This window comes from Bos mutus, chromosome 1 (assembly GCF_027580195.1).
Source record: "Bos mutus isolate GX-2022 chromosome 1, NWIPB_WYAK_1.1, whole genome shotgun sequence".
Lineage (NCBI taxonomy): Eukaryota > Metazoa > Chordata > Mammalia > Artiodactyla > Bovidae > Bos > Bos mutus.
This window is the reverse complement of record NC_091617.1, coordinates 1480890-1625068: the sequence shown is the minus strand read 5'-3', so window position 1 is coordinate 1625068 and position 144179 is coordinate 1480890. Positions and strand designations below refer to the sequence as shown.

Genomic DNA, 144179 nt, shown 5'->3' with positions numbered 1-144179 from the left:
ATCTTACTAAGCAATCAGTTCATTGCAAACAAACATCATTAGAAAGATTCTGTATATACAGCTTTATGCCTCCATGTATCAGAGACTTCATGCAAAATACACCATTACCAGGGGCTTCCCTGGTGGCTCAGATAGTAAAGCATCTGCCTGCAATGAGGGAGACCTGGGTTCGATCCCTGGGTTGAGAAGATCCCCTGGAGAAGGAAATGGCAACCCACTCCAGTACTCTTGCCTGGAAAATCCCATGGATGGAGGAGCCTGGTAAGCTACAGTCCATGGGGTCGCGAAGAGTCAGACACAACTGAACAACTTCACTTTCACTTTCACTACTAATATCCCAAATATGACCTGAAAAGAACAATCCTCTGCTAAAAGCAGGGGTGCTGCTCAGCTTTGCCTCTTTGTGACCCCATGGACTATAGCCCACCAGCCTCCTCTGTCCACAAGATTTTTCAGACAAGAATACTAGAGTGGGTTGCCATTTCCTTCTCCAGGGGATCTTAGGATTCTTTGCTAAAAGTGCCCTTGGTTTACCATAAGGTTACTTGTACTTACTGGGCACATCAGGACATTGGAGGTAGAGCTTAATTGTTATAAAAGATGGAAAGCTAGGGAACTTCCCTGGTGGTTCAGTGGTTAAGAATCCACCTTCCAAGGCAGGGGACAAGGGTTCCATTCCTGGTCAGGGAACTGGATCCCACAGGGCAGCTAAGCCCGCCTGCCACAACAAAGATCCCATGTGCTGCAACTAAGACCCAACACAGCCCAAAATATAAATAAATTAATTAATAAAAAAGATGAAAAACTAGAGTCTGGGTCCAGAGGCAGGGCAGTCTTTCCAAACCCTCAGGGCTGTGGGATGAGGGGCAGGTCCAGTGAAATGAGAGGGGAGCGCTGAATCAAGGCTGATTCCCTCAGCCGTGCATTCTAGACCCCAGAAGTTGGCTAGGACCCCGTGCCTTTGCAGGTCCATGTGTGGTGGGCTCAGGCCCGTCACTGTCATGACCTTTGAGGTCAGCCCACTGGGCCTGCATCCTTAGAGTTCTCTGAGCTCTGTCTGAGCAATCTGCTCACACAAAAAAAGCCCTGTGAGCATTTCAGAAGAATCATGGCAGAAGATGAAGGGCTCAGTGGTTCCATCACAAAATCCACAGCAAACAGCCTCACAACACGTGCTTTGAAATATTGATTCTCCAGTGCCCTGCAGGGGGGTGGGGGTGGGGGGGGTTCCTCTCTGATGTCCGAGTGCCCCCCGTCTCCCCACTTCTCACACACTGTGCACACCCCATTGGAGCCCCATCTTCCATCCTGGAGCTCCCCCACCTCCAGGCTACCTCGAAGCCTATCCAGCTCCACAGTGGCACTTGCAGAGAAAGCCAGCTCTCCCCAGCCCCCAGGCCACCTACCATTCTCCACCCCACCTGGGGGCTCACCCAAGTGAAGTGAAGTGAAAGTCGCTCAGTCGTGTCCGACTCTTTGCGACCCCATGGACTATAGAGCCCATATAATTCTCCAGGCCAGAATACTGGAGTGGGTAAGCCGTTCCCTTCTCCAGGGGATCTTCCCAGCCCAGGGATCGAACCCAGGTCTCCTGCATTGCAGGTGGATTCTTCTGAGCCACAAAGGAAGCCACCAGGGGCTCACCCAAACCTTCCCTTTAAAGATCAGCTTAGGTTACGTACAGCTTTTACATTTTCTGTTCTCTTAACAACCCATCTAACCATCAAATGTCTTCTACATTGTGGTCACAGAGGGAACTCTGGAACCAAACCCTAAAGTTAGAATCCTGGCTTGACTACTTACTGTGTGACTTTGAGCCAATTACTTAACCTCTCTGGGCCTTTGTTTTCTCATCTGTAAAATGAGGAGAGTGATAATAGCATCTGAATCTTCTTTTAAATTACATTTTTTATTTAATTTTTAAAAATTTTAGAGCATTGTCTAAGATTACTTTCCATTTACAGTTATTACACAGTATATTTCCTGTGTTGTATAAAACATAACACATCTTTGAAACTGTCTTATAGCCCCTCCCCAGCAGTTCCTGGCTCTTTGGGTTGAAGTGAAGGGAGGACTTAGCATGTGACAGGCTTGTGCAGCAAGGCCCACGTGGAGTAAGAGTGTCTGGAGACCGCTGTGTGGCAGGCACACAGCAGAGGGACAAGTCAATACTCCATGTGGTGTTAGCTATGTTCCTGAAAGTGTGGCATTCCCTCGGCTTTACGACTGAAAAGAAATGCACAAACCTAAAAACTGAGAATTATGTTTCATTTGGGATTCCCCAGTGGCTCAGCAGTAAAGAATCTGCCTGCAAAGCAGGAGATGCTGGTTCAATCCCTGGGTCAGGAAGATCCCCTTGAGGAGGGCGTGGCAACCCACTCCAGCATTCTTGCCTGGAGAATTCCATGGACAGAGGAGCCTAGCAGGCTATAGTCAGAGATCACAAAGAATCGGACACGACTGAAGCAACTCAGCACGCACACATAGGAAGTAAAGCTTGCTACTGCACAACTGGAACAGGCCCAGCATTTGAGGAGAATAAAGCTTTCCCCTCTTTAAAAAAATAATAGGGCATTCCAAATACAAAATAGGGACTAGCCTTTCCAAGTGGCTAGGGCCCTGGAAATTCAAGTTCACTAGCCTTATGGTGCAAATAATCAATAATCAATCTCTAATAAGGAACAGAAGAAAGTTTTATTTGAGCCAAACTGAGGATGGTAGCCCTGGAGGCAGCCTCTTGGTAGCTCTGAGAAATTGATGCGTAGAATCATGGTCGTCAGCAAATTCATACCTTATCAGAACAAAGGACATACATCTAACGTGACAAGGAACATTCCTTTGAGGTTTCAAAAGAGACAACTTTTTACAGAATTGTGTGAATCTGGACAGATGTTTCATTTCTGCAACTAATCGGTGAAATAGAATGAATGCTAAATTTTTCATATTAGAAGCTCCAGTCTGCTTTGGATCCATAAATACTCATTGCCAGGATAACTTTAGTTCAACAAAAGGATTGTACTGTATGAAGAGCCGATGAAAAAAATCCCCCTATAACATTTTTTAAAGAAAATACTTGTTGCGTAAAGAAAAATCTTGTATAAGCTATAAATTTTTTTATTTAATTTTTTTAAAAAAAGAGACTGCTTACTACATATACAGTGAGCTGGCTGGGCCCTAGTGTCTGGGAAGGGAGTCTTATCTTCAGGGGACTGTTAACATGGACACATAGGAAGGGGGTCATTTATCCTCTCACCAAACTGACATTCTTGACCTTGATGGTTAGAGACGTGCTGTGTACGTTTGACAGGCCTTGAGTCAGGCCGTTCTAGTTCATACAAAGTTCAGGCCAAACCACATATTAATGTAAGACAGAATGACTTCCCATAATCCAATACTTGAACATTTTCCCCATCAGACTTGAGGTAAAGTCACTTCTGATTACATCCTAATACATTCATGTCACATACACTGTGCATGCGCGCACACACACACACACACACATACCCACACCATTCACCACATATACATACACACATACTGCCACACACCATATACCACACACACACACACACACACAATTCACCACACACACACACATAAAATACACACACCACATACACCATTCACTACATGCACACATATACTCCCCTACACCATATGCCACACACACACACCATTCACCCCATTACATGCATACATGTACTCCCACACACCATATGCCACACACATACCATACCACACACAAAATACACCACACACACCATTCACCACACATACACACATACTCCCACACACCATCTACTACACACACCACACTCACACACCACACACCATTCACCACATACACACACACCATACCACACATAAACTACACACACCACACACACCATTCACCACATACACATACACACATATTCCCACATGCCATTTACCACACATACACACACCACACACACTCCCACAGACCATTTACCACACACACACCGTTCACCACACATACATACACACACATACTCCCACATACCACTTACCACACACACCACACTCACACACCACACACCACACACCATTCACCACATACACACACACCATACCACACATAAAATACACACACCACACACGCCATTCACCACCCATACATACACATACATACTCCCACACACCATTTACCATACACACCACAATCACACACCACACACCACTCACCGCATACACACACACCATACCACACATAAACTACAGACACCACACACACCATTCACCACATACACATACACACATATTCCCACATGCCATATACCACGCGCACTCCCACACACCATTTACCACACACACACACACCACTCACTGCATGTACACCATACACTGCGCACTTCAAACAGGTCAATACTTGTCCTTACTATGTACAATGTACTCTGCTATTTTCCACTCCATTTCTTGTTTTTTTTTTCTGATGTTATCTGAGACTCACTAAATTGATTTCATAACCCACAAATAGGTCCTGAACCAGACTTTGGAAAAACAAACTTGGAAGGAAGCAGAGGAAACCCACAGGTTGCTGTGAGGTGAACGTTGATCTGCTGGCTGGCTGGGCTCCCAGGGCAGCCTGGGTCACAGCTGTGGCACACGGGCACCCCCCTCCCCACCGTGGCTGCCCCAGCCAAGAATGGGCAGGGGCAGAGCCTCCCAGCTGACCAGGACAGTTGGTGGTGGGGGCGGGGGGTGGTCCTTCATCACATTCGCCTAGCTAATTTTAACCTAAGCTGTAAACTCCCCATTTTTGTTTTTAATCACCCCCTCACACGAAGTGGCCTGTGGGTTTCCTCTGGGGTTCCCCTATGGCTCAGCAATTAAAGAATCTGCCTGCAGTGCAGGAGACATAGGAGACATGGGTTCAATCCCTGGGTGGGAAAGATCCCCTGGAGGAGGAAAACGGCAACCCACTCCAGTATTCTTGCCTGGAGAATTCCATGGACAGAGGAGCCTGGTGGGCTATAGTCCATGGGGTCGCGAGGGTCGGACATGACTGAGGGACTAAGCGTGCACGCCTGTGGGTTGCCTTTGCCTTCCTCCAAATCAATGTTTTACAAATTACAGCCTGGAGTCAATTAGCGGATCATGAAATCACTGTAGTGAGTCTCAGGCAGTAGGAAAGAAGAAATGGAATAGAATAGCACATTTGCCACGTAGTAAGGACAAGTTCTGACTGGTATGAGGTGTTTCTACTATTAATATAACTTTTCTTCAAACTAGCTATTAAATAAGTGAAACTATAAATGCAGGACAGAGAGAATCGGTCACATCCAGTGATTCAGACATAGAAACACAGAGTGGAGCAACTCTGGAAACTACAGCCTGAAATGTAAAGAGAATATCCAACTCCCACAGCTGTAACTAAATCTGCCAGATGATGACTCATCGAGAGCACAGTACTTTGGTTTTGGGATGATTTTTTTTTCCTAGAAAATATTCAGTCCAACAGATGATTCTGAAACAGGAGGGAAGCAGGTAAGATACAGCCTTTGAAAGACTGACACAGCCCTAGGACATAACATAAACTAATTAGAACCAAATGGGTCCAAGACGGCGGATGAGTCAACTTCCACTAGACTGTGAGCCTCGGTGTATGCTCACTGTAACACATCAGCAAGCTGGATGACAGACCCACAGGCACCGCAACAGTTCCAAGGTCAGCCGTCAAAGACCAAAAAGTGGGCAGTGACCCAGTTCCTGGAAATCTCCACCCCCTTCCCCAAGGAGCTGGAATAATCCTCCCACTCATTAGCCTATGAAGTTGCAAGTAGTGTAAGCGTAAGTCGCTCAGAAGTGTCTGACTTTTTGCAACCCCATGGAGGCCAGGCTCCTCTGTCCATGGATTCCCCAGGCAAGAATACTGGAGTGGGTTGCCCTTCCCTTCTCCAGGGGATCTTTCCGGCCCAGGGGTCAAAAGCGGTCTCCTGCATTGCAGGTAAATTCTTTACCATTGAGCCACCAGGAAAGCCCTGAGGGGGAAGCACTGAGCCTATGAAGTTACCCAACCCAGAAAAGCTAACCACACCATATTTCAAGGCTGCTCTCACCTTCTGAGATGTCCCCCACTCTGTCTGTGGGGTGTGCTTCTCTCTAAACAAATCTACTTCTTGCCTATCTCTTTGTCTCTCACTGGATTCTTTCTGTGGTAAGACTTCAAGCATCTGAGCTTCATTAGGCCCTGAAACCAGGTGTGTGATCTCAGTTGGAAGACTGTGGGTTTTGGCTGAGTTCAGGTCTTCGCCACGTGGGTTTGAGTCCTAAACTGAGTTCTGTCTGGATTTGAGTCCCCGCACATGAGTTGAAGTCCCAATCTGAGGTGAATGGTTTCAATGCCTCTTGTTTCCAACCGACCTAAGTAGAACTGGGTTCACAGTCATGAAATGATTCATGCTTCACAGAGCCACTTCAAAAGCCCACAGGCCAAGGTCATTCTTTGCTCTTCTTAGACGCCTGTTTGGGCAGCCAGCCACTGCTCAAAAACACGTAGGAATTCCACCTCTGGAATTTCCCTCAATGCTTAGAGAACTCCTGATACTCTGACTGGGTTGACATGGCTTCTGGGACTGATCCTGTCTCTGCCTATCACCCTGGGGCAAGTGGACTAGACTCCAGCTTTCTTCCGTAGATAATGCCTAACAAAGATGGTCAAGCCCTCTCCCCCCAACCTCCACTCTCATGATGGAAAAATGAGCTCACAGGTCAAAAGAGCAAAAGACATTTGATAAGCATAACAATTTCCAAAACAAACACTGGATTACAGATTCCATCAGAAACAGAGATGTTGTTAAAATCCAAGAAGTTAGGTTTGGAAGGCATCACCGACTCAAACGGACATCAGTTTGAGCAAACTCAGGGAGATAGTGAAGGACAAGAAGGAGCCTGGCATGCTGCTGTCCGTGGGGTCACAAAGAGTTGGACATGACTGAGCGACTGAACAACAACAAATAAATTATCGAGAAATAAGGGATGAGGGGCAGTTAAAGATGGAGGTGTAAGAAAATACTGAACTTCCCACATTTCATAGACACAGGAAATTTACAGACGAAGATGAATCAATTCCCTTTGGAAAAAATCTGAAAACTGGCTGAACAACTCCTCCACAACAAAGGGTAAACAAGGCACAAGAAGTTGGGAGAGGCAAGGATGTGGTCTCACCAAAATCCCCACGCTTGGTGCGGAGACCCACCATCAGGACGGAGTCTCACAAATAACAGAGCTTCTCCCTGAGGAGTGAAGCGGCTCTGCCCACATCAGGCACCCTGACCTTGGGACCAATCTCTGGTGGCCTCAGCCCAAAATACCTTCCAGTGGGGCTTGGGTTCCCAGCCAGAGACTAAGGCCTAGTCTTGGTGGTTAGAGTACCAAATTCTAGCCATTAGACCTGTGGTCAATGACAAGAGCCTTGGCCCCTCAGCTCTGCAGGAAAAAAAGTCCACAAAGACAGAAAGTAGGGAAGCAAGTAAATATTAGGAGGAAAAAGTGTACAGTACGTGTGGATAGACATACAGGCAGACTCGGAGAGAGAGTCACTGAATTGCACCCTTGTGGCTGTTTGAATTACTTTTATGGGGCATTTCTTCCAGATTTCCTTTGGCGAATCATTTTTGATTTGCCCTGGTCACAGTTCATATTTGGGATATCTCAAGATCATCCCATGTGTGCATTCCGCTCTTAGCCAAAGTGGATATTACTGCAAAGGCCTGTGGGTAGCCTAGCATCACTTGACATCCCTCCCTTTTTGACCTCCAAGGAGCCCTTCTGCGCATGTGTGGTCGGGGAGGTCTTCTGGCTTCTCAAGAATGAGAAATATGTGGTCTGGGCAGTGCCCAGCCTCCTCTCTCAATTGTCCTGCTATTCTCATCTTACCTTTTCATACTGTTCATGGGGTTCTCAAAGTAAGAATACTGGAGTGGTTGGTCATTCCCTTCTCCAGTGGACCATGTTTTGTCAGGGAAAACCACTAGATCTTCAGGTATGACCTAAATCAAATCCCTTACGATTATCTAGTGGAAGTGACAAATAGATTCAAGGGATTAGATCTGATAGACAGAGCGCCTGAAGAACTATGGACAGAGGTTCGTACAGGAGGCTGTGACCAAAACCATCCCAAAGAAAAAGAAAAGCAAGAAGGCAAAGTGGTTCTCTGAGGAGGCTTTACAAATAAAACAAGAGAAGTGAAAGGCAAGGGAGAAAGGGAAAGATCCGCCCAACTGAATGCAGAGTTCCAGAGAATAGCAAGGAAAGATAAAAAGCCTGCTTAAGTGAACAATGCAAAGAAACAGAGGAAAACAACAGAAAGACTAGAGATCTCTTCAAGAAAATTGGAGAGATCATGGGAACATTTCATGCAAGGATGGGCACAATAAAGAACAGAAACTGTGACGACCTAACAGGAGCAAAAGAGATTAAGAAGAAGTGGCAGGAATACACAGAAGAACAATACAAAAAAGGTCTTAATGACCTGGATAACCACAATGGTGTTACCACTTACCTGAGCCAGACATCCTGGAGCTTGAAGTCAAGTGGGCCTTAAAAAGCATTACAACTAACAAAGCTAGTGGAAGTAATGGGATTCCAGCTGAGCTGTTTCAAATCCTAAAATATGAAGCTGTTAAAGTGCTGCACTCAGTTTAGTTAAGTCGCTCAGTCGTGTCCGACTCTCTGCGACCCCATGAATTGCAGCACCCCAGGCCTCCCTGTCCATCACCAACTCCCAGAGTTCGCTCAGACTCACATCCATCGAGTCAGTGATGCCATCCAGCCATCTCATCCTCTGTCATCCCCTTCTCCTCCTGCCCCCCATCCCTCCCAGCATCAGAGTCTTTTCCAATGAGTCAACTCTTCGCATGAGGTGGCCAAAGTACTGGAGTTTCAGCTGTACTCAATATGTCAGCAAATTTGGAAAAGTCAGCAGTGGCCACAGGACTGAAACAGATCAGTTTTCATTCCAATCCCAAAGAAAGACAGTGGCAAAGAATGTTCAAACTACCACACAATTGCATGCATTTCACATGTTAGCAAAGTATTGCTCAAAATCCTTCAAGCTAGGCTTCATCAGTATGTGAACCAAGAACCTCCAGATGTACAAGTTGATTTAGAAAAGACAGAGGAATCAGAGGTCAAATTGCCAACATTAGTTGGATCATAGAGAAAGCAAAGCAATTCCAGAAAAACATCTACCTTCGCTTCATTGACTACAGTAAAGCCTTTAACTGTGTGGATCACAACAAACTGTGGAAAATTCTTCAAGAGATGGGAGTACCAGACCACTTGGCCTGCCTCCTGAGAAACCTGTATGTCGGTCAAAAAGCAACAGTTAGAATCGTACATGGCACAACTGATTGGTTCTAAAGTGGAAAAAGAGTACATCAAGACTGAACATTGTCACCCTGCTTATTTAACTTATATGCAAAAGTACATTATGCCAAATGCTGGACTGGATGACTCACCAGCTGGAATCAAGACTGATGGGAGAAATATCAATAATCTCAGATCTGCAGATGACACCACCCTTATGGCAGAAAGCAAAAGAAACTAAAGAGCCTCTTAAGGAAGAGGAGAGAGTGCAAGAGGAGAGAAAAAGCTGGCTTAAAACTCAACATTCAAAAAATTAAGGTCATGACATCTGATTTCATCACTTCTTGGCAAATAGAAGGGATAAAGTGAAAACAGTGACAGATTTTATTTTCTTGGACTCTAAAATTACTGCCGATTGTGATTGCAGCCATGAAATTAAAAGATGCTTATTCCTTGGAAGATAAGCTATTACAAACCTAGACAGTGTATTAAAAAGCAGAGACATCACCTTGCCCACAAAGGTCCATCTAGTCAAAGCTATGCTTTTTCCAGTAGTCATATATGGATATCAGAGTTGTATCATAAAGAAGATTAAGCACTGAAGAATTGATGCTTTTGAATTGTGGTGCTGGAGAAGACTCTCAGGAGTCTGTTAGACTGCAAGGAGATGAAGCCAGTCAATTCTAAAGGAAATCAACCCTGAATATTCATTAGAAAGGCTGGACTGATACTGAAGCTGAAGCTCCAATATTTGTCCACCTAATGCGAGGAGCCAACTCACTAGAAAACGCCCTGATGCTGGGAATGATTGAGGGCAGGAGGAGAAGGCGGACTGAATCCGCCTACAATGCAGGATACCCCGGTTAGATTCCTGGGTTGGGAAGATCTGCTGGAGAAGAGAAAAAGCTACCCATTTCAGTATTTTGGCCTGGAGAACTAATCCATGGGATCGCAAAGAGTCAGACAGGACTGAGCGACTTTCACTTTCATTTGTCTGCCAATGCAGGAGACTTGGGTCCAATTCCTGGGTCAGGAAGATCCCCTGGAGAAGGAAATGGCAACCCACTCCAGTATTCTTGCCTGGAGAATTCCATGGATAGGGGAGCCTGGCGGGCTACAGTCCATGGAGTTGCAAAGAGTCGGACACTACTGAAGACACTTAGCACAGGAGAAGGAGTGGCAGAGGTTGTGTTGGTTAGACAGCATCACCAACTAAGCCGACATAAATTTGAGCAGCCTCCTGGCGACAGTGAAGGACAGGGAAGCCTGGAAAGCTGCGGTTCACAAGGTCACAAAGAGTTGAACAGGACTTACTAACTAAACAACAGCAAACTTACATTGTACGATAATTATATCTCAATGAAACTGGATAAATACTAAAAACAAAATAAAATAACTAATTGATTTGAAGCAGGACAAATATGGACCCATGATAAGAGAATGTCATGAACTGGAGTTGGTGATGGACAGGGAGACCTGGCGTGCTGCAGTTCATGGGGTCACAAAGGGTCGGACACAACCAAGCGACTGAACTGAACTGAACTGAACTGAATGATTATGATTATTTATTCCCACTCAGTGTACTTTGGATCTAATTTAAAATGAAGCAGAAAAGAAAGAATACTTTTAAAATGAAAGAACATGCGGAATAAAAAAGCAGGGCAGGGGAAGCCCTTGGTTTCCAGATAGCATCAAAGAAGCAGTGACTGATTTCTTCAGGACAAACTCATCACCCTGGAAAACTTCCAAAATGTAAGAGGAAATTAGCATTGATTCTTAGAAAAGCTCCCCTGTCCATGGTGTTCTCCAGTCTAAGAATACGGGAGTGGGTTGCCATGCTGTCCTCCAGGAGATCTTCCCAACCCAGGGACTGAACTTGAGTCTCAAGTCTACTGCATTGACGGGGGTTCTTTACTACCAGCGTAGGAACCCCTAGTCTGAACATATCTGGAGAGATTGGCTGTCACTTCCACGCACTCAGACCTCAGGCTCTCTGGTTTTGTATTGCCTCCGCCTTCCCAGTGCTTCTGCATCCTTTCCATCAACCTTCAAATACACTTACGGCTCTCCCATTTGGGGGACAGAAAGGCTAAGAGTGAAGCCGGACCTCTCTCCTCCCTACAGCCAACACTTGCAGCACTAGCTCCGTCCCACGCCTTCCCAGCAAAACTTCTCGCAAACCGGTCCCCTCCATTCTCGATCTCGGCCCTAAGCCCACGCTTTCACCCTCCACTGGGCAACACGTGTGCTCCGCCAGGTCACAGGAGACTGCTCAGCGCCTGACTCTCCTGACATTTTGGTGCCCTTTAACTCTGGGCCACTTCCTCTGTGCATCCTCTTCCCCTGGCAGCTGGGACAGCACCCTGATTTTTTTGTCATCTCCCTGACTCTCCTCTCCTGTCTCATCCACAGGCTCAACTTTCTCTGCTGTCCCCTACATGTTAAATGTTGCTTGTGGCTCTGTCTTCATGTCCCTGGGTCCTACTCCCTCATCTCTCTGGAGTAGCCCATTTGCTCTCGGGGCATCGGTTGCCCTTATTACACCATTGCTGCTGTTGTTTCTCAGACAATAAGTCGTGTTTGACTCTTTAAGACTCCATGGACTATGGCACACCAGGCTCCTCTGTCCTCCACTGTCTCCCAGAACTTGCTCAAGCTCCTGTCCATGATGATGCCATCCAACCATGTCATCCTCTGTCACCCCCTTCTCCTCCTGCCCTCAGTCTTTCTCAGCATCAGGGTCTTTTCTAATGAGTAGGCTCTTTGCATCAAGTAGCCAGAGTATTGGAGCTTCAGCTTCAGCATCAGTCCTTCCAACGAATATTCAGGATTTGTTTCCTTTTGGATTGACTGGTTTGATCTGGTTCTAGTGATCATGGAGGCTGGTGTCCTGCAGATTTAGGGAAGAGATGATGTTGCCGCTTGAGTGCGAAAGCATTCTAAAGGCAGAATTCCTTCTTCCCCAAGGGACTTTCAGTCTTTCCTCTTAAGGCTTTCAAATGACTTGGTTGGACCCATCCTCATGATGGAGGGTGATCTGCTTTACTCAAAGTCTACTGATTTAAATATGAATCACATCTTTTTTTTTAAATTAATTTTATTTTATTTTTAAACTTTACATAATTGTATTAGTTTTGCCAAATATCAAAATGAATCCACCACAGATATACATGTGTTCCCCATCCTGAACCCTCCTCCCTCCTCCCTCCCCATACCATCCCTCTGGGTCGTCCCAGTGCACCAGCCCCAAGCATCCAGTATCGTGCATTGAACCTGGACTAGCATCTCCCTTCATACTATATCTAGACTGAGATTTAATGTAAAGCTAGGTACCATGACCTATGTGAATAATCAAAAAACAATCTATAATAAGAATAGAAAAGAGTTTTCTGAGTCAAATCAAAGACTAGCCTGGAAACTATTTTCCTAGATTAATCTGAGAAGCTGCTCCAGAGAAGCCTGGTTTTTCAGCACAGTCTTATATCTTGTCTGAGCAAAGGAGATTAAACAAATTAGGGATATATTTCTCCAAGGTAAAACACACACACACAGATGAGCACACATACAGCAAGTCAGCCTGGCCTTGGCACCCGGGAAGGTTGTCTTAGCATCAAAGGAGCACCAGCATTGGTGTCCCGGGATGAGGTGCATTTCGTCTTTATTCTTAACATGGACATTCTTTAGTTTTTCTTTCTGATGCCCTTTTCTCTAATAATTAAAGCATATGTACAATGTATGTTTGATAGACCACAAACAGATTGTTTTAGTCAGCATAAAATTCAAGATAACTCATGAATAAGTCAGAATGACTTCCGTATATCTCACTATGTGAACATTTATTTATCACCCACCATAGCCTGGGTACCTTAACCATCACACGTACCATCTTAGAAAATGGTACCACAGAATGTAAATTGGTACAGTGGCTATGGAGAACAGTATTGGAAGTTCCTTATGAAACTAGAAATAGAGTTATCATATGATGCTGCAACCCTATTCCTGGGCACATATACAGAGAGAACCATAATTTGAAAAGATATACGCACTCCAATGTCCACTGAAGCACTAATGACAGTAACCAGAACACGGAAACAACCTAAATGTCCACTGACAGAGGGACGGATAAGGAAGATGTGGTACATACATACAATGGAATACTGCTGCTGCTAAGGCGGTTCAGTCATGTCCAGAGACAGCAGCCCACCAGGCTCCCCCGTCCCTGGGATTCTCCAGGCAAGAACACTGGAGTGGGCTGCCATTTCCTTCTCCAATGCATGAAAGGAAAAGTGAAAGTGAAGCTGCTCAGTCGTGCCGACTCTTAGCGACCCCATGGACTGCAGCCCACCAGGCTCCTCCATCCATGGGATTTTCCAGGCAAGAGTACTGGAGTGGGGTGCCATTGCCTTCTCCCACAATGGAATATGACTCAACCACAAAAAAAGAACAAAACAATGCCATTTGCACCAACATGGATGGATCTAGAGATTGTCATACCGAGTGAAGTAAGTCACAGAAAGATGAATGTCATGTGATACCGCATACATGTAAAATCTAAAAAATGGCACCAGTGAATTAACTTACAAAACAGAAACAGTGCAGACATTACAGGTACAGAAAACAAACCCATGGTTACCAGGGGTGGCAAGTGAGGGGAGGGATGGATTGGGAGGTGGAGACTGACATATACACACTACTCTATACAGAATAGGTAGCTAGTAAAGACATACTGTAGAGCCCAAGGGCTTCCCTGGGGACTCAGATGGTAAAGAATCTGCCTGCAATGCGGGAAACGTGGGTTCCATCCCTGGTTTGGGAAGGTTCCCTGGAGGAAGGAAAGGCTACCCACTCCAGTATTCTTTTCTGGAGAATCCCCATGGACAGAGGAGTCTGACAGGCTGCAGTCCATGGGGTCACAAAGATTCAGATACGACTTAACACAGGGAATTCTACTCAATATTCCATAATGACCTAATGGGAAAATATGTAAAAAAGAGGGAATATATGTATATGTTTAACTGACTCACTTTGCTCTATACCTAAACTAATACAACACTGTAAATCAACTATACTCCAATAAAAATGTTTAAAAAATAAAAGAAAAATCTAATCTAGGATTCTGGGGGTTTGCCTTGTCTTCTAATGTAACCAATAAAAATGTTTAAAAAATAAAAGAAAAATCTAATCTAGGATTCTGGGGGTTTGCCTTGTCTTCTAATGTAACCCTCAGTCCACACAGTCAATCTAGCACCCAGTTCTATTTATTCTTCTTCCTAATAATTCTAATCCATCCCTACTGCCAAAATCCTGGTCCAGCAAGAACCTCTGCACTGCACTCTGCATCCAGTCTCTCCTTCTTTAGATCTGTCCTAGACACAGCAAGGAGAGAACTTGTTAGTCTGTAAACTGGATTGTGCTAATTTCCTGCTCTGGACTCACCACGAAGGTCACGGCTGTCACACAAATTGAGACAGGCGTGATCTCTCACTGACTCAGACATCACAAATGGTATTATTGGTGTGTGTTTCCAGAGTGGAGAACTCATGGTAAAGTTCTGAACAAAACAAAGCACAAGCTTCACTCAATTTACACAGCAGTTACATTTCTGGGAAATTCAATTATATTAAAACTATATGTCTAAGTCTGCTCAGGCTGATATAACAGTATGCCATAGATGGAATGGTTTAAACAGCACATCTTTATTTCTCATGGTTCTGGAAGCTGGCAGCCCACAATCCAGGTTCTGATGAGTATGGTTGCTGGGGAAAGTCTTTCTCTTCTTGTTGTTTAGTCGCTAAGTCGGGCCCAGGTTTTTTGCAACCCCATGTCTGCCCGCAGGCTCCTCTGTCCATGGGATCCTGCAGGCAGGAATACTGAAGTGGGTTGCCATTTCCTCCTCCAGGGGATCTTCCCGACCAGGGATCAAACCCATGTCTCCTGCATTGGCAGGCGAATCCTTTACCACTGAGTCACCCAGGAAGCCCCTTCTTCTTCTTAAGAGGGCACTAAGCCCATCAAGAGGGCTCATAGCATTTGTCTTGGGGCCTCTTTCTTTTTCTTTTTTACTATTTACTGATTTATATATTTAGCTGTGCCGGGTCTTGTTGTGGTACTTGGGATCTTTCATCTTTGTTGCAGCATGGAAACTCTTAGTTGCAGTCCATGGGATCTGGCTCCTTGACCAGGGATCCAACCTGGGCCCCCTGCTTTGGGAGCAGAGTCTTAGCCACTGGACCACCAGGGAAGAAGTCCCTGTCTTGGAGTTTCTTATAGCCTCCCTCTGTGAACACTGATGGAATTCTCCCTGGGACCTAGGATTGAGTCCAGGCACCTTGATCTGCCAGCCTCATATGAGCGCCCTGTCTTCCTGGGCTTCTCTCCTAGAAAGGCAGGGTCTCCTGGATATCCATCAGCTTTCTGTGCACAGAGTTCTCCCAACACATGGTCAGGAGCCATTGGGAGAGTTAGGGTACATGAGAAAACAATGAGGTTTAGGCTTTAAAAAAATCAATCTACATTTCATTTATGTAGTAATTCACTAAATGATACATTTAGTAATGCATATGCAAAATTAATTCATTGCCACAATACAAAGTCTCAGGAGTCTTTAGGAATCACGTGGTCTATCAGCATGTTCTAGATGAGCGAGTTGTCTCAAATTCCCCGCTTTCTTTTTTCTTTCCTTTCCAGCCTTGGTGGCTCCCATTTCCCAAGCAAGCCTGGGGGATGATGTCAACCCCACTCAACCGCAGTGGCCACAGGGCCCTGGCATACCACCCCACTACCCCATGCAGGTGTGTAAGGGTGTGCGTGTGGACAGAGCCAAGCCCTAGGGGGTAGTCCTGGCTTAAAAAGAGGGTGAAGGAGGAAGGAAATGATTCACTCTGAGAACCGGATGTGGGGAAACAGGGTCATGTGCTTATGGTCTAGTCCCCTAGCTGAGGTTGGGTGACAGAGGCCGCCCACTCTGCATGAGTCACACGGGGCCCCGAGGTGTCAGGCTGCAGTGCTCTGAACAATTAGTGGAGGCAACCTGCAGCTGGGTTGAAAGAAGCAAGCCCCTCGCTACCCCACTTCCTCCACCTGCCTGGGCGAAGGTGGGCAGCTGCATGGAGAGGCTAAATGTGGTCAAACTACCCAGGCTTGGGGTTTCTGGCCCGAGACCCAGGGGAGGAACTGACCCCCAACACGCTCACACGTGCAGCTCTGAGGGAGAATTCGCAGTGCCCTGTGGGCGAGCATCGAGACTCTCGGTCTGGAGTCACCGAGCCCAAGCTAGAACTCAGCATTCAACCACACGAGTCAACTTGACCGAGGCTGAAACCAGAATCCCGTTCTCTGACTCCCTGATTTCCCATTCTTTCCACTGAACTCTTCCCCACGCCGAGGAGAGCAGAGAGGTGTAGGGCTGTGGGGTTTTATGAAAGGAAAGATCCTTCACAGATCCCCTCCCGTCTGGAAGCCTTTGACATGTTAAGAGTACTCCATGTTCAGAAATTCTCTCTCTACAAACCACCTTCATGACCCTGTTCACACACCTTGTTTTCAGCAGATGACTTTGCCTGACAACTTCTGCTTTTTGTAGAAGTTGTCAGGCACTCTGTTATCTTTGCCACCAAGTCTACCCACTCTGCCTTCCTTTCTCCTGTTACGAAAGACCTTTAAGGGGTCCCTTCCACCTAAGACAGGCCTCCGCCACCCACAGTGTTCCTCCTATCTCAACAATCTCACTCTTTATCTCTTCCCCACAATTGATTTACCACTCTCTATGGGACCATTTTCAATAGACTGTGAACACATATAGTATTCTTCCGCCTTAAAAACAAAGTGAACTCAAGTGAAAGTCGCTCAATTGCGTCAAACTCTTTGTGACCCCAGGGATTATAGAGTCCATGAAATTCTCTAAGCCACAATACTGGAGTTGGTAGCCTTTCCCTTCTCCAGGGGATCTTCCCAACTCAGGGATCGAACCCAGGTCTCCTGCATTGCAGGCAGATTCTTTACCAGCTGAGCCACAAGGGAAGCCCCATCTTAAAAATACCCATCCCTTAAAACAACAATGAGATAGCACTACAAACCCACTAAAATAGCTAACATGCGAAACACTCACAGCAGCAAATGCTGGTGAAGATGTGAGGATGTGCAGAAGTGAAAACTCTCATTCATTGCTGATGGGAGTGCAAGATGGTATGGCCACCTTGGAAGACCATTTGGTAGTTTCTCCCAAAACTAAACATAACTCTTAAAATATGATCCAGCAATTGCAATCTTTGACATTCACCCGTGAGTTGGAAATCTTCACACCAAAACCTAATAGCCACAAAACATGGATGTGGATAGCAGCTGTATTCATAATTACCAAAATCTGGAAGCAATCAATATGTCTTTGAATAGGTGAATGGATAAACAAATTGTGGTACAAATGGTGGAATATTACTCAGCACTAAAAAAGGTACTATCAAGTCACAACAAGATGTGGAGAAACCTTAAATGAATGTTGCTGAGTAAAAGAAGCCAGTCTGAAAATGCTAGGAACTATGCGATCCCAATTGCATGTGATACTAGAAAAAGGAAAACTTTGGAGACAGTAAAAAGATCAGTGGTTGCCGGGACTACAGAGGAGAAAATGATGAACAAATGGAACACTGGGCACTTTTAGAAACTATTCTGTGTGATACTCTAACGATGAATACATACCATAACTTTGTTACAACTCTACAGAATGTACAGCAGGGAAAAAAGGTACAGCATGAACAGTAAGTCCTAATATAAACTAGGGACTTCAGTTGATAACAATGTATCAATCAAAGCATAATAGGCTCACCAAGTATAACATAGTCGTGTTGGACTCTATGCAACCCCATGGACGTAGCCTACCAGGCTCCTCTGTCCATGGGATTTTCCAGGCAAGGGTACTGGAGTGGGGTGCCATTTCCTTCTCCAGGGGATCTTCCCAGCCCAGGGATCCAACCAGGTCTCCCACCCTGCAGGCAGGCCAGGGCAGCCCAATTATAACACATGTACCACATTGTTACAAGATGTTACTAGAGGAAACTGGAGGGAGGGGAAATAAGAGGTTCCATTCTGAAGAGCCTATTCCTAAGTCCAATTTGTTCATAAGTCCAACAAAGTTAGTCTAGGTACCCAACTAACCCTTGGCTTTAACGTACTGTACTATGATAGGTTTGTGATGCTTTTCACATAAATAATACATAAAAAAATAAACACAAAAAATAAAGAAAAAAATTTAGTCTTACAGTATGGTACTCTGAAAAGTACCCGCTACATCACCACTGCTTTTACACTTGCTTCTGGACATTCTGGGCTCAACATAAAGACTCTGCACTTCTGTGCTCTATACAGTTGCTGTTCTTGTTCAGGCACAAGTCGGATCTGACTCTGCAACGCCATGCACCACAACCCACCAGGCTCCTCTGTCCGTGGGGTTCTCCCAGCAAGAATAATGAGGTGGATTCCCATCACCTTCTCCAGGGGATCTTCCCAGACGAGGGATCCAAACTGTGTCTCCTGCATGAGCAGGAGGATTCTTTACCACTCAGCCAGCAGGGAAGCCCGCTCTGTACAATACTGTGCAGGAAAGCACACAGAGCACCACCACTTGTAGGAGGTGCATGCGCGTGGCGGTGCACACCAGACACACGAACTAACATGTGATTGGAGGTGGCAATGCACGTTCACGTCTTTGAAAGTTTGCAGCTTGAAGGAGACATACTGTAAATCTAAAACTGCAGTTATTTTTGTTTGTTTAGAGTTTGTACCACCACCACCCCAACTTCCCCACCCACTGGAACATAAGCCCAGAGAACAGCAGGAACTCAGCCTGTGTCATATACATTAAGTCCCCTACGTACGGATGAATCCTGTTCATTTGTAAGTCCAGTTTGCTTGGGTAAGTCCAGCAAAGTTAGCCTAGGTACATAAAAAACAAAAAATACACACATAGAAAAACAAAGAAAATGTTTTTAGTCTTACAGTACAGTACTTTGCCAACAAAGTAATGTAGTCAAAATCTACAAATCTAGTCAAAACTATGGTTTTTCTCGTAGTCATGTATGGATGTGAGACTTGGACTAAAGAAAGCTGATCACTGAAGAATTGATGCTTTTGAACTGTGGTGTTGGAGAAGACTCTTGAGAATCCCTTGGACTGCAAGGAGATCCAACCAGTCCATCCTAAGGGAGATTAGTCTTGAATATTCATTAGAAGGACTGATGCTGAAGCATAAACTCCAATCTTTTGGCCACCTGATGCGAAGAGCTGACTCATTGGAAAAGACCCAGATGTTGGGAAAGATTGAAGGCAGGAGAAGAAAGGGATCACAGAGGATGAGATGGTTGGATGGCATCACCGACTCAGTGGACATGAGTTTGAGTAGGCTCCAGGAGTTGGTGATGGACAGGGAGGCCTGGCGTGCTGCAGTCCATGGGGTCGCAGCAAGTCCAAAGAGTTGGACATGACTGAGCAACTGAACTGAACTGACAGTACCTTGAAAATTACAGAAGTACTGGCTACATCCCCACTGCTTTCACAATGGCTTCCAGGCATCCTGGGCTTGACATAAACATAGTGTATTACTATACTCTATAGTACTGTACAGTGAAGCACAAAAAAGCACAATCATGCAGCAACATATACCAGACATATGACTAGACATGTGAACACACATTTGAGTCTTTGAAAGTTCACAGCTTGAAGGTTTGTATGTAGGGGACTGACTGTTCTGTGCTGTCTCTGAAACTTACAACAGGGCTTGGCATCAGTGAATATTCCTGAATAAATGAACAAATGTGTATTTTTAAACATATAGTAGACTTTATAGGAATATAGAGCATATAGTGGGGATTCCCAGGTGTCTCAGAAGTAAAGAATCTGCCTGCTAGTACAGGAGACACAGGAAACTTGGGTTCAATCCCTGGGTTAGGAAGATCCCCTGGAGGAGGAAATGGCAAGCCACTCCAGCATTCTTGCCTGGAGAATCCCAGGGACAGAGGAGCCAGGCTCCATGGGGTCACAAAGAGTCAGACATGACTGAGCGATTGAGCATGCACATGTTAACAGAAATTACAAAAAAAAAACCCAAAACCCAGGGAAGGCTGTCTCTTTAAAGAAAAATGGGAGGAAACATCGGTCCACAGATCATATAGGACAGAGAGGTCCCAAAGTCCCCTTCCCCTCCACACAGTTTCCCCATCTTTAACATCTTGCACTAGTGTGGTACATTTGTGAGAACTGATGAACCAATATTGATACATTGGTATTAACCACATGTTATAACAGTCACATTAGAACTCTCTATGTGTCTTATACAGCTCTATGGGTTTTGATGAAGGTGCAATATCATGTACCCACCTAGGCTAAGAATTCCAAATTCTCAATCCTAGTCTGGTTCTCAAGCCTACTTTGTCTCTTCAGATTGTGTTTTCCTGCCTTCTGGCATGCCTCATACTTTTTGTAGAGAGCTGGACATGATGTGTCAGATAACAGGAGCTGAGATAAATAATCATTCACTGTGAAGCACCATGCTTATCTGGCTAAGAGTTTGTGTTTAATGTTTGCTGCACCTATAGGTGTCTGATGCTTTCATTTTATCCCGTGTCCTCGTGTTTTGTCTTCCCCGTTGCCTCTGGGTTTCCCTACAAGCTCCTTCTTAAATAGAGTTGTAATCCACTGGAGTCCTATGGGTGTGGTGAAAGGTTTTGTGGAGGGGAAACATTCAGTAACCTCAAAGTTAAATTTCAGAGCCTGCTTCTCTTTTTAATGAGCCTGAACCTCTGGACTGTGACCTTCAGAGGAGCTTCCTAGCCTCTGCCCTGCTAGGTTTTTTTCTCCCCTAATGTCAGAAAAGCTTGCAGGGACTGGGTTGTCTAACTGTCTTTGAGCTGGGTCAAACTGGTGTTGTTGTTGCTGTTGTATAGTCACTCAACTGTGTCCAACTCTTTTTTGACTCCCTGGACTGTAGTCCACCAAGCTCCTCTGTCCACGGGATTCTCCAGGCAAGCATACTGGAGTGGGTTGTCATGTCCTACTCCAGAGGAACCTTCCCAACCCAGGATCAAACCCTCCCTCTGGCCAAATAGGAAGGAAGCTTTCTCTGTTGTTCACCATGAGAACCTGGTGGGACACCTGTGAAAAAAGCTCAAGAAAGCACAAGGACTCCATTAAAACTGGGTCTCAAGGAGTTTCTGACTCTCGAGCTATTAGTCAAGTATGGTTTGCTTTCCTGTTTCCTGAGGCTTCTGTTCCTTGTCCACTGATTCTCTGAGTCGCACTCTGACATCCTCTTATGATCATCTCTGTGCATTTCATATGGAGAGGCATTAGCAAATGTTAGTTTATTTGATGGATGAAAATTTTCCTTTTAATTATCTACAAAAGTATGAAACACCTTTGTTAGAAAGCTGAAAGTGAAAGTGAATGCTCAACTAGAATAACCAATATAGTAAGTATATTTTTTCCTTCTCTTTCAAAAGGATTTTAACATTTACATTTCAGTAGCTTTAATGTTTCGGAGAAGGCCATGGCACCCTACTCCAGTACTCTTGACTGGAAAATCCCATGGATGGAGGAGCCTGGTAGGCGGCAGTCCATGGGGTCGCTAAGAGTCAGATAGGACTAAGCAACTTCACTTTCACTTTTCACTTTCATGCATTCGAGAAGGAAATGGCAACCCACTCCAGTGTTCTTGCCTAGAGAACCCCAGGGACGGCGGAGCCTGGTGGGCTGCCGTCTATGGGGTCACACAGAGTCGGACATGACTGAAGCGACTTAGCAGCAGCAGCAGCAGCTTTAATGTTTAAAATATACATGTGTTTTATTGTAAATTACCTCGTATTCTAATTTGGAAATTGGCAGGATATAAATAATAGGTAAACAAAACAATGAGGGACTGCCTTGCCTCTCTACCTGCCCCCAAACATATTGATCAGTGGTTGTTCAGTCACTAAGTCTTGTCTGACTCTTTGCAATGCCATAAACTGCAGCACACCAGTCTTCCCTGTCCTTCACTACCTCCCTAAGTTTGCTCAAACTCATGTCCATTGAGTCAGTGATGCCATTCAACCATCTTATCCTCTGTTGCCCCCTTCTCTTTCCGTCCTCAATCTTTCCCAGCATCAGGGTCTTTCCCAGTGAGTCAGTTCTTTGCATCAGGTAGCCAAAGGATTGGAGCTTCACCTTCATCATCAGTCCTTCCAATGAATATTCAGGGTTGATTCCCTTTAGGATTGACTGGTTTGATCTCCTTGCAGTCCAAGGGACTCTCAAGAGTCTTCTCTAGCACCACAGTTCGATAGGCAACCAGAAGTCAAGGGGCAAGACCCACAGAGAATGGGGAGCCAATATTTGCAATGTAGACACAGGACTGCTTGAGCCTGGAACTATACCAAGCCTTTACAACTCAATGGTATTTTTATCCCAGTTTTATTGATTGGAAAATTATGATCTGAGCAGTTTTGTAGAACTTTGTGGGGGAGGAGTGCAGGAGAGAATTCATTACCTCTTTTTTTCACTATTCACTCTTTTATTCATTCATTCAACACATTTTTATTGAATGGATTAAATTGAGTGCATTGTTCTAAGTGCACTGTCCTAGCCCCTGAGGATACAACCGCCAAAATCCTTTGTCTCTTTTTTTGGGCTCCCAAATCACTGCAGATGGTGACTACAGCCATGAAATTAAAAGACGCTTGCTCCTTGGAAGAAAAGCCATGACCAACCTAGACGGCATATTAAAAAGCAGAGACATTACTTTGCCAACAAAGGTCCATCTAGTCAAAGCTATGGTTTTCCAGTAGTCATGTATGGATGTGAGAGCTGGACTATAAAGAAAGCTGAGCGGTGAAGAATTGATGCTTTTAAACTGTGGTGTTGGAGAAGACTCTTGAGAGTCCCTTGGATTGCAAGGAAATCAAACCAGTCAATCCTAAAGGGAATATTCATTGGAAGGACTGATGCTGAATCTGAAGCTCCAATACTTCGGCCAACCTGATGCAAAGAACTGACTCATTGGAAAAGACCCTGATGCTGGAAAAGAGTGAAGGCGGGAGAAGGGGACGACAGAGGATGAGACGGTTAGATGGCATCATTGACTTGATGGACATGAGTTTGAGCAAGCTCCAGGAGTTGGTGATAGACAGGGAAGCCTGGCGTGCTGTAGTCCATGGGTTCTCAAAGAGTTGGACACGACTAAGTGACTGAACTAAACTTTCCCTATAGAGCTTACATGGGTGGGGGCAGAAGGCATGGTCTTAGTAAAGTGTGCCTGCATGCTAAGTTGCTTCAGTCATGTCGGACTCTTTGTGACCTACTTGACCATAGCCTGCTAGGCACTTCTGTCTGTTGGATTCTCCAGGTGAGAATACTGGACTGAGTTGCCATTTCCTCTTCCAGGGGATCTTTCAAACGCAGGGATCCAAAGTCTCCCATGGCTCCTGCATTGCCGGCGGATTCTTTATGGCTGAGCCATCCCAGAATGTTCAGTTCAGTTCAGGAAGTTCACGTACTGTTGAAACCTGGCTTGGAGAATTTTAGCATTAACTTGCTAGCGTGTGAGATGAGGGCAACTGCGAGGTAGTTTGAACATTCTTTGACATTGCCTTTTTTGGGGATTGGAATGAAAATTGACCTTTTCCAGTCCTGTGGCCACTGCTGAGTTTTCCAAATTTGCTGGCATATTTAGTGCAGCACTTTCACAGCATCATCTTTCAGGATTTGAAAGAGCTCAACTGGAATTTCATCACACCTCCACTAGCTTTGTTCGTGGTGATGCTTCCTAAGGCCCACTTGACTTCACATTGCAGGATGTCTGGCTCTAGGTGAGTGATCACACCATTGTGGTTATCTGGGTCATGATACAGTTTTTGTACAGTTCTTCTGTGTATTCTTGCCACCTCTTCTTAATATTTTCTGCTTCTGTTAGGTCCATACCATTTCTGTCCTTTATTGTGCCCATCTTTGCATGAAATATTCCCTTGGTATCTCTAAGTTTCTTGAAGAGATCTCTAGTCTTTCCTATTCTATTGTTTTCCTCTATTTCTTTGCATTGATCACCGAGGAAGGCTTTCTTATCTCTCCTTGCTCTTCTTTGGAACTCTGCATTCAAATGGGTATATCTTTCCTTTTCTCCTTTGCCTTTAGCTACTCTTCTTTTCTCAGCTATTTGTAAGGCTTCCTCAGACAGCCATTTTGCTTTTTTGCATTTCTTTTTCTTGGGGATGGTCTTGATCCCTGCCCCCTGTACAATGTCATGAACCTCTATCCATAGTTCTTCAGGCACTCTGTCTATCAGATCTAATGCCTTGAATCTTTGTCATTTCCACTATAAGGGATTTGATTTAGGTCATACCTGAATGGTCTAGTGGTTTTCCCTACTTTCTTCAATGTAAGTCTGAATTTGACAATAAAGAGTTCATTATCTGAGCCAAGGTCAGCTCCTGGTCTTGTTTTTGCTGACTGTATGGAGCTTCTCCGTCTTTGGTTTCAAAGAATATAATCAATCTGATTTTGGTATTGATCATCTGGTGATTTCCATGTGTAGAGTCTTCTCTTGTGTTGTTGGAAGAGGGTGTTTGCTATGACCTGTGTGTTCTCTCGGAAAAACTCTAGCCTTTGCCCTGCTATTAACTTCATTAGCCTTGCACTGCAAGGCCAAAAATGCCTTTTACTCCAGGTATCTCTTGACTTCCTACTTTTGCATTCCAGTCCCCTGTGATGAAAAGGACATCTTTTGGGGGTGTTAGCTCTAGAAGGTCTCGCAGGTCTTCATAGGACCGTTCAACTTCAGCTTTTCAGCATTTACTGGTCGGGGCATAGACTTGGATTACTGTGATGTGGAACGGTTTGCCTTGGAAAGGAACAGACATCATTCTGGCCCCAGGGTGTACACGCGGGTAAAGTATAAGCCCCGGTGGCTCCGCCCGCGCGGTATCCGAAAGCAGCCGGGCGCGCGCACCAGCGCCGGAGACTTGCTCCACCTCTCTGGGCGGAGACCCCGAGATCCATCCGGGGCGCCCCGGGTGCGGAGGCTGCGGGCCACCCCTACTCCCCTTCTGCTACCCTTTGCCCGGCGCCGGCGGTCCCTGCGGAAGGGGCCAACAGCAGCCCGCATCGGGGTCACGAGCACCGAGCCGGGGTGCGGAGGGGCGGCGGCGGAGTCCGGCTGAAGCGGGTGGGCCCGAGGCTGGCACCCGGAGGGCAGCGGCGAGGCCACACTGCCAAGGTAACGCGGGCCGGCGTGGGCGGCGGGGATCACGGTGCGGGGGAGGCTGGGGAGGGCACCGGGCGACACCGTCTCTGCGCCGCCGTTTCCCGGAATCCCTCTCCTGGAGCCTATCTGCCCGGGACTCCTCCTACCGCCTGCGCCCCGGATCGCAGGGTTTTTCCGCGCGCGACACCGCACCCCTGCCCGGGGGCGTCCCCTCTCCAAGCTCCCCGCAGCCCTGGAGGGTTCCTGGGGAGCATCCACTGACTGTCCCCTGCGGCCGCGCTGCCCTCGGCCCTGTCCGGGCGTCCTCCGTTCATCGCCCCCCACGCAGCCCCCAGGGACCCGCACCTGACCCCCCACAAGGGCCCTGGCCGCTTAGAGGTGAGAGTCAAATTCCTTAGGGTCCACAGCGCCCTGCAAAACTGGGTTAACGGCTCGGGTCTCCGGTTCGGGGTCTTCCGTCCGCCCTCCAGCAGAACACAAGGTTAGGCATAGTTTGTCCCCGCGCCGGAGAGGAGTACGGAGGGACCCCCGAAGCTGAATGGTCCTACGGCCTTACAAACCCATCGCTTGGAAGCTGGAGTGGGGACAGGGCGATGGACAGCGTCGCGGAGACAGGAGTGGACCCACGTCCGGGGTCGGGAGGGAGTGAGGAACCGGGTGCGAGTCGACGCTTCACGTTTCGACTCTGACCGATGGAACCAGTTAAACCCAGTTAGGAGCTGGATCCTTCAACCCACTTAACGTAGCGAACGATGGCTGTGAGGAACTCTAGCTATCCTGTCTCTGTGTGTCTCTTTCTCTTTCTCTTTTAATATTTGTTTGATCTCCTTGCATTTGTTTGGCAAAAAAAAAAGTCTTAGAAACTGAGTGGAACGAGGTAGGAGTTGCGGAGGCAGGTGCTGCCAGAGTCCTGGAGTCCCAGCCCCGCCTACCCGCTCCTGGTCTCAGGCAAACTGACCCCGAGACCAACTGGGCTGCCACCTGCCCCGCATCTTGGCCAGGTTTCAAAGTACCCGCCTCCTGCTGTCCTGACTGGGAGAGGACAGGGGTGAAAGCAAAACCGCAGCAAAATTTGCTCTAAAGAAAACATCCATCAGTGTGCCCTTAGTTGGTAAGATTTGACCTCTTTGTGGCAGAAAGTGAACTTCAGAGTTCTCTAGTCCATGAGTTGGATCATCAAAAATCTGTGTGACTCTTTTATCCTTACCTGTATTTCTTCTAATGTTTCTCATGTATTTATTTCAAACTTAAAGACAATCTGCCTGAGATTTGGTTCCGGAAATGTGACACCTGGTAATTTACCTTAAAAAAAAAAAAAAAAAAAAAGAAGAATCATTGCCTGGAGGTACTGTCTTGAAAGTGAAACTTTTATTAAAATGTATTTTCCATCCTCCTCCACTTGCATACACAGAGCATGTTGGACTTCCTGTGACATTTACAAATCTTTAAACTGTTGTAGTCTGAAGCATGTGTATTCTTTGATGGCCAATCATATTTTACCAAAAGTAAGACACAATGATGGATATAAGGTGTACTTTAAAAACTTTTATGTCACTGGGTAGGAAAAACCACTGTCAATTATGGTATGTGATGCCACCATACAGAGCACCCTGATCTCACAGATGTTCAGATGTCAGAAGGAAGTGTGTGTTTTATAATTTGTGAGATAGGCTCTCTTGGCAGAGCTTGATGACACTTTTCCCTGAGAACTTTTCATTGCTTCAAAGAATGAAACTGGTGGTGTGCAGTTCAGGAAGAATAAATGAAAACAGTTTGCTGGGAGAGCAGTTGGCCAAAGTAAGGGTGGTAAGAAGTGGAATAAGGAGAATATGAAAGAGGGAAAGAGAGAGGGAGAGAGAGACATGGATGGATGTTGGGTAGGGAGTAGTTCAGAACCATTGAGAATCTTTTCAAGAACCAGCAGGAAAATGAATTCATTCAGTATCCCCATGAGCCAGGGTTTAACAAACTGGTACATGGGAGAGTTATTCTTAAACCTTGTTTTTCTGAAACACTGTTGTTTTAATTCTGAGGTTTTTTTAAATATATTTAAAATTTGAGTGTATCCGACCACCAGAAAAAAAAATGGTAGGGAATCCACAAAAATCCTAAAAGTGTTCCCTAATAAATAAGAAAGAACGAAACCATGAGTTTTAGCATGACTTCAGATCAGATCAGATCAGTTGCTCAGTCGTGTCCGACTCTGCGACCCCATGAATCGTAGCACGCCAGGCCTCCCTGTCCATCACCAACTCCCGGAGTTCACCCAGACTCACGTCCATCGAGTCAGTGATGCCATCCAGCCATCTCATCTTCCGTCGTCCCCTTCTTGCCCCAAATCCCTCGCAGCATCAGAGTCTTTTCCAATGAGTCAACTCTTTACATGAGGTGGCCAAAGTACTGGAGTTTCAGCTTTAGCATCATTCCTTCCAAAGAAATCCCAGGGCTGATCTCCTTCAGAATGGACTGGTTGGATCTCCTTGCAGTCCAAGGGACTCTCAAGAGTCTTCCCCAACACCACAGTTCAAAAGCATCAATTCTTTGGCGCTCAGCTTTCTTCACAGTCCAACTCTCACATCTATACATGCTGTTTCCTTTTCGGACAAAGGAGCAGCAGGCGCTTTCTGCTCAGGGGTGGGAGGGAAATATACTTGGGGTGGGGGGGGCGCTGTACAGGACAGGAGAAGCCAGCACCAGAGTCAGGGGACCCCACAAAGGCCCCATGGTTGACCCACCCCTCCTCGACCATGCCTGCAGGACAGTGAACCGGGTGTTCCAGGAGGAAGCAGAGCCCAGACTACACTTCCTTGATAGGCGCGCCCACATCCCAGCACCTATGCCTTGGGCTAGAGAAGCTGCCCAGGCTTCACAGAACAAACTGGAATCAGGCACAGTTTTTAAAAGGAGGTCAGGATTTCACTCCACTGTATCACAATTGCAGGAGACAAAGGAATCAAAGTATGAATGAGGTAAGCAGAAATGGTGTGAAAAAAAAGAAAGGAAAGAATATGATAATTTGCAGGATTAGTCACTCAGTTGTGTTCGACTGTTTGTGACTCCATGCACTCTAGCCCACTAGGCTCCTCTGTCCATGGAATTTTCCAGGCAAGAATACTGGAGTGGGTAGCCATTCCCTTCTCCGGGGGATCTTCCTGACCCAGGGATCAAACCCCGGTCTCACGCACTGCAGGCAGACTCTTTACCACCTGAGCCACCAATGATAGCTTGCAGGAATCTTACTGAAAAGAAAATATTACTCTTGGGACAGAAGGCCATTCTTTACAATAGCTTGTTGTTGTTGTTGTTGTTTAGTTGTTTAGTTGTGTCTGACTCTTCTGCAACCCCACGGACTAAAGCCTGCCAGGCTCCTCTGTCCATGGGATTCTCCAGGCAAGAATACTGGAGTGGGTTGCCATGTCCTACTCCAGGGGAATCTTCCCAACACAGGGGTCAAACCCAGGTCTCCTGCTTTGCAGACAAATTCTTTACCATCTGAACCACCACAATAGCTTTAGATCCTTCAAAAATTGATTTAAAAATATGAATTCAATAAAAGAAACTCAAAGATAAGAAAAATTTTAATTGAGATGAAAAGAAGATTGCAGACTTACAGGAATACACTGAAGATCATTGAAACATATTACAGAAGAAAAAAGAGGAAAAAATAGAATAGATCCTGCTGAAAGTAAAAATATTTTAACAGAGGAAAGGCTCTTAATTCCAAAAATTCAGAGACAAACGTGAAGTCATTTATTAAGAATCCGATGTGGAAGACAGATAAAGCACAGTCAGGCATTAGGACACTTGAGTTTCCTGACATAGTGAAACCAACAAATGGGACTGAAAATGCAAACAAAAATGAGATAAATTTTATTGAAATGAAGAAAAAATGGTCTTTAGGCCAAAAGAGCATGACATTTTCCAGGAAATTTTCATATAGGAATGCTTAGTATCTTCAGTAGTTTAAATGCAAAGGAAAAGAATTATTATTATTTAGGAATTGAAAAAAGAGTAAATAAAGGAGAGAAAAATCACATCAAGTTGCTCTCAGATGTCTCCAGGGCTGTGCTAGATGCCGGAGGACAATGGTTCCAAGGGAAAAGTTCTAGGGAAAGAAACTTTTTCCCAAGAGGGTGTGTCATCTAGCTAGAAGATGTCATTCAGATTGAAAGTCAACAGAAAGGGGCTTCTTCAAAAGAACAAAGGAAATTCAGCACCCATGAGCCCTTATGGAAAAAACAAACTGCTGGAGAATAAAATCCAGCAAATAGTAAATAAAGAGAGAAGTCAAAGTAAAGAACTCAGGCACCAAGAACTCATGATATAAAGGACTGTTGGCCACAATAGAGAGTCCAAGTGCCATAATGAAGACCCAGCACAGCCAAAAAAAAAAAAGGATTTATGTAAATGTGGAATTAATATAAAACATCTTTGGAAATTGTGGAATAAAATGTGATTATTACGCAACTCTAGGTACACACACAAAAAGAAAAAGTGATCAGGTAGGGGCAGAAGAGGAAGATGGAAGGAAATATGAGAGTGGGCCCTATAGTTCTCATCTTTGAAGGCGTGGATCAGTAAACAGAGATGTGAATATTGTATTCCAACTTCCAATGCCTTTGTAATTTTTTTAACTTTGGAGGGATATTTTAGGGAGTTATTCTTTCTTATGAAAATAATTGAAATGTCAACAATTGTTCTGCCTTTGCTTCAGTTTTTTTCCAAGTAAAATTAAATTTAGACAAAAATACCCTGTGTGTGTGTGTATGTGTGTGTGTGCTGCGTGTGTGCTGCGTGTGTACATAGAAAGATCTCTGGGATTATGTTGTTCATTAATGTAAATGATGGAACTATCTGGATACTGAGATTTTACTTTTATGCCTTATTTTTATTATTTTTTTTTAATGAGTGAGTTGAACTATTCTTACCAAAACAAGAAGTAAACCAGAAACAAATATGCCAAGACATTAACAATGGTTGATGCCCGGTAGTAAAAATAAAAATGCTTGTTACTTTCTTCTTTGTGCTTTTTTGTATTTTTTTTTAATTTCAGGGGGAGGGGGGATATATGTCATTTTATTTGTAGAGTTTTTCTGAATCCATTCATTCACTGACCAGCGAAGATGTGCCAGGTGTCAGGCAGTGCCGGACAGAAGAAACAACACAGTTCTGCTCTCTACCCGGAGAATAGCAGGCAGCAAGTTCTGTGAGGGTTGTCTGTCTGTCTGTCTGTCTTTGTTAGGAGGAGTTGAAACTCAAAGAGTCACTTTGCCACAGTAGCATCTGTTTGAGCTGGGCCTTGAAAATTAGTAGTGTTTGTCTGGGGATCAGTGACAAGGACGGTTGGGGGCGGGAGGAAGGGAGAGGGGTCGTGGTGATAGGAGGTTCAGAGCAGGTGTGATTTGTGGCTCAGAGTTCAGAGCGAGACACTTGTGTGGCCACTTGAACAGTGGTGTTGGAGAAGACTCTTGAGAATCCCTTGGACTGCAAAGAGATCCAACCAGTCCATCCTAAAGGAGATCAGTCCTGGGTGTTCTTTGGAAGGAATGATGCTAAAGCTGAAACTCCAGTATTTGGCCACCTCATGTGAAGAGTTGACTCATTGGAAAAGACTCTGATGCTGGGAGGGATTCGGGGCAAGAAGGGGACGACGGAGGATGAGATGGCTGGATGGCATCACTGACTCGATGGACGTGAGTCTGGGTGAACTCCGGGAGTTGGTGATGGAGAGGGAGGCCTGGCTTGCTGCAGTCCATGGGGTCACAAAGAGTCGGACACGACTGAGTGACTAAACTGAAACTAGATCTAAATGCAAATATAAAAGCATTTAAGCCTGATGGTGAATCACCAAATAATAATACAGAGTTGGCATTTCCTAGCACATCTTGGGAGAATTCCTAGAAGTAGGTGGAAGCAGTAAACTCAGGCCCAGACTCAGGAGGGGAGCAAAGAGGAAGAGAGGGTTCCCATGGGCACACAGCCAGGGCCAGTGCCACTGCCCACAGCTGCCGGGGACCCTTCTGCCCTGGCAGCCCTGGGCACACATGCACTTGAACTTGAAGGCTGCCCACAACCCTCAACTGCTAGCCACCAGCCTGAGATGGACTCTGGACAAGGCAAACCCTGAGTCTCCCCTTTCCAAGGATCTGCCATCCCAACCCATAGCATGCTGGCAGACAGTGAAGAGTCTTTAAACCTCTGCTCCTGGCCCTGCTATGTACCCCGATCAAGACTGACCTTGACATTTAGCTCCCGCCAGACCAGGTAGCCACCCACTAGGCAAGGCGGGCCAGGGATAGCTTCCACTCTGCCTGGCCCAGCCTCCCTGCACACACGCCAGGAGGGCATCAATGCACCATGATTCAAGATGGCCACAGGAGAGCAATAAACCAAGGGTGGGACCCTTCTTGTGTGCAGGGCCCCTAGGGTGGCTGAAGCCGGCTCTGGCTGCAGAGATAAGAGTAACCAGAGCTTTAGGAAGGCTGAGCTGCTTGGAGTCAGAAAGTTTTAAAGAGCTTCATGAACAGTTCCAGGCGGGATGCCAAGATGGGAAATTAGATTTTCCAAGGAAGCAAGAATCTGCTATCAGATATCTAATTGGCAGTGGAGTATGAGTCACCAGGAACAAAGAAAGGGAGGCAACGTCCTGTGGCCCAGAGCAAGAGAGAGGGATTCTAGTTGTGTGGTTGTGTGTGTGTACTTTCAACTGCTGAGGAGAGGGAAGCTTCTGCAGAGGCAGAACAAGGGCAGAAATGTGCCACCATCAGAACAAAACAGAGAGACCAGAGGCCACAGGACAAGTGGTCAGGTAGAAGCGAGTCACCCCCAAGGTGGTATTCCACGGTCTTGGTGCTCCCAGCATCTAGAGAACATCCACAACCAGGCAAGCCCTCTGCTGAGGAGTGATGATGGCAGATAACATCGCATGTCATAAAGACATCTCTGTGGTTGTTCTAATGATGGTACACTTCCCAGATGGCTCAGTGGTAAAGAATCTGCCCGCCAATGTAGGAGATGCAGGGGTTGTGGGTTCCATCCCTGGGTGGGGAAGATCCCCTCGAGGAGGAAATGGCAACCCACTCCAGTATTCTTGCCTGGAGAATCCCTTGGACAGAGGAGCCTGGTGGGCTACAGTTCAGGAGGTCGTGAAGAGTCAGACACTACCAAGCATGCACATGTCACGGGAAAAGTTGTGGTGCCTGGATAGCTCATGGGTGGCAGGTGGCAATTTTGACTTGGAGTCTTTGGGCTTGATAGCGTGATAGTCGAGGGGACTTTTTAATGTATTCTTAGCTTGAATTCATGTCTGCTACTCGGGGGTCATTTTTCACTTTGACTTGGGGCTTGGTGCTACCCCAGTGTTTGCGGGGACAGGAGAACACCCAGTAGTCTGGATGGAGACAGAGATCTGGGGGAGAGAAGGAATGAGACCGACTGGGGGCTCCGTAAAATGTTTCAAGACTTCCTTTCTCACCTTGGAGTGAAGAAGACTAACTTACTCAAAATGCAGATGCTAAGAAAGAAAATACCTTTAAGTCTAAAAGCTCAGAAGTTTCCGTTAAAAAAGAAAAAAAAAAGCCGTACAGGCAAATCAAAGGACAAGTGACAATGGCGGAGAAAAATAAAAAAAGATGTGACTCATATCACAGAGGGCCAGTTTGCCTCGTACTTAAAAAGTTCCTTCAAAGTGATGTGAAGAAAGAAGTCTTAAAAAGAGGGGATATATGTATACGTATAACTGATTCACTTTACTGTACAACAGAAACTAACACAGCATTGTAAAGCATTTATATTCCAAAACAAAAATTTAAGAATCAATGTAAAAAAAAAAAAGCAACGACTCAAAGACAGACAGTTAACTCAAAAGGAAACACCTCTGCCATATATGCTCGGTCTTACTTAGAATAAGAGAAGTACAGAATTAATATAAGTCTGAAGACAACTTGGCATTTGATTTTGAATTTGAATTTTGAATTTGAATTTTGGCATGAATTTGATTTTCAGAAATCCAAGAGCTTGATAGTTATTATCATAATCATTATTTATCATTATCATTCCCTACAAGCTCTTTCTTTGTGGGGAAGCAGAAATTCTCACACACTGCAAGAGGTTGTGCAAACCACTACAGCCGTAAGGGCGAGAGTGTGGCCATCTCTATCAAAGCTGCAAATGCAAGGATGTCCCTGGTGGACCAGTGGTTAAGACTCCGTGCTTTCATTTCAGAGAGGCTTTCATTGCAGAGGGCCAGGGTTCTATCCCTGGTCGGGGACTAAGATCTCACAAGCCTCACATTTAGTGAAGCCAAAAAAAAAAAACAAAGACGTGCATGGTCACTTTGTGCCTGGTCTCTTCTGTCTGCCCCTGCAAACCAAGCCTCCACCTTCCCCACCTTTTACTGTGCCTTGGGATCCCATCTTGTATAGGTACAGCCACCAGCTGCCTTGTCCTATGGCTTCGATTGGAGTCAACCAATGGGGAGCCCCAAGGGAGGAGAGGGAAGACAGTGAGGAATATCTGTGCTCCTCACGCTGGACTCTCTCCTTTCTAATTCCAGGCTTGGGACGTTCCCTCTGTACCTCAAGCCCACGATGATAACAGCCCTCACTGCTGTTACTTTCAGATGCTATGCTCATCCCTATGGTTGGCCTGTAGCCTGCTCACACATTTGTATTAAATAGTCCCTTGATGAAAATCTTCCTTAACTTAGCCAGAGTTGAATGTGTTCTTACCTGCCGGGACCCTGACTGAACCCCCTTTGGCCTAGCAGTACTATTTCTGGGAAGCTTTCTCACACTTAGACTTGACATGCTCAGAATGAGGCATTTTCAAGAGAATCCATTGCAGAAACAGTTGGAAGTCACTCAAATGTTCTTTGTGGTGACTAGTCATATAAATCACAGTACGTCCACAGAGTAGACTATATGTAACTACATTAAAAAAAAAAAAAAAAAAGAAAGAAATTCTCTTTGGTGCAGATACAGAAAGAGCTCCCAAATTTATTTTTAAGTGGAAAAAAGCAGGAATTAGACAGGCAGTGTATATGCTACGTGTGTACTAAGTCGCTTGAATTGTGTCCCACTCTGACCCCATGGACTGTAGCCCACCAGGCTCCTCTGTCCATGGGGATTTCCAGGCAAGAGTACTGGAGTGGGTTGCCATGCCCTCCTCGACCCTTGGGTCAAGAAGATCTCTCTTCTGTCTCCTACACTGGCAAGCAGGTTCTCTACCACTAGCGTCACCTGCTATCTCCGATTTAGAAAAATAGGGTTGGGGAGAATAAGAATACATTTTTGTATTTGCTTATGCATGAAGGTGAACATGAACTTGGGCAAACTCCGGGAGACAGTGAGGGGCAGGGAGGCCTGGCGTGCTGCCATCCATAGGGTCTCAAAGAGTTGGACATGACCAGGCGACTGAACAACAACATGTATGAAGATATTCTGAAGGACTAACCAAAAAATAAAAATAAAAATAGTTTTCCGAAGGGAGCGAGACACTTCAAAATTTGCTTTTTCGTATATTTAAATTTTTGGAACCAAATGGCTATTGGTCCCACAAGCTGAGATAAAGCTCCTTGTGTAAATGGGGTGAATGATCCAGCTCCCAGAAGGGCAGAGAGGAAACCTGGAATCAGGAATTTCCTGCTGGGGACTTCCCTGGTGGCCCAGTGGTTAAGAATCCACCTTGCAATTCAGGGGATGCAGTTTTAATCCCTGATCAGGGAGCTAAGATCCCACCCACATGCCACAGGGCAATGAAGCCCACAGACCTCAACTACTGAGTCCAAGGGACACAACTAAAGAGTCCGTATGCTGCAACGAGATAAATCCCACGCACCACAAGTAAGACCCAGGTCACTTCAGTTCAGTTGCTCATATGTGTTCTTCCCATCGGGTGGCCAAAGTATTGGAGCTTCAGCTTCAGCATCAGTCCTTCCAATGAACGTTCAGGACTGATTTCCTTTAGGATGGACTAGTTGGATCTCCTTGCCATCCAAGGGACTCTCAACAGTCTTCTCCAACACCACAGTTCAAAAGCATCAATTCTTTGGTGCTCAGCTTTCTTCATGGTCCAACTCTTATATCCATACACGATTAATGGGAAAACCAAAGCTTTGACTAGACAGACCTTTGTCAGCAAAGTAATACCTCTGGTTTTTAATATGCTGTGTAGGTTAGTCATAGCTTTTCTTCCAAGAAGCAAGCATCTTTTAATTTCATGGCTGCAGTCACCATCTGCAGTGATTTTGGAGCCCCAAAAAAATAAAGTCTGTCACTGATTCCATTTTTTCCCCATCTATTTGCCATGAAATGATGGGACCAGATGCCATGATCTTAGTTTTCTGAACGTTGAGTTTTAAGCCAACTTTTTCACTCTCCTCTTTCACCTTCACCAAGAGGCTCTTTAGTTCTTCTTCGCTTTCTGCCATGAGGGTGGTGTCATCTGCATATCTGATATTGATATCTCTCCCGGCAATCTTGATTCCAGCTTGTGATTCTTCCAGCCCAGCATTTCTTGTGATGTACTCTGCATATAAGTTAAATAAGCAGGGTGACAATATACAGCCTTGAAGTACTGCTTTCCCAATTTGGAACCAGTCTGTTGTTCCATGTCCAGTTCTAACTGTTGCTTCTTGACCTGCATATAGATTGTCTTTGTCTGTTGTCTTTGCAGTTTAATTAGGTACTTCAGAATTCTGATCACCTAATATTGATTTCTTTTCAGATGTGAAAGGAAAGGAAGGACACATAAAACAACAAAAATGCTTTTGAGCCAGAATGTGTCAGCGATTGGACCACTGAATTTGTATCCCATGGGTGAGTGTCACTTTTTCTCACAGCTCCATCTACAGGGACCCTGTTAGGAAGTAGCCAGTTGATTTCCTGGTCCTGAGGACACAGTATAAGCTGCCCAATGTCAAGAGCCAAGTGGAACTTAGATAGGAATTCTGTGTTGATGGTTTGATATACAATGGGTTTCTGTTCTACTGGTGTTTTAGGAAAACAACTAAATAATCATAGGCTTGAGGCTCAATAATGAAGGGAGCTAGCTTCATTGTAATTTGAAGAGGAATTCCCCTTAATACTCTCATTCTAATCCAGGGTGGAGTTTATCACTCCATTCCTATATTTGGAAAGAGGCCAGACCCCTAGGACTTCCCTGGCAGCTCAGTGGTTAAGAATCTACCTGCCAATGCAGGAGACCTGGGTTCAATCCCTGGGTTGGGCAAACTGTAGGACAATATCTATGTATCCTAAGTGTAAAGAACGATTTCTTAAAGCTTATAAAGCACACATCATGACCAAAAAAGGTGTTCTATGAAAATTAAATGTTTTTCTATTCAACAAAGGGTAATAATGAAATAACAGATCAGGAGAATATATTTCAGTTCAGTTTAGTCAGTTCAGTTGCTCAATCATGTCCGACTCTTTGTGACCCCATGAACTGCAACACACCAGGCCTCCTTGTCCATCACCAACTCCCAGAGTTCACCCAAACCCATGTCCATTGAGTCAGTGATGCCATCCAACCATCTCATCCTCTGTCATCCACTTCTCCTCCTGCCCCCAATCCCTCCCAGCATCAGAGTCTTTTCAAATGAGTCATTCTTCACATGAGGTGGCCAAAGTATCTGATCTCCTTTAGAATGGACTGTTTGGATCTCCTCACAGTCCAAGGGACTCTCAAGAGTCTTCTCCAATACCATAGTTCAAAAGCATCAATTCTTTGGCGCTCAGCTTTCTTCACAGTCCAACTCTCACATCCATACATGACCACAGGAAAAACCATAGCCTTGACTAGACGGACCTTTGTTGGCAAAGTAATGTCTTTGCTTTTGAATATGTTATCTAGGTTGGTCATAACTTTCCTTCCAAGGAGTAAGCAAGCATCTTTTAATTTCATGGCTGCAATCACCATCTGCAGTGATTTTGGAGCCCAGAAAAATAAAGTCTGACACTGTTTCCACTGTTTCCCCATCTATTTCCCATGAAGTGATGGGACCAGATGCCATGATCTTAGTTTTCTGAATGTTGAGCTTTAAGCCAACTTTTTCACTCTCCTCTTTCACCTTCACCAAGAGGCTCTTTAGTTCTTCTTCACTTTCTGCCATAAGTGTGGTGTCATCTGCATATCTGAGGTTATTGATATTTCTCCTGGCAATCTTGATTCCAGCCTGTGCTGAATGGGAAAGACTAGAGATGTCTTTAAGAAAATTAGAGATACCAAGGAACATTTCATGCAAAGATGGGCTCGATAAAGGACAGAAATTGGTAGGGACCTAACAGAAGCGGACGATATTAAGAAGAGGTGGCAAGAATACACAGAAGAACTGTACAAAAAAAAATCTTCATGACCCAGATAATCACGATGGTGTGATCACTTACCTAGAGCCAGACATCCTGGAATGTGAAGTCAAGTGGGCCTTAGAAAGCATCACTACGAACAAAGCTAGTGGAGGTGATGGAATTCCAGTTGAGCTATTTCAAATCCTGAAAGATGACGCTGTGAAAGTGCTGCACTCAATATGCAAGCAAATTTGGAAAACTCAGCAGTGGCCACAGGACTGGAAAAGGTCAGTTTTCATTCCAATCCCAAAGAAAGGCAATGCCAAAGAATGCTCAAACTACTGCACAATTGCACTCATCTCACACGCTAGTAAAGTAATGCTCAAAATTCTCCAAGCCAGGCTTCAGCAATATGTGAACCATGATGTGCAACCTGGATTTAGGAAAGGCAGAGGAACCAGAGATCAAATCGCCAATATCCGCTGGATCTTGAAAAAGCAAGAGATTTCCAGATAAACATCTATTTCTGCTTTATTGACTATGCCAAAGCCTTTGACTGTGTGGATCACAATAAACTGTGGAAAATTCTGAAAGACATGGGAATACCAAACCACCTGACCTGCCTCTTGAGAAACCTGTATGCAGGTCAGGAAGCAACAGTTAGAACTGAACATGGAACCACAGACTGGTTCCAAATAGGAAAAGGAGTATGCCAAGGCTGTATATTGTCACTCTACTTATTTAACTTTTATGCAGAGTACATCATGGGAAATGTTGGGCTGGAAGAAGCACAGGCTGGAACCAAGATTGCCAGGAGAAATATCAATAACCTCAGATATCTCAAACCCCTCCAAAAAATTCCACCTGGAATAGATCCCCTGGAGAAGGATACAGCAACCCACTCCAGTATTCTTGCCTGGAAGATCCCATGGACAGAGGAGCCTGGCAGGCTACAGTCCATGGGGTCACAAAAAGTCAGACATGACTTAATAACTAAATAACAAAAAACTCCTATCTCCCTCCTCATCACAAAACCAAAATGTCACCCCTAAACTTTGGTTTCCACATTTCATTTATTATCATTTTTTTTCCATCGCCCTATTCATTTGTGCCTTCTCTTTACCTTTGTTTTGGTTCTATTTCAGTATCACTGTGTCATCCGTTCCATAGTTTACCAGTAAGGGATCCATGGTTGGGACACTTCTCCCCCAAGAAATGTCATGCATTGGGAAGGATGTGACAGTGAGCACAGTAGGGCCTCAGCTACTAAAATACGCCAACCCTGCCCTCCCACTTCTGAGTCGTGGTGACATCAGAAAACAAATGAGAATCCCCCTTCCCTTCACCGAGACCTTTCTCCCTCCACCAACCTTGGTAAATATCTTCGCCTCGGAAGTTTTAAAATTAGCAACATGCTTATTCACATTCTGAGAATTGTTCCAGATGGATGACTGCTTCTCAGGATGGTTCCCCAACCAGCCAACCCTCATTACTAGTATCAGTTCCCAAACAGCTTATTTTGGATCCACTGAGGACGAAACATCCTTGGAAGATGCACTGCTGATACCATCAACTCTTTAAGATCATTTTGTGTGCTCATTCAGTCGTATCCAACTCTGTGACCCCCATGGACTATAACCCGCCAGGCTCCTCTGTCCATGGAATTTTCTAGGCAAGAATACTGGAGTGGGGTGCCATTTCCTACTCCAGGAGGTCTTCCCAACCCAGGGATCAAACCTAAGTCTCCTATGTCTCTTGCATTGGCAGGTGGATTCTTTACCACCTGGGAAGCCCAGAACCATTTACTTGACCCTTTTTCTTTAGCACAAGAAAGTCTTAGTCCAATATTAATACACGTGTGTGGAAGAATGCCAGACTCAGAGCGACAGTCATAAATTGAGCCTGGAGAGAGTATTGTTTGCTTTTCTAACATGTTTTTCTTCTTTCCAGTGCACATCAGCCTCGTGTTTGGTATTTCGTATGTTGCGCCTGGTAAGAGATTTTCTTGACTTAACAAAATTTTGTCTAAGGGTGTGAGTGGGGGAGCAACCATTTAGAAGTCAAAAAATGTGGGAAATTGGATTTCTGAGTCCAAATCTGTTGCCATTTTGTTTGAATCTTTTTCCTCAAATACTTTCTCTGTAGAAGGAGAATTTAGCCAATTCTGATTTTCACATTTGTCTCATAAAACTATTACAGGAAATTAACACTAGAGTTAATTTTTAAACCCCTTAAAGGAATTGTTCTTGTGGTTGTTGTTTATTAGCTCAGTCGTTCGATTCTTTTGTGACCCCATGGACTGTAGCCCACCAGACTCTTCTGTGTATGGGATTCTCCAGGCAAGAATACTGGAGTGGGTTGCCACTTCTCCCCCAGGGATCTTCCCGACCCAGGGATTGAACCAGGGTTTCCTACGTTGGCAGGTGGGTTCTTTCCCATTGAGCCACCAGGGAAGCCCCTTAAAAATATATCCAGCTCTCAATATTCTCACTAATAGAAGAATGAGGAGACTGTGCCAAACAAAAAAATCTTCCAGAAATCATTTCTCTTTAATTTACAATTTTCCACCTGTTACCTGGTACCTGGTACCAGATAAGAGAAAATACATTTTTTTAAACTAAATTTCTTGTCTACATATAAACCTTCCCACAAAACTTCGCTATGGGTTAAATATGTATCCAGCCTTGTGATGAGCACTGGGGGATGAAGACTTAGCAACCAAGAGGTAAAGGTCCTAACCACAGGAAACTAAGATGCTCTTTTAAATTTTAACCATATAAGGCAGAGTTGACAAATGTAACTGTAAGGTTTCCTTTGCCACTGCCACATCCCAGCTGAGTTGCATAACTCAACTTCTCAATTTCACAGTCTGTGAAATGGGTCTGTGAGTCAAATCTACTCCAGCATAGGCATGGGGATGAAATGCCTGGAAAGATCCAATCTGGGCACACAGTCTTCACCTCCCCTGTGTGATGGGGAACAAGCACAGTGGGAAATTCATGGGAAGGAAAGCTTGCCATGGGCTGAGCTATGTAGGGGGGACCAGAGGAGGGGTTGAGGATTGACTTGAGAGCATGAGGTAGCCCGGGATAACATAGATCATTTTGATCCAAATTGCTGCTGCGAGCCTGTGATAATTGGGTGAGCCCAAATTCTGGTTTCCCTTGTAGCTCAGTGAGTAAAGAATCTGCCTGCAATGCAAGAGTCCCAGGTTCGATCCCTGGATTGGGAAGATCCCTTGGAGAAGGAAATGGCAACCCACTCCAAATGCCTGGAGAATCCCATGGACAGAGGAGCCTGGTGGGCTACAGTCCATGGGTTGCAAGAGTCGGATATGAATTAACCACTTAAAGCACTACCACCAAATTCTCTTTACACGGTGCTGAGTTCCTGTATATTACTTGTATTAGCTCATTTCTAGTGTTCAACAAAACCATTTCCTTTGGGTTTCCAAGATCCCAGCCCTCTTAGAGGGGCTTCTCTGCTAGAAATGTGGGAGTTCAGATCCCAAGGGACAGTTTGAACCATGGCCAAGATAACAACACTGAGTTCCAGATTTCAATCTTTTTTTTTTTTTTTTTAACTTCTGTTCCCTTTAGTTCTTTCAGATGAACATTGCACTTTAAAGATGAGATTCCGAAATTTCCAGTCAGTCTTATCATGGGAATTAAAAAACCATTCAATTGTACCAACTCACTATACATTATGGTACACAATCATGAGGTAGGTTTGACATTCTGTTTTTCTCTTGCTAATTTATATCATGTTCCTATTATGTGGAGAGTAGGGAAGAGGTGACCTTACTTGTCATAGAGCTTTTCTCTCTCTCTCCCCCTCACTCAGCCCCTCTCAGTCTCAGTGTTTTATTCAGAGCTTTAAAAGTCCAAGACAAAAGACTCCTCCATTTTTAATTGCACTGAATGCCTGAACACCCCAAAGTTATTTTTGACACACTTGTACTTAGAGAACCAATGCCAATTTCTACAGTCAAAGCCTCAGATGCAAAATAATTATCGTCATTATTCACAATCACTTCCCTAGTTCAGTAAGTCTGGGCATTGAAAGTGCTGCATCGTTCTGAGGACAGAAGTCCAAAGACCTGCTGACCATATTGATAGGTTATATTTACTCCTCTCTACTCAGGGAGGCACACGGGACATCAGAAACCCACCTGGTCCCGATGAGGACAGGCCCAGGTCCAAAGTCTGGCTCGGTCACTAACCAGCTATGGCCCTCGGCACAGAGCTCAGCCTCCTTGTGCCGATCCTCCTGCTCAGGGGTGGCTGCAGGGAGTCATGCCTAATGGACGGTGTCCTCTTCAGCTCTCTTATTCCCACATCCAACAATCACACTCCTAAGCCTTACTTTGGTCCAGTTGCCCCTCGGAGTGTCCTTAGTTGGCTGTTCATCTTATTGCTCTTACTGCTGCTATCTGACCTGCTGAAGGACCTCTGGTGGGTGTCTCTTAGTTGTTGGTGTTCAGTCGCTAGGTCATGTCTGACTCTGCCACCCCACGGATTGCCACATGCCAGGCTTTCCTGTCCTTCACTATCTTCTGGAGTTTGCTCGAGTCCTTTGAGTCCGGGATGCTATCTAACCATCTCATCCTCTGCCGCCCTCTTCTCCCTCAATCTTTGCCAGCATCAAGGTCTTTTCCAACGAGTTGGCTCCTCGCATCAGGTGACCTTAGTCCTTTCAATGAATATTCAGGGTTGGTTTCCTTTAGGATTGGGTTTCTCTTTGTTACCTGCTAACACTGTAAGTTTCTCCCTGCCTTAGGCAGTCACGTGTATCATCCACCTGCCTTTCTGAAGCTCAAGAGAGCAGATGTCTGTGTTGGTCCCATATAGGCTGACTTAGGACCAGACCGTGACATCCTCAATCTGAGAAAGAAGGAGTCTCAGGGAGGGGCAGTCATGATTGTCCTGTAGAATTAAAGAGATCTGGGGCCTCTTCCATGAACACCCAACATTTGCTAATTCATTCACCCAGCAAATATTTACTGAGCACCTACCACATGCCAGGGGTAACACTCGGAACCCAGATCCCTGTTTTCTTGGGGCAGACATTCCAAAAGTAGGTAGAGGTCTCAGTCAGCAAAGATATAACAAGCCAGGTGGGGGCAAGTGGTATGAAGAAAGATAAAGACAGGAAAGAGGGATCAAGAGAGAGAGGTAAGGTGTTCCACTTGAAATAAGGGGGTGAGAGCCGGTGACAACATGGAGATACTTCCCTTTGCTGTCCGCCTGAAACTGTCACAGCATTGTTAATCAGCTGTGCTCCCATACAAAATAAAATGTTTAAAATTTCAAAATTAAAGGAAAGAAAACCCACAAGGGACCTTTGAGAGCAGAGCCACAAAGGAACATGCAATCGGGGCTTCGGGTTAATGGACCCTCATCACATACAGGCTAACACTTTCTTTGACCATCTCTTTGCCTTTCAAAGTAAACGAGAAGATATGAAGGTCGTCAAGGACTGTATAAACGTCACAAGATCGTTTTGTGACCTCACAGACGTGTGGGTAAACACGACGGACATGTACATCCCCCAGGTGGTTGGATTCAGAGAGAACGCAAAGCTGGTCATTTGTATGGGCTCTTTCTTCCTGGCGCCAGACAGTGAGTTTGTCTTGTTTATTACCTTCATCATCATCGCTAAGCACATCGTTACTTGCTTTGCCATAAAGCAAGAAGTTCTGTAAAGGTGTTTTAGACGCAGGGCTGGTTTCACCTCCCAGCCCTGCTACCTCCTATCTCTGTCACCCTGGAGTGGTTACTTGGCTTCTCTGAGCCTCCATTTTCTTCTCCAAAAAAGTGGAATGATAACCTGTTCTTTGACAATAAGGGCTCTCTGTGCCTGTATAAAGCCGTCACTCAGGCAGGAGCAGCTGCTACGTGTTTTTGAAGCTATTATTCATTAAAGTATAGTTGATTTAGAATGCTGTGTTCACTTCTGATATACAGTAGCTGCTACTTTTTGCTTTGTTTCACAGCCTGACAGGAAGTGTGGAACAGGGTTCAGAAAGGCCTGTGTCTGAGCTGTCATAACTTTGGGGGTCTGTGTTTTCCTTAATACTGCAGCCCCTCCCCCAGATCAGATCCCAGTAGCGCTGGCATGTGTGAGCACCCAGGTGTGTGTGCACACGGGGCCCAGAGAGAGAAGCCTGGATGCCAGGAGTAGGCGTGCCCGCTCTTCCTTTCCCTACCGTGGGAGGCGGCTCCTTCTGGCCTTTGTGTTAACAGCTCCGGAGCAGCTGGCAGTGGCTGTCTGCCAGACTCCATCACATCTCTGGTATCCTGATCTTGCAGAGGGCTTTGCAGGCAGCTCAGTGGTAAAGCATCTGCCTGCCAAGCAGGAGACATGGGTTTGATCCCTGGCTTGGGAAGATCCCCTGGGGAAGGAAATGGCAGCCCACTCCCGTATTCTTGCCTGGAGAATCCCATGGGCAGAGGAGCCTGGTGGGCTACAGTCCATGGGGTTCCAAAGAGTCAGACGTGCCTGAGTGACTCAGCAGCAAAAGGAGCCATGTTAAAGGCTGTGTGGGTGTGCACGCACACTCATCTGTGCTTCCAAAGTGATGATAGCTGAATCCCATGGAGCAAACTTGGATACTTAGAGATTCTCGGAATTGTGGGACTGCGTGTTTGTGTACGTGTCCTCGTAGAAAAGAAAGAAAGCCCAACTTATAGAACATGGTACTCAGACTACTCAGACCATTGAAGAATGTATATTAACACAGTTATGAGATATCTTTTTTCAAGACTCAAATGGTAAATATAAAAAGTAAGTAAATACCCAGACTTAGAAGAAATGCAGAGAATATAGCTTGACACAGTCTTTCCGAAGGTATTTGGCAGTATGTGTTGAAAACCTTAACCTGGGCTTGCTCTAATCCCAAATTCCTCCAAGAATTTGTCCTAAAGAAATGATTACAGTCAAATGCAAAGACTGAGCTCTGTTAATACTCACTGATATGCAGATTCCATTCAGAAAAATTAGAGCCAATCTAACTGTTTAAAAGAGTGAATCAATCTTTTGAAGACTGAGAAAAAAACTTCACCCTTTTTGAGCCATATATGGTCTCTGTCACATAGCCTTAATTCATTCACAACCCTTTCAAAAATAAAAACCATTCTCAACTTTCAGGCTGTGCAAAATCTAACCCACAGGCCCTAGTTTGCCAGCTCATAGGCAAACATGCATTTAATATGTTTATGAAATAAGTGAAAATATACACCATGTAAAACAGTATGATTTAATTTTAGTTTCGGTACATGTGTACACTAGTTCGGTTTTATATGTGTGCGTGTATTTATCCACATACTGCATACACAAAAGAGGATTAACCGCATTCAAAGACAATTGCCTGTCCGTATTTTCTGATATTTCTGCAATGGCTATGTATTGTTATTATATTATTATTAGATGAGAAGTCATTTTTCACTCTTATGTTTCGAATACAACCTGAAAATTGTGAAATACTTTCACCCCAAAATCTGTCCTCCATCTCTTGTGGTAATAGTAAACAAATCACTTCACTTTTACTGTTCTCAGTTTTTCACCAAATAAAATATGCATATATATAACCCATGCCTCGAGGGCCACAGGAAATCAAAAAGAGAGCTGTAAAGAGGTATGGTTGTATCAGGACAATGGTTATCATTACGGTTATGCTATTTATTGATCAACCTTGGGGTTTATTTCATTTTCTAAACAGAGCCTTTGGACCCACCAGAGTTTGAGATTGTTGGTTTTACAAACCACATCAGTGTGAATGTGAAATTTCAATTCGACAGTCCCGGGATACTAAGTGAAGAATTACAGTTTTACTTAGCATTTATTGAAGAGCATGCAGGGAACAGTGTTAAGAGGGTAAGTGGTCAAAACAGTTCTGACTTGGCAATGAATACATTGCTAATTTGTCCAATGTGTCCATTGCTAATTTGTCGAATGTCCATTGCTAATTTGTCCACAGTGTGGATGATTTGGACAATCAAAACCGAAGGGTCTGGGCTTCATTGCTTTTGAGTTCAGGAAAGACGTCTCCAGGGTTTTCTATAAAGGGGAGTAGGGAGATGCTATGATAGCTGGAAGGGGAAGTGGGGTCTATGGAGGGACTTTTTAGATGGAAGAAATGACAGCAAGTCCCTATGCGGAGGGAATGTTCCAGGTGGTAAGGGGAGTGGGGGAGGGGAGTGATGTTCTGGAGATGAGTGGGCAGACTGTCATGACCTTGGGCAGGGGTTGACCTTGGCTCTGAGCAGGAACTACCCATCTGAGTCATAGTGGGGGAGGCGGAGTCCACGGCCACCAAGGGGGAAGGAGCTTCCAGTGAAACAGGAAGCAAGCGTTGCAGACTGCAGATCACATGATGACCACAAAGAACATCCCATGTGTGGGACCCAGAGTTCTGGTGCCCAGCTACGCTTTGGTGGTTTCCCTTCCAGGCCAGAGCACTCCCACCAGGGCACTTCTGCTCCGTCCCGCCATGCATGACCTTTAAGTTTATTGCGGGGTGGGGTGAGAAAAAAAAATTCCTCTTCCTTCCAAATAGAAACTTGCAGAAAAATATTATAGAATGCTGTATTTGAGCTGGTGGAAAGCTTCATTTATTAAACCTTTGGTAAGAATGTACTTTAAAGACTATAAACCATTCTACAAAAGTTATTTTTCATGAAAGAACCTCTTCAGATCATCTCTTTAATTCCAAAATGGAACAGAAGTAGCCAGGGAAGAAGAGGCAAGGTGTTTTTAGGGAAAGGACAGGGAAATTAGACCTCAGCTTCAGTTCTGCCACAGAACTGTGTGGCCTTGAGGAGGTTACTAAACCACTCTGAGCTACAGTTTCCTCATCTGGAGAACGGGAATAATGCCTACTTTTCAGACTCTTTTGATAATCAGATGAATTAATATATATGAAAGCAGTTTCTGAAGTGTAGATTCATATCATTAATGAAGTAGGATAATCTTATTTTCTGATTTTTGCAAGGTGATCTTGAGTAACATCACCTTACAAAAATGACATCCTGGAGACCTTTATTCCTCATTGGGTCTTTTTCTCCTCATTTGTCAAAGGAAGTTGCTAGACTAGATTTCATGGTTAAAGATGTGTGTGTTTATACATGTGCATGTAATTTTGAATAAATCATTTGCCTGAGTAACTTATAAATAACTTTTTCTTGCCAAGCCTATGATATTTCTATCTGTGTTTTTAAGATTTGAAGACCAATTCTCAAAGACTCTCTTAGGGCTTGCCTCTAAACGAAATTCTCACTTAATGTCTTACTGATGTTTTTTTCTCTTTTGCACATTTTTACAGCATCAACCCCAAATAACTGGAAACATCACCAAAAATTTCAATTATGTCATCGACAAGTTAATTCCAAACACAAACTACTGTATATCCGTTTATTTTGAGCCTAAAGATCCAAGAAAAATAAACAGATCTCCCTTAAAATGTACCCTCTTTCGACCCAGACGAGAATCAGGTATGACAGTTTTTGAAAATTCATGGTTTGCTTAATCTGAAAATCGCGAAGCACTAATGATATTTCATCCGACAAGGCACATCACAGAGATGTCTTCTGTTGGTCAGACTCTACCATGTGGTAGAGCTGCTTTTATGTTGCCATCCCATGGGGACAGTCAGGTAACTTCCACTTCAGGAGGCTAAAGTGGAAATGATTTATTTCTGGGGCAGGATCGGGTTCAGTTCTGTGTGGCCTTGGTTTGGCCGTTATTCAAGTCAAGTGTTGGAGGAGGCTTGGTTCCTGAAGCAACTGCCTGCAGAGGTGCCAAAGGGTAGGACGACAGTCGCAGTGAGGTCCACAGACATGGCCTGGCTCTCCAGAAGGTTGGCTGTAACTCATGGATGAAAATGGAACTTGCCAGTGTGGATGAGCTGGTCACGGATGAAGGCTGAAAGCCCTTCTGTGGCCAAGGTGTCAAAACAGCATACAACGTCCTCCCCGAACCTTCCTTCGAATGGAGGAATTTGCAGGAAGGACAGTCAGCCTTAGGAACATCCACTGCTCATTATTTTCTCAGGAAGCCAATTGTTTTGCCCAGAGTGAAAATCTATGAAAATCTCCCCCAAAGAAGCCTTTCTGAATTTCCCAATCCCAGTGAGAGTTTCTTTAGTGCTCTGATTTACCAGAGTCAAAATAAGATGAGATTTAGAAGGGAGTGACTGTAAGTGTGATGGCTTCTTTGCGGATGAAGTGAGCTCCACTAATTAGCAGCTGACATGTCAAGTTGCCTGGTGTTTGCTATAACTCCAGGCAGTGTGAGTTTATTCACCAGTGTTACTCAGAATCAAATGATACACAGATCAATTTTAAAGGAAAAACTATTTCACAGCTTTAACTTAAATCATGTTTATAATGTCAGTTACATATGGGTAAAACTTTGCCCATATTTAACTCAACATTAAAAAAACTAAGATCGTGGCATCCAGTCCCATCACTTTATGGTAAATAGGTGGGGAAACAGTGGAAACAGTGACAGACTTTACTTTCTTGGGCTCCAAAATCACTGTGGATGGTGACTGCAGCCATGAAATTAAAAGATGCTTGCTCCTTGAAAGAAAAGCTATGACCAACCTAGCAGCTGACAGAGGTCCGTATAGTCAAAGCTGTGGTTTCTCCAGTAGTCATGTACGGATATGACAGTTGGACCACTAAGAAGACTGAATGCTGAAGAATTGATGCTTTCAAATTATGGTGCTGGAGAAGACTCTTGAGAGTCCCTTGGACAGCAAAGGGGTCAAACCAGTCAATCCTAAAGGAAATCAACCCTGAATATTCATTGGAAGGACTGGTGCTGAAACGGAAGCTCCGATCCTTTGGCCACCTGATTTGAAGAGCCAACTCATTGGAAAAGACCTTGATGCTGGGAAAGATTGAGGGAAAGAGAAGGGGACAATAGAGGATGAGATGGTTGGATGGCATCCAACTATTGGACATGAGTTTGAGCAGACTCTGGGAGACAGTGAGTGAAGGACAGGGAAGTCTGGCGTGCCATAGTTCATGAGGTCGCAAAGAGTTGGACATGACTTAGCAACTGAACAAACCTAAAACTGCATATAGTCTCTTCATGCCTATGGCTCTTATAAAAACGTAAACCCAAAATGAATGAACATAATTTGCGTCCTAACACCAATTCCTGGTATATTATAAAAGATTATAACTCAGGAACAGGCAGAAGGAAGAGATACACGGGGCAAAACAATAGGCTTCCTGAGAAAATAATGAGCAGTGGATGTTCATATCCGTTGACATTTGGAAAGATCCCCCGGCAACCAACCCTGTGATGTAGAGGGTTGGAACTATCAGCCCCACCCCTTGACTTCTGGGGAGGAGAGAAGGGCTAGAGGTTGAAGTGACCACCAGTGGCCAAGAATTTAATTGGTCATGTCTATATAACGAGTCCTTCTTAAAAACCATAAATGATGGGGTTTGGAGAACTCCCAAGTTGGTGAACATACTGAGATGCTGGGAGGATGGCATGCCCAGAGACGGCACAGAAGTCCAAGCTCCATCCCGCATACCTGGCCCTGTGTATCTCTTCCTTCTGCCTGTTCCTGAGTTATAATCTTTTATAATATACCAGGAATCTAGGGAGTAAACTGTTTTCATGAGTTCTGTGAGCCATTCTAGCAAATCATCAAAGCCCATAGATAGCCCTGTGGGTTCTGCACTAACTCCTGGTACTATCAGAAACGAGTCGAATCTCTGGACACCTAGTTGATGTTGAGAATTGGTGTTAGGACACAAATTATGTTCATTCATTTTGGGTTTCACATAAACCAAGTGAAGTTCAGAGGGGCTTGTTCTGAATAACAAAAAAAGCTCCTTTCACTTTCTTTGCTCTTATTATTTAGGAATTTCTAAGGGTTTCAGACTTGAGGACAAAGACCAAATACGTACTTCTTATTATAAATCAGAGTGTCACAGCAATAAAAACTCAGATTAGAAATAGGACTTGACGGACTGTGGTTGGCTGAAACTCAGTCTGCCCTTAGGTGAACCTGCTCCTGCTGCTGCTGCTAAGTCGCTTCAGTCGTGTCCGACCCTGTATGACCCCATAGACGGCAGCCCACCAGGCTCTGCCATCCCTGGGATTCTCCAGGCAAGAACACTGGAGTGGGTTGCCATTTCCTTCTCCAATGCATGAATGTGAAAAATGAAAGTGAAGTCGCTCAGTCGTGCCTGACTCTTAGCAACCCCATGGACTGCAGCCTACCAGGCTCCTCCATCCATGGGATTTTCCAGGCAAGAGGACTGGAGTGGGGTGCCACTGCCTGACCAAAGGCACTGGAAGGTGATGTCCTTGCTCTGTGGTGACTCAGTGTCTCCCCTGACTCTTCCCTGTTTCACCTGCTAAGAATGGTCATATGGCAACATGCTGGCCCATTGCTTCATGCTTCCGTGGTAGGAACACATCACTTTGTATACTTCAGCGTCTGTTCTTTTATCATTACATGAGACAGTTAAGGTACAGGTATGCCTCGCTATCCAAATATTTCATGCCACAATTCTTGTCTGAAACTTCAGGAACCAAGTAGGTTCAGATCATGTGACCCCTCTCACTGTGTAAACTGGCCATGTGAGCCACCCTCAACTAGCTAAACCCAGGGACCAGGTAGGTTTGGATGGTGGGGGATTCTTAAAGGATGAGCTAGAACCAGAGTTAAGTTACTGGGATATCAGTGGTAAAACACTGATATCTTAAAGCAGTATTGATAAAGGGGGATTTATTCCAGAGAAATGGAGAAATGCCTCCCTCTTGTCAAATCTTAAACTAATCAGCTGACTTCTTTTCAGTAAGTTCCCCAGGGAAAGGTGTCCTCATCCATTTGACAAATGTTTATTGGGGCCCACTATGGGCCAGATACTCTTCTAGATACTGGGGATACAGCAGTGAATAAAACAGATAAAAATTCCTTAGTTTATAGAGTTTACATTGGGAGACAAAAGAACAAGATTCAAAAAAATAAAATATGTATTGTGTTAAGGGATGGTTAAGTATAATACTATAATACTCTGGAGAAAAATTAAGCAGAAAGGGCAGGGGAGGGGTAATGTCTGGTAAAGGATGGTCAGTTCAGTCAGTCAGTTCAGTCACTCAGTCGTGTCCGACTCTTTGCAACCCCATGAATCGCAGCACACCAGGCCTCCCTGTCCATCACCAACTCCTGGAGTTCACCCAAACCTATGTCCATCGAGTCGGTGATGTCGTCCCCTTCTCCTCCTGCCCCCAATCCCTCCCAGCATCAGGGTCTTTTCCAATGAGTCAACTCTTCGCATCAGGTGGCCAAAGTATTGGAGTTTCAGCTTTAGCATCAGTCCTTCCAATGAACACCCAGGACTGATCTCCTTTAGGATGGACTGGTTGGATCTCCTTGCAGTCCAAGGGACTCTCAAGAGTCTTCTCCAACACCACAGTTCAAAAGCATCAATTCTTCGGCACTCAGCTTTCTTCACAGCCCAACTCTCACATCCATACATGACCACTGGAAAAACCATAGCCTTATTAAGTTAAATAAGCAGGGTGACAATATACAGCCTTGACATACTTCTTTTCCTATTTGGAACCAGTCCTAACTGGTTCTAACCAGTTAGATTAGCCCATGTCCAGTTCTAACTGCTGCTTCTTGACCTGCATACAGATTTCTCAAGAGGTAGATCAGGTGGTCTGGTATTCCCAGCTCTTTCATAATTTTCCACAGTTTATTGTGACCCACACAGTCAAAGGCTTTGGCATAGTCAATAAAGCAGAAATAGATGTTTTTCTGGAACTCTCTTGCTTTTTTGATGATCCGTCAGATGTTGGCAATTTGATCTCTGGTTCCTCTGCCTTTTCTAAAACCAGCTTGAACATCTGGTAGGTCTCTTTAACTTGAATATATGTATATAAAATTTGACTGCATTGAGTCTTAGTTGCAGTGCATGGTTGCCCCATGGCATGTAGAATCTTCCCAGACCAGGGACTGAGTCTACATCCCCTGCATGGCAAGGCAGATTCTTTACCACTGGACCACCAGGGAAGCCCCAGGTCTCTTTTAAATAGGGTGGTGTCATGTTTACATTCCCTGGAAGCAGAGCCAAAATAGAAATTCTAGTTCAAGGGACTCAGAGCGGTGGGACCCACGGGTCAAGATCCCATGACATCATATTGCTCCTCCAAAGAAACCACGTAGGTTCACAGAATCCTCTTCAGGAATGTAAGCTCTATACATGTAAGGATTTTGTATTATAAAGGTGTGCCTTTATGACTAGATCTGATTCTATAGCTGCCATTGATATGACACATCTTCATTCTTTTTTTTTAATTTTTATTGGAATATAGTTGATTTGTAATATTACTCTAGTTTCAAGTATACAGCAAAGTGAATCGATTATACATATGTATATATACACTGTTTTTCAGATTCGTTCCCCGTATAGGTCACTACAGAGTATTGAGAAGAGTTCCCTGTGCATTATAGTAGGTCTTTATTAGTTAGCTACGTTATATATAGTAATGTGTATATGTCGATCCCAGTTTATCCCTCTCCCACTTCCCCCTTGAACCATAAGTTTGTTTTTTACGTCTGTGAATCTATTCTGTTCTGTGAATAAGTTTTATTTGCACTATTTTTTTAGATTCCACATATAAGCGATATCATATATTTGTCTTTTTCTATATGACTTACTTCACTCAGTATGACAATCTCTAGGTCCATCTGTGTTGCTACAAATGACATTATTTCATCCTTTTTTATGGCTTGGTAATATTCCATTGTATATATGTACACAGTCTTCTTTATCCATTCCTCGGTGGATGGACATTTAGGTTGCACCATGTCCTGGTGATTGTAAATAGTGCTGAAGTGAACACTGGCGCATATATCTCTGTATACATGCCCAGGAGTGGGACTGTTGGATCATATAGTACCTCTATTTTTAGTTTTGTAAGGAACCTCCATACTGTTCTCCTTAAGTTTGTACCAGTCTGCATTCTCACCTGCAGTGTAGGATGGTTCCCTTCTCTCCACACCCTCTGCAGCATTTATTATTTGTAAATTTTCTTGATGACGGCCCATTCATTCTTGATGGGAATGAAAGGGGTTCATGAGTCTTCTGCCGTCTAAGGGCTCAGATCTTCACCGAGTTTCTTTCTGTCCATTCTTTAACCTTTTAAAAGACATTAGAAAGATATGAGCCATCTTTAGTTGTTTTTCTCCTGTATTGTTTTGCTTGAGGCTGTGGTTATAGGATTAATATTAATAAAAGATTTTCTGGATATCAAAGACAGCCTTAATTCTATAAGTACTGATTTCTTCTCAGCCTAGTTGGACTTACAGGAAAAAGCTGTTTACATTCAGAAAATTGAAATTTTTGAAAAGTTATTTTGACAAGAAGCTAAAGGAGAACTCATAACTGGACAAAACAAGATCTACCACACCCCAGTTCTGGGTTCTGGCATGGCCAGAGTCCAGCTTCCAAGTGACCCGATTGTCATCTTTAGACAAACTCCCTTTTTCAACTCCCTCTGGAGACCTGGCTAGTATGACTCAGAAACAGTTTTTTGTTTTTTCGTTTTTTTTTTTTTTGGATAATTTATATTTAAATGGTCACATGTGGCTAAACCACCACATTATTGGACAATGCAGTCATAAAGCATAATTATCAACTGGAAGAAATTTTACTTTTAGAAACTGAATTTTAACATTTTTAAAAAATGTATACTTGGATTACTTTCCATTCTTTGATATTAAACAGTAGATTTTCCAACTTTTGCCCCCATAATAAACTCTTCCACCACCAGATTAATATACATTTGTTCCCAACTGTGAGTGTTCAGTGGATTTACTTTTAAATAAAGCCATTTAATTTTTCATCAACAGAGTCATCAGAATCTGCTACAATAGGAGGAATAATTACTCTGTTTTTAATAACTGCTGTCTTCATAAGCACTGTAATGATACTGAAACGGATTGGCTATATATGCTTAAGAAATGATTTCCCCAAAGTTTTGGTATGTATTTTTTTTTCATTTCTACCTTTATTTTTCATTTTGACTTAAGAATTTTTATTATATACTTAAATATCTTCATAGAAGAAACCCTATTTTCTCAAAGCATCAAGGTGTTGTATCACTCTGGGTTCTTTACCATTCCTATAAACCTATATATTGCATTTTCTGCTTTCTTTTCATACTTTGTCCACATATGATTTTCCATCGTCACAGTGTTCCATTGTTATTAATGTCTCCTTTTTCCTTAATCATTTCTCAGCTGTCGGGCATTTGGATTGATTTCCTTTTCATTATTTCTTTTCCTTTCATTTCTTCGGCCATTAGGAGTAACACAATGAACATTTTAATACAGGTTGTCATTTTAGTTTGGATTACTTATGTGGAATATATACACAAAGTGAATATATCTTATATGAAAATATAAAGAACTGATTTATAATGCTAGTGTCAACATCATGGTGTACAGCTTTCTCCAAAGCTTTGCCTACATTGATTAATCTTTTTTTTTCCTACTTGTACTCATTTATCATAGTATAACGGTCCCCCAGGGGTCTCTTATGTGTGTCCTTCGTAAGTGGAACCAGCCACTTGGTCTTGTGTTTTCTCTGTGTTTCATGAGGCATATTCTTCCTGCTCAGAATCTTTGGCACTCAACCAAGTCTAGGTACTGATCTTACATATTTCTAACACCTCCTCACATGTTTTGATTCAACCACTTTGCCCATCATTTTTCATTTTCCCTGTCCTGTCACTTTCCTTCTGCATTAGAAGATATTCAGATAGTTCCTTCTACATTAGAAGATATTCTATGTTTGAACTCATTCACCTTCTATTTTTTAAATAGCCACAAATAAATCTCTCTCTACAGGTGGTAAAAGTATAGTCCTTTTTTTTTATTTTTTTGTTTCTTTAAATGTTTTTAATTGAAGTATAGTTTATTTGCAATGCTGTGTTCAAGCATTCAGAAACTGATTCAGTTTAATAATATATATATATATAAGAATTTGAAAAAGAATATATATAATTTCTTTTTCAGATTCTTTTCCATTATAGCTTATTACAAGATATTGAATATAGCTCCCTGTGCTATACAATAAGTCCTTATTGTTTACCTACTTTTATACAGTAATGAAAAAGTAAAGTGAAAGTGTGAGTCGCTCAGTCATGTCTGACTCTTTGTGACCCCACGGACTATAGCCCATCAGGATTCTCTAAGTTCATTTGTATCATTTTTTTTTTCCGATTCCACAAATAAGTGATAGCGTATGATATCTGTCTTTCTCTCTGACTTAATATGTCTTTCTCCACTTAATATGATAGTCTCTAGGTCCATCCAAGTCCTTGCAACTGGCATTATTTCACTCTGTTATGACTGCTCTTCTCTTCTTTTTCTTGTTCTTGTTTGTTTAGGTTGAGTTGGGGGATGGACTGTTTGGGAGGAGGGGTGCTTGTGGAGTTTTTCATTATAATTAGTATTTGAACCTAGGTGGCATTTGGCTGTGGCTTACGAGAAGTAAATGGCTCTGTGTTGGATTTTATCCATACTGTGATCCCTGTCGTGGTTTTTTGTTTTTTTTTTTTAATCTATCAGTATAACTTAATCTTTTGTAGCTTTAACAGTATATCTTTTTGAGTTTTTTATGTTACTGTTCAGTTGCAGGCTTACTCTCAGCCTCCACTCCAACTCTTCTGTTGGCCATGTATAGCTGTGGCTTTGAGCTCTTAGATAAATCCCACTCCAACTGATGTTTCTCATGCAGCCTTGAGATATAAAAACCCCTAGCACTACACCCATCATGTCCTGGATAATTTTCTGCCTGAATTACCTAAACTCATTACTAACCCTTCTCCCAGGTCTCCCTGGGTTTTTCCTGTCCTTAAAATGAACCCAAATTATATGCCAATTATATTTATACCAGTTATTATGTTATCTCCAAGTAATGAAAGCAAGTATAGTTATCTTGTGTCTGTCTGCTATTTCTCCAGTAAAAAGTGTTGCTCTGTGTTTAAGTACAAACTCTAGGAACAGTAAAACAGAACACCCTAGGTCTAGTATGTTTGTGTATGTATGTCTAAACAAGAACAGAAGTTAAAAATTTTTAACTGTCTTTTCTTTTCTCCTCCTCTCCCCCCACCGCCTTCCCCCTTCTCTTCTTTTCCTCCTCCTACACCTCCTCTTTTGCATTTAACAAATATGTGTTGTGTATTTACTGTATATCCACATGTGCTGGGTGCTGGGGATCTAGAGGTGAATAAAACAAACAGAAAAGATGCCCTTATGGAGGTTAAAGTCTGAAAAATGGGGGCAGAGACAATGATCATTATTAGATGATATGACTGGCTAAGTAAGAAATTCAGAATCTAGGGATGAGGTATTAGGACTAATAAGTTGAGCCACATTAGCCACTTATTTAGACTAATAAGTTTGTTACACACAAAGTAATCAACATAAAAACGCTGCTTTTTATACCCTAGCAACAGTCACTTAAAAATAAATGTTTTTCTATTAAGTTGCTTTTCAACATCCAAGAAATTGAGTGCACAAGTCATAGCAAAAAACTGAATTTTCACAAACTCAACAAACCCACATAAGTCACATGCAGATCAAGAAAGAAAACATGACCAACCCCTTCCAGAAGTCTCTCTTCCACCTCTCAGTCACTGCCCACACCCAGGATAACCACTCTCTACACTCTAACAGCATAGATTAGTCTTACCTGGTTTTGACCTCAGAATCATACAGTTCAATGGAATCATGCAATTTAAGTGAAACCATACAGTTTTTAAAACGTCATTACAATAGTAATAAAAATATTTGTTAAAGTATTTAAGGAAGAAATCTAACAGAAGATGTCACAAGCCCATTGTGGAGAAAATTATCAAACCCTGTTGAAAGGCATTAACAAAGATCTAGTCAAATGGGGAGCCCAGAGACAGACTCACATATGTGGAAACAAGGTTAGGCTTAGGGTTTTGTAGGAATTGCTGTGGGGAAAGGATTGAGGTCAGTAAATGCTACCCATGTGGGGAAAAATGAAATCAGATTCCTACCTCACACTATACACAAACATCAGTTTCAGGCATATTAAAGACTGTAATATGAACAGCAAAACTATTAAAAGTTTTAGAAGGGCATATAGGAGTCATACTTAAAGATAAGGAAGATTCAGCAGAAACCATGGAGAAAGAAAATTGATATACCTTCTTAAATTAAGATGGAAATTTTCTTTCCATTAAATGTCATCATAACAAGAGTAAAACGTTAAACCACAGACTAGGAGAAAATCCATGCAGCATAAACAATCAACAAATAATTAACATCTAGGTTCTATAAGTGCTCACTCAGTCGTGTTCAACGCTTTGTGGCCCCATGGACTATAGCCTGCCAGGCTCCTCTGTCCATGGAATTTTCCTGGCAAGAATACTGGAGCAGGTTACCATTTCCTACTCCAGGGGATCTTCCCAACCCAGGGATCGAATCCGCATCTCTTCTGTCTCTGGCACTGGCAGGCAGGTTCTTTACTACTAGGGCCACGTGGGAAGCCCAAGGTTATACAAACAGCCCCTATAAATAAATAAGAAAAATGATGAAACAACCCAATAGAACAATTCATCCTAAGGCTGTATCTGAATAGAGTCAGGGAAAAGTAGACTTGTCACATTGGGCAGCTTGACCAAGACAATGGAAAGGAGAAGGATGCTGATGATGATTCACGGTCTGCAAAGGGAATCTCACGACCACCCTCCTCACCATGACCCCACTGTAGCCGGTCTCCTTAGCCCACCTCACCTGTTGTATCTTGGAGGTGCTGGGTTAGAGCAACCTCCAGTCTCTCTGTTCCTTCTCAACTCTGACCCTTTAGGGGTCACCTGCATCTCTAAGGTCCTCCAGTCCAGGGACCTCTGACCCCAGTGGGATCAGCTCCCTAGAATCTCTCCTTACTCAGTTTCCTGACACCCATAAGAATGTCAGCAATCCGGAGGTGAAATCTATCCAGTTGAAATCTATCCATCTATCAAACTACTGACGGATAGATTCCCCTAACAAGCAAGAAGCAGCAAGGGGACAGCAGTGGGAAGGAGTGGGCCAGTCTCTACTGCAGGCAGCCTCCTAGTTTGAAACCCAGCCTCCACCACTGAGCGTTCCTTGCAACTTGGGCAAGTTTCTTAACCTCTCTGCATTGTAAAGTGGAGCAAGACTAGTAAGCCTACTTTATAGAGAAGTCGTGAGGATGAAATGAATTGTAACGTGTAGTTTACTAAAAGCAGTACTCCGCAAACAGTAAACCCTGTGTAACTGTCCGCTATTGTTGTAGTTGCTGTCATCATCCTCATGGCCACCTTTCCCATCTCTGTGCAGTTAGTTAACTCCATTAAGTTTAAGATGTCAAAAAGATAGAGAACAAACACTCAGGACTGATCATTCTCTCTCTCTTTTTTTGTTTTTCTTTAAAGAATTTTTATAAACTGTCAGTCTGGGTGTTTCCCGAGCTGCCCCCGTTGGAAAAAGTGGCTACCGTGGAAGTCATTCACGTCAACAGGAAGAAGAAAGTGTGGAATTATAATTATGACGATGAAAATGACATCGAAAATGAGGCAGCTCCCCACTTAAATTCAGGTGGTTACACCAAGCACGGACTAACGGGCAAGCTGTGTCCAACTTCCACCACTTCAGCCAGCTTGGAGGACTGCAGCTTGGAGGACTGCAGTGAGCCCAGTGCTGAGGAGCCGTATCTGCCTGAGCCCAAGGGGGACGCCGAGACCCCCATGGCACCAGGGCCCGGCCCCTGGCAGTCGGAAGGCACAAGTGGGGGCTACCAGACGAGAGGGACTCTGTGGCAGGACCCCACTTCCGAGGAGGACAGTGACTCCACGGAGGGGTCTGAGGGCAGAATCATCTTCAACGTGAATTTGAACTCTGTGTGTGTGAGAGCCCTTGAGGATGACAAGGACTCAGAAGTCACTCTAATGTCCCCATCTTGTCCAGAAAAGACAGTCGAGCTGGAGGACCTCAACGAGACAGAATCAAGCGTTTTGGTGGCCAGTGAAGAAGGGACACAGCTGCCCTTCACCAACCCCTCTACGGAGTGCCCGAGGCCCCAAGATGCTCCTTCTGATAAAAGTGACACTTCCGAGTCAGATGTTGACATGGGGGATGGGTATATAGTAAGACAAGTGAATCTAAAAAAATTTAATTAACTTGGACACACGCTGCCTCCGGACTTCACCCCCCACCCCCAGCACCTGCACGTGCTCCTTTGGGGCCTCCGAGTGTTCTCCCTGGGGAGGAGTAGGACACTGGTGACATCATCTATGCAAATGCTCACTCTGGGGGGAGGGGAGGTGGGAAACAGAGCATTCAGCAATTATTCAGTGCACTGTTTACCTGTTCAAGGCAATTTGCCTTGATGGGGAAAATGCCCTGCCTGTTCCCTTTCCTGTCATGGATGTCTAATGATTCTGCATCATGTTTCCCAGAGTAAAGAACAAAGTTCCCTGTGGTTTTCAGGCGATGTTCCAGGGCCCTGTAAGATTTCTGGGAAATTATTAAATCGGGTCAGTGTGGAGTAGGGAGAGAAAAGGAAGACATTCAGCAGAGTTCATAGCAGGAGCAGTCAGCAGTGGTTTTTTTTTCCCCCCCACAGGCTTGAGGAAAGACGAGAAAAGCCACAGAAAAAGAGAAGGGAGGGTGGGCAGTTAGAAAGCAAGGACACGCACGAGGAAACAGAAGCACATGCTCTGGGTTGGGATTGGAAAAAAGGAAGCCCCAACCAAGTCTGGGGCACCCCTAGATAATATTGTGTCGCCTACACTCTTGAGAATTCAACTCTCAGCCCTCCTCAATCTGAGTGAGGAAGATAGACACACACACACATAATAACTCTGGTGCCAGACAGGTGACTAATAGAGAAACATTTGCATAAGGGAGAGGGACAGGGTCTGTGTCATATTTTAAGATATAATTTTGTACAGTGGTTGGTAAAAAATAAAACATACTTTTTAATATAAACTTGGAAATGTTTCCACATTTGTTTCTTATTAGACAGGAGATATATGCAGCAGATGTGTAGTTCTGCTGGCATCTCTGGGTTACACAAAACTCCCTCTACTTCGTGGCCTCTGGGAGCCAAAGGGACCTTCTGCCTCCCTGAGCTCGTGTTCCTGTGGAATGTTCTAGCGACAGAAGTCAGCCAGTGTCTTACATCACCTAGTACTTACCCTGCTCTGGGTTTTCCAACCTCATCACTGCTACTAACGCATTGAAAAGGAGGAAATTAAGCCTTTGTCAGCAGTCTTGTGAGAGAAATGATTCTGGTCACGTTAATGACTTGGTTCTCTGTTGCCGCTTATCCCTGAGGGGAGAGGGGAGTTAAAGTAAAGAAGATCCTCTCAAGCTAGATTTGCTAATGGAATGCTTTAAAATCAGTTTATTTGTGGGGGAGAGGCGATCATAGAGACTGCAACTGTTCACTGGAGAAAATTTGGGGAATACGGTACCGTGTTAAGAAAAACCTGAGTCGTTGGGAAAGACCCTGATGCTGGGAAAGATTGAAGGCAGGAGGAGAAGGGGATGACAGAGGATGAGATGGTTGGATGGCATCATCGACTCGATGGACATGGGTTTGGGTGGACTCCAGGAGTTGGTGATGGACAGGGAGGCCTGGTGTACTGTGGCTCATGGGGTCACAAAGAGTCAGACACGATTGAGCGACTGAACTGAACTGAACTGAACACTATGTGAGTTAGCATTTACCTGGACAAAAACTAATATAACAGCAAGAAGGGAGGGAAAAATATATTTTAAAAAAAGAGAGACAGAGGATGAATTAGAATTAGCTCAAAATGAATTGCTGTATTTTCTGATAGACCTCTGTATTCCCAAATTGAAGATCATTCCTCATCTTCTTTGAATAAAGTACAAAGCAGGAAAAACAGAAGAAAAAAAAAAAAACCATCACCACCCTTAATCCCACCACCCAGATACCAACTCTGGGTTGGCTCTGTGTTAGTCTATCAGTCGTATCCGACTCTTTTGAGACCCTACGGACTGCAGCCCCCCAGGCTCCTCTGTCCACGGAATTCTCAAGGCAAGAATCCTGGAGTGGGTGGATGGCCATGCCCTTCGCCAAGGGGATCTTTCTGACCCAGGAAGCAAACCCGGGTCTCCTGCGTTGCAGGCACATTCTTTACTATATGGAGTGTATTCATTTAACTTGAGGGTTCCTTTCAAAGCATGCGTTTAATGTAATCGGGGACACTGCATGTACAGTTTCGCACCCTGTTTTACTAACGGTGTTTTCCACTCACCCGCAGGGGAAAAGTCCCCTTTCACCTCCTTTTCTGCCACAGTCAAGCGGCTGACAGCGGCCCCTGGAGCAGGGAGCGAGAGGCGGGGCCCAGACGGGGGCGGGCCCTGCAGGGCGGGGCCTCTATCGCCCCGCCCCTCCCCCGGTTCCCGGAAGCAGCCTCGGAGTTGGCAGGCGGGCTCGCCTACGTGCGACCCCGGCGTAAGGGGTCGGGGGGTGTGCCCCGGTGCCTGGCGGCTGTCCGCGGGGCTCCCCCGCTTGAGCGCCCTCCTGGGTCCCGGCGCGACTATGGCGCGCAGCCTCCGGAGCTGGCTGGGCGGCTGCCTCCTGATGTCAGGTGAGGGGTCTGCGGGGAGGGGACGCCGGGTAGCCTCCGGGGCGTCGGCTCGACCCCCGGGGCTGCCCGCGCTGGGACCCCGTCTCGCCTGTAGCGCTGCGTCCCGACTGGAGGAAGTGAGCGGGAGGCGTGGCTACGACGCCGGGCAGCGTTGACCCCCAAAGACAACCCCCCCGCCCTCCCCCGAGCACACCCCCAGAGGGGCACTCAAAGTTTAAGTTCCTGGGCGGGCTGTTAGGCCCAGCACTCCAAAGTCTGAATTCTGCTCCTCAACTCCTACAGCTCTAGGGCTTCTGAGTTCTAAATCCAGTGAAACCTTTCCTGTCCTGCTCCAAACTGTGTGTGTGTTAGTCACTCAGTCGTGTCCGACTCTTTGCGACCCCATAAACTGGGGCCCGCCAGGCTTCTCTAGCGGTTCATGGAATTCTCCAGGCAAGAATACTGGAGTGGGTTGCCATTCCCTCCTCCAGGGGATCTTCCCGACCCAGGGATTGAACCCTGGTCTCCTGCATCGCAGGCAGATTCTTTACCACTTGGGCTACAGGATAGTCCGCCAAACTGCCTGCCCAGGTTCAAATAACACTATGGATCCCTCCTTCCTTTCTGATGGATCTCTCATTCTCCGGCTTCCCTCCCACCTATATCAGGCTGTTTCTCCCTGGGATTCTCCACCTCTATCAGCCAAGTTCATACCCAGTTCTCTTCTCCCGTTCTCCTACACTACTACCTCTCTGGGGGCTACCAGCAGAACTTTGGCATTAAATACCAACTCTGGGCTTCCCTGGTGGCTCAGATGGTAAAGAATCTGCCTGCAATGCAGGAGATCCAGGTTCCTTCCCTGGGAGGGGAAGATCCCCTGGAGAATGAAATTGCAACCCACTCCAGTATTCTTACCTGGAGAATTCCTTGGACAAAGGAGCCTGGCCAGCTGCAGTCCATGGGGTGCCAAGGAGTCTTAACACTGTGGCGGGACTAACACTAACACTGGACTTCCCTGGTGGCTTGGTGATAAAGAATTTATCTTGCCAATGCAGGAGGTGTAGGTTTGATCCCTGGTTAGGGAAGATCCCCTGGAGTAGTAAATGGCAACCCACTCCGGTAATCTTGCCTGGGAAATCCCATGGTTAGAAGGAGCCTGGTGGGCTACAGTCCATGGGGTTGCAGAAGAGTCGGACACAACTTAGTGACTGAACAACAACAACATGGGCTCGTGACTTTCAAATTTCTATCTGTTGGTGCTAGTTGGGTGATGGTCCGGTGGCAGTTATTATACTCTTCTCTGTACTTCTGTGTATGTTTGGCATTTTCTGTTAAAAAGTTTAACAACTATTTCTATCTCTAGCTCAAATCTACCCTCTGTGCCCCAGGCTTATTCATCCAGCTGTCTCTGACATTCCTACTTATGTATCCTTCAGTATCTCAAACCTAATGCAAATCCTAAAATTGTTGTTTTTGTTCAGTTGTGTCTGACTCTTTGCAACCCCATGGACTGCAGCACACCAGGCTTCTCTTTCCTTTCCTTTGCTGTCTCCTGGAGTTTGCTCAAACTTATGTCTATTGAGTTGGTGATGCCACCCAACCATCTCATCCTCTGTCGTCCCCTTCTCCTGTCTTCAATCTTTCCCAGCATCAGGGTCTTTTCCGATGAGTCAGTTCCTTGCATCAGGCGGCCAAAGTATTGGAGCTTCAACTTCAGCAACAGTCCTCTCAGTGAATATTTGGTGGTGTTTGATTTCCACCCCCAGCCCCAGTCAGAGCATAAGGTGCTTAAGCAGGGAGTGGCTATTAACATCTACTTCTTCACACCAAATGTATCAGGAAGTCTAAAGTTTATACATCTGGAAATAGATTTAAAATCTACCCCCTCACACCTTTCTGTTGTTGTTTTAGTCACTCAGTCATGTCCTACTCTTTGGTGACCCCATGGACGGTAGCCCACCAGGCTCCTTCTGTCCATGGGATTTCCCAGGCAAGAATACTGGAGTGGATTGCCATTTCTTTCTCCAGGGGATCTTCTTGACCCAGGGATCAAACCCACGTTTCCTACATTGGCAGGTAGATTCCTTACCACTGAGCCACTTGGAAAGCCCTCACACCTTTCTGCCACCACCCAAATTCCAGGTCACCTCATCCATCCCCACGTCTCTATTGCTGTCCTCCCCTTAGCAATTTCTTCTCTTCAAATACCATCTCAGACTCCTCAGCACTGCTAAAGCGTGTCTCCCTCTCCCACAAGCCCATGTGAAGACTTTGAGCCAGAGTACATGACCTGAGTATTGGACATGGTTATTTTCTTGGGCAACTATTTTGAGAAAGAGAGTTGCCAACTTTTTTCCCTTTATGTTTACAGCATTAGGAATGGTTCCACCTCCTGAAAATGTCAGAATGAATTCAGTTAATTTCAAGAATATTCTACGATGGGAGTCACCTGCTTTTCCCAAGGGGAATCTGACGTTCACAGCTCAGTACCAAAGGCAAGTCTGGGCCGCTCTTGGCAGGAGGGCACCAAAGGATGGTGGCCTTGGCAGGGCTGGTCACTGGGCTGGACCAAGGAGAGAGCCTGACTGCTGTCACCCAAGTGACCATAACAGCCCAGGGAGAGCATTTCCCCTGGCCTTTTTCATTCTGTCCCAGAATTCTTGTGAAAGCTCTGTTCCCTGAAAACAGACAGTAAAATCCTTTCTCCTGTTTCTTGTGATGGTTCATGGTGTGACAGACATTTTAGCCTATAGATCGTGGGTGTCATCAGCCACCAAGGCAGCTTGCTGCAATGTGAACTTATCAGGCTTATCACTGTTGATGTTTTTTAAGAGAAAAATGCCAATGATGAGACCATCTTCCAGTTATTAGAGTAGTATTGCTGAAAATGAGAGTGTTAGTTGCTTAGTTGTGGACAACTCTGTGCCACTCCATGGACTGTAGCCCACCAGGCTCCTCTGTCCATGGAATTCTCCAGGCAAGAATACTGGAGTGAATAACCATTCTCTTCTCCAGTGGATCTTGCCGACCCAGGAATCGAACCCAAGTTGCCTACATTGCAGCCAGATTCTTTACCGTCTGAGCCACCAGGGAGGCCCAGAGTAATATTGCTTAAAGCCAACAGTTTGTAAGTGGGAGCTATCCAAGAAAACCGAGGTATGCAAAGCAGGCAGGAAGCCCCTTGCTAGCTTACCACTTACCCGCCTAGGTTATAAACTGCATACCTCAGTGCTGGGAGGTACAGATCATTTGCATAGTGGGTGCTCAGCTACTCTGAGGTGGTGTCCCGAAACTGAATTGTAAGAGAGCTGCTGGCTGTTGAAAGCTGTCTCCTCTGAAGACAGCAGAGGCTTAAGAAGAAAGGGTGAGTGTGACCTCAGTGATGTTCCGAGCTCCCAGGACCTGCCCTCCCTGTCAGTTTCTCCCTGTGCCGGGCCTGCCACCATATGTCACAGGCTGGGCTGCAGGTGACGCATCTTTGTGACGGGTGCAAAACAGCAACAGGAGGCCAAAGGGCAGTGAGCCGCACACCTGCTTCCTGTGTGGCTCAGAAACAGATAAAGGCAGATACACGCCCTCAGTGAGCTGGGAGGGGGTGCAGACACCCTCCGTGAGCCGGGAGAGATGCAAGTCTCAGATGCTTTGATCCTACACTCCTCGTTTTACCACCATATCCAGAGCTTGCTGAGTCAAAGAAGAAGGAGAAATATAAATAAGATCACCTTTGTTTACACTTTTTTTTTTAACTTTTTAGTTCAAAATAATTCCCAAGTAATAAAACATTTCAAAATATCAAGTATAATGCAGAAAACTTCCAAATAGCCTATATCCACATTCACCAGTTTTTAAGGTCTGCCATAGTGTCTCTAGCAGAGACATTACTTTGCCAACAAAGGTCCGTCTAGTCAAGGCTATGGTCTTTCCAGTGGTCATGTATGGAAGTGAGAGTTGGACTGTGAAGAAAGCTGAGCGCCAAAGAATTGATGCTTTTGAACTGTGGTGTTGGAGAAGACTCTTGAGAGTCCCTTGGACTGCAGGGAGATCCAACCAGTCCATTCTGAAGGAGATCAGCCCTGGGATTTCTTTGGAAGGAATGATGCTAAAGCTGAAACTCCAGGACTTTGGCCACCTCATGCGAAGAGTTGACTCATTGGAAAAGACTGATGCTGGGAGGGGTTGGGGGCAGGAGGAGAAGGGGACGACAGAGGATGAGATGGCTGGATGGCATCACCGACTCGATGGACATGAATCTGAGTGAACTCCGGGAGTTGGTGATGGACAGGGAGGCCTGGCGTGCTGTGATTCATGGGGTCGCAAAGAGTCGGACACGACTGAGCGACTGAACTGAACTGAACTGAACTGATAGTGCCTCTGTCCTACATAATGCCTTCTGCCCCTTGATATGTCATTGTGTGTTTCATAAGAGCAAGGATAACCTTTTACATTACTGCAGCAGCAGCATCAAGATTTGGCAGTTTCGCCAGTGGTGCTGTCCTGGCATCTCAGTCCATATTCCAGTTTTGTCAGTCTCCCCGAGGACTTAAGATGGGTCAGCCGGAGACTTAATTTTTTTCCCATGCTGTGTATTTTCTAGCCTTGATTGGTTAATTTCATCTCTGTGTTTTCTCCACTCTGTCTTGATAGCTCTGGGAGTTTCGTTGTGGAAAATTAACTTTCCTCTCTGTCTCTCTCTCTCCCTATAGTGTATTTCTTATTGTTCTGTTCTTTGTTTCTTTGCCATTGGAGTAGAAGGGTTTGGTTTTAGATGTTTGTCTTTTAGATGAGAGCTGCAAATAACTAAGAGTGAAACCTGGATTCCAGTCTCCTGAGCATAGATGTGTAGACCGAGCCGGGCCTCTGCTGGGGAAAACAAAACATACGCTGGGTGTGGAAGAAATTTGACCCTGAAAAATGTGTTTACCCTTCTATGGCTCTAGAAAACATTTGATTAGAATTCAGCCTGAGTGGTCACACAGCACAAATTCTCATTGTCTGTGTGCATTGCATAGGGGTGGCCAAGGGTGGGGCTTCAGAGAATGTACTGGTGGTTTTAATATGGAAACATCTAAAACAACTAGGTGTAAATACAGGGAACAGATCACATTAACTACTTAATGGAAAGAAAGGTATGTGTAGATACTATTTAAAAATGACCTAATGAAAGGGAAGTCACTGCAGAATAACCTGAAAGACTCTGTGTTCTGCTCAATTGATGCTTTAGTTTAAATGTATGGAAGAAATGGCTACATGTGGGAAAAGCCCCTTCAAGGAATGACCCCTGGATTTTCCCAATGATGGGATGTTAAGCAGCCATAAAAAGTTGATTGATTGAGAAAGTGTTTATGGCCTATTTAGTGAAACAAGCAGACAGTAAGCCCAATTATCTCTGCCTCCTGAGAGTGGGGTGGAGTGTGCAGGTGGCGCTCTGAAGTCAAGCAGACCTGAGTTCCATGAGCGAGTTTCTAGACTTTCCACCCTGTTCCTTGTCTGTAGAATAAGGGTGATGTCATTTCTGCCCGCCTGTGAAAATTCAGTGAGGTAGTACTGTTGAAGTAGCACACTGCTGGACACCTGCATGCTGACAAATGTTGGTTGTTACTATTTTTATCACCTTCGTTGTCACCTCTGAGAGCAGCTAGATTGTTTTTGGCACCAAGGCAGGAGGGTGCCAATCAGACAAAATTCTTACTTTTTGCAAGACAAGATCCTGGATTTCCTTACATCAGGTGGCACTGATTATAGTTCCTGAGGCTATTATGAGGTTAAGTTACATCCCTTTCCTTCCACACCATGTTTCTGCCACCCTCCCTCTGGGTGTTGGCCTGGAGATCTGAGACCAGTGAGTTCTTTTTATAATTTTTCCAGCATAATTGAGCCATAGTCACATATAGGGCATTATTTGAAATCGTTGTGATATCCCTATTTTGGCTAATGTGTGTATATCAACATTTCACAAACTATGCCCCACAACTTTCAGAGATACATAATCAAAAAGGGAAGCTTTCTTGGTCAAATATGTTGAATACTCAACCCCTTTTTGGAGAAAGCAATGGCAACCCATTCCAGTACTCTTGCCTGGAAAATCCCATGGACAGAGGAGCCTGGTAGGCTGCAATCCATGGTATCATAGGGTCAGACACGACTGAGTGACTTCACTTTCACTTTTCACTTTCATGCATTGGAGAAGGAAATGGCAACCCACTCCAGTGTTCTTGCCTGGAGAATCCCAGGGACGGAGAGCCTGGTGGGCTGCCGTCTATGAGGTCGCACAGAGTCAGACATGACTGAAGCGACTTAGTAGCAGCAGCACAGTGTTCCTGCCTGGAGAATCCCAGGGACGGGGGAGCCTGATGGGCTGCCGTCTATGGGGTCTCACAGAGTCAGACACGACTGAAGCAACTTAGCAGCAGCAGCAGCAGCAGCAACCCCTTTTTGGAAAGACACGTGCTCTGAGAAGTTCTGTTGAGAAGAGATATCTATTCATGTTTCACCTTGTTTTTGCCCCAGATTGTTTGACCATGGGATGGATTATTTTTGAAATGTCTTAATGATACGTCAAGGATCATTAAGGTCCCACGGAGCACAGTTTAGAAAATGCACGTATACAATGACAACCTCAGAGAGACTGAAACTGAGACCCCCAGCCACCAGGAGTGGTTGGCCAGACCTCCAGGAGCTCCCTGGTGGCTCAGCTGGTGAAGAATCCGCCTGCCATGTGGGAGACCTGGGTTCAGTCCCTGGGTTGGGAAGATCCCCTGGAGAAAGGAACGGCTACCCACTCCAGTATTCTGGCCTGGAGAATAACATAGACTGTATAGTCCGTAGGGTTGCAGAGTCAGACACAAGTGAGTGACTTTCACCAGAAGCTCAAGAATTCCAAGGTCCAGTCCCTTTCGTATCTAAAATGCTGCCTGACTAGCTGTGCTTATGGGCAGGCATGGAATCCAGGCAGTGTCCAAGCAAGTCAGAAGCAAGGTCAAGGGCCTGCTTTCCTGCTTCTGAAGCCTGAACAAGACTTCTTCTGTTTTAATTTCCCAAATAGAATTCTCATGATTTTTTTTTTCTCTGATTTTGTAGTTACAGGAAATTCCAAGATACATGCACGAGTATTTTGTTGACGGAATGCGATTTCTCAAGTCTTTCCAAGTATGGTGACCACACCTTGAGAGTCAGGGCTGAATTTGCTGATGAGAGTTCAGAGTGGATAAATATCACCTTCTGTCCTGTGGATGACAGTAAGCCGCCTTAGTTTTCATCTCATTGTAATGTCATCACCCTGCCTTGATTATTTCCCCCTTGGTTGGCCCATGGGCAGAAATTCTTTGAGTGCCCACCAAGTGGATGGCCTTGGATGAGGAGCAAAGGGGTTGTAACAAAGAAGGCTGTGACCTTAAGGGAGTTTGTGGGAGAGACAGGCCAGGATCAGCATAAGGCAGAAAACACAGTACAGGTTTCTGCTTCTGCACTGAGCAGACTTACAGGTTCCTGACTGGTTCCAGATCCTATCTTAGGGCCATTTATGGAAGTTCTCTTTAGCAACTGATGCCAAATATCAGTAGATATGCGGTTTGCCCCAAGGCCACAGGGGTGATGAGCAAGCAGCACAGGAATTCACACCCAGGCTTCCTCTGTGGCAGGGCTTTCAGCAATGACAACCCCGCATCCGATATTTGCCTCTTGAAGTTTATATGATGGGAGAGTGCTTCAAAATGTCATGGGAACCTATTTATACTTGCTTCGGTAAAACACATGATGAATGTTCTTATCTGGTCTTCAACTTCTAGCAGAGTAGAAATAGGGTAGAATGCTAACCCAGGCCTATTCGCAGGCCCCCAAATGTAACAGTCCCCACACAAGAAGACAAGGTATAACTCAAACAGCATGATTGCCAGGGGCCATTCATGATTCATTCCATAGTTCTTATTGAGCACCTTCTGTGTGCCAGCACCTACTGTGTGCTGAAGCTACCGTGGTGAACAAGACTAAAACCCCTGCCCCCGTGAAATGTACATTCCAATCGGGAAGATAGACGATAAATAGACAGGTACGTATTTTATGACAGATACTGACCGTGGCTCTAAAGAAAATAAAGTAAGATGCCAGGACAGGGAGTGGTGGGAGTGCTTTTTACATAGCATGGTGAGACAGTTCTCTCTGAGGTGGCAGCAATTGGCCAGAGACCCAAATGAGTTGAAGGAACGCATCATGTGAATGTCTTGTAAAAGAGCTTTGGGGAGAGGGGAGTAGTTTCAGACTTTGTTGGAAAATGTATTTGTTGGAAAGTGGTTTAATTATATAGGTTAAACACTAAAAATAGAAATACCATCTCTTGCTTCCAACCCAGCAATGGAAATAAAGAAAACTCAACCCAACCAAAAAAATAAATAAATAAAAGGGAGGTGGGAAGAGGAATGAGCCATTAAAAACAAAAAAAGCAGTCCTTACAGAAAACACAAAGTAATGTAGTTGGAGTAATTGCAAATATATCAGAAATCACAATAAATATAAAAGGACCAAACCTGATTAATAAAGGCAAAGGTAATAAGGTTTTTTTTGTTGTTTTAAGAAACAAAATCTAACTGTTCTTAGCCACATCGGTCAACATCACCACAGTGGTGTATCAAGGACAGAGTATTTCACTAGCCCAGTTGGGCTGCCCAGTTACGAAAAGTAAATGTTGATGTTTTTAACATGGGAATTTTGATTGTCATTTTGCTTTGTTCTCGTCCTCAGCCACTATCGGACCTCCCAGAATGCAAGTAGAAGCACTTGCTAATTCTTTACATGTGCGTTTCTTTGCCCCAAGAATCGAGAATGAACCTGAACCGTGGACCATGAGGAACATTTATAACTCATGGACTTACCATGTGCAATATTGGAAAAATGGCTCTGATGAAAAGGTAAGTGCAGTGAATCATGCACATTGCAGAGGCCAGCTCCCTGTCCTTTGCTCAGCTGGAGCATGGCTGGAGGTCATGATGATGGAGAAAAGCTTTGCCAGGTGGCAGCACCTTATGGTCCAGAGGCTCTCAGGCCTGGTCCTTTGAGCTCCAGAAGCTACCCATTCTGGGGGTGACTGGTATGTCTGGTCACACTTCCTGGGCTTCAAGGGCAGACGTCCTGGGTGGTCTGGTGCAGGAGAACAAGCCTTTCTCTCCCCAGAGGGAAATTGCTGGAGAAGGCCAAGCTGACTCAGCAGCTGGCTGGGGGAACTTGGGGTCACCAGAATCAGGTGACCAGTGAATGACTACTGTTTCATGGCATGAGGGCCCACATACACCACAGAACAGTCAAGTCCATGGTCAGGGCAGCCCAGCCCTGGATGAATGGTGGGTGTCACATTTTATAGGACTCACCCCACCTCTCCCCATTGCTTTCTTCCTCTTTCAGGAACAATGCTTTTCAAAACATGAGCTGGGAGTGGAAAGACCCTGCTGGCATGTTGCCCCTGCCACTGTGTGACTCTGGTCACATTCTTGACCTCAGCTTCTCAGGTCTGAAAAATGGGCATATAACCCATTTCATTAATAAAGTGGGGATAATAACCTACTTTGGGGCTTCCCTGGTGGCTCAGCAGTAAAGAATCTGCCTGCAATGGAGGAGACCTGGGTTCGATCCCTGGGTCAGGAAGCCCCCCTGGAGGAGGCCATGGCAACCCGTTCTTAGTACCCTTGCCTGGATAATCCTATTGACAGAGAAGTCTGGCAGGCTGCAGTCCATAGGGCCGCACAGAGTCAGACACGACTGATGCATCTAAGCAGCAGCAATAACTTACTTCACAGGGTTGTTGAGGAATTTAATGACATATGAAAAAAAGTAAAAAGAAAGGTAAACGTGTCCCATTGCCTGAACAATGTGTTATGGGTCAACATGTGAGATTGCCTTCCCCTTGTGTAGACAGGTTAAAATGCTGTTTTCATTCATCTTTGATCACCTTTAATTCTTTCAGTGCTTCTGAGCCAAATGTCATTTCTGGTCCTAAACTGACTTACATATATGTTATGTAAGTTATGTTACATATATGTTATCTCCTCTACATTAAATCACTAATGCTCATGCATTTGGCAAGAACAGGTCACCCATATGTATTATCTGAAGTGAAAGTCGCTCAGTCATGTCCGACACCTTGCAACCCCATGACTATGTAGTCCATGGAATTCTCCAGGCCAGAATAATGGAGTGGGTAGCCTTTCCCTTCTCCAGGGAATCTTCCCAACCCAGAGATCAAACCCAGGTCTCCTGCATTGCAGGCGGATTCTTTACCAGCTGAGCCACAAGGGAAGCCCAAGAATACTGGTGTGGGTAGCCTATCCTTTATCCAGTGGATCTTCCCAACCCTTGCCAGGAATCGAAACGGGGTCTGCTGAATTGCAGGCAGATTCTTCACCAGCTGAGCTACCTGGGAATCCTGTATTGTCTGAGGAATGATGTAATTAAATTTATATCTACATACTCTGTAGTCCCCCAAAATCTCAAGTTAATTTCCCCCAAAAAAGGCTCCGTTGTGATCAATTCATAACGTATACAAATATCAGATCACACTGTTGTACACCTGAAACCATTAAGATATTGTGTATAAACTACACTTCGATTTTTTTAAATGCTTCGTTAAATGATACAGGATATCTGCCTTCTTCACAGGAAAGATGATTTTGCTTATAATCAAGACCCTGGGATTTCGTGTACCTAGGAAGCAATACAGAACAATAAGTTTTATGATCACTTGTTGAACACAGGGGTCCCTGCTAAACTCAGATACAAAGATAACTCCTGGAGCTAGCAGCCTACTGTGATTTTTTTTTTTTTAATTTTAATTGGAGGCTAATTACTTTACAATATTGTAGTGGTTTTTGCCATACATTGACATGAATCAGCCGGGGGTGTACATGTGTTCCCCATCCTAAGAATCAGATTCCACAGTTACCCAGGGCCTGAGTGCCTCCTGCCCCAGGCACGAAGTGCAAACCTAGTCTATCTTTAGCTCCTTATCTAGAATATGCCCTCAGGACTGGCATCTGGTTACACGTTTGTCCCTTCCTTCTGCCTGGGGTATGAAGACTTCGGTGTGAACACACAGAGTGCTGGAAAGGCTGCATGCTCCCCAGTGCACGTCTCTCACCAGCGCCTGCAGGGCCACCTTTGCCAGTTTATCTTGCTATCAACTCAGTGTTTTGTCGCTTTACCCCTATCCCCACCCTCACCCTTCTGCTAATTCACGTGTTGAACTCCAGTCCCCAGTGTGATGGTGTTAGGAGGTAGATCATAAAGATGGAGCCCTTGTGAATGGTCTTAGCACCCTTTGAAAGGAGGCCCCAGAGAGCTCCCTCACCCCTTCCACCTCTTGGGGAGGACTCAGCAAGAAAGCCTAGTTATGAACCAGGAACCTCCTGAGAGGCCAGATCTGCTGGTGCTTTCATCTTGGACTTCCCAGTATCCAGAGCTGTGGGAAAGAAATGTGTGTCAATAAGCCACCCAGTCTTCTGCATTCTATTTACAGCAGCCTGAAAGAAATAGGATTAAATGGTTCCCTTTTAGAATGCAGGTGTCTCTGAGAGAGTGCCACCAGTTCAGGTCCCTGAGCTAAAAACATTAAAAGCTTCTAGAAATTCTTTCTTCCTGGCGGGAGACAGCAGGGAGATCAAACCAGAAGTTGGGGCTTCCCTGGTGGTCCAGTGGTGAAGAATCGGCCTTGCAATGCAAAGGACATGGGTTCCATCCCTGGTCCAGGAAGACCCCACGTGCTGTGGAGCAACTAAACCATTTGCCACAACTCCTGAAGCCCGTGTGTCCTGGAGCCTGTGCTCCACGAGAGAAGCCACTGCAGTGAGAAGCCCATTCACCTCAACGCAGAGTAACCCCAGCTTGCCAGAACTAGAGAAAGCCTGAGCACAGCAACAAAGACCATCACAGCAAAAATATAAATAAATCTTTTTAAAAAAAAAAAAAGAAGAAGCTGTCCAGAAGTTAAAAAAAAAAAGAAAAAAGACTTCACATCTCTTCTCTATCTACTTCTGACGTGTCAGCCTCTGAGTTTAGCCTTGAAAAAAATGCATTGTAAGGTTTTCGAGATAATTGGGTTTCTGGAAATGAAAGCCAGGGATTTTTGTTTTTATTTCTGTTTTTAATCATTAGAAGTTATACTATACTCTTCATGTTTCAATTGGTAAAATCCAGTTCTTGCCTTCAGTGAGCTCAGCTTCTAATACAACAAAAGAATAGAGACAAGCTGTCAGCAAACCCAGCACCCAAAGAAAAGTAAACAATTACTAAAGTAAAAACAGAGTCTTTGTTCAGTTTCTATTGAAACTCCTATTCACATGGCAAATTTTTCATAAGGCCCTTTTATAAGGAATTTGTAACCGTGCTGGAAATACAGGCTGTATGTATGTACTCTTTTAATTCCCTTTATTTTGCTGGAAACTATTGTTACCAACTCCATGCTCACTCTGCTCACCACACAACACGCCAGTAAATCAGAGACAAGATATTGAGCCAAGGAAAAATGACTTTATTTGAAAAACCAGAAAACCGAGAAGATGGCAGACTAATCTCTCAAAAATAAACTTCTTATCAGGCTCTGAACGCCAGGTTCTTTTATAGAGTAGAGAGGGAGAGGAAGTGAGGAAGTAAAAAGGCTATTAATTTGCATTTCTCTGATAATGAGTGATGTTGAGCATCTTTTCATGTGTTTGTTAGCCATCTGTATGTCTTCTTTGGAGAAATGTCTATTTAGTTCTTTGGCCCATTTTTTGATTGGGTCGTTTATTTTTCTGGAGTTGAGCTGTAGGAGTTGCTTGTATATTTTTGAGATTAGTTGTTTGTCGGTTGCTTCATTTGCTATTATTTTCTCCCATTCTGAAGGCTGTCTTTTCACCTTGCTAATAGTTTCCTTTGATGTGCAGAAGCTTTTAAGGTTAATTAGGTCCCATTTGTTTATTTTTGCTTTTATTTCCAATATTCTGGGAGGTGGGTCATAGAGGATCCTGCTGTGATGTATGTCGGAGAGTGTTTTGCCTATGTTCTCCTCTAGGAGTTTTATAGTTTCTGGTCTTACGTTTAGATCTTTAATCCATTTTGAGTTTATTTTTGTGTATGGTGTTAGAAAGTGGTCCAGTTTCATTCTTTTACAAGTGGTTGACCAGATTTCCCAGCACCACTTGTTAAAGAGATTGTCTTTAATCCATTGTATATTCTTGCCTCCTTTGTCGAAGATAAGGTGTCCATATGTGCGTGGATTTATCTCTGGGCTTGAGGTACCATTTCACACCAGTCAGAATGGCTGCGATCCAAAAGTCTACAAATAATAAATGCTGGAGAGGGTGTGGAGAAAAGGGAACCCTCTTACACTGTTGGTGGGAATGCAAACTAGTACAGCCACTATGGAGAACAGTGTGGAGATTCCTTAAAAAACTGGAAATAGAACTGCCTTATGATCCAGCAACCCCACTGCTGGGCATACACACTGAGGAAACCAGAAGGGAAAGAGACACGTGTACCCCAATGTTCATCGCAGCATTGTTTATAATAGCCAAGACATGGAAGCAACCTAGATGTCCATCAGCAGATGAATGGATAAGAAAGCTGTGGTACATATACACAATGGAGTATTACTCAGCCATTAAAAAGAATACATTTGAATCAGTTCTAATGAGGTGGATGAAACTGGAGCCTATTATACAGAGTGAAGTAAGCCAGAAGGAAAACATAAATACAGTATACTAATGCATATATATGGAATTTAGAAAGATGGTAACAATAACCCGTTTAATAGACAGCAAAAGAGACACTGATGTATAGAACAGTCTTATGGACTCTGTGGGAGAGGGAGAGGTGGGAAGATTTGGGAGAATGGCAATGAAACATGTAAAATATCATGTAGGAAACGAGTTGCCAGTCCAGGTTCGATGCATGATGCTGGATGCTTGGGGCTGGTGCACTGGGACGGCCCAGAGGGATGGTATGGGGAGAGAGGAGGGAGGAGGGTTCGGGATGGGGAACACATGAATACCTGTGTATGGATATTTTGATATTTGGCAAAACTAATACAATTATGTAAAGTTTAAAAATAAAATAAAATTGGAAGAAAAAAAAAAAAAAAGGCTATTAATCTTGCAAGTATCTCCTGGAATGGCCAACCTTGGAGGGGTTGGGGGAGGGTGTGTGTTCATTTCTTCCTTCCTATAGTCAGCTGTTCACAGGTGGACAGCATCCTGAACAAAGAAAGACACTTTGGTTTAATAGTAAAGGAGAGGGGCAGGGTACCCGCAGGCAGGCCATTATGTATAAATAGTATGCTCGTAGTGAACAAAAACAAATAGTATCCTCGTAGGAAGCAAAGGTTAAAGTCAAAGAAACAGATGCAATGTGGAGTCAGATTTTGTTCTTCCCTGCAACACTATTTTGGTTTCTCAAATTCAGAAATATGTCATCAATTATGATATATTCAAATTAAACTAAGATGAGTCTGGGATGGCCCCACCAGAGGCAGGCTATGGTGTATATCCTTGAGGTGAGATGAGCCGCTCGGGGAGGGCAGCCCAGGTGTGTGAATGGAGAAGTGATTCAGAGGAGAACCCCAGGCAGCTAGGGCCAGAAATCACATTGGGTCTTACTGTAGATGGCTGGTGTGTTCGTTTGCCAGGGCTGCAGTAACCAAGTACCATAAACTGGATGGATGAAGCAATAGAAATGTGTCGTCTTGAGGTTCTGAAGGCTAGAAGTCCAAGATCAAGGTGTCAGCAGGATTGGTTCCTTCTAAGGACCAAGAGGAAGGATCTGTTCCAGGCCTCCCACCCAGCTCCTGGTGGGTGCTGGCCAATTTTGGATCCTTTAGTATATAGAGGCATCAGCCCAATCCCTGCCTTCATCTTTATGTGGCATTCTGTGTGCCCGTCTGTGTCTAAATGTCCTCTTCTTTTAAGGACACCAGTCATACTGGATTGGGGCCCATGCTAATAACCTCATTTACGTTGATTACATCTAAAAAGACCTTCTGTCTAACCAAGTCACTTTTGAAAGTACTAGGGTTTTAGGATTTTGATGTAAGAATTTGGGAGGACAAAATTCAACCCATACAACTGGTTTATCTTTAAAAAAAGAAAAAAAGAATGCGGGATGGTTTGCATATCATTTAAACTAGGGAATTCAGGGAATAAAGCAGTTTGCCAGGACCATGGTCAGTCCTTTCCCTTCCCCCTCCTCCCCACTTAGAATGATCTCAGGGTCACCTGAGGTGACGTGGGAGGAGCATCTGCTTCCTTTATCCTCCTATTTTGAGCCTGAAGTAAAGATTATAACCAGTAAGTGGCAGGTGGCGGGGTGGGGTGGGGCGATGGGAAATGATGTCCCTTCACTGCTGAGGCATGTTCTTAATTTTTTCTCTGTTACTAGTTTTCAATTTCTAGTCAGTATGACTTCGAGTTCCTCCGAAATCTTGAGTCACAGACAACTTATTGTGTTCAAGTTCGAGGGTTTCTTTCTGATCGGAACAAAGCTGGAGAATGGAGTGAGCCTGTCTGCGAGCAAACAACCATTGACGGTGAGTCTTGAGACGCACCATCTGCAGCTCTGTGTCTCTGAGCACCCCCCTTTTTTTTTTACATGTGGGTAATGGTGGTGGGGCCCCATGCTGCAAGGCTTGTGAAATCTGCATTCCCCAAACAGGGACTGAACCCGTGTCTCCTACAGTAGAGCAGAGTCCTGACCCCTGGACCGCCAGGGAATTCCCTCCTCTGAGCATCTTAAGTGGCTTTAGAGACTTCCACCGAGTGTGCCGGCTGAAAGGCTCCTTGGAGATTATCACCCAGCTCAAACTCCAGTTCATCTCTGACTGATCCACCAGCTCAGATGCATACAAGGAGGTCTGATCCTGGCTCTTTTCATTTATGGAGTCCCTTTGGAAAGCAAAGCAGTGATCTGGGGATTGCAGAATACAGAGGAGAGCAATTGTAATAAAAGAATTCCCTCTGGAGTTTGAGGGAGACTGGAAGCCTGTATTTGTACGGTTGGGTCGCTGTCCTGTGCAGCTGAAACTGTCACAACATGGTTAATTGGCTATGAAAGTGAAAGTGAAGTCCTCAGTCGTGTCCGACTCTTTGCGACCCCATGGACTGTAGCCTATCAGGCTCCTCCGTCCATGGGATTTTCCAGGCAAGAGTGCTGGAGTGGGGTGCCGTTTCCTCCTCCAGGGTATCTTCCCGATCCAGGAATCGAACCCAGGTCTCCCGCATTGCAGGCAGACGCTTTACCGTCAGAGCCACCAAGGAAGCCAATAATTGGCTATACTCCAATATAAAATAAAAGGTCTGAAAACAAAAAGCAACAAGAATGATGCCCAGCAACTGAGTATTCATATGCAAAAAAAAATATTTCCTCCAGAGAGAGGGGAAAACTTTACATCTTCTGTGTCACTGCAGTCCCGAGGCCGCTGTGTTGCTGCCGTCATGATACTTCATCACTTCAGCTTATCAAGTTCTTCCCGAATGTGGGTTTTTGTCATTGGACGTATTTCTTGCCCAATTTTGCGTTGTCTTATCAAAGAAAAACTGATTTGCTAGGAAGAGCTTCAGGATCTTTACCAGTTTGTTGTTTAAACCGTTGGTGTGTCCAGGATATGCCTTTCTCTAGACCCCTTAACTACTTAATGGTCACCAATCCATAGGAACACACTGGACTGTTTTGTAAGCTGTTGTGTTTGACTGTCCGCAAAGTCACCGTGAAAGACTTTTTGGCAAATCTCAGCTGAAATCAACACCCCGTGCCACGTGCTTATTGTCCCAGCTGTGTCCCATGAGCGCTTATGAAGCGTTTCTCAGAACAAGAGCCCTGTGGTCAGATGGGCCTGGACACGAAGGCTCACCCCATCTCCCTCTCAAAAAAACACGCTATATATGAGCATTTTTAGCACATTTGATCTTTCAGTACCTTTTTTGAGAAGGAGCATTTCCAAGAACACAGCTTGAGAAAAACAAGCCCACAATAGAATGGGAAAGACAAGATATATATTCAAGAAAACTGGAGATATCAAGGGAATATTTCATGCAAGGATGGGCACAGTAAAGGACGGAAACAGCAAGGACCTCACAGAAGCAGAAGAGATGAAGAAGAGGTGGCAAGAATACATAGAAGACCTGTACAAAAAAGATCTTCATGACTGGGATAACCATGATGGTGTGATCACTCACCTAGAGCCAGACATCCTGGAGTGTGAAATCGAGTGGGCATTAGGAAGCTTTACTACTAACAAAGCTAGTGGAGGTGATAGAATTCCAGCTGAGCTGTTTCAAATCCTAAAAGATGATGCTGTGAAAGTGCTGCACTCAATATGTCAGCGAATTTGGAAAAGTCAGCAGTGGCCACAGGACTGGAAAAGGTGAGTTTTCATTCCAGTCCCAAAGAAGGACAATGCCAAAGAATGTTCCAGCTACTGTACAGTTGTGTTCATTCCACACCCCAGTAAGGTTATGCTCAAAATCCTTCAAGCTAGACTTCAGCAGTATGCGAACCAAGAATTTCCAGATGTACAAGCTGGGTTTAGATAAAGCAGACGAACCAGAGATCAAATTGCCAGCATACATTGGATCATAGAGAAAGCAAGGGAATTTCAGAAAAACATCTACTTCACTGACTATGCAAAGCCTTTGACTGTGTGGATCACAACAAACTGTGGAAAATTCTTCAAGAGATGGGAATACTGGACCACCTTACCTGAGAAACGTGTATGCTGATCAAGAAGCAGCAGTTAGAACCAGACATGGAACAACTAACTGGTTCAAAATTGGGGAAGAAGCATGTCAAGACTGTATATTGTCACCCTGCTTCTTTAATTTATATGCAGAGTATATCATGTGAAATGCTAGGCTGGATGAATCACAAGCAGGAATCAAGATTTCTGGGAGAAGTATCAACAACCTGAGATATGCAGATGATATCACTCTAATGACAGAAAGTGAAGAGAAACCACAGAGCCTCTTTATGAGGGTGAAAGAGGAAAATGGAAAAAGCTGGCTTGAAACTCAGCCTTCAGAAAACTAAGATCACGGCATCCAGTCCCATCACTTCATGGCAAATGGATGGGGAAAAAGTGGAAACAATGACAGATTTTATTTTCTTGGGCTCCAAAATCACTGCAGATGGTGACTGCAGCCATGAATTTAAAAGACGCCTCCCTGGTGGCTTAGATGGTAAAGAATCCGCCTGCAGTGCAAGAGACCTGGGTTGGAAAGAACCCCTGGAGGAGGGCATGGCAACCCACTCCAGTATTTTTGCCTGGAGAATCCCCATGGACAGAGGAGCCTAGCCAGCTACAGTCCTTGGGGTCACAAAGAGTCAAACATGACTGAGCATTTAAGCACAACGCAGCACAGCTCCTTGGAAGAAAAGCTATGACAAACCTAGACAACATATTAAAAAGCAGAAACATTAGCTTGCCGACAAAGGTCTGGATAGTCAAAGCTATGGTTTTTCCAGTAGTCATGTATGGATGTGAGAATTGGACCATAAAGAAGGCTGAGTGCCAAAGAATTGATGCTTCTAAATTATGGTGCCTGTGAAGACTCTTGAGAGTCCCTTGGACTGCAAGGAGATCCAACCAGTCAATCCTAAAGGAAATTAACCCTGACTATTCATTAGAAGGACTGATGCTGAAGCCAAAACTCCAATGCTTTGGCCACCTGATGCCAAGAGCTGACTCATTGGAAAAGACCCTGATGGTGGGAAAGATTAAAGGCAGGAAAAGAAGGCACTGCAGAGGATGTGATGATTAGATAACATCCCCAAGTCAGTGAACATGAATTTGAGCAAATTCTGGGAGATAGGGAAAGACAGGGAAACCTAGCATGCTGCAGTCCATAGAATCTCAAAGAGTCAAGCACAACTTTGCCATAATTTCAGCCTTCCCTAGTGGCTCAGTGATAAAGAATCTGCCTGCCAGTGCAAGAGACGCATGTTTGATCCCTGGGTTGGGAAGATCCTGGGAAAAGGAAATGGCAACCTGCTCCAGTTATTCTTGCCTGGGACATCCCATGAACAGAGGAGCCTGGTGGGCCATAGTCCAGAGGGTCACAAAAGAGTCGGACACAACTTAGTGACTAAACAACAAACAACAAGTAGCCACTTAACAATCCATTTTTGTATTTTTTTCTGGACACTGAGTCAGGCTTACCAGCCTGGAGTCTCCTGATTGAGGTTTCTTTCCCTTGTTTTCTAGTTGAACAAAGTTACTTGCCCAAATCCAGAAATCTCTCATCTCACCTGGTCACGTGATTTTTCCAGTGTCATCCAAAAGTATTCTGCAGTAATATTAAGCACGGTTTCTCAGGATGACAGAGCCGCATAGAAGATGGAGTCTTGCTGTCTCTCTAGAGGGGATTCCCTGCCTCTCTGTTTTTTCTGTAGCCTCCAGCTAGTGCCGAGGCACTGCTGTCCAAGGCTAAGTTCCACCTGCCTGTGTTCCACCTTGTGGCTGAGCCTCTCAGCAAGTGCCTCTAAATAACAAAAGCCTGCCTTAATAAAAACCAAAAAAAAAACCTTTTTTTTTGGCTGCCCCGCAAGGCTTGTGGGATCTTCGTTCCCCAACCAGGGATTGAACCCAGGCTCTTGGCAGTGAAAGCGCAGAGTCCTACCCACTGGCCCACCAGAGAACTCCCAGAAGCCTACCTTTTTATTCCACTCGTGAATCATTTGTACCTGAATGAGAATTCTGTGCCCTGGGAGCACCCATCATGTTTAAATCACTAGAATCCTGACTTTGGGATCTTCGCTCTTTCCTCTTAAACACCTGCCAACTGCTATCTCCAGGCCTGAGTATGTGCCTGGTTCCGTGTCCCATCCTTCCCTGCTGTGAATTCCAACACAGTGAGTGACTTGGGGCAGATCCTGAACTGCCCACTGCCTCCGTTGACTCATCTACAAGATGAGAGTAATCAAAGGTGTCACCCAGGACAGTGCCAGGCACAGAGTCAGCCCGCAATACAGGTTAGGTGTCATTACTGTAATTAATAAGGACATTATTCACATCATACTTTTAGGGACCTCCCTGATGCTCCAGTGGTTAAAAATCCACCTTCCATTTCAGGCAATGCAGGTTTGATCCCTGGTTGGGGAATGAGGATCCCACGTACTACAGGGCAGCTTAGCCCTTGAGCTACAACTACTGAGCCCATGTACTCTAGAGCCCTGCAACTAATACCTGACAGCCAAATAAAAAAAAATTTTTTTTAAATAAAATCACACCTTTAAATATTACTTAAGGCTTATGTCATGAAACATGGCATGAGGCACACACTTGAACCAAAAAGAAAAGTATTTCAAATATCTTCTAACTCTAAACGATCACTCATTAACTAACAAAATCCAGACATTTTATAAAAGAAAATAGCCGACTGAAAACCTGCTTTTGTCAAACATCAGTTTAGGGTTTTGTTTGTTTGTTTGTTTAAATGTAGTTCTGTTGAAACCTCACAAGTTTTCAGTGAAAGTGTGGAAAGGTTCTTTTCCCTTTTCCCAGAAGGAAGGTGAAGGTTCAGAGAGATGAAGTAACTTGCCGGAAGTCAGCTCAACCAGTAAATAACAGGAAGTAACATCTCCACCCATGCCTACAGATTGATCCCATACAGAAGCCACGGCAAGACTTGCCCTAGGGTGAGACAGGAAAAGGGAGCTCACCTGAGGCATGACCAGCCAGACTGAGGCAAGTTAAGAGCTTCACACAGAGAGTGTTGGTTACTAGTTCAGTTCAGGACCAGATTCTTCCGCAAGTCACAGTCTGTGTAAAGCAGTATCCCCTCTCCTTCCCTGGGTTCAATCCCTGGGTCGGGAATATCCCCTGGAGAAGGAAATGGCAACCCACTCCAGTATTCTTACCTGGAGAATCCCATGGACAGCGGAGCCTGGTGGGCTACAGGCCAGGGGTCGCAAAGAGTCGGACACGACTGAGCGACTTAACTGTCTTTCTAACTTTCTCTCCTTCCCCATTCCCCCTTCTTGGTAAGTCACAAAAGCATCTTTTAAATTTTATTACCATCAACCGATTGTACCCACGGAATAATGTCCTGTGTAAGATGCTGAAACCTCTGGGTTGGAGGCCCAAGGAGACCCAGGAGCTGCCCCCAGGGGAATCATCACAGTGTTACCAACCGTGCCAGGGTGGGGCCCAGGAGTCAATGTTTAATGAATATTTAATGAGTAATTCTGATGTATGGCAAATTAGAGAGCCACAGAAATATTAAGTGGAAAGATAGAGAGATGAGTAGATGGGTCCTGGAACTTCCTCCAGAGCTGGGACGTCAGATCGCAAGGTGACCTACCATCATCAGCTCTCGTAAAGCCTGGGGGCCACCCCAACCAGTTCCCTTGCCCCACGACCCTGTATCCACCCAGAAAACCCATCTGAGTTGAATCTGCTAAGGCATCACCACTCGATTCTAGTAACTGAAATGAGAATTCATAGGGTGCAGGGATAAGGAGTGAGTTCCCTGAACTCAGCCAGGGCACATCCTGGACAGGCTGCAAGGTCACTGCCCGTGTTAATCACAGTGCAAGAGGGGGCAGCAGGCCTGTCCAGCCTCTTCCCCATGACGGGTGCCCTCACCATTCACTAGATGTTTAAGGAGTGTCTATGGCCACGCAGTGTGCCAAGTGCTGGGAGAGGCCAGTAGGGGGCCTGCCGTCCAGGTGGCTCCAAGACTGTGTGCCCATCAGGGTTCTTTGATCTGCCCTGGGGAAGTAAGAGTTGACACTTTGCTGCAATCCCCATAGAGGGACCTGCTCTTCCAGGGCAGGGTTCATTCTCCTGGCCTCTCTCAGCACCAAATGCTTTCAGTTTGCATCAGGAGGTGGTGCTGGCTGACAGGGCCGGTCACAGGGAGGCCAGGAGGGCAGCTGGCAAAGGGGCCTGGTGCTAAATGAGGGGAGCTGGGCCACCCAGGGTGACTCCCTGGAGACAGTCCAAGATACAGCTGGACATCAGTTAAGGTGGTAAAAACAGATTTGATTCATTTCGTGACTAGAGGAGGGGAAAGAGCTGATGGGGCATTTTAAAGACAGAACTGGGAATCGGGACGAAAAGAGGTCGGGGTCACGGAAGTGACAGATGACCGAAACTGGGTGGATGCATGGGGTGGTGGTAATGCACTTAGGCTGTTCTCTGCGTCTGCTGCTAACTGGCTTTTACCACCTGCGGTGTTCTTCCCACTGGGACTGAGACAGGGACTCTTCCTCTGTCACAACGCTCCATCCTGATGATGACATGTCAAAGGATTGGCTTCTAGATCCTTGAGAAAGACACTCCTGGATTGTAGGAGCTAATTTAGGTCTCACTGGGAGAGCGGAAGGCTTTCCAGCCCTGAGCTTTTTAGGAAATGCACTAAGAAAGGAACGTCAGGAGTTGGTAGAACAAAGGTGGATTCTTTCGGTAGCCTCGGGTTTTTCCAGACAGGAGCTCCCAGAGATGCTGGGGAGGGAGGGGGCCACCCGGAGATCAGCTTTAGGCTGCTGGGCACCGCACTAGCGTTAGGGGAGGTCTCTGCGCACAGGTAGTCAGGGGGGGGTCCCCTGTGCAGTTCTCAGTACAAAATGCTGTAGCACGTGTGTGTCACTGGGGCTCTGGAGCCCAGGGAGCCCCATTTTCTGCTGATGGAACAGCAGAACATGGAGCTGATAGCTCCCCTGTGGGTAGATAATGGGGATCAGAGTTCGTGCAGCTGCTGCTTTTGGGGGCATATCAGCATTCATGCCCCAGAAACCCAACTTGGAGGATGGTAGGAAAGGGTGAGACTTGAAAACCTCCAGATCCTCAAATAGCTGCTGTGTTTCCTTCTGAGACACACCTGTGCCCTCCACCCCAGCCCCGCCCCAGCGGTAAGGGGTTACCATTAGAAGATGATGGTGAAAAGAGCATTAAGGTCACCGTCACCCAAGCCGGGCATGACGCAAATATGACCCAGCCCTTTATTCCTGCAGAAACCACCCCGTCCTGGATGGTGGCCAGCGTCCTGGCAGCCTCCGTGTGCGCCGCTCTCCTGCTACTGCTCGGCTGCTTCTTCCTGCTGCGGTGTGTTTACAGGAAGGCAAGGCACGCCTTCCCCCCGAGGAATTCTCTTCCGCAGCACCTGAAAGAGGTAGGTAGCGGCATGGAGCCAGATGTGGATGCGTAAGAAGACGCTGACCTTTACAGTCAGAGCCGCCTAACTCAGCCCGGCGTGGTTTCTTGGAGGATGACACAAGTCTTGCATGCAGGTCCCGTTCCTGGTGCCCTTCCAGATAAGTCTGAGCTCAGGGAACAGCTCTATAGGGAGGGGGCGGGGGGCAGAGGTTTTGTTCCTAAAAGCCCTCCCTCCAGCCTGGATGTTTGTTCCTTCCCTGACCTTCCATGCCTGGAGCCCCAAGTCATCAGAGAGCCAAGGGGCTGGTCCCGGAGCAGAAAGGGACCAAGCCAAGCTCAGAGCAGAAAAGATGGGAAAGAGGGGAGAACAGCCAGGGACAGTGGAGGGGCAGGAGCAGTGTCAGAGTGGGGAGTGTCTGAGAGCGACTGAAATTACAGGATGTGTGTCCCAGGCTTTAGGAAAGCAGTTCTTTTTTTTCCTCCAGAAAAGTGGAAAAACAAAAAAAAAAGGAACGTGAAAGTTGCTCAGTCATGTCCAACTCTTTGTGACCCCATGGACTATACAGTCATAGAATTCTCCAGGCCAGAATACTGGAGTGGGTAGCCTTTCCCTTCTCCAGGGGATCTTCCCAACCCAGGGATGGAACCCAGGTCTCTCACATTGCAGGCAGATTCTTTACCAGCTGAGCCACCAGGGAAGCCCAAGAATACTGGAGTAGGTAGCCTTATCCCTTCTCCAGGGGATCTGCCCAACCCAGGAATTGAACCGGGGTCTCCTGCATTGCAGGTGGATTTTTTACCAACTGAACTACAGGAAAGCTACTTTCAAAACGTTTGGGTAGAAGAAAGAATGTACCTGGATAGAGCCTGTAGGACAGAAGTGGCTTTAAGAAATGAAATCTTATATTCTCATTAGAAATGAAGTGAAAGGAAATGTGAAGTGAAGCCCGCGTCTCCCCTGGGCTGGGTGTGGGCTCCCCCAGGAAGGAGGCACAGTTCGGATGGAGCAGTTCCTTCAGCTCAGGGAACCTCCCAGGGTAGGGGGTGGGGGGACCCCCACTCCCAGCAGCCTAGGGAGCAAGCCCCTACTTCCTAAAGATTGGGGTGAGGGTGGTACATCGCAGCGTCCACTCCAGCCTACACGTAAACCGCTAGGACCCAGGGGTGCAGCTTCTCTAAAAGCCGAGTCGATCTCCTCCCCCGGGGAAGGTTACAAGAGGAAGGTTAAGGGAACAAGGGCCAGCCCCGCCACTGCAGCTGGTCCCAAAGGCACAAGTGACACCCGTGATCTCACTGCTCTGCTGTCTCTTCTCGCCTGACCAGCCACTGCTGACCTGACAGGGGCGATTCAGACCCTCCACTCTGCGAGGACTGAGCCCCTGGTCACAGGACACCAGAGACCCCGGCTCTTGTGCTTCTCCACGTGCCATGAGAATTGGGCAGGAGTCGCCCCTCCCCCCGGGCCCCATCATGTAGCAGCAGCCTTTTCTCCTCCTGATGACCCAAGTAGTGACTCCTGACTGCATTCCTGGCCGGCTAATTTTTTGGCACAAGGATCCTGACGTGAGAAGGTGGCAGCTATAACTTATAGTTTGATGGAATCCCTAATGTGTCCCCTCGTGGGAATGTCCCTCTCTGGGATAATAACTGTTTTAGGCTTTGTAACCAAGATTGAGGTAGTATGCGGTTGTTGGTCTTTAGTCACTAAGTCGTGTCCAACTCTTTTGCAACCCCATGGACTGTAGCTTGCCAGGCTCTTCTGTCCATGGGATTTTCCAGGCAAAATAATGGAGAAGGTTGCTGTTTCCTTCTCCAGAGGATCTTCCCAACCCAGGGATCTAACCTGTGTCTCCTGTATTGGCAGGCAGATTCTTTACCTATGAGCCACCACGGGAGCCCCAAGATATTACATACTTATATAACCTTTGCCTTTAGCTTCTCTTCTTTTCTCAGCTGTTTGTAAGGCCTCCTCAGACAACCATTTTGCCTTTTTGCATTTCTTTTTCTTGGGGATGGTCTTGATCCCTACCTCCTGTATAATGTCATGAACCTCTGTCCATAGTTCTTCAGGCACTCTATCAGATCTAATCCGTTGAATCTATTTGTCACTTCCTCTGTATAATCGTAAGGGGTTTGATTTAGGTCCTACCTGAATGGTCTAGTGGTTTTCCCTACTTTCTTCAATTTAAGTCTGAATTTGGCAATAAGGAGAAAAGAAGAGAAGCTAAAGGCAACGGTGTAAATGAAAGATATACGCATTTGAATGCAGAGGTCCAAAGAATAGCAAGGCAAGAAAAGAAAGCCTTCCTCACTAATCAATACAAAGAAATAGAGGAAAACAATAGAATGGGAAAGAATAGAATGAGAGATCTCTTCAGGAAAATTAGAGATTTTCTAATTTCTAAATGCAAGGGAACATTTCATGCAAAGATGGGCACAATAAAGGAGAGAAGTGATATGGACCCAACAAAAGCAGACGATATTAAGAAGAGGTGGCAAGAATACACAGAACTATACAAAAAAGATCTTGATGACCCAGATAACCACAATGGTGTGATCACTCACTAAAGCCAGACACCCTGGAATGCGAAGGCAAGTGGGCCTTAGGAAGCATCACTATGAACAAAGCTAGTAGAGGTGATGGAATTCCAGTTGAGCTATTTCACATCCTAAAAGATGATGCTGTTAAAGTGCTGCACTCAATATGCCAGCAAATTTGGAAAACTCAGCAGTGGCCACAGGACTGGAAAAGGTCAGTTTCCATTCCAATCCCAAAGAAGGGCAATGCCAAAGAATGCTCAAACTACCGCACAATTGCACTCATCTCACACGCTAGCTAAGTAATGCTCAGAATTCTCCAAGCCAGGCTTCAACAGTAGGTGAACTGTGAACTTCCAGATACTCAAGCTAGATTTAGGAAAGGCAGAGGAACCAGAGATCAAACTGCCAACATCCACTGGATCATCAAAAAAGCAAGAGAGTTCCAGAAAACCATCTACTTCTGCTTTATTGATTATGCTAAAGCCTTTGACTGTGTGGATCACAACAAACTGTGGAAAATTCTGAAAGAGATAGGAATACCAGACCACCTGACCTGCCTCTTGAGAAACCTGTGTGCAGGTCAGGAAGCAACAGACAGAACTGGATATGGAACAACAGACTGGTTCCAAATAGGAAAAGGAGTACGTTAAGGCTGTATATTGTCACCCTGCTTATTTAACTTAATATGCAGAGCACATCATGCGAAATGCTGGGCTGAATGAAGCACACACTGGAATCAAGATTGCTGGGAGAAATATCAATAACCTTAGATACACAGATGATACCACCCTTATTTATGGCAGAAAGTAAAGAAGAACTAAAGAGCCTCTTGATGAAAGTGAAAGAGCAGAGTGAAAAAGTTGGCTTAAAACTCAGCATTCAGAAAACTAAGATCATGGCATCTGGTCCCATCACTTCATGGCAAATAGATGGGGAAACAGTGGAAACAGTGACAGACTTTATATTTTTGGCTCCAAAATTACTGCAGATGGTGACTGCAGCCATGAAATTAAAAGACGCTTGCTCCTTGGAAGAAAAGTTATGACCAACCTAGAAAGCATATTGAAAAGCAGAGACATTACTTGGCCAACAAAGGTCCATCTAGTCAAGGCTATGGTTTTTCCAGTGGTCATGGATGGATGTGAGAGTTGAACCATAAAGAAAGTGGAATGCCAAAGAATTGATGCTTTTGAACTGTGGTGTTGGAGAAGACTCTTGAGAGTCCCTTGGACTGCAAGGAGATCCAACCAGTCCATCCTAAAGGAGATCAGTCCTGAATATTCATTGGAAGGACTGATGCTGAAGCTGAAATCACAATACTTTGGTTACATGATTTGAAGAACCGACTCACTGGAAAAGACACTGAGGCTGGGAAAGACTGAAGGCAGGAGGAGAAGGGGACAACAGAGGATGACCTGGCTGGATGGCATCACCGACTCAATGGACATGGGTTTGGGTAAACTCCAGGAGGTGGTGATGGACAGGGAGGCCTGGCATGCTGCAGTCCATGGGGTCGCAAAGAGTCGGACACGACTGAGTGACTGAACTGAGCTGAGCCACTAAGCATGCATGCACAGTTTTGTCAAAAGTGAAAAGGAGCAGGGGACTTCCTTGGTAGTCCAGTAGTTAGGACTCCATACTTCTACTGCAGGGGACACAGATCCCATCCTTGGTCGGGGAACTAAGATCCTGCATGACATGAGGCATGGCCAAGAAAACCAAAGCAAAACACAAAACAACAACAGATAGCTCGCAGGAACAAGCTGTAAGTGCAAGGAGCTCAACTCAGGCTCTGCGATGACGTAGGTGGATAGGATGGGGAGGGGAAGGAGGCCCAAGAGGGAAGGGAAGATACATAAATGTATGTATGTATACATATAGCTGATTCACTTCACTGTACAGCAGAAACTAACACCACATTGTAAGGCAATTAGACTCCAATTAGTAAATAACAAACAGAAAGGAACAGCTGAAATTAATATTAATAATACATTTTATGCAACACAATATATCCAAAATATCATTTCAACATGGAATCAGTAATTTTTTTCATTTGTCAAAACATCTACATTCTTTTTTTTTCATACAAAGTCCTCAAAATCTGGTGTGTGTTTTACCTCTCAGCACACGTAGAGTCAGACCGGCCACATTCCATGTGGCTGGTGGCTGCCGTACTGAATGGCACAGGGCTGAAGGCTGAACAGAGGGACACTCGGGGTGCTGGGGAGCACAGGAGAGTGACTTATTCCAAGGCACAGGTATCCCAAGCTGGCTTCCTTGAGGCAAGGATGCCCCAGGCAGCATCGGGACCATCCCTAAGTCTCCCTCCGGGTTTACAAGAGGAACTGTCAGAGGAGGACCTGTGATCACTAAGCAAAGGAGGTGCAGATTTATTGTCGAATTTTTTAAATTGTGGTAAAACACGCATAACGCAAAATTTGCCACCATATGCAGTTTTCAGCGTACACTTCAGTGGTATTGAGTAAATAGACATTGTTGTGCAACCCTCCTCACCCTCCATCCTCAGAACCTCTTTCGTCTCACAAAACAAACCGGATCCACTAAACAGAAGTCTCCCCCTCCCTTCTCCCCCAGCCGCTGGCCACCACCGTTACTCTCTGTCTGTGAATTTGCCTAGTCTAAGTACCTCATGTAAGTGGAATCATGCCCTGTTTGTCCTCGTGTGTCTGGCGTATTTCACCTAGCATAAGGTTCCTCAACAATGTGGTATGTATCAGAACTTCATTACATTTTGAGGCTGAAAAATTTGCATTATATGGATAGACTACATTCTGTCGGGTTGGCCAAAAGGTTTGTTTGGATTTTTCTGGGAGACGTAACAAAAACCCAAACAAATGTTTGGCCAACACAATATCTGTCCAGTCATATGTGGATGGGGTTTCCCAGGTGGTAAAGAATCCACGTGCCAATGCAAGAGACCCAGGAGACGTGGGTTTGATATCTAGGAAGAAACTGATCCATGCAAAGATCCCCTGGAGGAGGGCATGGCAGCCCACTCCAGTGTTCTTGCCTGGAGAATCCCCTTGGACAGAGGAGCCTGCGGGCCGCAGTCCGTGGGGTCGCACAGAGCCGGGCACAACTGAAGCGACTGAGCGCACACACGTATGTGTGGGTGGGCACTTGGCCCACTCCCACCTTTGGCTCTCGTGAATTATGGACTCTGAAGACAGGGGGATGTATTAATGTATCTCCCTGAGACACCGCTTTCAGTTCTCTCGGGTGTATACCCAGAAGTGGAATTGCTGGTTCATACGGTAATTCTGGTTTTAATTTTGTGAGGAACTGTCATACTCTTATTACATTTTTTTAAAAACAGCATTTTCCAGCCAGGAGTTCTGTAGAAAATTGTGAGCCCAGAAAAAGAAGTGGGAAAATTTGTTAATTAACTCTTTTTTTTTTCCCCTCCCTGCAGTTTATGAGCCACCCTCATCACAGCACTCTTCTCTTATTCTCCTTCCCACTGTCTGATGAGAATGAAGTCTTTGACAAACTGAGCGTCATCACAGAAGTGTCTGAAAGCTGCAAGCTGAACCCTGGGGCCGGCTGCGGTCTCACGACCTGACGTGGGCAGGGGTCCTTCCAGCTGATGTCCAAGGAGGGAGCACACTCAGCCGGGCGCAGTGACCCCCTCCTTGTCCTGTCTCCCCCCAAGGGCAGTCAGAGCAGCCAGCCAGGGCGGGCCGAGACCGCCTGAGTAAACCCCAGATGGAGAGCTCACGCAGACGCCGGGGCAGCGTCCACACTGCCAAGGAGCTGGACTCCAAATGCTCATGTGGCAAAACCTTGGGAACTTGCCACTTTTTAGAGGCCTTAATGATTTGAAAAAAAAGTTGGCCACTGTGATTTCCCTAATGGTCCATCCCAGTGGTTAAAAGACTCCATGCTTCCAATGCAGGGGGCACAGGTTCCATCCTTGGTTGAAAAACTAAGATCCCACATATCACATGATGTGGCCAGAAAAAAAAAAAAACAAAGGTTGAGGTTGGCCACCGGAGATATGATTCTCAGGTATGATTCTCCTGTGTATTCACTAATATAAAAAGGTTTTAGGGAATTCCCCAGCAGGTCCAGTGGTTAGGACTCTATGCTTTCACAGCCGAGGGCCGAGGTTCAGTCCCTGGTCACAGAACTCAGACCTCACAAGCCATGTGGCAAAAAAACAAAACCACCAAAAAAAAAAGTTTTAAATGGTTAGAAACAAAAATATATAAAATGAGGAAGAAAGACCAAGGCACCATGGAATCTGAGAGTGCCGACATTCTGACGGGAGAAATGGCGTCGACTCAGAAGTCGCTATCACCAAGCACTGTACAGAGTGCAGACTCTGGATTCTCAGGGACACTTGGACTGGGTTTATTTTTCTATGCAGACACGTTTCGTATAATGCTGGTGCTCAATTAAAGCCTTATTCTCTATTTAGTCCACGTGCGTTAAATGGCACTCCATCTGTGTGGCTGTTAGAGTGAACCAGGTCTCATATGCTGTCTTTACTGTTGACTCATTCAGTGGGTATTCCTCAGTCCCCGCTTGGCGGTCAGCCAGGGACTGTGCCAGGCACAGGGGCCCGACAGCAACTGGGAAGCTTCAGAAAATAGAAGGCCCTCAGCTTTGAATTCCAGGCTTGCCAGGTGGCTCCGTGGTAAAGAACCTGCCCGTCAATGCCAGAGATGCAGGAGACGCAAGTTCGATCCCTGGGTCGGGAAGATCCCCTGGAGGAGGAAATGGCAACCCACTCCAGTATTCTTGCCTGGAGAATCCCATGGAGAGGGGAGCCTGGCAGGCTACAGTCCATGGGGTCACAAAGAGTCAGACAGAACTGAGCAGCTGAGCACGCATGCATCAGCTTTGAATTCCACCTCAGACGCTTAACAGTTTCCTCATCTGTACATGAAGATGAAAAGACCCAAGGATTAGTGACACTCAGTGAAAAATGCCCACCCCGGTGCCATCACATAGCATTCACTCAATAAATGGTAACTCATCATCTCATGGGTATGACTGACTTCACAAACCTAGGTCAGCAACAAATGTCCCTTCCTCTGGGCCAGGTTGCTCAATCAAAGTTCCCCAAAATAAACATTTTTTGAAGTAATTTGACATTTTTTTTAAATGGAAACAACATGGGGGAGAGGTCAAAAGTTTGTTGACCTGTTCAGTGTTTTTAAACTACGTTCAGTGATGTGAGGGAGCAATCACCACGTTCTGGTTTCTCAGCCCCTGACTCGGGTTTGGAGCTAGTCTTAACGACAGGGGAGAAGTCAGTTCCCTTCCCCAGTTCAGCTCATCATCGCTGAAGGAGGCGTGACAGGAAGGCCATCAAGTTCTATGCACATGAATGTCTCTGACTTGGGAGAGAAGGAAAGGAATATTCCTTTATTGCCCATTATTCATCCAGTCCTTGCCTAAAGCCCTTCACGTGTCTCAGGAGTCTCCATCTTGGAAAGTGTGAACCCTTCTCCCTTTTTAGGGGCTTAAAATGCCACCTGCTCCTTTGCAGCCCCCTAGCTGCCGGGCTTTGAGTTGGGAGACGGGGAGGGGCGTGCAGGGCAGCAGTAGAGGCCAGGGTTCCAGTGGAAGCATCCAGTAGCCTGGGAGACTCGGCACCAGCAGTTAAGTGTTGAAAGGGTTAGTCGATCAGTTGTATCCAACTCTTTACGACCCTATGGACTGTAGGCCACCAGGCTCCTCTGTCCACGGGATTCTCCAGGCAAGAATACTGGAGCAGGTTGCCATTCCCTTTCGTAGGGGATCTTCCAGACCCAGGGATTGAATCCAGGTCTCTGACACTGCAGGCAGATTCTTTGCTGGGTTTGGTTTGGACATTGTTCCTGCCTTCGCCTCCCAAGGCTGTTCCTCCAGCCCTTCCTGAGATTCTGTGAGCTCCCCCAAATCAGGCTGAGACGCTCATTTTAGCCAGTCAGTTGCTAATGGTTGCAGCTAAAACCCTGAGCAGGCTTCCCAAAGCGAAGCAGAGTAGATATGGATTTTGCAGTCCTAAAAGCCCACCCAGGTGGGCATAGGGGTACGACAGGAGTGAGCCATCTCTGTGTGGTTCCCCAGCAGAGGGCCTGACAGCAGCGCACATCCTCTAGGGCTGGGAGGTCCTGGGGGGCTGCAAGGGGACCAGCTGAAGCCTGAGACTGACTAGCTGGAGACCGCAAGGGTAACAGCCTCCTACCAAGTATGGGGGAATTCAAAGCCCATATGTGCATGCTCAGCTGCTCAGTTCTGTCTGACTCTTTGTGACCCCATGGACCATAGCCTGCCAGGCTCCCCCTCCACGGGATTCTCCAGGCAAGAATACTGGAGTGGGTTGCCATTTCCTTCTCCAAGGGATCTATCTTCCCAACCCAGGGATCGAAGCTGTGCCTCCCACGTCTCCTCCTACCACAGTGCAGCTAAGATGAGGGCAGAGAAGGGCACAGGCCCTCTTGGGCCAGGAGCTGACCCCTGAGCTACTGCCTGCCCTGCCCTGAATACGGTGTTGTGGGGCTGGAATCAGAGACATCTCAGGGACCAGGGTCTGTAGCCACACTGGGGGATGCGCTGTCTGTTTGCACACCTCACACACACACACCCCTGTCTCCCACCACTGATGATGGATGTCTGCCCAAGTCGCCCTCGTATTCGCCACCCTCCTCACGACTCCGTGTGTCTCCTGGCCGCCTCTTTCATGAGGAAATATTGCTCATGTCTCTGCACAATGAATAGGAGGGGGACATGTCTACCATTTGGCCCCCAAGATGTCAGCAATCTTAGGGAATCTCATCTAGGCTTCCCTGTCCCATAGTATGGCCACTTCCCTGACCCTCAGACGAAGTCAAGTAGAATGCTGGACATAATGTTTAAAAACACAACATTCCAAATGAACCGTAGTGAGGAAGGAAGGAATATGCCACCTTTCACCCTGGAGGGCAGTCAGCAAACCCTGTAGGATTTCAGCCCCTTGCAAGGACTCAGGGGACAGAAGACAAGACTAGGGGCTCACCCAAGGTGGGGTGGAAAGGACACCTCCCCATAAGTCTGAAATCCCAAAGCGCATCCCCTCCCCTGTGTAAGTGTGAACTAGGAATAAATGAATCTCATCCCACTCCCGTATCAGTTTCCTGCCATAAGAAAGTGTCATAAGTTGGTGACTTAAAGCCACAGAAACTTACTCTCTCACAGCTCTGGACTTCAGGAGTCCAAAGTCAGTATCACTAGGCTGAATTCAAGGTGCCAGAAAAGTCTTCAAAGGTTCTAGGGGACAGTCTGCTCCAGCCTTTTCCAAATGCCAGCAGTCTTTGGCTTGCATCAGTATCACTGCTATCTCTGCCTGTATTCAGATCACTTTTTCTTCCTCTGTTTGGTTCTCTCCCTCTGCCTGTCTCTTTATTATAGAGACACCTGTGGTTGCATTTTAAGGCCCACCCAGGCATCACCGACTCAATGGACATGGGTTTGGGTAAACTCCGGGAGTTGGTGATGGACAGGGAGGCCTGGCATGCTGCAGTTCATGGGGTCACAGAGAGTCAGACACGACTGAGCGACTGAACTGAACAGAACTGAACAGGTAATTATCCAGGATAACTTACCCAACTCAAGATCTTTAATTTAATCACATCTGCAAAGACCCCTTTTCCAAATAGGTCACATTCACAGATGCCAGGGACTAGGACCCAGTGCCTTTGAGTGTCGTGATTCAGCTGATACCTTTGTCGTTATTCAGTGGGTACCTTTGAGTGTCGTTATTCAGCCTACTAGGGACTGCAAGTGAGCCTTTTTGGTTTCAGTGTTGTTTCTGATTGGAGAGGCAAAGTAGTATCTTTCCTGAGAAGTTATAATCTCAAAAGAAAACATCACAAGGAAAAGCCAGCAGAAACAGCAGGCAGCTGGGCCTGATCCACCAAGACTTCAGATGCCGACATAAACGGTCCAAGGAAAGAGAGCACGCAGAGTGCAGTCAAATAAATGTAAGAAGCATTGATAGCATCAGGATGGCACAAGAGGCCGAGTGATTCCCAGGAACCCAAACCCCAGTGGCTTGGAGAACAAAGACTTCTTTCTCACACATTTTGTGTGTGGCTGGCAATCAACTGAGGGTCTGTTCTTTTCTCAGTGATGTCTTTATTCTAGAATCTAGGCTGAAGGACCTGCCAAATGGGGACAGAACTACCAGACCACAGTCGTCCTCAGAGCTTCTGCTGAACATGGAGCATGTCACTGCCCTCCACTTCCTATGGCCAGAAGCTTGGCCAAGTCCAATGTTAGTAGAATGGGGACGTGTGCGCCTTCCCTGGGAAGAGTCAGGACTGTATGATTCCCTCACAAGGACGAGAGAGAATAATTGGGAGCAGTAAGTAAAAGCTGCTGCAGACTAAGTTTCAAATGGATTTGGTGACGGGGTGAGGGCATGGTAGAGGAGGTGCTAAATAGATCTCTGGAAATGAAAATTATGATACAGTTGCTTGAACAATGCAGATTCGAATCGTGCAGTTCCACTTATACACAGATTTTTTTCATTAAATACATACCATAATGTTACACAGTCAGTGGTTGTGGAACCACAGCTATGAGAGCAAACTGTAAACTTATATGTGAATTTCAGTCACCCTAATCGCCACATTGTTCAAGGGTCAACCGTAACTGACATTTAAAAGTCAGAGAATGGGCTTAACAGCAAATTAGGAAAACTGAAATTTTTAATGTAAGTAAATTGGGCAGAAATGGGAGCATAAGAGTCAGGATTCAGACAGAGTCAATGAGAAGCGAGACATTTCCATTGTTAGGGAATTGACTCATGGAATTGCGGAGGCTGGCAAGTCTAAAGTCGAGCAGACTGACAGCCAGAGACCCAGGGAAGGGTTGATGTTTCAGCTGAGTCCAAAGGCAATATGGAGACATAATTACTCCTTCCTCTGGGGACCTCAGTCTTTTTTTCTCTCAAGGCCTTCAACTGATTGGAAGAGACCCACTCACATGATAAAGAGTAACCTGCTTTACTCAAAGCCTTCTAATTTAAATGCCAACCTCATATTAAAAATAACATCTTCACAGCAACATTCACTGGTATTTGATCAGATATTTGAGTATCTGAAGTAATTATCAAGAATGCATTAACATAACATAAGGATGGGAAATATGAGAGGGGCTTCCCAGGTGGCGCTAGTGGTAAAAAACCTGCCTGCCAATGCAGGAGACATAGGACACATGGACTCGATCCCTGAGTGGGAAGATACCCTGGAGAAGGGCATGGCAACCCATGCCAGTAATCTTGCCTGGAAAATCCCATGGACAGAGGAGCCTGATAGGCTACAGTCCATAGGGTTGCAAAGAGTCAGATACGACTGAAGCGACTTAGCACACACGCATACGAGAATAGAATGAGAGGATCTATTACATGTCTAATCACAGTCTTTTTATTTTTTTGGACTCCAAAATCACTGCAGATGGTGACTGCAGCCATGAAATAAAAAGACACTTACTCCTTGGAAGGAAAGTTATGACCAACCTAGACAGCACATTAAAAAACAGAGACATTACTTTGCCAAGAAAGGTCCGTCTAGTCAAGGCTATGGGTTTTCCAGTAGTCATGTATGGATGTGAGAGATGGTCTATAAAGAAAGCTGAGCGCAGAAGAATTGATGTTTTGAACCGTGGTGTTGGAGAAGACTCTTGAGAGTCCCTTGGACTGCAAGGAAGACTCTTGAGAGTCCCTTAGACTGTTGGAAAAGACTGTTGAGTGTCCCTTGGACTGCAAGTCCAACCAGTCCATCCTAAAGGAGATCAGTCCTGGGTGTTCGTTGGAAGGACTGATGCTGAAGCTGAAACTCCAATACTTTGGCCACCTGATCTGAAGAACTGACTCATTTGAAAAGACCCTGATGCTGGGAAAGATTGAAGGTGGGAGGAGAAGGGGATGACAGAGGATGAGATGATTGGATGGCATCACCGACTCAATGGACATGAGTTTGGGTGGACTCCGACAGTTGGTGATGGACAGGGAAGCCTGGCATGGTGCAGTCCATGGGGTCACAAAGAGTCGGACACGACTGAGTGACTGAACTGACTGAACTGAATCACAGTCTCAGGAGGAGAGGTGAGAAAGGATGAGGCAAAAGGAGTATTTGAATATTTGAAAAGATAATGACTGATGAAAGACACCAGTCTACAAGCTCAGGACAACAAATCCCTAGCTGGACAAAGAAGAAGAAATCACATCAGGGCAAAACTTGCTGTTGTTCAGTTACTAAGTCGTGTCTGACTCTTTGCAACCCATGGACTGCAGCATGCCAGGCTCCTCTGTCTTCTACTATCTCCCAGAGTTTGCTCAAATTCATGTTCATTGAGTTGGTAATGCTATCTAACTTTCTCATCCTCTGCCGCCCTCTTCTCCTTTTGCCTTCAGTCTTGCCCTGCATCAAGGTCTTTTCCAATGGTTGACTCTTTGCATCACATGACCAAAGCATTGGAGCTTCACCTTAAGTATCATTCCTTCCAATAAATATTCAGGTTTGATTTTCTTGAGGATTGACTGGTTTGATCTCCTTGCAGTCCAGGGAACTCTCAAAAATCTTCTCCAGTACTACATTCAAAAGCATCAGTTCTTTAGCACTCAGCTTTATGGTCCAACTCTCATGATGACTGGAAAAACCATAGCTTTCACTATCCGGACCTTTGTCAGCAAAATGATGCTTTTTAATATGCTGTCTCAGTGGGTCAGATGGTAAAGAATCTGCCTGCAATGCTGAAGACCCAGGTTAGATCCCTGGGTCAGGAAGATCCCCTGGAGAAGGGAACAGCAACCCACTCTAGTATTCTTGCCTGGAGAATCCCATGGACAGAGGAGCATGGTGAGCTACAGTCCATAGAGTCCCAAAGAGTCAGACACAACTGAGTGACTAACACACACGCTTTGGCTTCCCTGGTGGCTCAGCTGGTAAAGAATCCATCTGCAATGCAGGAGACTGGGTTCGATCCCTGGGTTGGGAAGGTCCCCTGAAGAAAGGAACAGCTACCCATTCCATTATTCTGGCCTGGAGAATTCCATGGACTATATAGTCCATGGGATCGCAAAGAGTCAGACATGACTGAGTGACTTTCACAGACTTGTCATGGCTTTCCTTCCAAGGAGCAAGTGTCTCTATTTCATGGCTGCAGTCATCATCTTGTCGTGGCAAAGGGGCTTGCATAACTCAGTGAGGCTCTGAGTATGTGGTGCAGGCCCACCGAAGATGGACGGGTCACAGTGAAGAGTTCTGACAAAACGTGGTCCACTCGAGGACGAAATGGCAGCCCACTCCAGTATTCCTGCCACAAGAACCCTGTGAAGAGTATGAAAAGGCAAAAAGATATGACACCTAAAGATAAGTCCCTTATGTTGGAAGGTTTCCAATGTGATACTAGGGAAGAGCAAAGGGCAATTACTAATAGCTCCAGAAAGAATGAAGCAACTGGGCCAAAGCAGAAATGACACTCAGTTGTGGACGTGTTTGGTGGTGAAAGTAAAGTCGGATGCTATACAGAACAATATGGCATAGGAACCTGAAATGTTAGGTTCATGAATCAAGGTAAATTGGAGACTGTCAAGCAGGAGATGGCAAGATTGATCATTGACATCTTAGGAATCAGTGAACCAAAATGAATGGGAATGGGCAAATTTAATTCAAGGTGAAACTGCAGGGCCTCAAAAACAGAGAAGGCATATTATCTTCAAAGAAAAGATAATTAAATTATGGATGATGATCTCAGCAGTAAAGAAGTCAAAGAGTGGTAGTATACCTTTCAAGTGCACTAACATTTTTGTCAACTTTGAATTATAAGACTGAAAAAATATCTTTCCGGAAAAGGGATAAAATAAAGACTCAGACAAACAAAAGTCAATGATATTTGACATTAAAAGATCAAATAAAGATCTAAGGGATATATTTCAGACAAAAGGAAACCATTCCCAGATGGAAATTATGATACATAAGAAGAAATACAGGAAAGAAACTGGTAAATACATGAGCAAATCTAAACAACTATTTTCTGTATAAAACAATAACAATATATCCTGGGTTTAAAATAAAATACAGGGAGGAAAACAACTGAAAATGAAATGTTTTAAGATCCTGTTTTGTTTCAGAGGAGAATAAGATGAATCTGAGATATGGGTAAGTTAAGTATCATAAAATTTCTAGAGTCACCTCAATTCTAGAGAAGTGGTTCTTAACTGGGGAGGTGTTTTACTGAAAGTTTTACTTTTGTTTTACGTTCAAAGGATTTGTTAACAAAAGAAACCACTTGTAACACACAAACAATTTCAATTTTCTAAAAAAGATCACTTGACTTAATTTCAACATACAGTCATTAAAAGAAGAGAAATGGAAGCAATAGAAAAGAGTAACAGCACATACATCACCAAATTGGGCTGACCTACATCCAGACTTTAAAACAGTACTGGGAAGTCCCTGGTTAACAGCAATCTGGAATCCCAACCAGGAAAAGGTCCCAGGCAGTGCATCCACTCTGTGGCTGAGACATCAAATTGCAGTTCCAGGGGTTCCCACTCATAATCCCAGGTCACAAACTGATACTGACTTCAATCTTTCAGGAAAAGAGATAAAAAAGAATCAGACAAACAAAAGTTGATGACATTTGACATCAAAAGACCTTTTTAGAGAAAGATCTCCGGGATATATTTAAGGCAGAAAAAAAACATTCCCAGATGGAAGTTATGATATGTAAGAAGAAATATAGGAAAGGAAAAAAAGAAAGTAATACAGGAAAGAAACTGGTAGATATATGAGCAAATCTAAACAACTATTTTCTGTATAATATATCTTGGGTTTAAACTAAAACACAGGGAGGAGAACAACTGAGGATGAAACATTTCAAAGTCTAATTAATATTGACTTTAACATTTTTACAACGCTGTTTGTTTTATCTTGTGAGTCATAGGATTTCTTTAAACTCCCGGCATGACTGGCCAAACCTCCAGGGGTTCAAGAATTCCAAGTCCTACTTCCTTTCTCATCTAAAGTGCTGCCTGACTAGCTATGCTTGCGGGCAGGCATGGAATCTGGACAGTGTCCAGGAAGGTCAGAACCAAGGTCAGAGGCCTGCTCTCCTGCTTCTGCTTCTGATTGCACTTTCCTACAGGCACTTCTGGCCCCACCCTGCAAGACTTCCTTCATTTTAATTTCCCTCATAGGATGGGACAGATTTGTCTCCCACAGGACATTTCCCTCATAGGATGGGACAGAAGTGTCTCCCACAACACTTCTGGTTGTCTCAACTGACATCAAGGGAGTAGCAGCCAGGCTTTGTAATAAATACTTTACATTGATTATCTTACTTATTCTTTGGGCCCAAACCCTACACAGGACCCTCTGAAGCCCTGTAAGGAAAGCCCGAGGCAGGCTGCAGGGCTGCACTGAGAGTTCAACCCTCATGTGTAATGAGGGCTGTGGCTCAGGCCCTGCCAGGGCTCAGGGTAGATTCTGTGGCCTTGCCAAGTCTCTGGAGCCCAGTTCTCTTGAGAAGGATGTGGGCAATCTAACTGCTAAGGCTGCAAGCTTTGCAGCTAGGAAGTGAAGAAGGAGGGGAGAACCTCACTGGTGAGAAAATGTCCAAGAATTCTGAGATCAGAAAGGGATTCAGCAGGTCATCTTGTGGGCCCCCATGAAGACACCATAGCAGAAACATATGTCAGGTTTGTTTGAAAGACCCCCTGAGGGAAGCCAGCTTGAGCCAACTTCCTGTCACCCCCTCCCCAGGCTTCCCCTTGCCAGCTTCTTCTGGAAGAAAAAGAGAAGAGTTCACTGTGCTTCCTTACTGGCACTTCCAATCCTTCTCTCCAAGACCAGATCAGCCTCTCAGTCACCCTGTTCTTCCTCACCATTGTGGTTCTCAGCCATAGCTGCCATTGCAGCCACATGGCGAGCTTTAGAAGTGTCAATGCCAGGACTTGCTCTAAATTAGAACACTCTGGGGTGGGATTCGGGTGTCCTGGGTATTAAAGCTTTCCCAGGTTTTTTCCAGGGAGTGTGCAACCAAGGTGCAGATCGCTGCTCTGCCAGAGAAGGTGTGAGAGATGGTAATTAACTGTTATCCTGCACTCCTGTCTGTTTTCCTGTTCTCTTGTCTTTAATACCCAGCTAAAGGGTCCACAGGGCTCCCCAGATGGCTCAGCAGTAAAGAATCTACCTACCAGTACAGGAGATGTGGGTTAGATCCTTGGATCAGAAAGATCCCCTGGAGATGGAAACAGCAACCCACTCTGGTATTCTTGCCTGGGAAATCCCATGGGCAGAGGAGTCTGGCAAGCTACAGTTCATGGGGTCACCAAGAAGTCAGACACAAGTCAGTGAATAAACAACAACAACAAAAGGTCTACCCATCACCTTCTGCTTTTACAAGAAGATCAGAAATTATTCAGAGTTAGGAACATCTCAGGGAAATATGTTCATGGCCGAAAATTTTTCCTCCCAGCACTGCTCCAGGCTTCTGAGCTTCTCACCACTGGTCATCTGGGAAGTAATTCTCCCTGCTGCTACCCCTTTCTCTATGCTGGCACTTGACACAGACCTACTACTAAGAAGGGTCTGTTGAAATAATAGATAATAAAAATGTAAACCGAAACCTTGAGTACCTGACAGCTACACTGCAAATCAGATAGAAACTCATTAACACATGCAGATTAAATAGAGCTAATTCTGTTTAAATAAGTTAACAAAACACCAAAACACAGGCAAGAGAAAAATAAAATCAGTGAAATCAGGTAAAGAAAAAGGTTATATTCTCTTCTGTCTACTTTTAAATTGAGTTGAAGTTGTTTTTCACCTTCAACTGCACATCAGAAGTCACAAAATTTTACAGTATCTCAGTTCTATTCCCCATTTTTAATATTTTTACTTCTTGTTGCCAATTTTTGCTTCTTATGCCAAAATAAGATTAGCCCTTATTTTAGTTAGCAGCAGAAGAGTGGGTTAGAAATCAAACCCTCAGTGGCAAACTTTGTTTTAATGTCAAAAGCCATCTTCGAGCACAAGGACAAATAATGGAATATTTTCACCAAGTGAGCTTTTAAAATTTAGCTCTTTAGAAGAAAAAAAAAGGAGAAATGTGATAAGGATGGACCAAATACCCAGGAAGAAACTTAAGGGTTTTAAAAATAAATAAATAACAAGTTTTTTAAAAGTTCTGTTTCAAAAGAGAGAGAAGATAGCAAAGTAAGAAGACCCTGAGCTCACCTACTCCCATGGACACACCCAAATTACAACTATTTACAGAGCAGCTATCGATGACAAAAACCTATGACCCAGAAATCCCACCACTGGGCATATACCCTGAGAAAACCATAATTCACAAAGACACATGCACCTCAATGTTCATTGCAGCACTATGTGCAATAGCCAGGACACGGAAGCAAGCTAAATGTCCATCGACAGATGAACAGGTAAAGAAGATGTGGTACATACACAGAATGGACAAAGGAAGGCTATCGGGTCATTTGTAGAGACGTGGACAGACCTAGGGCCTGCCATACAGAGTGAAGTAAGTCAGAAAGAGAACAACAGATTTGTGTGTTAACATATATATGTAGAATCTAGAAAAATGGTGCAGATGAACCTATTTGCAGGGCAGGAATAGAGATGTAGATGTAGAGAACTGATGGGTGGACATGGGGTGGGAGTTGATGAATTGGGAGATTAGGACTGATGTATGTACACTGCCCTGTGCAAAACAGATTAGCTAGTGGGAACCTGCTATATGGCTCAGGGAACTCAGCTCAGTGCTCTATGATGACCTAGATGAGTGGGATGGCAGGAAGGTGGGAGGAAGGTCCAAGAGGGAGGGGGTATATGGATACATATAGCTGATCCATTTCACTGTCCAGCAGAAACTAACACAATATTGTAAAGCAACTAGATCACAATTTTTAAAAAAAGGTACTTGGAGACAAATGAAAAGAGAGACCAATGATCAAAAATCTATGGGACCCTGCAAAAGCCATTCAAAGAGGGACATTTACAGCACTAAATCCTACCTCAAGAAACAAGAAAAATCTCAAATAAACAGCCTAAAGTTATACTTAAAGGAACTAGAAAAAGAATAAAGAAACCTTAGTAGGAGGAAAGAACTATTAAAGATCCTAGCAGATACATTTTAAAAGTTTTTCTTTGAGAAGATAAAATTGATCAACCTTTAGGCAAACTCATCAAGAAAAATAGAGAGGGCAAAAATCAGTAAACCCAGGCATGAAAGAAGAGAAGTTATGACCAACACCACAGAAATGCAAGGCATCATAAGAGATTGCTACAGACAATTTTATGCCAATAAAATGGACAACCTAGAAGGAATACATAAATTCCTATAAATGTACAATGTCCCAAGACTGAATCAGTAAGAAATAGAAAATATGAGCCAACTGATTACCAGTAATGAAACTGAGTCACTAATCAATAAACTTCCAACAAACAAAAGTCCAGGACCAGGTGGCTTCAAAGTTAAATTCTATTAAACATTTAAAGAAGTGTTAATGCCTAGCCTTCTCAAAATAGTCCACAAAATTGAAGAGGAAGGAACACTTTCAAACTCGTTCTCCGAGGCCAGCATCATCTAAATACCAAAACCAGACAAAGACACCACACAAACAAAAATTAAAGGTCAATACCCTGATGATGGAGAAGGCAATGGCACCCCACTCCAGTACTCTTGCCTGGAAAATCCCATGGGTGGAGGAGCCTGGTAGGCTGCAGTCCATGGGGTCTCGAAGAGTCGGACACGACTGAGCGACTTCACTTTCACTTTTTACTTTCATGCATTGGAGAAGGAAACGGCAACCTACTCTAGTGTTCTTGCCTGGAGAATCCCAGGGACAGGGGAGCCTGGTGGGCTGCCGTCTATGGGGTCGCACAGAGTCAGACACGACGGAAGCGACTTAGCAGCAGCAGCAGCAGCAGCATCCCTGATAAACATAAATGCAAAAATCCTCAACAAAATATTAGCAAGCTGAATTCAGCAATATATTAAAAGGATTCTACACCAAGACCAAGTGGGGTTTATGCCAGGGATACAGGGATGTTTCAATACCTGCAAATCGATATGGTATACTACATTAGCAAGTTGAAGAATAATAATCATATCATTTCAATAGATGCAGAAAAAGCTTTTTACAAAATTCAACATCCATTCATGATAAAAATTGTCAACAAAGTGAGTATAGAAGGAATATTGTTGTGTAACCACTAAGTTGCATCCGATTCTTTTGCAACCCCATGGACTATAGCCTGCCAGGCTCTTCTGTCCATGGGAATTCCCAGGCAAGAATACTGGAGTGGGTTGTCATTTCCTTCTTCAGGGGATCTTCCTGACCCAGGGATCAAATCTGCATCTCCTGCATTGGCAGGCAGATTCTTACTGCTGAGCCACTAGGGTGGCTGTAGAGGGAGTATACCTCAATGTTATAAAAGTCATACATGATAAACCCACAGCTACCATCATATTTAATGATGAAAAGCTGAAATCATTTCCTCTGCAATCAGGAACAAGAAAAGTATGCCAACTCTCACCACTTTCATTCAACATGAAATTCCAAGCCTCAGCAATCAGAAAAGGAAAAAAAATAGAAGGAATCCAGTTGGAGAGGAAGGAGTAAAACTGGCTGTTTGCAGACAACATGATATCATACATAGAAAATCCTCAGGCTGGCACCAAAAAAAATACTAGACTTCATCAGTGAATTCAGTACAATGATGCAAAATCAATACACAGAAATCTGTTGTATTTCTATACACTAACAACAAACTATCAGAAAGAGAAATTCAGAAAACAAACCCAACATTGTAACAAATTCAATAAAGATTTTACAAATGGTCCGCATCAAAAAATAAAAATCTTTTTAAAAAGAGAAATATTTCTCTGTAAAGGTCTTTAGTGGATTGATGGGCCCTGAAGATTAGAGGACTTTAAATCAGCAGAAGTCTCAGCAAGCATCTAGTAGCCCCTTTGTTATCCTAAGTGCTAGGGAAGACAAGGATCTGGTCCCACCACTCTAATAACCAACACTGTGAAAAACCAATGCTGTGAAAAGTCTGGCAGTTCATCAAAGAAATACACATAAAATTGTCATATGACCTAACAATTCCAGTCCTGGTTATACAACCAAGGGAACTGAAACTACAGATCTACACAAAGACCAGCTCTACACAAATATGCATAGCAGTGTTATTCACACTAGTCAGAAAGTGGAGACAGCCCACTTGTCCATGAGATGATGACTGGATACATGAAATGTGCTAAACCACACAAGGAATAGTATGCAGCAATGAAATGAGTATCCCTACATGCACTTGACCTTGCCACTTGACCCAGATGCCACATAAACCTTGAAAACATGCTAAGTGAGAGAAGCCAGTCACAAAGGGTCACAAAGGTTTGATATCTTTCCACTTCTATGAATTGCCCAGAATAGGCAAATCCATTGACACAGAAAGTGCTGGGGTTGCGGGGCGGAAGAGGAGAAGAATGGGGAGTGGTACTCATGGATAGGGGACCTCTTTTGGGGTGATAAAAATGTTCTGCAATAAGATAGTGATGATGGCCATCATGTATTTATGAATATACAAAAACTGTTGAATCCTACATTTTAGATGGGTGGATTATATGGTACCTGAATTATATCTCAGTAAAGGTGTTATTTATTTCTTGTTAAGTGCTGAACTTGCAGAACACACAGGATGCCAGGGCAGGACTGAGGAGGGCTGCTTACGTGACTTAAAGGTTGCCTGAGAGCTTCCTGTGTTCTTTGTACTGATATCACCAGCATCACGTCTTTGCACAGCTTCCTGGAGCCGCCTGGCATTGTCATTAGTCACAAAAGCTTCCACTGGTTATAAAAAATAGAAACCATCTGTGTGTTGTTTCCTTGTTTTATTTGGCAAATGCAATCTGTTGTCATTCCTTAAGGTTGTTTTCTTAGCCACGAGTTCTACATAGTATTTCTAGAAGGCTAGAACAAGAAGGGGGAAATATTAATTTAAAAAATCGAAGTATAACTGACCTACTATGCTATGTTAGTTCCAGGTGTACAACATGGGGATTCAATATTTCGATACGTTGCAAAGTGATCACCATGATAGATCTAGCTGCCATGACCATGCAGAGTTATTACAATATTGTTGACTGTATTTCCCATGATGTGCATTTCATCCCCAAGACTCATTTATTTTGCAACTGGAAATTTCTATCTCTCAGTTACCCCTACGTATTTTATTCATCCCCACAGCCCCTCCCTTCTAGAAACGACCTCTTTGTTCTCTGCATCTGTGAGTGTATTCCTGTTCTTGTTTTTATTATGTTTGTTCTTTTGTTAAGTTTTTTAGATTCTACATCATACGACATTTGTCTGTCTTTGTCTAACTCATTTTACTTAGCCTAATATCCTCTAGTTCCATCCATGTTGTAAAAGACGGTAAGATTTCATTCCTTCTGTGGATAAGTGATATTCCATTGCATATTTACCACACCATCTTTATCCATTCATCTACTGATTGTTTCCATATCTTGACTACAAATAATGCTGTGGTGAACATAGAGGTCTGTATATCTTTTCAAATTAGTGTTTTTCTTTTCTTTGGAAAAAATATCCAGAAGTGAAATTCCTGTATTATATGGTAGTTCTATTTGTAATTTTTTGAAAAAACTCCAGACTGTTTTCCATAATGCCTATACCAGCTTACCTGCCTGTCAACAGTACACAGTTCAGTTCAGTTCAGTTCAGTCGCTCAGTCGTGTCCGACTCTTGGTGACTCCATGAATCGCAGCACGCCAGGCCTCCCTGTCCATCACCAACTCCCGGAATTCACTCAAACTCATGTCCATTGAGTCAGTGATGCCATCCAGCCATCTCATCCTCTGTCGTCCCCTTCTCCTCCTGCCCCTAATCCCTCCCAGCATCAGAGTCTTTTCCAATGAGTCAACTCTTCTCATGAGGTGGCCAAAGTACTGGAGTTTCAGCTTCAGCATCAACCCTTACAAAGAAATCCCAGGGCTGATCTCCTTCAGAATGGACTGGTTGGATCTCCTTGCAGTCCAAGGGACTCTCAAGAGTTTTCCAACACCACAGTTCAAAATCATCCATTCTTTGGTGCTCAGCCTTCTTCACAGTCCAACTCTCACATCCATACACAACCACTGGAAAAACCATAGCCTTGACTAGATGAACCTTTGTTGGCAAAGTAATGTCTCTGCTTTTCAATATGCTATCTGGGTTGGTCATAACTTTCCTTCCAAGGAGTAAGCGTCTTTTAATTTCATGGCTGCAGTCACCATCTGCAGTGATTTTGGAGCCCCCAAAAATAAAGTCTGACACTGTTTCCACTGTTTCCCCATCTATTTCCCATGAAGTGATGGGACCAGATGCCATGATCTTCGTTTTCTGAATGTTGAGCTTTAAGCCAACTTTTTCACTCTCCTCTTTCACTTTCATCAAGAGGCTTTTTAGTTCCTCTTCACTTTCTGCCATAAGGGTGGTGTCATCTGCATATCTGAGGTTATTGATATTTCTCCCGGCAATCTTGATTCCAGCTTGTGCTTCTTCCAGCCCAGTGTTTCTCATGATGTACTCTGTATAGAAGTTAAATAAGCAGGGCGACAATATACAGCCTTGACGTACTCCTTTTCCTATTTGGAACCAGTCTGTTGTTCCATGTCCAGTTCTAACTGTTGCTTCCTGACCTGCATACAGGTTTCTAAAGAGGCAGGTCAGGTGGTCTGGTATTCCCATCTCTTTCAGAATTTCCCACAGTTTATTGTGATCCACACAGTCAAAGGCTTTGGCATAGTCAATAAAGCAGAAATAGATGTTTTTCTGGAACTCTCTTGCTTTTTCGATGATCCAGCGGATGTTGGCCTTTTCTAAAACCAGCTTGAACATCTGGAAGTTCACGGTTCACATATTGCTGAAGCCTGACTTGGAGAATTTTGAGCATTACTTTACTAGCATGTGAGATGAGTGCAATTGTGTGGTAGTTTGAGCATTCTTTGGGATTGGAATGAAAATTGACCTTTTCCAGTCCTGTGGCCACTGCTGAGTTTTCCAAATTTGCTGGCATATTGAGTGAAGCACTTTCACAGCATCATCTTTCAGGATTTGAAATAGTTCCACTGGAATTCCATCACCTCCCTTAGCTTTGTTCGTAGTGATGCTTTCTAAGGCTCACTTGACTTCACATTCCAGGATGTCTGGCTCTAGGTCAGTGATCACACCATCGTGATTATCTTGGTCGTGAAGATCTTTTTTGTATAGTTCTTCTGTGTATTCTTGCCACCTCTTCTTAATATCTTCTGCTTCTGTTAGGTCCATGCCATTTCTGTCCTTTATTGAGCCCATCTTTGCATGAAATGTTCCCTTGGTATCTCTAATTTTCTTTAAGAGATCTCTAGTCTTTCCCATTCTGTTGTTTTCCTCTATTTCTTTGCATTGATTGCTGAAGAAGGCTTTCTTATCTCCTCTTGCTATTCTTTGGAACTCTGAATTCAGATGCTTATATCTTTCCTTTTCTCCCTTGCTTTTTGCTTCTCTTCTTTTCTCAGCTATTTGTAAGGCCTCCCCAGACAGCCATTTTGCTTTTTTGCATTTCTTTTCCATGGGGATGGTCTTGATCCCTGTCTCCTGTACAGTGTCACGAACCTCATTCCATAGTTCATCAGGCATTCTATCTATCAGATCTAGGCCCTTAAATCTATTTCTCACTTCCACTGTATAATCTTAAGGGATTTAGTTTAGGTCATACCTGAATGGTCTAGTGGTTTTCCCTACTTTCTTCAATTTAAGTATGAATTTGGCAATAAGGAGTTCATGATCTGAGCCACAGTCAGCTCCCGGTCTTGTTTTTGCTGACTGTATAGAGCTTCTCCATCTTTGGCTGCAAAGAATATAATCAATCTGATTTCGGTGTTGACCATCTGGTGATGTCCATGTGTAGAGTCTTCTCTTGTGTTGTTGGAAGAGGGTGTTTGCTATGACCAGTGCATTCTCCTGGCAAAACTCTATTAGCCTTTGCCCTGCTTCATTCCATATTCCAAGGCCAAATTTGCCTGTTACTCCAGGTGTTTCTTGACTTCCTACTTTTGCATTCCAGTCCCCTATAATGAAAAGGACATCTTTTTTGGGTGTCAGTTCTAAAAGGTCTTGTAGGTCTTCAGAGAACTGTTCAACTTCAGCTTCTTCAGTGTTACTGGTTGGGGCATAGACTTGGATTACTGTGATATTGAATGGTTTGCCTTGGAAACGAAGAGAGATCATTCTGTCATTTTTGAGATTGTATCCAAGTACTGCATTTCGGACTCTTTTGTTGACCATGATGGCTACTCCATTTCTTCTAAGGGATTCCTGCCTGCAGTAGTAGATATAATGGTCATCTGAGTTAAATTCACCCATTCCAGTCCATTTCAGTTGGCTGATTCCTAGAATGTCGACATTCACTCTTGCCATCTCTTGTTTGACCACTTCCAATTTGCCTTGATTCATGGACCTGACATTCCAGGTTCCTATGCAATATTGCTCTTTACAGCATCGGACCTTGCTTCTATCACCAGTCACACCCACAGCTGGGTATTGTTTTTGCTTTGGCTCCATCCCTTCATTCTTTCTGGAGTTATATCTCCACTGATCTCCAGTAGCACATTGGACACCTACTGACCTGGGGAGTTTCTCTTTCAGTATCCTATCATTTTGCCTTTTCATACTTTTTTAAAAAAATATAAATTTATTTATTTTAATTGGAGGCTAATTACTTTACAATATTGTATTGGTTTTGCCATACATCAACATGAATCTGCCATGGGTATACATGTGTTCCCTCATTCAAGGTAAGGAGCAGCAGCTGCGCTTTACTGGAGCTGCCGTGAAGAGATACCCCACGTTCAAGGTAAGAGAAACCCAAGTAAGATGGTAGATGTTGCAAGAGGGCATCAGAGGGCAGACACACTGAAACCATAATCACAGAAAACTAGTCAGTCTAATCTGCTGGACCTCTCCACCATGACCTGCCTGTCTTGGGTGGCCCCACAGGGCATGGCATAGTTTCACTGAGTTAGACAAGACTGTGGTCCTAGTGTGATTAGATTGACTAGTCTCTCAGCCCTCCTGCGCCCGTGCAGCCACCGCTCCTTGGACCTGGGGTAGCTCCTCCCGGCCGCCGCCCCTGACCTCGGACGCAGGGTAGCTCCGCTGGGCCGCTCCTGCGCCGTCGCAGCCTGGCATTCCTGGCCGCCGCCCCTGACCTCGGACGCAGGGTAGCTCCTCTCGGCCAGCTTCTGCGAGGTCCGTTGCAGCCGGTTCGCCACATCCTCATCAACAGTGGCTTTTTTTTTCTTGTCTTTTTGATACTAGTGTGTGACAGGTGTGAGGTGGTATCTTATTGTGGGTTTGTTTGTTTTTTTAAACTATATTGGTCTTCATCACTCCACGGGCTTTTCTCTAGTTGTGGCAAGTGGAGGCAACTCTCTAGTGGCAATGCAAGGGATGTTCATGGCTGTAACATATTTTGGTTTTTTTGGCCACAAGGCATGTGGGGTCCTAGGTCCCTGACCAGTGATGAAACCCACAGCCCGTGCACTGGAAGGTGAATATCTTAACCCTGGACCACCAGGGGAGTCCCAAGAAATATTTCTTGGTAAAGCTTTACATGCTTTTATTCCCCTTCTCCAAGTTAACTTGGCCTTACTTCTTCTTTAAGTGGTCTCTGCCCATTTATAATTTCTGCTGCCAGCCTTTGGCTGGTTCAGAGCTGTCAGTATTTCCTTTCCTGGGCTCCATGTCTTCATTTGCCTCATTCATATTCATGGGGGAAAATGATGGGGTGAGGGGGGATCAGCAAGAAGATCCATGTGCAGACTAGGTTAGGGAATGGAGCAGGGGAAGGGAACTCCCAAGAACTGAATCCAGTGGACTCCAGAGATGCACACTGTTGATTCTCCTTGAAAAAGACAGAAGAATAAACATTCAGAGAGAGGGGTACCTGGTTAGCTGACTCTATGTATCAGAACTGGATAAATTGCATTATTGATTTTTCAACCAAATAGCTCCATCCCCGACAAGTCTCCCTAGACTCAAAATTACCCTTTGGGCCATGGTTAATGAACTCTCTACAATCCGGGTCAGACTGGAGAATTTCATGATCTGAGGACCCTAATCTGCTTGTGGGCGCCTGGAGCCTCCTTCACCCTCGCTCCACTGGCCCCTCTCCAGCACCCCCATTGTATTTCTCACTGGTCCACAGCCAAGTCTGCCAAGTCTTCCAGCCTCAGAAGCCAGAGTTCCTTCCAGTGGGCCCCTTAACTACATCTGTCTCTGGCTTTGATTTGCCCAGCAGCATATTGTCACCCCATCTGTCCTTTCCCATCTGAGCTGCTTTGATGGTGAGGCCAGAAGCAAAAATAGCAGGTGAACAGTTTTGTTTCCTCTTGGTTCATTTACAAAACACCTTCTACCCATGAGAGAGGGCCTGCCCTTCCTTCCTCTTTCTGCTGCAAATGTGGTTTCTCAGAGCTCATCTCTAGAAGATTCTTGTCTCATTCTGGTGCTGCAGTCTCTCTGGCGCTCTCGCTAGAAGGTTCTGGATGCTCTAAAACACTTGCCTAGAGCTGTGTGCCTGCCTTCAATCTTTAGAATGGATCCTGTAAGTCTGAGCTCAAAAAACATGAGTGAGTAAACATTTAGTTACACTTCTCTTCATCTTCCCTGGTGACTCAGAGGTTAAAGCGTCTGCCCGCAATCCGGGAGACCTGGGTTCCATCCCTGGGTCGGGAAGATCCCCTGGAGAAGGAAATGGCAACCCACTCCAGTATTCTTGCCTGGAGAATCCCATAGACAGAAGAGCCTGGTGGGCTACAGTCCACGGGGTCGCAAAGAGTCGGACACGACTGAGCGAATAGTCTCTAGTCTCATCTTCATGGGTTGTCCCCTCCCCTACTGTGCCTTGGGTAGAGCCTTGATTTGTCCTAAAACATTTGAAAATGCCCTTCCTACAGTCCACGATTTCAGCACCTCTCACTTTTACATAGCTGGGCTGTCATCTCCACTTTTTTTTTTAATACAAATGTATTTATTTTATTTGGAGGCTAATTACTTTACAGTATTGTATTGGCTTTGCCATACATCAACATGAATCTGCCACAGGTGTACATGTGTTCCCCATCCTGAACCCCCCTCCCACCTCCCTCCTCATACCATCCCTCGGGGTCATCCCAGTACACCAGCCCCAAGCATCCCATATCATACATTGAACCTGGACTGGCGATTCATTTCAAATATGATAATATACATGTTTCAATGCCATTCTCCCAAGTCATCCCACCCTCACCCTCTCCCACAGAGTCCAAAAGACTGTTCTATACATCTGTGTCTCTTTTGCTGTCTCGCATACAAGGTTATCGTTACCATCATTCTAAATTCCATATATATGCGTTAGTATACTGTATTGGTGTTTTTCTTTCTGGCTTACTTCACTCTGTATAATAGGCTCCAGTTTCATTCACCTCATTAGAACTGATTCAAATGCATTCTTTTGAATGGCTGAGTAATATTCCATTGTGTATATGTACCACAGCTTTCTTATCCATTCATCTGCTGATGGACATCTAGGTTGCTTCCATGTCCTGGCTATTATAAACAGTGCTGTGATGAACATTGGGGTACACATGTCTCTTTCAATTCTGGTTTCCTCGGTGTGTATGCCCAGCAGTGGGATTGCTGGATCATAAAGCAGTTCTATTTCCAGTTTTTTAAGGAATTTCCACACTGTTCTCCATAGTGGCTGTACTAGTTTGCATTCCCACCAACAGTGTAAGAGGGTTGTTTTTTCTCCACACCCTCTCCAGCATTTATTGCTTGTAGACTTTTGGATAGCAGCCATTCTGACCTGCATGAGATGGTACCTCATTGTGGTTTTGATTTGCATTTCTCTGATAATGAGTGATGTTGAGCATCTTTTCATGTGTTTGTTAGCCATCTGTATGTCTTCTTTGGAGAAATGTCTGTTTAGGTCTTTGGCCCATTTTTTGATTGGGTCGTTTATTTTTCTGGAACTGAGCTGCAGGAGTTGCTTGTATATTTTTGAAATTAATTCTTTGTCAGTTGCTTAATTTGCTATTATTTTCTCCCATTCTGAAGGCTGTCTTTTCACCTTGCTTATAGTTTCCTTTGTTGTGCAGAAGTTTTTAACTTTAATTAGGTCCCATATGTTTATTTTTCCTTTTATTTCCAATACTCTGGGAGGTGGGTCATAGAAGAAGGATCCTGCTGTGATTTATGTCAGAGAGTGTTTTGCCTATGTTGTCCTCTAGGAGTTTTGTAGTTTCTGGCCTTACATTTAGATCTTTAATCCATTTTTAGTTTATTTTTTGTGTATGGTGTTAGAAAGTGTTCTAGTTTCATTCTTTTACAAGTGGTTGGCCAGTTTTCCCAGCACCACTTGTTAAAGAGATTGTCTTTTCTCCATTGTATATTCTTGCCTCCTTTGTCAAAGATAAGGTGTCCATAGGTGCATGGATTTATCTCTGGGCTTTCTATTTTGTTCCATGGATCTATATTTCTGTCTTTGTGCCAGTACCATACTGTCTTGATCTGTCATCTCCACTTTGTCCACAGAGCCATCATTCAATCATTCCGTAGTGAAATTACTCAAGCAGCAGGACAGGAAGTCCTGAAAAATAGTCCCCTAAAAAGATACCCAGGTCCTAACTCCTGGAATCTGTGGATGTGACTCTATTTGGAAAAAAAGGATCTTTGCAGATGGGATTAAGTTCAAGGTCTTGATATACACACTGTCTTGGATTATCCAGGTGGGCCTTAAATGCCCATACAAGTGTCCTTGTATGAGAGGTGGAGTTGGGGGGGATTCTGTGGATAGGAAGGCAAGAAGCGGTGTAACCACAGAGGCAGAGATTGGAGTGATGTGGCCACAAGTTGAGTCATGTCCAGAACCATCAGAGGCGGAAGGAACTGGTTCTCTTTGAGAGTCTGTGGAGGAGCGCAGCCTTGACGACACAGAGTTCTGGTCTCCAGAACTGCGGGAGGATAACTTCTCTGCTTTTTAAACCACTCAGTTTATGGTCATTTGTCAAGGCAGCCACAGGAAACCGGCAGAGTAGTGAAGGGCTCCATTGTTTTAACCTGCCCAGCTTAACCTCTTTTTAATGTTTAAAATGGGAAGGAGGGTGGGCGAGCGAGCAGCTGACTGTACAGGAACGCCATTCCACCCTCTGCTCAGCCAAGAGGAGTGACTGCAAACTGTCTCATACCCTGAACCCTAGTTCAGACAGTGCCCAAGCCAATCTACTTCCTGTGGGGTAAAAAATGGGTAAAAGAAACGTAAAAGTCTGTCTCGTGCAACAAAGACTCAATGTGATTTTCCTCCCTGAGTCATGTTCACGTTCTGTCTCCTGGTTGCCTCACGACTCACGTCTGAGCCAAGTGAGAGTGAGTGAGTGAGTGAAGTCGCTCAGTAGTGTCTGACTCTTTGCGACCCCATAGATGGTGGCTACCAGGCTCCTCTGTCCATGGGATTTTCCAGGCAAGAGTACCAGAGTGGATTGCCCTGTCCTTCTCCTGGTGATCTTCCCAATCCAGGGATTGAACCCGGGTCCCCCGCATTACAGGCAGACGCTTTACCCTATGAGCCACCAGGGAACACTGCCTTAGTTTCCACACCCATCAGAGCTCTTCATTCAACAGCCTGGAACGTACTGGCTGGCACTCAATGAGCTAGATGATTGCCCTGGGTTTGTGACTAGAAATATGCCCAGAAGGTTAAAGCTATGAGGGTAAAGTCTCTGAGCAGGAGAAATCAGGGCCAGGACAGGCTCTGGACTGCATTGAGGTATTCTACCAAAACAGGAAACCCAGGGCCACTGAGACATCTTTCCCTCTGAGGACAACACTGTGTACTTGCCCGGATGAAGCAGGAGTGAATAGCCAGTCTTGTGTGCAGCTATATAAATAAGCACTTCCGCATGCTAATTTCATTCTCACAATAGCCCTATGAAGTGGATACTGTTGTTTGCCTCATTTTTCAAAGGTTGAGACTCAAGCACAGAGAGGTTGTGGAACTCACCTAAGATCACATGGGAAAAGAGTGGCGCAATAGGGAAGTGAGGCCAGGTGGTCTGGCTCTGGAGTCTGTGTTCTTACCCACCTGTGACAGGCAGACTCTGGGATGGCCACCGCTGATCCCCACCTCCTGGTGCTCACACCTCAGAGTAATCCCCGCCTTTGCGTAATCCACTCTTCCTGAGCGTGCATGGTACCTGTGACTCGATAGAAGCTAACAAAGGGATGCTGCTTCTGTATTTAAGTTACAGATGATGGTGGTTCCTGTCTTGCTGGCTGACTCTCTCGAGTGACTTCTCAGCTTGCACCCTTTTAAAAAAAAATTTATTTCTGTGGCTTTCTGTAGTTGCAGCGCAGGGGCGGAAGCGGGGCCTGCCGTTTGTTGCCAGGCGCAGCTTCCCTCATTGTGGAGCACAGGCTCTATGTTGTGGAGTATGAGCTTAAGTACTGCAGCTCCCTGGCTCTAGAGCACAGGCTCAGGAGTTGTGGCACATGGGCTTAGTTGGCCTGCAGCATGTGGAATCGTCCCGGACGAGGGATCAAACCTGTGTCCCCTGCTTTGGCAGGCGGGTTCTTATCCACTGAACCACCAGAGTAGTGCTCAGCTTGCCTCCTTTGGGGAAGCAAGCTGCCAGGGTGGAAAGGCCCATGTGGCAAGGACCTGAAGCCACCTGCACTCGCCAGTAAGGAATTGAGCTCATCGGTTTAACCGCAGTAGGAAATAGATGGGCCCCGGGACTGGACAGCTGGTGTTGGTCAAACAGAGTAAAACTAGAACTTGGTTCTCACCCAGACACTCCAAGGACAAAGTTAATGGCAAGAGCTGAGTTCTGCCAAAGCAAAGAGATAAGATGCCCATTCCTGAGGTCAAGGAGAACCTCCCTGTCTGCACACGCACAGGAAGGCTCCTGGGGAGTCAAAAAGGAGAGGATGCCATCCCATAATAGGTGATGTCAAGCTTCCCACAGGCCTCTGCACTGGAATCCATCTTGGGGAAAGATGCTCATGAAGATGGGGGAGGACCTTAGGACAAGTCAGAGGTGGGAAAAGAAACAAGATAACTGGTCAAAGGTAAACAAAGACCTGGAGGAACTGACCCTATGTGAGTGGTTTAACCTCCTCTCTACTGTGTTCTTCATTCCAGACACCCACAGCCTTTCTCTCCGGGGGTGTAGTTCTGTCTTGTTTCTGACTTAATAAGTAACTGTTTCTTTGTGTGCTCTCCCATATGCAGTGCTGTGTCTCTAAACTTTGTACCTGTTTATATAGTCTTTGGAGAAGGCAATGGCACTCCACTCCAGTATTCTTGCCTGGAAAATCCCATGGACAGAGGAGCCTGTAAGGCTGCAGTCCATGGGGTCGCTGAGGGTCAGACACGACTGAGCGACTTCATTTTCACTTTTCACTTACATGCATTGGAGAAGGAAATGACAACCCACTCCAGTGTTCTTGCCTGGAGAATCCCAGGGACGGGGGAGCCTGGTGGACTGCCGTCTCTGAGGTCACACAGAGTCGGACACGACTGAAGCGACTTAGCAGCAGCAGCAGCATACAGTCTTTGCCTCCTTAAAACATTCTTCCTTTCAAACAGGGGTAAGACCTAGGGCCATTTTGCTTCTAGCCTCTAGTCCCTGGTGGTCTGAAAGCTAGGATTCCTGGTTTTTCATCCAAGCCACCCAGGTTCAGTCCCTGGACAGGCAACTAGAATATCTCTTCAGGACCACTACTGTGTCTCTCTGAGATAATGAGAGTGAAAGTGTTAGTTGATCAGTTGTGTCCAACTCTTTGACACCCCATGGACTGTAGCCCACCAGCCTCCTCTGTCCATGGAATTCTTCAGGCAAGAATACTGGAATGGGTTGCCATGCCCTTCTCCAGGGATCTTCCCTACCCAGGAATCAAATCCAGGTCTCCTGTATTGCAGGCAGATTCTTTACCATCTGAGCCATCAGGGAAGCCCCTCTGAGATAAAAATGGCCCTAAGGAAACTGAATTCCACCAACAACCCTGTGATCTTAAAAGTGGATTTTTCCTGTACTACACAGAGAATATGGGCTTCCCTTGTAGCTCAGTCTGTAGAGAATCTGCCTGCAATGCAGGAGACCTGTGTTCGACTTCTCAGTTGGGAAGATCCCCTGGAGGAGGAAATGGCAGCCCCCTCCAGTATTCTTGCCTGGAGAAGCCCACGGACAGAGGAGCCTGGTAGCTTCCCAGCCCATGGGATTGCAAGGGTCGGACATGACTTAGTGACTAAACCACCACCACCACACAGGGAATATAGCCAATATTTTATAACAACTGTAAGTGCCATCTAACCTTTAAAAATTGTGAATCATTGTATTGTACACTTGTAATTTATAAAATATATAATTAATAATATTGTTTATATACATTTTATATAATTATATAATAATTTATATAATATATAATATTGTACATCAGCTATACTTCAATAAAAGCTTCTGCACAACAAAGGAAACTATAAGCAAGGTGAAAAGACAGCCTTCAGAATGGGAGAAAACAACAGCAAACGAAGCAACTGACAAAGATTTAACCTCAAAAATATACAAGCAGCTCCTGCAGCTCAATTCCAGAAAAATAAACAACCCAATCAAAAAATGGGCCTAAACAGACATTTCTCCAAAGAAGACATACAGATGGCTAACAAACACATGAAAAGATGCTCAATATCACTCATTATCAGAGAAACGCAAATCAAAACCACAATGAGGTGCCATTTCATGCAGGTCAGAATGGCTGCTATCCAAAAGTCTACAAGCAATAAATGCTGGAGAGGGTGTGGAGAAAAGGGAACACTCTTACACTGTTGGCTGGAATGCAAATTAGTACAGCCACTATGGAGAACAGTGTGGAGATTCCTTAAAAAACTGGAAATAGAACTGCCTTATGACCCAGCAATCCCACTGCTGGGCATACACACCGAGGAAACCAGAATTGAAAGAGACACGTGTACCCCAATGTTCATCACAGCACTGTTTACAATAGCCAGGACATGGAAGCAACCTAGACGTCCATCAGCAAACGAATGGATAAGAAAGCTGTGGTACATATACACAATGGAATATTACTCAGCCATTCAAAAGAATGCATTTGAATCAGTTCTAATGAGGTGAATGAAACTGGAGCCTATTATACAGAGTGAAGTAAGCCAGAAAGAAAAACACCAATACAGTATACTAACGCATATATATGGAATTTAGAAAGATGGTAATGATAACCCTGTATGCGAGACAGCAAAAGAGACACAGATGTATAGAACAGTCTTTTGGAGTCTATGAGAGAGGGCGAGGGTGGGATGATTTGGGAGAATGGCATTGAAACATGTATATTATCATATGTGAAACGGATCGCCAGTCCAGGTTTGATGCATGAGACAGGGCGCTCAGGGCTGGTACACTGGGATGACCCTGAGGGATGGAATGGGGAGGGAGGTGGGAGGGGGTTCAGGATGGGGAACACGTGTACACCCGTGGCTGATTAATGTCAATGTATGGCAAAACCACTTAGCCTCCAATTAAAATAAATAAATTTATATTTAAAAGAAAAAGTGGGTTCTTCTCTAGTGGAGCCTCATTCTGGCTGACACATTGAGAGACCCTGAACTGAGGGTCCAGCCAAGCTCTTCCCGGATTCCTGGCTCATAGAACTGAGAAAGTAAGGTTTTGCTTTCCGCTTGTTTGTTTGTTTTTGGCCTTACCGTGCAGCATGCAAAATCTTAGTTCCCCAGCCAGGAATGAAGCCCATGCCCGCTGCATTGGGAGGGCAGAATTTTAACCACTGGACCTTCAGGGAAGTCTCATAATGTTATTTTAAGCTGTTATATTGGATACTCGTTATGCAGCCAGAGAAACTGACACGGCCCCCTGGTGTTGAGTTCCACCTCAGCCACAAGCCCACTGACCATGCACCATGCCAGGCCTCGAGTTCCTCCTCATCTCAGGGAGTGATGGTTTGTCTCATTCATCCACTCGACAGCTATTTACTGAGCATATACAAATACATATGCACTATATATATATACACACACGTGTATGTGTATATACGCACATAAACATGCATTTGTGTGTATATAGATGTACGTGTGTGTATGTCATGTCCTATCAGTTCTGTTTCTTTGGAGAAATGCAGCAGCAATGGCAGACACGTAAATGAGTCATATGGCAGGTTGCAAGAAGTGCTCTGGGGGGGAAATAAAACTGAGGTTTGTGGATAAGGAATGCTGGGAGGTAGGAGGGAGATCACAGACGGCCTCAGTGAAGATAAGACATCTGAACAAGAGACCTGAAGGCAGTGAAGAAGCAAGAGCGGAAGGCGAGGGTGGGATGATTTGTGAGAACAGCACTGAAACATGTATATTACCATATGTGAAATAGATGCCCAGTCCAGGTTCGATGCATGAAACAGGGCACTCAAAGCCGGTGTACTGGGACATCCCAGAGGGATGGGATGGGGAGGGAGGTGGAGGGGGGTGTCCGGGATGGGGGACACGTGTACACCCATGGCTGATTCATGTCAATGTAGGGCAGAAACCACCACAATATTGTAAAGTAATTAGCCTCCAATTAAAATAAATAAATTTTTTAAAAAGAGCTGCAGCTATCTGGGGAAGAGCACTCCCAACAGAGGAAGCAGCAAGTGTTCCCTTTTCCTGAGCCAGGACAGGCAAGGGGGCAGTGTGACTACAGTGGAGAGAGGGAGTGAGAGGGGGCACACAAAGTCCTCCAGGTCCCACAGCTGACAGGTAATAGACTGAGACTGGGCGAACCTGAGTCCTGAGACTGTCTTCATCGGCATTGTTCCCTCCTTCTCCTTCTGTTGCAATACCCTGCAGGTAAGAGGTGTGTGACGATTATATTTCGGGGGTAGGGGAAGATTCCAGTCCTTCTTTATACATATACACAGACACTTTCTTCCCTGCCCTCCATTTAAGCCTCTGTTAACTGACTTGCCCAGGTCCAATGTACAACTTATTTGTAGTGTCTGCCGGCCAGTTCAGAGCCAGTGGGGGGACTTTGAATTTTCCTCCTTGTGTATTAAACAAGAGTCAATTCTTTAGTGCCAAGTTGCCTCACAGGTACCTTGATGTTTTTGCTTGATTTGAAAGACACAAATCTTGCAGTCAAAAGTGATGTCTAGGGACTTCCCTGGCTGCCCAGGGTCTAAGACTCCAGGCTCCCAGTGTGGGGAACTAGACCCCACATGCCACAACTAAAAATCCCACATGCTGCAACTAAGACCCAGCGCAGCCAAATAAATAACTATTTTTAAGTATTTATTTAACTTTGTTTATTTTTGGCTGTGCGTGGGCATTCACTAACTGTGGCGAGCAGGGGCTGCTCCTCATTGCGGTGCGCAGGCTTCTCATCGCAGTGGCTTCTCTAGAGCACAGGCTTTAGTACCTGTGGCACTTGGGCTCGCTTGCCCCACGGCATGTGGAATCTTTCCCGGCTAAGAATCAAACCTGTGTCCCTTGCATTGCAAGGCAGACTTCAAACCACTGGATCACCAAGGAAGTTTCTAAATATTTTTTTAAGAGATTTCTAGTATGGTGAGTTTGTGCAAGAATAACAATGTAAAACTCCACTCAGGAATTTCATATTCAACAGAAAGCCCTGAGCCCCTCGTCATGAAACCCACCCCATTGGACACATTTATTTATCTCTATCCTTCCCCTAGGAGGGCAAACAGACCTCCACCCTGCATCATTTTCTAACCGACCACCTTGAGGACTTAAGGTGTCGAATCTGCCTCCAAGAACAGAAAACTTCAACCCAAGTGACATTAACTGAATAAAAAAGCAGAAACCCACATGTACGATAGTGGAAGCAGAGCAAAAAGAGCCAAGAGATAGTGGCACATATTTGGAACCTGACAATTTAATGCAAGAACGGCGCTAAGCAGAGTGGAAAAACCTGGAAATTATGTATCCAAGGAAAAGGCTGCCTGTGAGAAGCCCCCAGAAAGGCTCTGGAAAGAGATGTGCCAAGCACCCCAGGAGGCAGGACCAGGGGGCAAAGGTGTAAATGGGGGAGGTGGAGGTGTGTTGAGCAGTTTTTGGTCCCTCCAAGTCCCCTCGAAGCTTGCACACAGTCAGCTGTGTGTGTGTGTGTGCTCAGAGGCTTCAGTTGCATCCGACTCTTTGTGACCCCATGGACTGTAGCCCACCAGGCTCTTCTGTCCACGGGATTCTCCAGGCAAGAGTACTGGAGCGGGTAGCCTCTAGGGGATCTTCCCAACCCAGGGATCGAACTCGAGTTTCCTGCATCTTCTGCTTTGCAGGTGGATTCTTTATCACTGAGCCACCAGGGAAGCTTGCACACACTCAGCTGCATTTCTTCAAATCCCACACTGGTTTATTCTCTTCAAAAAAAAAAAAAACTGAGAAGTTGAGAGCATCCCATTCTGGGCAAGTGGGAGTGAGATACTATATTTAGAGAACTCCTTCATCCAATCCTCCTCCCCTATCACAGCTTTTCTCTCCCTGCAGCACTTAACTTGGCTCAGTGTATATCAATAGAATACATCACTGTGCAAAGAGGTGCTCTTGAACCTGGGTATCCCTTCTCTGTCGGTCTCTGCTCCCTGGCTCAGGCTCTCATGAAATTCCTTCTCCTTGGGCTGAAATACAGAGACCAAAACAAACCAACAACTACAGGCCAAGGAACAGGGCACAACTGCAGACAACTACAAGGAGAGGAGTGGGGGAAGGCGAAGGGAGGAACAAGGTGGAAAAGAGGGAAGAGGAGACGGAAGGAAGAGGAGCAATTGTGTTTGATTCATCTGTTTTCCTGGGTTGAAATTTCTGAAACTGTGGGGGTTACAACAGGGGAAATATTAAATATTAAAAATCAATGAACTAATAATTGCACTCCTTGGTATTTACCCAAAGGAGTTGAAAACTTACATTCACACAAAACCCTGTGCACCTAATGTTAATAGCAGCTTTATTCATGACTGCCCAAAGTTAGAAGCAACTGAAATGTCCTTCAGAAGGTGAACAGGACAAACAAAACCAGACAATGGAATATTATCCAGCACTGAATAAATGAGCCATCAAGCCATGGAAAAAATGTGGAGGAAACTTAACCACATATTACTTGGTGAAAGAAGACAATTTGAAAGGCTACAAGCTGCACGAGTGAAGTCGCTCAGTCGTGTCTGACTCTTTGCAACCCCATTGACGGTGGCTACAAGGCTCCTCCGTCCATGGACTTTTCCAGGCAAGAGTACCAGAGTGGATTGCCATTTCCTTCTCCAGGGGATCTTCCTGACGTGGGGATCAAACCCAGGTCTCCCGCATTGCAGGCAGACGCTTTACCGTCTGAGCCACCAGGGAACACAAGCTGTATAATTCCAACTGTATGACATTCTGGAAAAGACAAAAAAACTAAGGAGACAATAAACAGGTTGGTGATTGCCAGGGGTTGGGGGGTGGGGGAGGGAGTGGGGACAGCAGAGCACAGAACATTTTTAGGGCAGTGAAACTGTTCTACCTGATACGATGATGGTGGATGCCTATCACTACACATTTGCCAAAACCCGTACATGTCCAACACCAAGAGTGAACTCTAATGTAAACTATGAACTTTGGGTGATAATGTTGCATCATTGTAGGCTCATCGATTGTTTCAAACAGATCCCTCTGGTGTGGGACGTTGGTAGTGAGGGACGCTGGGCAAGTGTGGGGTCAGAGTGTAGACAGGAACTTGGTCCTTTCCAAACAGCTTTGCTGTGGATCTAATACTGCTCTAAACATAAAATTCATACAGCAGAAATTAACATACCATTGTAAATCAACTATACTTCAAAGTTTTTAAAGGTTATTAATTTTTCAAAAAAAATTAATGAACATTGGGAAATACCTTTAAGGGAAGAAGGTAAATGCAGAGATGGTTAGATAGCATCACCGACTCAATGGACATGAATTTGAGCAAACTCTGGGAGATAGTGGAGGACAGAGGAACTGGGTGTGCTCCCGTCCTTGGGGTCACAAAGAGTCAGACACAACTTAGTGACTGAACAACAACTTTTTAAATCATCTCGTATTCTCGCCAGTGGTGTAGAGCTTAATCAGAGCTCTAATTATCAGTGCAACTGGTGGGCAAGGACTAACCTGTTCATCACTGTATTTCATCATTTAAAGGCTCTCAATAAATGTTTGCTTTCTCCCATTTAACTGAGGAAGTTGAGGATTTGGGGGATGTTTTTGAGTCAAAAAGCCAGTCATTGGATTGTCATTTAGACTTGAAATAAGGGTGTGTTATCCACAGATGAGTCTACAAACTGCCAAGGGGTGCAGGGAGGTTGGCAGTACCCAAGGATAGGTTAATGCATGCTGGCATTACCCACGGACATGTAGAGGCCTTGATATCTCCTAGAGCCACAACACCTGTCCTTTGTAAGATTCTGGCATTACCAGAGAACCCTGGTGAATGCAGCAGTAATCAGAAGCCATCTTACTTTGGATTTCTGGAAGTTAGGGCTTGGCCGTCAGGAGGAGAAATTCCTTAAGAAGGAGACAGCTGTTTCCTATGTGTGGCTGTCCCCAGGCCCCTGTGGCAGGGCAAGTTACTAACACAGAGAAATCAAATGCAACTGAACACACAGTTTGCAAATTCTCTGCCACCTGCAGTGCCTTCAAGTGCCTCTTAGAAGCTGTCCTGGGAAAGGGATCTGCCTGGCCAGGAGTGGTTTGGTGTACAACCTCGGTGCTCACTGAGCGGACTTTGGTTTTCTTGGAAAACTAAAAGACAAGCCTCTGACTGCTAACCATGTTATCTGTATAACTGGAGATGATTTCAGTGGTATTTCCCTCTTAAAAAAAGATAAATTGTGCCACTTGAGTGCAGCTGTCACTGATTGGGTCTATGTGAACAGGATAAAAGAGTTATGTTCCCCAGCAGCTCTGTGATAAATTGTTGAAGAGCCACAGCAATAAACAAGAAAAGCTGACCACAGGAATGTCCCAGACAGAAAGGAAAAGGCCAGCAAGGAGGCTCCCTAGGGGGCTGTCATGGTCTCTCGGGGACCATAGTCAGACTCTCTGCTGTGGTGCAGCCCACACACCAGCCCAGGACCACCATCCTCTGGTACCCTCCTACCAAGAGCACCCCAGACCCACCTTTTGCACTGAGCCATGAAAATCAGATTTCCTTTGGGAAAAGCAGGTGACTCCCACTATAAAATACTCTTAAAAATAGTAATAATAATCTTATTTATTTATTTTTGGCTTGCTGGGTCTTTGTTTCTGGGTGGGCTTTTCTCTAGTTGCAGCAAGTGGGGGCTACTCTCTCGTTGTGGTGTGCAGCTTTTCACTGTGGTGGCTGCTCTTGTTGCAGGGCAGGGGCTCCAAGATGCATTTGGGCTTCAGCAGTTGCGGTTCCCAGGCTCTAGAGCACAGGCTCAATAGTTGCGGCACATGGGCTCAGTTGTTCCGAGGCATGTGGGATCTTCCTGGACCGGGGATGGAGCCCGTGTTTCCTGCATTAGCAGGTGGATTCCTCACCACTGAGCGACCAGGGAAGCCCTCCTTCCAAAGAATGTTCTTGAAATGAACCAAAGTTCACTCTGATATCTGGAGGAGGCGACCCCACACACCACACTCAGGTCTTTTCCAGGACTCCACATCCTTAAATACGAGAGGGTGAAGCCGCGAGCACCAGGGGCTGAGGTCGGAGAAGAAGATGGGAATCCAGGAAAGAAGCTTGTGCCCAGCACAGAGGAGTTGGGGTTCCACCTGAGTCAACAGTGGACTCTGTGGGCTGCCCTCAGGGACTGCCCAGTGGAGGGCTTGGGGTGGGAAAAGCGGCAGGAGGCCCTTGCTGTAGCCAAGCTAGAGATAATGGTGGGGTCTGCTGGAGGTGGGGGCAAGACAGCAGCGGAGGGATTCTCGGAGGCAGAAACAACCAACTGAAAGGGAGAAATCTGGGCTACAGACCAGGCTTCTAGCTCTGGACAACTGGAAAGAAGGGGTGCCATTTTCCTCAATGGAAAAGGTCAGCCAGAGAAGGAGCAGCTATAGAGTGAGCTGAGAAACCAAGACATCCATTCTGGCCATGCCGAGTATGAGATGCCTGTGAGATAATCAGGTTAAGATGACAAGTCGGTAGCTGGTTGTATGAGCCAGAAGTTCGGAAATCATTTTGGGCTAAAGACATTAACATTGGCATCAAAGACATAGTTTGTTGTTGTCGTTGTTTCTGTTTTGTTTTTTCTGTTTGTTTTCTCTCTTTTTTTTTTTTTTTTTTTGTAATTTGCCTGCACCAGGTCTTAGCTGCGGCACGTGAACTCTTAGCTACAGCATGTGGGATCTCATTCCCTGACCAGGGATTGGCCCCCTGCACTGGGAGCATGGAGTCCTAGCCCACTGGACCCCCAGGGCAGTCCCAAGGATGTAGTGTTTTTTAAAAAGATAAGACGGTACAAGAACACTTGAGAAGAAGAACCAGAAGAATGGAATGCCCAAGAGAAGAAAGGGAGCTTCATGAAACGGCCTGAGCAGAAATAGTCAAACAAGTAAGAAAAAGAAACCCACAAGAGTATGACATTCTGGGAATTGAGGAAAAAGGATTTTTCTAGAAGGAACTGGTCAGCTGTGTTGAAAGCTAGTAAGGTAGGTAAGATAAGGACAGGAGGTGTAATAGATGTAGTGGCCCAGAGGACATGTAGTAGACATGGTGGGGTACCTCCCAGTCCCTCCGTCAGGACAGAAGAGCTGAGGGAAGGGCTTTGTGCAAGCTCCCACCTCCCTCGGGGGAAGCCCACATCCCTTGGGGGAAGCCCACGTCCAATGTCTGCTTCAAGCAGGAGTGCAAACCCAGTCCTTGCCTCGACTCCAGCATCTCCGAAGTATCACCCCTCGGCAGAGCTCCCTGAGGGTTTGGCTGAGATGTGACCGAATCCGAGTTCAGCGGTTCCCTCTGCCTAGCCGTCCATTCCTCACCCCTTACAAAAGTTGTTCCCAAAATCATTTCCAGATGCCTTTCCCTTCTGGGTCCGACTAATAGGCAATTACAAGGCTTTACCTGGCAGGACCTGAGGAATGTTCCCTCCCTACCTGAGAACTGGTGACAGCCAGGCCTGAAGTCTCTGACCGGAGCTGCAGTCCGGGACTCGGGTCCCTGGCTGATCATGCTCTGACGCTCTGTGCTTGCAGCCCTGGCACCTTCATTCCTAGGTCTCTTGATCTGTGGCCTTCTTCAGGGGCCTCTGCTGAGGCCCCCTTATGAGGGAGGAGGAGAAAGCCTTGAGGTACGGTTGGCCACCGTGCCTTGCACCCAGTCGCCCTCCCCTCTCTCCAGGCCCAGATCCACAAAACTGCAGAAGCCTTTGATTCAGGCTCCCTCAACAGCGAGACAACCCCCACTGATCCATCTGACCTGGACCAGGGCATGTTCTACCGGAGGATATGGAAGGGGTGCCTCTGTGTATGCCATCGCTGTGAGAGATAGAAACCTCACTGGTACTCTCGTCTGGGGCTGTTGCTTTATCAGCTACCCCGATCCCTGGCAGCTGGGATCTCCCTCTCCAGCTCAGCTGAGCCCTGGATGCAAACACTGATGATACCCATGGGAGCTGGGAGGATGCCCTTGGAAAGGACAGGAGAGGGTGGCAGGACCCAGAGCCCTGGTCCTGGCCTTGGGCAGGACAGACAGAAGAGAGCATGGGTCGTCACAGGCAGGCTCGCCGACTGGGGAGCAGGGAGGGAAATTCAGAAAGTCTGGCATCTCCTCCATTCCTAATAAATGTCATCAGCTAAAGGAGGGAGCAGAGGAGTTTGGGGGAGAAATAAGGAGACGTGAAATGATTCTCCGGGACAGTGATACAGTGAACTCACTCAGTGAGGGAGCAAGCTAACTGGGCAGTGCTGGGAGTGTACTTGAAAACCCAACTATCTGCAAAGTGCCTGGCTCTGCGATGGGCAAACAGCAGGTGCTTCGCTTCATTAGCTGGAAAAAGGGCTAGAAGAAGAGCCCTCCCGGGGGTGATGCTCACCTGTTGCTATGTTTCTTGTTTCCACAACAGTCCTGGGAGAAAATGATCCAGCAAGTAGAAGAAAGTGTGTCTGAAAGTGACTTAGAGGCACCCAGTTGAGCAGCCCACGTCCACAGGTGGGGAAATTCAAATATCAAATTGGTTTTCACAGTACAAGCAGTAAAACTGCCACACCTACTCACACATTACAGTTTGTATCAGAAAGTTCTCAAGTGTGAAATCTTGGGGTCTTTCTCTTCTTGACCCCCGGGCAGCTAATGAGACTCATCACTATGGTTGTTCTCTTGAAAGCCTGAAATTGCCCCAGGCAGGCTACCCTAAAAGGCCCTGTCATTTTGACCGTACTCGCCGCCCTGGAGGCTTCAGTTGTCCCTGAGGTCCTAAGCAGACGGAGAGGTAGAAAGGCCTCTTCTTGTCAGTCTTAATGATTACTGAGAAATAAAAATCATTGTCTATCCCATACATGCGGAGTCTAAAAAGAAGTGATAAAATGAACTTACAAAACAGAGACTCACAGACGTAGAGAAAAAAATGTATGGTTACCAGGGGGGAAGGATGGTGGAAAGGGCTTCTTAGGGAGTTTGGGATGGACATGGACAGGCTGCTATACTTAAAATGGGTAAGAAACAAAGACCTACTGCATAGGCACAGGGAACTCTGCCGTGTTATGTGGCAGCTTGGATAGGAGGGGAGTTTGGGGGAAAATGGATACATGTATGTTTGTCCGGGTCCCTTCACTGTTCACCTAAAACCATCACATTGTTAATCAGCTATCAAGTGCTCAAGTGTTAGTTATTCAGTCGTGTCCGACTCTTTGCAACCCCGTGGACTATATCCCGCCAGGCTCCTCTGTTCTTGGAATTCTCCAGGCAAGAATACTGAAGTAGGTAGCCATTCCCTTCTCCAGGGGATCTTCCCAACCCAGGGATCACAGCATTGTTAAATCAGGTTAACAATGTTAACCTGTTAATGTTAATCATAACACAAATTTTTTTTAATTTGTAATTTTAAAATTAAAAAAATATCATTGTCTAGGTCCATTGAATTGACCATGATGAGTCAATCCAAACCAGGCACTTCTTGGAACAAGCAGTTGCAAAATGACTTCTATTGGATGCATCATAAAGACTTATGTAATTGGACATAGTCCATTATCAGCCTCTACTTTCAAGATAAGACCTCCAAACAGCATCATTTCTCAAGGAATTACAAGACTGAGGACATTAAAAAAATTGAACTGAAACTATTTAGAGCCAATAACCCGGGCAGGGTCTCATGTAATAAATAAAGTCCATGCAAAAAAGATAAAGAGGCTCTTCTGCCTGGACACATCCCTTGGATGGCAGATCCAAGTCTCCTGTCCCTGGTTCTGAGCTATCAACTGATAATGCTGTATTGATTATTGAGGGCTTCCTATGTGGCACTAGGGATAAAGAACCTGCCTGCTAATGCAGGAGACATAAGAGACACAGGTTCAATCCCTGGGTCAGGAATATCCCCTGCAGGAGGGCACGGCAACCCACTCCAGTATTCTTGCCTGGAGAATCCCATGAGATTCTTGCCTGAGAATCCCACAGAGGCAGCTGCTGGGCTAGGGTCCATATGGTTGCAAAGAGTCAGACATGACTGAATCGACTTAGCACACATGAATGCATTGAACAGCCTAACTGGTCAGCAAAGGTCACTCTGCTTTTGAAAGTTAGGCAACTGAAATTGTAACCTGATTATCAATCAGGGGTCTAAAAAGAAAGAGACATCACACTCCAACAGAGCAGTTGAAGAGGATCACAAGAGGGACTATCCTTAGCGGGGTGGACAGGGTAAGCGAAACCAACAGGAAGAATGCTGTAGCATGAGGGTGGTGGAGAGCTTACTAGCTCCAGGCCTGGAGGGGAAAGGGAGGAACCATTATTCCAGAGAGAGTAAAGGGGTCGGCAGCAGGGTCTGTAGCCAACCCACGGAGACCCTCCAGGAAGGGATCTCACCTCAGTGTCCCCATCCTCCAATCTCTGGCTGATGCCTCCCCCTGGCAGGACCCAACCAGAGTCATAAGGTAAAGGACTCCATTGCTGCATTTTATACAAAGTGTATCCCAGGGCAGACCAGGGGGAGAGCGGATCTGGAGGGGCAAATGGAGGGCTCCAGTACCCCAGAAAAGCAATAGGAAAAAGAAGGAGCTCAGCTTGGTCCTCTGTGGTGACCCAGATGGATGGGATGAGGGTTGAGTGGGAGGGAGATTCAAGAGGGAAGGGATACAGGTACACATGTGGCTGATTCACTTTGTTGTACAGCAGATACTAGCACAACATTGTAAAGCAACTCTACCCCAATTTTAAAAAAGAAAATAAGAATAAGAACAGAGATAATAAAGGAGAAAATTTAGATATATGACAGTGGCATTTTTGCAACAAAGTTTTGTGGGCTGAATATTGAAAATTTCATAATCATTGCATTTATGTATGTCAGATTTTTAAGATATTTAAGGCATTTTATACTATTATATGGGGACTTCCCTGGTGGCTCAGTAGTAAAGCCTGCCAACACAGGAGACCTGGGTTCCATCCCTGGGTTGGGAAGATCCCCTGGAGAAGGAGATGGCAACCCACTTCAGTATTCTTGCCTGGGAAATCCCATGAACAGAGGAGCCTAGTGGGCTACAGTCCAAGAGGTTGCAGAGTTGGACACAACTTAGCAATTAAAGCAGCAGCAGCAGATACTAACTCATAATTTGGCTTATAATTTTCATCAAGTTTTCCTTTGGAATAGTTTAACTGATTAAGATAACTGTTAAAATGTTTGGGGAACTCTTGTTTGTGAAATTCATGTTTTTGATATAATAATCATCTAGAGAGAATGTGAATATTTAGATAATTGTTAACTTTGAAAAAAAATAATTTAATGTGCATTCCTATCAGTGTACAAGAATCCCTTGGACATTAAGATTTCTAAATGGGGTAAGTGCAATGTCATTATAAGCCAAGAAGGAGGTAAGTGTCAGGTGACCTTGAAAATCTCCTTTCCCAAGTTCCTAGCTGATTCTGTCCTGGGTTGGCCTTCAGAGCCCAGTTCCAGAGCCGTTTCTTAACCTGAGGTCTTATACAAGTTGTTCTAAGTAGAAGCACTGGGGCTTTCAAGAGCCTCACAGGGTAAAAAAAGACAAATAATCCAATTTAAACATGGGCAAAAATTCTGAACAGACATTCCTCCAAAGAAGAAACACAGATGGCCAAGATGCACGTGAGAAGTTGCTCAACATCATTAACCATCACAGCAACACCATCCAAACCACAGTGAGATACCACTTCACGTCCAATAGGATGGCCGTAATTTAAAAGACAGATGATAACAAGTGTTGGCAAGGATGTGGAGAAGTCAGAACTCCTGTTCCCTGCTGTTAGGATTGTAAAATGGTGCAGCCACTTCAGAGAAGAGTCCAGCTGTTCCCTAAACAGAATTGCCATTTGACCCAGCAATTCCACCCTTAGAGATATACCCAAGAGAAAGGAAGACGTGTGCCAATATAAAACTTTTACTCTTGCTATCCAAAAGAAAAAGAAGGCAGCTAGCAGTTGACCCTCAGGGTATGCTAGTGTTAACTATGACCTCACTTGCTCCTCACCACCAGCCTCAGATGGGTGCATTTCACAGATGAGCAAACTGAGGTTTGGTCCTTCCATTTCTGTGTATTGTCCAGTGTTCCTTAGAATCTTGGACTCTCAGTGCTGGAAGGAGTGTTAGACATGGCCTAGTCAAATCCCCCTCGCTTTAAATATGAAGAACCAAAGACTTACAGAGTCAAGGACCTGGCCAAAATGTTGGAGTCATCTTTTTCTCCTCTTTGTCTCTCACTTTTAAATACAATCCATCACCAGACTTGTATGGCTTACCTTCAGAACAGTCCAATGTGGAGCTTTTGGGGGAGGGAAGGGTGCTGTGCAGGGTCTTCGTTGCCTCTCATGGGCTTTCTCTAGTTGTAGCTAGCGCAGGCTACTCTTCGTTGTGGTACTCAGCCTTCTCCTTAAGGTGACTTCTCTTCTTGGGCTCCTTATGGTGGCTTCTCTTGTTGGGGGGCACAGTAGTTACAGCACATGGGCTCAGTAATTGTGACTCCAGAGCACAGGCTCAATAGCTGTGATGTATGGGCTTAGTTGCCTGGAGGCATGTGGGATCTTCCCAGACAGGGATTGAACCCATGTCCCCTGCATTGGCAGGCAGAATCTTAACCACTGATCCACCAGGGAAGTCTTTTTTTTTTTTTCCTTTTTTTGCTGCAATGTGCAGCAGTTCTGTCCACCCCAACCAGCCCTCCTTTAACCAATCACCTGGATTACTACAGGACCATCTCAACAGGTTTCTTTACTTCCTCTCCAGCCCACCACTCAATACTGTAATCAACATGCAGAAACCAGAGTGATCCTTTTGAGACACAAGTTCATTCCTCTGCTGAAATCCCTATAATGGTCTCCATTTCACTCAGGACAAAACCCAAACCCTCCCCAGAGCCTGCAGGCCCTACAGACTACTTGCCTGGCTCCTTTCCTCTGCACCCCTCCCTCTCTGCACTCCAGCTCCTTCATCCTCCTTGCTGTGCCAATGACATGCCACACATGTATGTCTCAGAGGCTTCACACATGTTTCTCCTTATGCCCAGAACATTCTCTGTTTACACAGCCCTCTCTTCATGTCCTTGCATTTCTGCTGCAATGTCTCCTTTTTGGAGAGGTCTTACTTATCTCTGTCCCTTGTCTTGCTTGGTTCTTTCTCATAGCAGGTATCATTACTTGACCTTGAGTTCAGTTTAGTCGCTCAGTTGTGTCCAACTCTTTGCGACCCCATGGACTGCAGCATGCCAGGCTTCTCTGTCCATCACCAGCTCCTAGAGCTTTTACGTTATTTCAGTTCAGCTCAACAAATATTTGTTTACAGAGCTGTTTGTGTCCATGTTAAACTGCAGGCTCTGGGAGGTCAGAGACTGTGTGTCTTGTTCACTGCTAGATCCCCAGCCCTTAAGACAGAAAGCTTCGCGTTATAGTTGAATCTGCTGCACCACAGGCAATGTTTTTTTCTTTTTTCCCCACTGAAGTGAAATTCACATAACATAAGATTGACCTTGTGAAAGTGTACACTTGAGTTTCATTTAGTACATTCACAGTGTGGAACAATCACCACCCATATCAAGTTCCACTTTCATCACCCATACCTATTAAGTAATCACTCCCCATTCTCCCCACCCCCCAGTCGGCAACCACCAATCAGCTTTCTGTCTCTGACTGGAATGTGTATAAATGGGGTTACACAATATGTGCCCTTTTATGTCTGTCTTCTTTCACTTAACGTGAAGAATAATAGTCATATACACACATGCACACAGCATTTGCTCATTCACCCATTGATGAATATCTGGGTAGTTTCAGGCAATGTTTTTTGCAGGGGATCTGTAAAGATAAAGCTAAGACAGGAATTTAGTGCTTTCTAAGTAATGAAAGAATCTCGACCACAGTGAAGAATTAAAATAACACAACACTGGTTTAGCAGATCAGTTAGTTTTGGCATAGATTAGAGTGGTATGTTAAGTATGACTAGTGTGCTTATTTACCATCTTTGGAGCAAATTCCATTTCCAAAAACAAACAGACCTCATGTATTTGTCATCAAATACATTATATTTCTCCAGAAAGCCTCATTTCCTTTTTCATCTTAACTCTTGATAAACTTGAGAAGATTTGGCATGGCAGAATGGATACATGCGTATGCATGGCTGAGTCCCTTTGTTGTCCATCTGAAACTATTGCAACATCATTAATCAGCCCTAGGCAATATAGGATGAAACATTTAAAAAAATAAAATAGCCTCTAACCTTTTTTGTATCTTGCTCTTCAACAGAGCGGTTGAAGCTTACAGTGTTTCTTATTACAGAAAATGGTAGCATATTTCCTGATGAGGGCCCTTCAGAGACAATTTCTGCTTAAGTCACACTGGTGGTGCGACAGGCAGCTACATCTCTGCTGCTTCCAACTCGGGGAGTTCTTTTGGCTCCCCACCCCACCCCTGGGACCACTTTTCTCTCTCTCCTGCGTCTGTTCCTTGCTCCGCGCCTCCCTCCTCAGAGCCGCCTAGCCCCTGTTCCCTTGCTCCTCCTCTCCAACCTGCCCGCACCGTCTGGGTCCCCACGGTGCACCGGTAAGCTCTGCTGGTGGCATTCCTGTTTGCTGGCCACGCTTGCCAGGGCCTCGCAGCACGGGTCTTCCCTCTCCTCTCTCCACCCCATTCCTGGTACCAATTTTCTACCTTCCAGAAACACTGCAGTCCACAAACTCCTTAGGGGACTTTGTTCTTTATTCTGGGAAGTACAATACAAATTATTCAGACTTAGGGAAATCAAAGCTTTTCCTTCAAAGGCAATCACTTTATGCAGGCAGAGAGTGTCCTAAAAGATTGGAAACTTTGTACCTTTGACAGAAACTGAACTGCCTTTGCAATATATTTGGCTATATTCATTGTCACATCTGAGAATAATGAGATTTCCGATGGCATTTAAAAATCAACGCAGTAGGCTAATATTTTATTGGGACTAAAGAAATGCTAGTGGAAGAGGCTAGCCTGATATAGTAGAAAATTCTGAACATCCTATCATCCCTAATAAGAAACTTTGAATCCACTAGATGTTGGGTTAGCCAAAAAGTTCGTTCAAATTTCCCATCACATCTTATGGGTTAAAAAAAAAAAAAAAGCAAACTCTTTACCCAACCCAATACAATACAATCACGTGGAAAACTAGAAAGATTGTGTTAGAAAATTCCATGAAAGGAACAGAGGCTAAAAAAATATAATCACCAGTCTCAAAATTTCTTAAAGCAATGATTCTCCAAATGTGCTCATTGGACAGCAGCAATCACCAGAAAAACCTATCAGAAATGCAAAGTCTGTGGTCCCAGCCTGACAGTACTGAATCAGAAGCTCTAGGAGTGAGACTTATAAATAACTCTCTGTCCTGACACAGGGACTCTGAGGCACACAAAAGGTGGAAGGATGCTCCCTTAAATGATGCATCAATTGTTAATTTATTATGAAATTTGCAGATTTCTGTATTGTTGTGCCTTCTTATTTTGCAGGACTCACAAAGCACCCACTGTGGTGGAGATAGTGGATGTGAAACACCAACATCAGCAGAAGAGATTCTTTCTGACAGCTGAGGTCTGTGCTGCTGCCCGGCTGACAGGTTTGTGTTCTTTGTGGTTTAACAGTCTTAGAGACAGATCTGCCGCATTCTGAGTACAGGCATTCTTCCTCCCATTAGCAGGGGTAGATACACCCTCGGAAGCACAAGAATAGATATCTGTCCCTCCTCACCAGACTCTCTTTATGAATCTCCAGAGAGAAAGGACTGGGGCTTTTGGTAGAGGTAGAAATGGAGAAGGTGTCAGCTTTCGGTTCACATTACGCTCTATCTCAACTGGATTCCCCGCCGAAGAAGATCCTAAGGTGATGACTGACAGCATGTAGTTTTCCTGGCAGGTGCAAAGACAAGAGCAGTGAGAACATGACACAGGGAAAGGAAGATTTCCAGTGAACCAGCTTTCAAAGTGGATGAGCAAATCTTAATCCCATGGAGAAGCTCAAGAAAATGGTGTAGAACACATTCCTCAGAAGTATCCTGTCAAGGGATTAGGAAGCTGGGGTATTTGTACCCCCACATATCATTCCTGACAACTTCTAGGCTGGATCCAACAAAGGTGTAGATGTGTTTCCCAATAGCAGATGTACACAGACAGGTAAAGGGATCCCCAAGGGTCATGGTTTACAAACAGCATCGGTATACTCAAGACCAGGCAATAATGTCTGGTCCCAACTCTAAGATGGAAAAATAGGACTCAGGCCCTCTTAGGATGGAGTGCTATTTTAGTTTATTCCTGAAGCAGGAAATAAGCATTGCAAATGATCAAAATAAAAAACAGGTGGGTACACATGGCTCTCAGTGGCTTCCCTTATGAATCACTTTCATAATTCTGTGGTCTCAGCAGTTGCACCAAAAAGAGCCTACTGTTGTGGATTCATAACCTTTTATTACCTCCAACCCAGACACAACATATTCTATTAAATAATACATCAGTTATGATGCTCAACAACCATTTTTGGTGCGTTTTGAAAGAAAAGAACAACTTTTGATCAGTTAAATATATGCCCAAAGATTACCAGACAATGAGAAAAGCTAGTGGCATAAAAGAAAAGTATAAAGATAAGCAAATAGAGCAAATTGACTCGGGACAAAACAGACTATTGGAACAGAAAAGAATGTCACAAAAACCCAAGTTCAAAAGATTTGAGGTGCTTGTGGATCCATAAAACAAGAAAAGGTGCTACTTTAAAAAAAAATCAGAATAATAACGTGCTTTCACAATTGCAGAAATAAAAATTTCATTAGAATTCAAATAAGTCCTCCAAAATCAAGCGCAGAAGTACAAAGAAATTTAAAAATAGATAGAATGAGCAGATTGAGAGACACTGAGGGTCAATGAAGAAAGTAAAATGTCCTAGTAATAAGAAAGCAGAGAAAATGGAGAGGACAAAGTAGCTGAAAAACAGTACAATGGTGGGACTTCCGGTTCTGATGATCACAGAACTTCCGGTTCTGATCACAGTCAGGACAGCAATCCTTGAGAGAAGAGAAACAACTGAAATAAGCTCTGTGATTGCCCAAGCTGATTTTCCAGAGAGAACTGCCAGGCATCAGCAAAGAGAGGAGGAAGAGGAACCCAAAGCCCCTATGGGTTGAAGAGATGGAACTAGGAGCCCACAAAGACTGAGGCAGCTGGATTTCACAGGGCAGGATAACAGGAGAATTCTGACAGAGAGAAAGCTCTAGATATCTGCAAAGGGGCTCCCTCAAATGTTTGCTTAAGTACTGATCAGAGCATGTGTTATGAGAAAACTTGAGGCTATGGGAAGACCCACCCAAAGAAACAGTGAGGTCAATACCTCGGACTCATACAGAGTAGGGATAGTTCTCCCACCAGAGCAGAAAACCTGATGACTCATGGGACATCAGGCAGTCGGGCAAATTTAGGACATACTGAACACTTCTCCACTCCCACCTAAGAAAACCAAGCCTCAAAACAACCAAGCTCTTTCAAAATGCCTCAACTGCATCTCAGAAGAAAACTCAAGCATACTTACAGGAACACAGAAACTTCAAGCACCAAACAATATAAAATTTACAATATATGTCATCTGATCAAAAATTACCAGGCATGCAAAGAAGCAGGAAAATATAACCCATAATGAGGAAGGAAATCAATTTTTAAAAAGCATGAATAGAATTCATAGGTTGGAACATTAAAACCATTCAAGAAAGTAGAAGGAAGCATTCTTATGTTAAAAAAAGAGATATGAAAGCTATAAAAATTCAGACTCATGATGATGAAAAATACAATGTCTGAGATGAAAAATATACTAAATTAACAGCATATTAGACTCTGCAGAAAAAAAAAAGACCAGTGAACTTGATGACATAGCAACAGAAACTATCTAAAATGAGAGAAAGAGAGAGAAAAAGATTGGGAGAAAAGTGAAAAGAATATCAGTATGCTGTGGCACAACTTCAAGCAACCTAATATATGTGTGTTTAGAAAGAGGGAGCAGTAAAGAAAAAAATCTTTGAAAAAAATCATGCCAAATAATTTCCCAGGCTTGATGAAAACTTATAAATACACAAAGATCTAGAAACTCAACAACTCTTATTTCCTTAAGCCAAAGAGAGACACAGTTTTCAAATTGAAAGGGCCCAGTAAATTATGTCAAGCAATCAAAGTGTCCAGGTAGTCCATTAGGGCAAGAGCCAAACTGAAAGTAACAAGCAAGCCTTTATTCACTTAATTTTATGAGCCTGCCAAAGAGGCACCATGGAGGCTCTCCTGTGTTCCCTTTCCCCGCAGCACTGCTCAGGCCAGTCAGTTTCCTGACCCAGGGATCGAACCCAGGTCTCCTGCATGGCAGGTGGATTCTCTACCATCTGAGCCACCAGGGAGGTCCCAGATACAGCACAGACAGGAGAAATGTCTCACTGCCAAGGACCCCTGAACAAAGGAGGTCAGGGAGGGAGAGAAAAGGTACTGAATCAAAGCAGAGAAAATGTGACTTCCCAGGTGGTCCAGGGGCTGACTCCACACTCCCAATGCAGGGGGCCCAGGTTCAATGCCTGGTCAGGGAACTAGATCCTGCATGTCGCTACTCAGAGTTCCAGTGCTGCAACTAAAGATCGCACGCGTGTCACAACTAAAAAGACTCCACATGCCGGAACTAAAGAACCTGCATACTGACACAAGGGTCAAAGATCCATGTGCCGAAACTAAGACCCAGTACAGCCAAATCAATCAAACAAACAAAGTAGACGAAAGTACCTCAGCTGAGACCTCTGAACAGACATCCCTAGAATGTAGATATGCCTTTGAACTCAGCTAGCCTTGCTGAAAGGTGGGGGCTGGTATATGGAACTTAGCTTCCCTTTACTGAGGACCCCTGCCAGGCAAAGCTTTATTCTTGCCTGTGATCTGGACTGAAAAGTCACACTAGGATTTTGGCCTGGAAGCAGAATCCTCAAATGGGATGCAGAACGACTGAGAAATATTTCTGATATGCTGCTGGGTATCGAATCTGGAAATCAGGAGAGAGATCTAAGCTAATAACAATTTGGGGAGCTATCAGTGTATATGACAGTCAATAAAGTCATGGAGGGGAAGAGATCATGAGGGGAGATAGTTTAAAATGAGTAGAAAGAAGGCCCAAGACAAAGCAGTTGAGGACATTAATATTAACTAAAAAGCACTGGTGTGAGTTTGCAATGGAGATTGAGAGTGGCCAGAGGGATGGAAGAAACAGCAAAAGAGTGTGAAATGAAATGAGGCCTGAGAAGAAGGGAACAGGGAAAGATAGACAATGCTATTGAGAAGTCAGATAAGATAAAGCCTGGAAAGAGTCTTAATAGCTTTGAAGAAACTAGCTGGTGATCTTGCTGAGAACAAGGTAAGCACAATGGTAGAAGGGAAAGCCAGACTTAGTATGTGGAGGAATACATGGGAAGTAAGAAAACAAAGAGAGTGTGGATAAATGTATCTAAGTTCAGTTCAGCCACTCAGTCCAGTCTAACTCTTTGTGACCATGGACTGCAGCACACCAGGCGTTCCCTATCTATCACCAACTCCCAGAGCCTGCTCAAACTCATGTCCATCCAGTCGGTGATGCCATCCAACCATCTCATCCTCTGTTGTCTCCTTATCCTCTCACCTTCAATCTTTCCCAGCATCAGGGTCTTTTCCAATGAGTCAGTTCTTCACACAGGTGGCCAAAGTATTGGAGTTTCAGCTTCAGCATCAGTCCTTCCAATGAACATTCAGGACTGATTTCCTTTAGGATGGATGGATTGGATCTCCTTGCAGTCCAAGGGACCCTCAAGAGTCTTCTCCAACACCACAGTTCAAAATCATCAATACTTCGGCGCTCAGCCTTCTTCACAGTCCAACTCTCACATCCATACATGACTACTGGAAAAACCATAGCCTTGACTAGATGGACCTTTGTTGGCAAAGTAATGTCTCTGCTTCTCAATATGCTATCTAGGTTGGTCATAAGTTTTCTTCCAAGGAGCAAGTGTCTTTTAATTTTATGGCTACAGTCACCATCTGCAGTGATTTTGGAGTCTACGGAAATAAAGTCTGTCACTGTTTCTATTGTTTCCCCATCTATTTGCCATGAAGTGATGGGATTGGATGCCATGATCTTTGGTTTTTGAACGCAGAGTTTAAAGCCAGCTTTTTTACTCTCCTCTTTCACTTTCATCAAGAGGCTATTCAATTATTCTTAATTTTCTGCCATAAGGGTGGTGTCATCTGCATATCTGAGGTTATTGATATTTCTCCCGGAAATCTTGATTCTAGCTTGTGCTTCATCCAGTCCAGCTTTTCTCATGATGCACTCTGCATATAAGTTAAACAAGCAGGATGAAAATACACAGCTTTGCCCTACTCCTTTCCCAATTTGGAACCAATCCATGATTCCATGTCTGGTTCTAACTGCTGCTTCCTGACCTGCATACAGATTTCTCAAGAGGCAGGTAAGGTAGTCTGGTATTCCCATCTCTTGAAGAATTTCCCACAGTTTGTTGTGATCCACACAGTCACAGGCTTTGGCATAGTCAATAAAGCAGAAGTAGATGTTTTTCTGAAACTCTCTTGCTTTTTTGATGATCCAACAGATGCTGGCAATTTGATCTCTGGTCCCTTTGCCTTTCCTAAATCCAGCTTGCACATCTGGAAGTTCTTGGTTCACGTACTGTTGAAGTCTAGTTTGGAGAATTTTGAACATCACTTTGCATGTGAGATGAGTGCAATTGTGCAGTAGTCTGAGCATTCTTTGGCATTGGCTTTCTTTGGGATTGGAATGAAAACTGACCTTTTCCAGTCCTGTGGCCACTGCTGACTTTCCCAAATTTGCTGGCATATTGAGTGCAACACTTTCACAGCATCATCTTTTAGGATTTCAAATAGCTCAACTGGAATTCCATCACCTCCACTAGCTTTGTTCATAGTGGTGCTTCCTAAGGCCCACTTGACTTTGCATTCCAGGATGTCTGGCTCTGACTGAGTCATCACACTATTGTGGTTATCTGGGTCATGAAGATATTTTTTTGTATAGTTCTTCTGTATATTCGTGCCACCCCTTCTTAATATCTTCTGCTTCTCTTAGGTCCATACCATTTCTGTTCTTTATTGTGCCCATCTTTGCACGAAATATTCCCTTGGTATCTCTAATTTTCTTGAAGAGATCTCTAGTCTTTCCCATTCTATTGTTTTCCTCTTTGCATTGATCACTGAGGAAGGCTTTCTTATCTCTCCTTGCTATTCTTTGGAACTCTGCATTACAATGGGTATAGCTTTCCTTTTCTCCTTTGCTTAGCTTCTCTTCTTTTCTCAGCTATTTGTAAGGCCTCCTCAGACAACCATTTTGCCTTTTTGCGTTTCTTTTTCTTGGGGATGCTCTTGACCCCTGCCTCCTGTACAATGTCACGAACCTCTGTCCATAGTTTTTCAGGTACTCTATCAAATCTAATCCTTTATGTCTATTTGTCACTTCTACTGTATAATCTTAAGGGATTTGATTTAGGTCACACCTGAATGAAAACCCAGTAGTTTTCCCTACTTTCTTCAATGTAAGTCTGAATTTGGCAATAAGGAGTTCATGATCTGAGCCACAGTCAGCTTGCGGTCTTGTTTTTGCTTTATAGAGCTTCTCCATCTTCAAATAATGTAATCAATCTGATTTTAGTGTTAACCATCTGGTGATGTCCATGTGTAGAGTCTTCTCTTGTGTGGTTGGAAGAGGGTGTTTTCTATGACCAGTGCGTTCTCTTGGCCAAACTCTATTAGCCTTTGCCCTGCTTCATTTTGTACTCCAAGGCTAAATTTGCCTGTTACTCCAAGTGTCTCTTGACTTCCTACTTTTGCATTCCAGTCCCCTATGATGAAAATGACATCTTTTTTGGGTGTTAGTTCTAGAAGGTCTTGTAGATCATCATAGAACCATTCAACTTCAGCTTCTTCAGCATTAGTGGTTGGGGCATAGACTTGGATTACTGTGATATTGAATGGTTTGCGTTGAAAACAAACAGAGATCATTCTGTCATTTTTGAGATTGCATCCAAGCGCTGTATTTCTGACTTTTTGTTGACTATGAGGGCTACTCCATTTCTTCTAAGTGATTCTTGCCCACAGTAGTAGGTATAATGGTCATCTGAATTAAATTCACCCATTCCATTCCATTTTAGCTCACTGATTCCTAAAATATTGATATTCACTCTTGCCATCTCCTGTTTGATCACTTCCAATTTACCTTGATTCATGGACCTAACATTCCAGGTTTCTATGCAGTATTGTTTTTTACAGCATCAGACTTTACTTCTATCACCAGCCACATCCACAGCTGGGCATTGTTTTCGCTTTGGCTCAGCCTCTTCATTCTTCTCTGAGCTACTTCTCCAGTTTTCTCCAGTAGTGTATCGGGCACCTACCCATCTGGGGAATTCATCTTTCAGTGTCATATCTTTCTGTCTTTTCATACTGTTCATGGGTAGCTAAACTTGGCTGTAAATGACAGGAAAGAAAAACTACTTCTGGGGAAGTAAAGGATACATACTTTTTGAAGATGGGAGAGACCTGGGAATGTTTTATTGTTGATGAGAAGGAGTGAAGGAGAGAAAATGGAAGTCACGGAACTGTTTTTGTTCAGTTGTTATGTTGTGTCTGACTCTTTGCGACCTCATGGATGGTAGCATATTGGGCTCCTCTGTCCTCCACTGTCTCCTGGAGTTTGCTCAAATTCATGTCCACTGAGTCAGTGATGCTATCTAACCATCTCATCCTCTCAAATAAGCCCCAAGTTTCTTACTTTTCTTACTAGAAACTCAGCCTGATTTAAATTTATTTGAGGAAGATAAATCTTGAAAATATATCCAAGTTAGTCTCCAGGCCATACATGCAAATAAAGTTGGATTAATACTCAGTGCAGACATGAAAAGATGCTCAACATTGCTAAATATTAGGGGAAATGCAAATTAAAATTATAATTAGGTTTTTCCCCTCACACCAGTCAGAATGGCCATCATTTAAAGCTCTTCAAATAAGAGATGCTAGAGCTTATGTGGAGAAAAGAGACCTCTCCTATAGTATTGGTGGAGATTAAGTTGGTGCAGCCAGCACGGAAAACAGTATGGGGTTTCCTCAGAAAACTAGAAATGCCAATCTCACTTCTGGGCATATATCCAGACAAAACTATTGGGCTGATCACAAAGTTCATTTTTCACTAAGACTAATCTTATGGAAAAACCTGAACAAACTTTTTGGCTGATGTTGGGAAAGATTGAAGGCAGGAGGAGGAGGGGACAACCAAGGATGAAATGGCTGGATGGCATCACCAACTCAATGGACATGAATTTGAGCAAGCTCAGGAGTTGGTGATGGACAGGGAAACCTGGTGTGCTGCAGTCCATGGGGTGTCAAAGAGTGGGACACAACTGAGTGAGTGAACTGAACTGAATATAATCCCAAAAGATTCATGCACCCCTATGTTTATAACTGTGAGGTAGAAATTACTAGGCAGTTAGTGTAGAACTCTGAGTCTTGTTTTCAGTAAGCATCCTGCTCCATTGTCCTGAATTCCTGGAAAGTGTCTTTCAGTTCAGTTCAGTTCAGTTCAGTTGCTCAGTCGTGTCTGACTCTTTGTGACCCCATGAATCACAGCATGCCAGGCCTCCCTGTCCATCACCAACTCCCGGAGTTCACTCAGACTCACGTCCATTGAGTCAGTGATGCCATCCAGCCATCTCATCCTCTGTCGTCCCCTTCTCCTCCTGCCCCCAATCCCTCCCAGCATCAGAGTCTTTTCCAATGAGTCAACTCTGCATGAGATGGCCAAAGTACTGTAGTTTCAGCTTTAGCATCATTCCTTCCAAAGAAATCCCAGGGCTGATCTCCTTCAGGATGGACTGGTTGGATCTCCTTGCAGTCCAAGGGACTCTCAAGAGTCTTCTCCAACACCACAGTTCAAAAGCATCAATTCTTCAGCACTCAGCTTTCTTCACAGTCCAACTCTCATATCCATACATGACCACTGGAAAAACCATAGCCTTGACTAGACGGACCTTTGTTGGCAAAGTAATGTCTCTGCTTTTCAATATGGTATCTAGGAAAGTGTCTTTAGTCTGATAAATTATCAGCACTCAGATCCAGGGAAGGGCAGTAATTAAATTCTGTTCCACATGCTTGAGGGAAAAACAACTTGTGATCATTAACCTTAAGCCCATACATCAGGTTCATGGCAAAATGGCCAGAGGTCATGAAAAAGGGTGGTGACTTAATTCAAGGATCAAGAGAAAATGTTAAGTATCTTGACCTTTAAAAAATCGATTGGTTATGAATAATGCGATTTAAGGAAGGATATAAAAACTGCTGTAAGTCCCACCATGGGGGGACCCTTTACCCCCTCTCAGTGTCTATGCTGAGAGTTTTGTACTTTCCTCCTCTTTAATAAATCCTATTCACTTGCTACTGTGAGTGTTTGCATGTTCATGGATTCCATTCTTCAGCACCTCAGACAAGATCTCGGATTCCCATCTCAATAGCATTATTCACAATAGCTAAGACAGCCTAAATATCCATCAACAGAGGAGTGGGTAAAGAAGATGTGGCATGTACATACAATGGAATGTTACTCAGCCATAAAAAAAAAAATAAATAATGCCATTTGCAGCAACGAGGATGGACCTAAAGATTATCGCACTAAGTGAACCAAGTCAGAGGAAGACAAATATTGTATATCACTCATATGTGGAATACAATTTTTAAATTATGCAAATGAACTTATTTACAAAAATAGAAACAGACTTACACATGCAGAAAACAAACTTATGGACACATGGTGGGAAGGGATGAATCAGGAGCTTGGGATAAATGTGCACACACTGCTGTACAGAAGATAGAAAACTAACGAGGACCTACAGTATAGCAGGGAATCCTACTCAGTATTCTGTGGTAGCCTATATGGGGAAAGAATACGAAAAAGAATGAATGTATGTTTATGTATGACTGAATCACTTTGCCATACACCTGAAACTAACATATTGTTAAAAATTGTTCATCTGAAGCATATAACATTCTACATCAACTATACCTCAATTTTTTAAAAAATTTAACAAATAAGTAAAAAGAAAGAAAGACTATGCCACTCCCTTGGTTTCTCTTTTTTCTCTGGTTAGCCCTTCTGGGACGCATTTGCAGATTTTCTTTTCCTTTCTGATTTTACATGCCTGTTCCTCAGTTTTCTGTCATTCTCATTCTATAAGCCTTCCCTCTTAGGGACCTCATACACATGCATGGATTCATTTAGTAAA

At 44.8% G+C, this 144179-nt stretch overlaps 2 protein-coding genes across 6 annotated transcripts; both read left to right on the top strand.

Annotated features, from left to right (window-relative positions):
- The first annotated feature begins 25300 nt into the window (after positions 1 to 25300).
- Positions 25301 to 59872, top strand: IFNAR2 (interferon alpha and beta receptor subunit 2). Of its 2 annotated transcripts, XM_070366853.1 has the most exons (9): positions 25302 to 25564; positions 36278 to 36369; positions 39790 to 39831; positions 41439 to 41562; positions 43288 to 43460; positions 45560 to 45714; positions 47162 to 47330; positions 53732 to 53862; positions 58318 to 59872. In XM_070366853.1, exons 2-9 carry the CDS (start codon positions 36315 to 36317, stop codon positions 59059 to 59061), a joined length of 1593 nt encoding a protein of 530 aa, XP_070222954.1. In that variant the 5' UTR covers positions 25302 to 25564; positions 36278 to 36314; the 3' UTR covers positions 59062 to 59872. The 2 variants fall into 2 exon arrangements, with proteins under 2 accessions (XP_070222983.1, XP_070222954.1); XM_070366882.1 differs by lacking the exon at positions 53732 to 53862 and having other exon boundaries at positions 25301 to 25564; positions 58318 to 58461.
- Positions 59873 to 61307: 1435 nt separating this feature from the next.
- On the top strand, positions 61308 to 92225 carry IL10RB (interleukin 10 receptor subunit beta). 4 transcript variants are annotated; one of them, XM_005893346.3, is made up of 7 exons: positions 61308 to 61506; positions 63857 to 63980; positions 68563 to 68720; positions 70219 to 70385; positions 76876 to 77023; positions 84445 to 84602; positions 90561 to 92225. In XM_005893346.3, exons 1-7 carry the CDS (start codon positions 61458 to 61460, stop codon positions 90708 to 90710), a joined length of 954 nt encoding a protein of 317 aa, XP_005893408.1. In that variant the 5' UTR covers positions 61308 to 61457; the 3' UTR covers positions 90711 to 92225. The 4 variants fall into 4 exon arrangements, with proteins under 4 accessions (XP_005893408.1, XP_070223089.1, XP_070223050.1 ...); XM_070366988.1 differs by lacking the exon at positions 84445 to 84602; XM_070366949.1 differs by lacking the exons at positions 84445 to 84602; positions 90561 to 92225 and adding an exon at positions 80693 to 83508.
- The last annotated feature ends 51954 nt before the right edge of the window (positions 92226 to 144179 follow it).

What these genes read in the sequence shown, in the direction of transcription:
- IFNAR2 (XM_070366853.1), top strand. Translation starts at nt 36,315, where the DNA reads ATGCTTTTGAGCCAGAATGTGTCAGCGATTGGACCACTGAATTTGTAT. An exon ending in ACTGAATTTGTATCCCATGG is followed by an intron (nt 36,370 to 39,789) that starts GTGAGTGTCACT and finishes TCTTCTTTCCAG; the next exon opens with TGCACATCAGCCTCGTGTTT. An exon ending in CAGGGAACAGTGTTAAGAGG is followed by an intron (nt 45,715 to 47,161) that starts GTAAGTGGTCAA and finishes ACATTTTTACAG; the next exon opens with CATCAACCCCAAATAACTGG.
- IL10RB (XM_005893346.3), top strand. Translation starts at nt 61,458, where the DNA reads ATGGCGCGCAGCCTCCGGAGCTGGCTGGGCGGCTGCCTCCTGATGTCA. An exon ending in TTCACAGCTCAGTACCAAAG is followed by an intron (nt 63,981 to 68,562) that starts GCAAGTCTGGGC and finishes CTGATTTTGTAG; the next exon opens with TTACAGGAAATTCCAAGATA. An exon ending in CTTCTGTCCTGTGGATGACA is followed by an intron (nt 68,721 to 70,218) that starts GTAAGCCGCCTT and finishes TCTCGTCCTCAG; the next exon opens with CCACTATCGGACCTCCCAGA.